At 38.2% G+C, this 124,771-nt stretch overlaps 22 protein-coding genes across 24 annotated transcripts; 14 read left to right on the plus strand and 8 right to left on the minus strand.

Moving 5' to 3' along the window:
- The first annotated feature begins 2,354 nt into the window (after positions 1-2,354).
- LOC126797358 ((R,S)-reticuline 7-O-methyltransferase-like) lies at positions 2,355-3,898 on the plus strand. The gene is made up of 2 exons (XM_050523999.1): positions 2,355-3,125; positions 3,599-3,898. The coding sequence occupies exons 1-2, from the start codon at positions 2,355-2,357 to the stop codon at positions 3,896-3,898; spliced, it is 1,071 nt and encodes a 356-aa protein (XP_050379956.1).
- Positions 3,899-11,998: 8,100 nt separating this feature from the next.
- Positions 11,999-12,475, minus strand: LOC126797359 (stress-induced protein KIN2-like). Its single transcript, XM_050524000.1, has 3 exons — positions 12,419-12,475; positions 12,250-12,318; positions 11,999-12,076 (listed from the first exon to the last, which is right to left on the minus strand). Exons 1-3 carry the CDS (start codon positions 12,473-12,475, stop codon positions 11,999-12,001), a joined length of 204 nt encoding a protein of 67 aa, XP_050379957.1.
- A 2,618-nt stretch (positions 12,476-15,093) lies between these two features.
- LOC126798165 (proline dehydrogenase 2, mitochondrial) lies at positions 15,094-17,977 on the plus strand. Its single transcript, XM_050525027.1, has 4 exons — positions 15,094-15,763; positions 16,607-17,252; positions 17,349-17,589; positions 17,683-17,977. Exons 1-4 carry the CDS (start codon positions 15,200-15,202, stop codon positions 17,720-17,722), a joined length of 1,491 nt encoding a protein of 496 aa, XP_050380984.1. The 5' UTR covers positions 15,094-15,199; the 3' UTR covers positions 17,723-17,977.
- LOC126798163 (probable inactive ATP-dependent zinc metalloprotease FTSHI 3, chloroplastic) lies at positions 17,974-23,516 on the minus strand. Of its 2 annotated transcripts, XM_050525026.1 has the most exons (5): positions 22,153-23,516; positions 20,759-21,082; positions 20,007-20,307; positions 19,515-19,714; positions 17,974-18,114 (listed from the first exon to the last, which is right to left on the minus strand). In XM_050525026.1, exons 1-4 carry the CDS (start codon positions 23,260-23,262, stop codon positions 19,515-19,517), a joined length of 1,935 nt encoding a protein of 644 aa, XP_050380983.1. In that variant the 5' UTR covers positions 23,263-23,516; the 3' UTR covers positions 17,974-18,114. The 2 variants fall into 2 exon arrangements, with proteins under 2 accessions (XP_050380983.1, XP_050380982.1); XM_050525025.1 differs by lacking the exon at positions 17,974-18,114 and having other exon boundaries at positions 19,419-19,714.
- Positions 23,517-24,495: 979 nt separating this feature from the next.
- On the plus strand, positions 24,496-28,740 carry LOC126798409 (uncharacterized). Its single transcript, XM_050525367.1, has 9 exons — positions 24,496-24,806; positions 25,399-25,628; positions 25,758-25,953; positions 26,693-26,863; positions 26,943-27,059; positions 27,432-27,629; positions 27,721-27,780; positions 27,875-27,973; positions 28,196-28,740. Exons 2-9 carry the CDS (start codon positions 25,495-25,497, stop codon positions 28,286-28,288), a joined length of 1,068 nt encoding a protein of 355 aa, XP_050381324.1. The 5' UTR covers positions 24,496-24,806; positions 25,399-25,494; the 3' UTR covers positions 28,289-28,740.
- A 2,762-nt stretch (positions 28,741-31,502) lies between these two features.
- LOC126798606 (S-adenosylmethionine decarboxylase proenzyme) lies at positions 31,503-32,991 on the plus strand. The gene has a single exon (XM_050525616.1). The coding sequence runs from the start codon at positions 31,648-31,650 to the stop codon at positions 32,764-32,766; it is 1,119 nt and encodes a 372-aa protein (XP_050381573.1). The 5' UTR covers positions 31,503-31,647; the 3' UTR covers positions 32,767-32,991.
- A 3,139-nt stretch (positions 32,992-36,130) lies between these two features.
- On the minus strand, positions 36,131-39,501 carry LOC126799637 (uncharacterized). The gene is made up of 9 exons (XM_050526875.1): positions 39,212-39,501; positions 38,801-38,893; positions 38,559-38,696; positions 38,195-38,278; positions 37,916-38,053; positions 37,672-37,818; positions 37,416-37,513; positions 36,721-36,928; positions 36,131-36,423 (listed from the first exon to the last, which is right to left on the minus strand). Exons 1-9 carry the CDS (start codon positions 39,276-39,278, stop codon positions 36,338-36,340), a joined length of 1,059 nt encoding a protein of 352 aa, XP_050382832.1. The 5' UTR covers positions 39,279-39,501; the 3' UTR covers positions 36,131-36,337.
- A 1,603-nt stretch (positions 39,502-41,104) lies between these two features.
- On the plus strand, positions 41,105-41,665 carry LOC126797823 (late embryogenesis abundant protein 2-like). The gene is made up of 2 exons (XM_050524552.1): positions 41,105-41,249; positions 41,376-41,665. The coding sequence occupies exons 1-2, from the start codon at positions 41,193-41,195 to the stop codon at positions 41,517-41,519; spliced, it is 201 nt and encodes a 66-aa protein (XP_050380509.1). The 5' UTR covers positions 41,105-41,192; the 3' UTR covers positions 41,520-41,665.
- A 738-nt stretch (positions 41,666-42,403) lies between these two features.
- LOC126797824 (uncharacterized) lies at positions 42,404-43,167 on the plus strand. Its single transcript, XM_050524553.1, has 2 exons — positions 42,404-42,568; positions 42,695-43,167. Exons 1-2 carry the CDS (start codon positions 42,512-42,514, stop codon positions 42,836-42,838), a joined length of 201 nt encoding a protein of 66 aa, XP_050380510.1. The 5' UTR covers positions 42,404-42,511; the 3' UTR covers positions 42,839-43,167.
- Positions 43,168-44,490: 1,323 nt separating this feature from the next.
- LOC126797360 (putative F-box protein At1g19160) lies at positions 44,491-45,138 on the plus strand. The gene has a single exon (XM_050524001.1). The coding sequence runs from the start codon at positions 44,491-44,493 to the stop codon at positions 45,136-45,138; it is 648 nt and encodes a 215-aa protein (XP_050379958.1).
- A 1,552-nt stretch (positions 45,139-46,690) lies between these two features.
- On the plus strand, positions 46,691-47,016 carry LOC126799866 (stress-induced protein KIN2-like). Its single transcript, XM_050527129.1, has 2 exons — positions 46,691-46,750; positions 46,873-47,016. Exons 1-2 carry the CDS (start codon positions 46,691-46,693, stop codon positions 47,014-47,016), a joined length of 204 nt encoding a protein of 67 aa, XP_050383086.1.
- A 2,434-nt stretch (positions 47,017-49,450) lies between these two features.
- LOC126798800 (pentatricopeptide repeat-containing protein At5g15980, mitochondrial-like) lies at positions 49,451-51,632 on the plus strand. Its single transcript, XM_050525859.1, has one exon. It carries the CDS (start codon positions 49,470-49,472, stop codon positions 51,426-51,428), a length of 1,959 nt encoding a protein of 652 aa, XP_050381816.1. The 5' UTR covers positions 49,451-49,469; the 3' UTR covers positions 51,429-51,632.
- Positions 51,633-57,541: 5,909 nt separating this feature from the next.
- Positions 57,542-59,125, plus strand: LOC126800952 (uncharacterized). Its single transcript, XM_050528384.1, has 4 exons — positions 57,542-57,603; positions 57,745-57,877; positions 57,962-58,034; positions 58,779-59,125. Exons 1-4 carry the CDS (start codon positions 57,567-57,569, stop codon positions 59,025-59,027), a joined length of 492 nt encoding a protein of 163 aa, XP_050384341.1. The 5' UTR covers positions 57,542-57,566; the 3' UTR covers positions 59,028-59,125.
- A 1,326-nt stretch (positions 59,126-60,451) lies between these two features.
- On the plus strand, positions 60,452-63,786 carry LOC126800951 (protein NSP-INTERACTING KINASE 1-like). The gene is made up of 11 exons (XM_050528383.1): positions 60,452-60,787; positions 60,911-61,043; positions 61,157-61,228; positions 61,332-61,475; positions 61,566-61,637; positions 61,738-61,797; positions 61,883-61,980; positions 62,107-62,253; positions 62,370-62,711; positions 62,800-63,179; positions 63,283-63,786. Exons 1-11 carry the CDS (start codon positions 60,688-60,690, stop codon positions 63,598-63,600), a joined length of 1,866 nt encoding a protein of 621 aa, XP_050384340.1. The 5' UTR covers positions 60,452-60,687; the 3' UTR covers positions 63,601-63,786.
- Positions 63,787-66,523: 2,737 nt separating this feature from the next.
- On the plus strand, positions 66,524-68,651 carry LOC126798905 (zinc finger protein CONSTANS-LIKE 2). 2 transcript variants are annotated; one of them, XM_050525989.1, is made up of 3 exons: positions 66,524-67,046; positions 67,077-67,370; positions 68,051-68,651. In XM_050525989.1, exons 1-3 carry the CDS (start codon positions 66,531-66,533, stop codon positions 68,408-68,410), a joined length of 1,170 nt encoding a protein of 389 aa, XP_050381946.1. In that variant the 5' UTR covers positions 66,524-66,530; the 3' UTR covers positions 68,411-68,651. The 2 variants fall into 2 exon arrangements, with proteins under 2 accessions (XP_050381946.1, XP_050381945.1); XM_050525988.1 differs by having other exon boundaries at positions 66,524-67,370.
- Positions 68,652-84,432: 15,781 nt separating this feature from the next.
- LOC126800111 (protein SOB FIVE-LIKE 4) lies at positions 84,433-85,101 on the plus strand. Its single transcript, XM_050527402.1, has one exon. The coding sequence runs from the start codon at positions 84,484-84,486 to the stop codon at positions 84,859-84,861; it is 378 nt and encodes a 125-aa protein (XP_050383359.1). The 5' UTR covers positions 84,433-84,483; the 3' UTR covers positions 84,862-85,101.
- A 934-nt stretch (positions 85,102-86,035) lies between these two features.
- Positions 86,036-88,802, minus strand: LOC126799127 (6-phosphogluconate dehydrogenase, decarboxylating 2). Its single transcript, XM_050526251.1, has 2 exons — positions 88,637-88,802; positions 86,036-87,802 (listed from the first exon to the last, which is right to left on the minus strand). The coding sequence occupies exon 2, from the start codon at positions 87,792-87,794 to the stop codon at positions 86,328-86,330; it is 1,467 nt and encodes a 488-aa protein (XP_050382208.1). The 5' UTR covers positions 87,795-87,802; positions 88,637-88,802; the 3' UTR covers positions 86,036-86,327.
- A 680-nt stretch (positions 88,803-89,482) lies between these two features.
- On the minus strand, positions 89,483-92,300 carry LOC126798202 (probable galacturonosyltransferase 9). Its single transcript, XM_050525089.1, has 3 exons — positions 91,924-92,300; positions 90,239-91,423; positions 89,483-90,099 (listed from the first exon to the last, which is right to left on the minus strand). Exons 1-3 carry the CDS (start codon positions 92,089-92,091, stop codon positions 89,824-89,826), a joined length of 1,629 nt encoding a protein of 542 aa, XP_050381046.1. The 5' UTR covers positions 92,092-92,300; the 3' UTR covers positions 89,483-89,823.
- Positions 92,301-93,228: 928 nt separating this feature from the next.
- Positions 93,229-96,121, plus strand: LOC126797361 (pentatricopeptide repeat-containing protein At3g49170, chloroplastic-like). The gene is given in 9 exon segments (XM_050524002.1): positions 93,229-93,379; positions 93,382-93,974; positions 93,976-94,058; positions 94,060-94,226; positions 94,229-95,008; positions 95,011-95,057; positions 95,059-95,370; positions 95,373-95,732; positions 96,104-96,121. Coding segments are annotated over 8 exon segments (2,481 nt in total). The 3' UTR covers positions 95,721-95,732; positions 96,104-96,121.
- Positions 96,122-97,173: 1,052 nt separating this feature from the next.
- Positions 97,174-98,911, minus strand: LOC126799114 (basic leucine zipper 43-like). The gene has a single exon (XM_050526237.1). The coding sequence runs from the start codon at positions 98,031-98,033 to the stop codon at positions 97,374-97,376; it is 660 nt and encodes a 219-aa protein (XP_050382194.1). The 5' UTR covers positions 98,034-98,911; the 3' UTR covers positions 97,174-97,373.
- A 7,840-nt stretch (positions 98,912-106,751) lies between these two features.
- On the minus strand, positions 106,752-108,151 carry LOC126799250 (uncharacterized). Its single transcript, XM_050526414.1, has one exon. The coding sequence runs from the start codon at positions 108,144-108,146 to the stop codon at positions 107,016-107,018; it is 1,131 nt and encodes a 376-aa protein (XP_050382371.1). The 5' UTR covers positions 108,147-108,151; the 3' UTR covers positions 106,752-107,015.
- Positions 108,152-108,819: 668 nt separating this feature from the next.
- Positions 108,820-109,848, minus strand: LOC126797362 (uncharacterized). Its single transcript, XM_050524003.1, has one exon. It carries the CDS (start codon positions 109,846-109,848, stop codon positions 108,820-108,822), a length of 1,029 nt encoding a protein of 342 aa, XP_050379960.1.
- Positions 109,849-124,771: the final 14,923 nt, after the last annotated feature.

Below are 124,771 nucleotides of genomic sequence, written 5' to 3' on the forward strand. Positions count from 1 at the left end.
TTAGAATTTTTATAGTTTTAAATAATGATTTCTAATTTTATGATTGATATATAAATAAGAATTGTTGGGGAAATTGAACCTTTTTTCTTCAAAATATACAAGTTACTACAATTACATATGATTTTGTTTTAAAGAAAAATGAGATCACAATCACTAATTATATAGTAATTAAGCTGCTTAAATGTAAAGAATTTTTTTAATTTCCCACCACATGATCTCAACATGCATATAATTTAGGCTCTTAAATCTTCTTTTGAAAGGAGCCTCACTTGATAAACTCCTTCAATTGGAGGTGAATTGTGGTAGTTGGTTATGGGTCCCGTCAAGGCTAAAGAGCTATTATCCGGGCCAAATATAACCCTCTCTACCCCTTGGGCCCTATTACACTATGACCCATATGCTATTAGAGCTCATTTAGAGCTAGATAGCACACTCGAACTCCCTTATTGGAGATGACCTAATAAGCATAAGCATGACAATGAATGAATCTAATTTATAAAATTCCTAAAAAAAGAAAAAAAAGTCTTCCGCATTTTTAATTAGAGAAAGATAGCAAGGTAGATATATACGTCACGGTGTCGTGTATCAACCAAATACGGTAAGGTTGATCAAGCCCAACTATTCAGATCCAGTCAAATCACAATAGAAATAGCCTCACCGGCAGCGGGCATCGATCACCTCTCGCGCCTTATGTCTCTACCACAAATATGTCTTCCAAACAACCACTAATACAAACCCAACTAAGTGTCTTCTCTGGCTCTCCGCAGTGAGGACCAAAGTCACCAAACCCTAGTCCCACTAGTGCTAACGATCGCTTGGGCACTTGGCCTAGATCAGGGCAATACCTAAGCAAAGGCATTTACAAATGGGGAATATGGCTTCGAAAATGCACAAAGGTTTAGCTGATTATATGATAGAAGATCTGATCATCTGAGAAAGTGGCTTCATAATAGTGATCAGAGCAGTGACATGTACATCTAGGAGACTAGGGCCCAATTTGGCATAGCTTCATGACCTGTTTTTGGAGGTGCTTCTGCTTTTCGGTCTAAAATATGGTGTTACCAAACACTTTCTAAAGTAGCTTTTGGTCCAAATCGATTCTCCTCAAAGCTGTTTTTGAGAAGCTACTCAACCCATGCTTTTGGAGCTACTTCTGCAAACACGGAGTGAATAGTACCTCATTTAAATGAATTACAATACACTACCTAATTTATCCTCATACTTTTTCACAAATTCCCCTTTCTCTTTATCTTCATCGATAGAGTCCTCCATTTCACTGTGCTCCAAATTTGAACACCATGATTCTTTCACATATCTCAGCGTCAGCAACAACCAAACGTACTGATGAGAAGGAAACTAACGACGAAATTCTCCATGAATGACAAAGATGGGAGCTTCAGTCGAAATCAAAGGAAGAATGAAAAGATTGAGAAGATTTGGGTTTGACAATTTACTTTGAGAGGAGCTTCATCTCCTGCCCTTTTAGTCTGTGTTTCATTGTCAATTTCTTTTCATTTGTATTTTGATTTGGGATATATATTTGTTTTCATTTGTATTTGAGGGCTGAAATACAGTCAGCCACTCGAGCTCGATTGATTGCCGAAAGTATGCTTGCAACTGTGGGTAATTGGGTGAAGAGAAGTAAAATTAACTCATCTAAATAATGGGTAATTGGGCGAAGAGAGTTCCTCGTGGTGAGGCAAATTCATTATAAATTGGCCTAGGTTGTTGGGTAAATGGATATAATGGTACCCTTATCAGATTGAAAGTAGTAGTAAATTAGTAATAATTCCCAGAGAACTCCCAATGATTTAAAAATTAATTATGATTTTAAAAATAGTTTATCAAACGACCGTTCGATGCTTTCTCTCAGAACAAATTCAAAAATCACAATAATACCAAACTAAGCCTAATTGTCAATAATGCTTTCATAGAGAGGTTTCGTTTGGTATGGCTCACGTCGCTGAAAGTTAGTTTGAATGATTAATTTGGAAAAATCGAAGATCACATCCAAGTGATCCAACCGCGCCGTCCTTCATCAAGACAGAATGTCAATAAATGCTTTCATAGAGAGGTTTCGTTAGGTATGGTTCATGTGGCTGAAAGTTGAATGATTAATTTGGAAGATCAAAGATCACATCCAAGTGATCCAACCGCGCTGTCCTTCATCAAGACATCGTGAATAAAACCGCCTGACTGAGACAGCGAAATGCACCAAACTTAATAAACACCATGACAAACGTTTTTGGTTTTCAGGTTCTTCGTCTATCTAACTGTATATAAACAAAGAAGGCCAGGGCTTGGAGAGTATGCATGCATGTGCTGACAGAGATTAGAGAAGAAAAAAGAAATATATGGCGACAAAGCCAAAACTGAAAGAACAGGAAGAAGAAGCCATGCTGCTGCAAGGCCAAGCTGATATTTTGCACTACACGTACAACTTTGTCGAAAGCATGGCCTTGAAATGCGCTGTGGAGCTTGGCATTGCAGACATCATAAACTCGCAAGGCCAACCCCTAACTGTGCATCAAATTACAGAGAAAATTGCCTCGCCGGCCGCAGACATTGATAACCTCTCGCGCCTGATGAGGTTTCTCGTCCAGAAAAATCTCTTCGAGGCAACCACTGATACCAAAAGTGGAGACCTTCTCTACGGCCTAACGTATTCATCCAAGTGGCTTCTCCGCAGTGAGGAACAAACGCTAGCCCCACTAGTGCGTCTGGCCACTCTTCCTAGTCACGTGGCCTCATGGCTATGCCTCAGCCAATGCATAAAAGACGGTGGATCTGGCTTTGAGAAGGCAAATGGGTTTAGCCTCTATGATGAGAGATCTGGTAACCAACGAAGTTGCTTCGATGAGGCTATGGCATGTATATCTAGGATTGTCATGAAAGCAATCTTGTCAAATTATAGAGATGTGTTTGATGGAGTGGGTTCGATTGTTGATGTTGGAGGGGGTATAGGCATCTCTGTGGCTGAGATTGTTAAGTCACATCCTCATATACGAGGTATCAACTTTGATCTACCGGACGTGGTGGCTACTGCACCAACTTACCCTGGGGTGACACATTTGGGTGGTGACATGTTTAATGTGATTCCGAATGGTGATGTCATTTTCATGAAGGTACTGATTTACATACTCTAATAAGCTTTTTATTGTATTTTTAGATTAGTTAAAATATCTATTTTTCAATATATATATATATATATATATATCCATTTCAGGTGTAGATGTCTGCATGGTGCATATTTGGCGATTCCGGCGACCGGTGACGCACAACGAAAGTGCGGATGGTGCCAGCCGTACTCCCCCCTCCCGGCACTCTTGTTCGTGCTGGAACTGAAGCTCCGGCCGGTACAGACAAGAGCACCGGGAAATGGGAGCACAGCCGTTGCACGGCGCGGTCACCGGAACAAACAAATCTGCACCATGTGGACGTCCGCACCTGATATCTATCTAAGTGTGTCTCTTAATATTTGTCACGTCAATTGCGTTTGATTTTACTCTTAAACTTATTTTTGATAAATCATAAAAAAAATTGTTCATACTAAAAGATTTTACACAAATTGCAAATATTCTGTTATGTTTATTTTTAGGCCATTCTGCACAATTGGAGTGATGAGAAATGTGTTACCATCCTGAAGAATTGTCGGAGAGCTATACATGAGAGAAAGGGAAAGATCATCATAGTTGATGGGGTTCTACAACCAGATGGTGACAGAAAGATGGACACTGTTGTGCAAAGGTACGATCTAACGATGATGGCACAAACTCCAAGTGGGAAGGAAAGGACTGAAGCTGAATGGAAGAAATTGCTGAGTGAAGGAGGCTTTGGTCGCCATGAGATCATCAAAATCCCAAGCTTCCTAGCGCTCATAGAAGCTTACCCAGAATGAATTACAGAATTACATCGATGGTTTATATATAAATCTGGCATGCTATATCTATGCATGTAGAGTGATCGTATATCCATAAGAAAACAAACATGCTTAGCATGGAATAAAATTAGCACATTGTGAGTGTTTCACTGTTTCTTACCAAATCTGGAATTTATTAGCGTGAGTGACGGAGTAAATCACGGGTGTGATTTACTCCGTGAATCACTTGATTCGTGCTTAATTGAACTCTTGATTATATATAGGACATTTTGTGTATAGATATTAATTCAATACAAACACTAAGTCTTTTTCACTTGGTATCAGTAGCCTGGATTTTCCTCCTCTGTTTTTCTGGGTTTTTTTTTTGTTTTTGTAACCTGCAGCAGGAAGCCATCCAACTCTTTTCTCATATACCACACGATTGTTGTATTTCTTGTCTTCGTGGAAGCCATACCCATGTCTTACCATTCCCATTAGTCTCTGTTGCCATTTTCAAAGTTTTCTTCACATTAGGATCGATGTCAGCCACTGTGATCACCACACTCGGGTTGTGAATTTTTATCAATCCCTTCATGCTAGCATAGACCTTGTAGCACTACCACCTCCGAGTTTGATATCCCTGATAGAGCCCCCACTGCCAAATCGAAGATTTTAAACCTCCTCTCGTTGCATACCACCTTAGGCCACTTTAGTGCAGAAGCTGAACATTCTCAGATATTGATAGTCAAGTTCTTTGATTGAAGCTCTTATATTAACTTTAGAGATCCTTGTAGCTTTCACAAGCTTGTATACGCCTTCTCCCACCTCATCATTTTACAGGAGGCTGAAGTGAAGCCATTCTCTCCACTCAGGAACGCCCTCGGCACAACCGGCTCGGCATTGTAGTTCTCACGGCCGAGTTCCCCTCCGGAGCCGAGACAGCTTCTCCTTCTCCAGTCCGCCGTCGTCTGACTCCATAACGATTCGGCGTCCTTCTTCAACCGGTCACGTCGTCGTCCTCCCCCCTTCGCGGCGTCCTTCGACCGGTCGCGTCTCTCTCCGGCGATTCCTCGCCCGACTTGGTTCGTCAGTACACGTCCACCGCCAGTGCAAGTGCACCTGTATTAGTGCACGTTCACCGACAGTGTAAGTGCACCAGCAGAAATGTACATTCACCGACAAGTGCACCTGCGGCAAGTTCTTTTCAGTTTTTTGTTTCCGCTGCATAACTACTGATTTGTTGATTGTTTTACAATAGGTTCTGGAAAAGAAGAAAGTTTTCAGGTGCCTAATATTCAGAAGCTTGAAGTATCTGTCAAGAGTTCTGAAAATAGTTCATTCGGGGGAGTCAAACTCAATGGGACCACTTTCCGTAAATGGAAAAGAATTATGGCAGCTTATCTTCGAGGAATGCACAAGATAGGACATGTCACCGGAGTAACTAAGGCTCCTAGTGCAGATGATATTATTGTCTACACTAAGTGGGACGACGATGATGGTCTTATAATGTCAGTCTTGTGGAAAGCTATGAATGAAGAGATAGTTGATCTGGTGGAAGCATGTGACACTACACATGCAATATGGAAGACACTGGAAGGCTTATATACTAATGACTCTGATTTCATACAGGTTCATGAGTTAATGTGCACAGCTTTGGCGATGCAACAAGATGGGCAACCAGTGGCGCAATATTTCACCAAACTGAAAAATATTTGGGCTGAGATTGATGTGAAACGTCCTTGCATGATAAAAATCAAGAAGATATTGTTTGGTACCAACAAGAGAATGAGCTTGAGCGAGTTCACCATTTCCTGAAATGTCTTGATGCAAAGTATAATAGTGCGAAATGAGAATTGCTCAGAAAAACCGAACCTCCTAGCCTAATCACAGCTTTCATATATATCTGTAAGGATGAGTCTCAGCAGGAGAGTCTTCATCAAGCACAAGTTGAAGTTTCCAGCCTTATTGTTTATCTTGAGATGGAAGCAGATCTTCGTCACTTGTGGTACCACCCCTCGGCCAGTCAACTTCAGCTCCACTTCATCAGCAAGGACCACCGCCAGGCTTCGGGAATCAGCCCCGCCCTCCTTGCTCTTATTGTCATGATACTAACCATGCTCGTGCGACCTGTTAGAAGTTGTATCCACACCTTAGGCCTAACAGGCCTAATTATCGTCCCAAGGCGAAAGCAACTCTTAAATTATTCCAGGAACCAGATATCTATGGTGTGGTTGGACACGATCATCATACAACAGGAGGAGCAACACTTACCTCATCCATAGCTGGTCGTGGTAAAAATGGTATGACTTTAAATATTTCTAACTTTGTTAGTTTTGATACATGGATTATTGATTCTAGTGCGTCTGATCATATGACTTATGACAAATCTTATTTTACCGTATTGTCTCATCCACCAGTACTCTATGTTACTAATGTTAATGGTGAGGTCTTTCCCGTGTTAGGAAAAGGGTCAGTTCGTATTACTCCCACAATAGAGCTTCACAATGTGCTATATGTACTTGTTTTATCTCATCATTTGATATATGTCCCACAATTGAACACTGACGCTAAGTGTTCAATGACATTTTTTCCTATATATGTGATATTTCAGGATCTTCTCACTGGGGAGTTCATTGGTCGGGAGTATCTGAGGGGCATGTTATTTCATCTGGATCAGACATATGCGGGTGAGAAACCCGGGGCACAGTCTCGGACCGCTTTAATCTCCACTTCTGACAAGCTAAGTGAAGTTTGGTTATGACATCATCGCTTAAGACATCCATCTTTTAGTGTTATGAAAAAATCCATGCCTACTTTGTTTATTAGTGTGGATGAGTCTTTTTTACATTGTGAGACATGTGTTTTGGGCAAGAGTCATCGATCTACTTTTTCCCCTAGTACTTCTAATAAAAGTACTATACCTTTTTAATTAATTCATTATGATGTTTTGGGACCCTCCAAAGAGTCTATTGTGTCAGGAATGCGGTATTATGTGTCATTTATTGATGATTGCACACGTCTTTCATGGATTATTCTCCTTAAAACGAAAGATGAGGTTTTTTCGGCTTTTCAAGCCTTCTATATCACTATCCAAACACAATATAATGTCACAATTAGAGTTCTTCGTTCTGATAATGGGGGGAATATGTGAATCGTGTCTTTTACGAGTTCTTTAACGCCCACAAATTGTTCATTAAACAACGTGTCCTTACACACCTGCGCAAAATGGCGTTTATGAAAGGAAAAATCGTCATTTACTTGATATGACTCGGTGTATTCTTTTTAGTGCCCATATGCCTAAATATTCTTGGGGAGATGCTGTCATAACTTCCGCCCACCTCATTAATCGTCTTTCATCTCGTATCCTTCATGGAAAAGTTCCATATGAGGTGCTTACATCTCATGTCTCATTACCCTCTTTTCATAATCTTCATGCCCGTGTTTTCGGTTGTGTTACTTTTGTCCATCTTCCAAAACATCAGAGGTCTAAGTTGGATGCCCGGGCAGTTAAACGTGTGTTTGTTGGGTATGACGGATATCAAAAAGGGTATCGGTGCTATCATCCAACTACCAAGCAGTATTATGTCACTATTGATGTTACTTTCTTTGAGGACATGAGTTATTTTACCTCTTCTAATACTGCTCTTCAGGGGGAGAATTCATATTTTGAAGAGTTGTATCATGGCGAGGGGAGACAAGTAAGCCAGTAGATATGGTGACAAGTTCAGTTGAGATTACCAATGTGTCAGCTACACATGCACCACCGGATGATTCCGGTGTAGTCACTCTAGAGATTCAGGTACTAGCAAATGACAATATAACTGCCCCTCATGTCTCCCGTACTATTGACCAATGCTCTTCTAGTACAGAAGATCACTCATCTGAGGTTAGTCATTATATTAGGGCTAATACTAGTGAGGCTAATAATAGACAATATGTCTTGTCAAATAGGTCTACTCGAGGTCAGCTAACAAAGAAATATGAACCTACCCTTCACGTTAAAGCAAAGTATCATGTGGCAAATTTTATGTCTACCAAAAGATTGTCTAAGCCATATGAATCATTTGTGAATCAAATATCTACTGTATCAGTACCTAACAAAGTGCATGATGCATTGAGAGATCCAAAATGGAAGAAAGCAATGGAGGAGGAGATGGAAGCATTACAAAAGAACAATACTTGAGAACTTGTATCTCCACCACATGGCAAGAAGACTGTGGGATGTCGTTAGGTGTTTACAGTGAAGCATAATCTAGATGGGTCAGTGAGCCGGTATAAAGCATGCCTAGTAGCAAAGGGGTTCACCCAGACATATGACATAGACTATGATGAGACATTTGCACCTGTTGCAAAGATAAACATTATTCGAGTATTGCTCTCTTTTGCTGCTAGCTTAAACTGGCCACTTAGACAGTTTGATGTTAAGAACGCATTTCTTCATAGAGAACTCACAGAGGAAGTATACATGGATCAACAGAGTAATTCAGACCACACATTATTTCTCAAACATCAACAAGGGAAGATAACATCCCTAATTATATATGTTGATAATATGGTAGTTACTGGAAATGATATTGTTGAGGTAGATAGACTACAGAAACAACTAGCCACAGAGTTTGAGATGAAGGACCTAGGTACACTCAAGTACTTCTTGGGCATTGAGGTAGCCCGGGAAAGTGATGGTATCTATCTGTGTCAGAGGAAGTACATCTTTGATCTACTGACAGAGACAGTTATGTTGGATTGCACTCCCATTGATACTCCTATTGAGCAGAACCATCGGTTAGCAGAATATCCAAATCAAGTGCCTACTGAAAAAACTCATTATCAAAGTCTAGTTGGACGCCTAATCTATTTATCACATACCAGACCAGATGTTGCGTATGCAGTAAGTGTAGTGAGTCAGTTCATGCATAATCCCAGTGTGGACCACATGGATGTTATTGTAAGGATTTTGAGGTACTTGAAGTCAACTCCAGGGGAGATAAGTAATATTTTATAATCACAATAGTATCCTTGAAGTTTGTGGCTTCACAGATGCAGACTGGGCTGGAAATATTACAGATCGGAGATCCACATCAGGGTACTTTACATTGGTTGGAGTAATCTTGTTACGTGGAAGAGTAAGAAACAAAAAGTGGTAGCTCGATCTAGTGCTGAAACATAGTATAAAGGTATAGCTCAGGGAGTGTGTGAATTGTTATGGCTTAGAAATTTGCTACAAGATTTGTGTATTAAGCTTAAGTGTGTTATGCAGCTGTATTGTGACAATAAGACAGCTATTGATATTTCACAGAATCTTGTACAACATGATCGTACAAAACATGTGGAGGTTGATCGTCACTTTATAAAGGAGAAGCTAGACGCTAACATCATTAGTTTTCCTTTGTTCGTACAGAAGAACAACTTGCCGATATGCTCACAAAATGAGTGTCTAAAAAGGCATTTTATGACTCATTTAGTAAGTTGGGCATAGTTGATGCGGAGTAAATCACAGGCGTGATTTACTCCGTGAATTAAGAAGTGATTCGTGCTTAATTGAACTCTTAATTATATATAGGACATTATGTGTATAGATATTAATTCAATACAAACACTAAGTCTTTTTCACTGAATTCTCCAATTGATTGCCGCTGGAAGTTGACATCAGTTTAATGGGAAGTTGACTTCCTGACCGTGGTCTCTCTTGATTTGCCGTCTTCTTCTTGGTTGCCAGGAGATTGATGGCTAATTGGAGGCAGTTGCCATTTTCTGATTGGGTTTTCTGCTCAATCATGGATCTCTATGGCTATAGCTTCAGTTTCTTGGTTTTATTCGCTTGGTTCCGGCGATCGTCTCGAGAGTTTGTCTCAGCTTATTTTGTTCTTCCATGTGCCTTCTTTGAATGAGCTAGTTCTAGAGTTGAATTGTCAGAGGTTCTGTGCTCGGATTCATATTGCAGTTAGTTTTAGTTGTGTTCTTTTTTATAGCTTTCTTGTTTTCTTGTATGATATGTTCTCTTATTTGTCTCATCTTTTATTGTGTTCGTCTCAAGTTTGAGTCGAATTGGATTTTCGTTGTTAAGTCTTATATGATAGTTTGTTCTTTCTATTTGTATTCTCTGTATCTTAGAGAAGGTTATGTCTTCTGTCCTATACACTTTTATACCGTTCGTCTTTCAATGAACATCATTTGATAAAAGAAAAAAAAGTAATCACATGTGGATCGACGTAGCAACGTGTATGTAGTCACGGTGAGCAGCTAGCTCCATAAATTGAAATACATGCAGAAATAAAATACAAGCATGTACTTCACGGAACTATCACCTTGAGGTCAATTGGTCAAATAATATATATATATTGGTCATTACATTTCGTATATATATGACATTATAAAATTGAATTTAAACCATGATTTATACCAATTATATCTAGAGTACAGCTTGATGAACAGATACTTGGTTTGAATTGTATTGTATGTTTTCAAATAAGGTTAAGAAAATCACATTTATCGATTTTAGGTTGACAGAAAGTTTTTCATGTACCAAAGTTCCAACATGCAAATACAACTTTACAAGTCTATGCACGGCCGGCGCAACCAAGCAAATAGGAGGACTTTCAAAGTCAGAAGTTTAAACATTATTATCTTCCTGCATGCCCTAGCTAGCTCACTTAAACGTTCATGTTTCTGCCAGCAGCACGGGTACTGTACGTTAATACAGTACGTACCTAGCTGCTCTTACCCTACAGCAAGTGCTCGTACCTAGTCTATGTTCCTCTAAAACAAATCGTATCCTCATTTTTATGTTTACTACTAGCTAGTACTTAGGGCTAAAATTTAAGCCGATGTTCTGTACGTAGCTTTCATCGATTACCTATAGGGTGTGTGATGACAATGTGGCATGCGCCATAATCTTGCAATTGCAAGCTAAATTGGGGTTGGATCTGATTCGATTAAATACCTTAATTAATGTGTATAAACAATACATGCGTGCATCAGATATTTCGAAATGACAAGTTTGTACGTACTGTAATATTATTAATTTGTTGCATGCAATTAAGAGAATTTCATTCTAACAAGCTTTCTCATAATCCCGTATATCGCCACAATTAAGTCCAAACAATATCTATCTATGTGTGTTTGTAGAACAATAATCTGAAAACAAACAAGAATGCAGACACGTGTACAAATAAAGTGTGATTTGTTGAATATCAAGCGCGGGGTTACAATCTTTGTGAACTCCTCTTATTCTATCTCTGTATATGACTTGGCTCAAGGGTGACGTGCACTTGATCTTGAGAATTTAAGTTTGATTTGGATTTGGATTTGATGAAGAACGAGCGATTTGGCCGCTTGATGATTTTTCGTGGACTTGAGTTTGAATTTGATGAAGAACGAGCGATTTGGTAGCTTGATGATTCTTCGTGGACTTGGGAGACTTCGGAATTTCTCGAAAGTGATATTGCTCTCTTCTTCTCCAATGTCAAAAATCCCCCCTCTCTTTATGTTGAAATGGGTATTTATAATGTCAAGAATATTCTATTTTATAGAATATTTTAATGACACTAAAATAATAATATTTTTTTAGTTATATAATTAAATCAATATATATTTTCTGATTAATTTAAAATTAGTTATGAGAATAAATAAATTAAACAGATTTAAATAATTGATTTAATTATAATCGTAAGGAACTTTATTAATTTAATCAAATGTCCGATTACCATTTCGATCGTCAATGACATTCAATTTCTAATTAAAGTTGGAATCACGTAGCTTCGATTACGATCATCCGTTTATGTGCTGACGCAAATTTTATTCGGATTCGTACTGACTTTGTTGACTTTTGAGCCGCGTGTGCAATTTTGTCGGGTTCTTAGTCGATTTAATCATTTAATAAAAATGATTTATTTTTTTAAATTTCTTGTGTCTACAATGTTTTGCCAGATTATTCGGCAATCTAGCTACCACATCTTTAGCCAGAACGTACAATAAAAAATTATCATTTTCAAATCCTTTGATTTATTGAATAGCAAGTGATAACATTGTGGAATTTTCTTCTTGCAAGATCAGAAGAAAGTTACAACTTTAAAAGCAAACATGTGAGATCAAAAGAAAACAAAATGACTAATGATGATTGAGATTCTTCATCGATCAACTTCAGTTGTTGTTGCCTCCCATTGCATTCCTGACTGAATCAGCAGCTCCCTGGGCCTTTTGCTGCATTTGCTGACCAGCCTGGAATACAATCAAGCAGTTAATTAGCAAGATGTCAAGTTATATAGGCCAAAAGCTATTTCGAGATCGTGATCGTAGCAGCAAAATGTTACAATTGCAGACAGAGAAACTAAAAGTGATCGAAGATGTACAACTCGATCTGCATATATAAATGATGAAATGTTTCACCATACGTGTTGGGCGGTTTCCTTGGCAGATTGGGCAGCATTGCTGGCGGAGTCCATCAAGTTGCTAGCCTTTTCCTGCATCAGGTGATCGAAGAAATGATGAAATTAACAACATTTGGTTATCACCCCACCAATGTGACCATGAAATCAACTTTAAACATGACTACATTCTCACCTGAGCCTGGCCCTTGGCCTGGCCAGCTTGGTGAGCAGCTCTTTGGGAGTTGTCCATTATGATTAGTAAATCTCTGTCAAATACACAAGATCAGAATTGAATAGAGATGTTTACAAACTCCAAATGCTTGATGAATTGTTGCTACAAGTGAGGGGTATAAATATATAGCTTCTTGAATCCAATTCATTGCTTAACAGTTAACAAGTGTCGAGCTATGCATACGATTGATGCATAAGTTTCAGGCTGAAGACTAGGGTTGCTTTTCACCGAGTTTAGGTGATTCATTCATGATTTTATTTGGTAATTCTAAACTAAGTAGTTTCGAATTTAGAGGGTTATTTTCCACTTGAATGTGCTGCATGCCTGCATGTTGGGACTTGGACAGCTTAACGAGAGTTAAGGTCAGTCATCATAGTGCAAAATGCAAACTGCCAAGTGTAAATCTGAAATTCTCAAAATTTATGTACGTAATCCTTGGGACTGTTTATAGTCATATGTATATATATGGTTCTTGGGTATGAAGTGTCTCAATCAAGTTCTTATTACTCTCTCGATCTTTCTACACTTTCCTTGGTTGTTCCCCACCCCCCCCCCCCCCCTCCCTTTTTTTTTTTTAATTTGGGGCTTTGCTAGTGTACGACTGTAAACGTCACATGACTGGCAGTCACTGGCGGACCCAGAGAGGGCGAGTGAGTGATTGAATGAGCCCCACTGATTTTTGTAATATAGTAAAAGATTTAGTATTATTTTAACAAAATACCAAAAATGAGCTTAGATATTAACATATATATTCTTATATAAATTTAAAATATATACTACATGTGAATATATCACTACGTAAATAATTTTTTGGTTCCGACATTACTGACAGTATTGTACGTAGGAATTTCAACTTGGTCACGGCACTGTAACAAAATAAAATCTCATATTGCAGAATCATCTTTTCAAGTGCATTTTCAAAAACACCGCCAGATCTAGCAACAATACATCTAGCTAGGCACCTTATGCACTTGCGTGCCTGCACTAGAGTGTTTATAGCTCCGTGTCTTCTTCTCAATCTCTTGTAAATGTAGAAATGTTTGTTTATGAATCACAAGAAGGAAAATATCAACAGACAACAGGCATGCATGAAACAGCCGAGTCATCGAATCAATAAAAACATGGTCGATCCATAAAATTAACAACCTAGCTAGTTTCGAACATCAAACCATTCAAAACCAAATCATCAGAGTCACTACTCCCGCTAGGATTCTAGGATAATAACCACAAATTAAAACCGGCCAGCTATGCTGGAAAGATTACTACATCAATAGATCAGTCGGAATATTAAATCGGAGAAAAAAAAAGTATAATAAGATGACCCTAAATAGGTCGATGGTGAAGCTCGTAGAGCTGGAGGAGGTCGTACTTGGATTACTTCATCCGATCCGATTGATCTCCAGTGACGCTTCTAATGTTGTTTTATTTGATGTTCACATGTTGTAATTAGTTTTAGTTGTATGATATATAGAATCGAACGTTAACTTCATGGAAGCTATCCATTTGGGATTTGGAAATATATATAATCAGCGCGGTACAGCTGCAACTCGATCTTCATGGAAGTACATGCAACTCCAACTCAGTATCAACTTGATCCTAAAGCTGGTCGGCCAACCTTGGTCTGCAACCAGCCCTAGTTAGCTGTACAGTACGCACTACTTCACCTTCATACTGTAAAATTGCCTACACGCACCAACTTGCAAATAAAATTAGAATTCATGTGAATATATTATATTCTTTGACAGTACTTTATGGATAATATTTATGGAAAATTATTGATCATCCCCGACTCCAGCTAGCTTGAAATTCCAGTCCCATTTATTAACATTAACTCATCAAAGCCAATACCAAGGCTGAACAACAGGTGGAGATCCTAATCTGAGCAGTCGTAAATAGTCATCACTCGACTTCAATTTCCTAAGCTAGAGAACAAGAAACTACTTAAATTTGATAGCGGCAATAGTTTACAGGTCATATATGCCTGTGATATTCATTTCTTAAATATATCTCACTTACAAACCAAAATTCTCTACACTTTTGTTCCTGTTAGGGCGATAGATCGAAAATCGATACAAATATTAGGTCAGATCATGAGCGATGAGTCGGATATCATCATATCGGAATACTATTATACTCAACCAGCATCAAGGATGCAACTGGTTCTCTGAACCAAAACAGATAAGTACTTAACCGACCGGCATCATCAACATTGATTATAAATCCAGCAGGTTTAGCTTCACTGACCAGCTAACCATGCAGCCTGAAATCAAGTTGCTTGATCGTGCTCCAGAATTGATGCATCAACATATATGCGTGACTTCAAGCTTAATCAAACAAAAATTCTTTTGCATTGTAGTTTTTTGTTAATGAATAGCGCGTTTACACAGTTTGGGTATCTAGTCCATCTCAGTAATTATCCAGTGCATCCCTGATTACTGTCAGTAAAGTAAATCACCAACCAACGGCGATCGCAGAAATCCTTGTCATAAGTCAATATCGATCTTACGTGGCTCCAGCACACGATTTTTGTTTTTGTTTTTACCAAATTACTGTGCGGTTACTAAATTCTAAAACTGACTATATAGAAGGGTGAAGGGGCCTCACTCTTCCCTCACAACTAGCAAAAGCAAAAACAGAGAGTTGCAGAGAACAGAAAAACTACCCAAAGATTTTCATAGAGAAAGAAAAAAAAAAACTAGGATAGCCAGAGCCATCTCTAACAAGAAAGCTCGAAACCCTTGAATGGCCAAGCGTGTAATCCCAACAGCGCAGAGAATCCTGAAGACGCTCCGCCCTCTCAACTCGGCTTCCTCCACCACCATCTCCGGCGTTTCGCCGATCACCTTCCCTGGAAAGCCTGAAGCGGATGAGCTGCTGCAGCCGACGAGTTTAAGCCAGCGGGGTAAGGATAATATTGATGTCTTGTTTGACCTTGAAGACGTGAACAACAGGCTGTTTGAGACGGTTCCGACGGTGAAGCTGCTCCGTGCGGCGGCGAATCTTCACATGGTGGCGATGGAGCCGATGGTGGATTTGGGAATGTGGATGATGAGGTCGAGGCTAATGGCGACGCCAGTGGTTAAAGACGTTATTTTGGGGTTCATTAGGTCTACGTTTTATGAACACTTTTGCGCCGGCGAGGACGCTATCGCCACCGGTAAGTCGGTGTGCGCGCTGAACGAGGCGGGGCTCCGAGGCATGCTGGTCTACGCTTTGGAGTACGCCAGCGACAACGAGTCGTGTGATCGGAACTTGCAGGGGTTCTTGGACACCGTTGAATCCACCAAGTCGCTTCCTCGTTCTTCCGTAAGTAAAACTCTAAATCTCCCAAGTTCCCCCTTTCCTTTTTTCTATTTTGTTCCAGGCTTTGGTTGGTTCTAGGTTAAGGTTGTGTTGATACAACGTAGTGCCAAATCGGTTTCTGTGGGTCCTACTATCTCTACTCCTGCCACGTGGAGTCGGCACGTAGGTAACCCTAAGCTCAAACACGGATTTCCGGTCAATTTTTCTTTACCATCTCGGAGTTAAAAGACTCGATTAAAGTTCGGAGCTTAGTGTAGTTGTCATGTGCTTGGTGCTAGTCTTTGCATAGTGGTGTTTAGTCCAAAATAGGGGAGAAAATTGTAAGTAGTTGAATGGAAATAGGTTTGAAGTTGTGCCTATAGTGTAAAAGTTGGTTCCCGATAAATGCTCTTAACCCTGAAGCTAAAGATCTGCAGAGTAAAATTCGGATCTTGTTAATGATGATTTCTTATAGTGATACTATGTTTAGTTTAAAACTTGTTTTTGAGACTTCTATTTTTATTAGAAATTTAGCGGTCGTGGTTTAGTGTTGCAGATAGACTCGTTAGTTGCCTTGGTCTCAAAGTTACTAAGATTCCGGGATTTTTACTGTCGTAGAATCAGAGATTGGTACAAGACGGTAATACTTTTCAGCTACTTGGAAAAGTACTTGGGAGATAATTTGTGGTTTGTGAAAGCTGTATATAGTATATACCAGCTGAATCTTAGCTAGCAAATAGATCATTGATTCCACTTGGATACATATGCCGATCTTGACCGTGACTAGTCATAAAAGCACTTCTGCATAATGACATTTTTTGTCGTGATTGATAGTAACCGAAAATGATGTTTTTCAACTTGTTGCAGGTGAGCTTTATTATACTGAAGATTACTGCGATCTGCCCCATGAAGCTTCTCGAGCGGGTTAGTGACTTGCTCAGATGGCAACAGAAAGACCCTTCTCTCAATCTTCCATGGAAGCATGAGACTCTACCCATTTTCTCCGAATCCAGCCCCCTCTATCATACGAAGGAAAGACCGGAACCTCTAACTCCGGAAGAAGAGCGTGATCTCGAGTTAGTCCATCAGAGACTGCAAGGACTGTCCGAGAAGTGCTTGGAAGCCAATGTCCCCTTATCAGTCGATGCAGAGTACACATTGATTCAACCTTCCATTGATTACTTGACGTATGCTTCGGCAATCAAGCACAACAAAGATGACAACCCGATTGTTTACGGAACAATCCAAGCTTACTTGAAAGATGCAAAGGAAAGAATGTTGCTAGCATCAGAGGCTGCAGACAAGATGGGCATTCCGATGGGGTTCAAAGTGGTGAGGGGTGCCTATATGTCTAGTGAAAGTAAAAAAGCTTCTGCCTTAGGCTATCCCTCTCCCATTCACAACAGCATTGAGGAGACACACGCATGCTTCAACGAGTGTGCGTCTTACATGCTTGAGAAAATTGGCAATGGCTCTGGAGCTGTTGTTCTTGCAACCCATAATGTAGAATCAGGTAAAGAATTTGAAACAGAACTTCCACAACCAGTAGAAAATCCTCTGCCAGAGTTCTGAGCTAATATGCCTGCTGTAAATTTTTTAATCCATACAGGGAAACTGGCCGTCAAAAAAGCACATGAAATTGGCATCAGCAAGGTGCACCAGAAGCTCGAATTCGCTCAGCTGTATGGAATGGCAGAAGCACTTTCCTTTGGTCTGAAAAATGCAGGGTTTCAAGTCAGCAAGTATATGCCATTTGGACCTATAGAATTAGTGATGCCTTACCTTTTACGGAGGGCAGAAGAAAACCGAGGGCTTTTATTCGCCTCAACTCTTGACAGATACCTTACCAGGTAACAATTTATGTTCAAGCAAACGCATGAATCCATATTATAAAAGCTTGATGTGATTTTAATATATATACTTTGGTCTTTCTTTACATACAGGGAGGAGTTGAAAAGGAGACTCAAAACAGCAGTTTTCTAAGGCAAAACCTAAAAGGCTTCTGTATAAAAGTTAACAAGCTTGGCGCTTCACCGCCAACATTGTAAATAATTAGTAATTGTGGCGCAGTTACTGGAATGAATAATGAAGATGGGTTTGTAAGAATTGTAAGAAAGTTGTGCTCTGTAATTCCCTATCAGATTAGGGGCATGAGGCTGTAATCTCGGGCTGCAACAAGTCCCTACTCATACTTCCATGCTGAAAATGAATAAAGGTCCACATTTATGTTTCTTGTAAGTTGTAAATCACAAATCCTAAACCAGTACTAGAATGGTGTAAAAAATGTGATGTGCTCTATCTTCGAACGGAAGATAATGTCCTCCTTATCCAGATAGGAACAGCTGATGTGTGATTGACTAAGAATCTATCATGACCTGAATATTAAAACACATCCACAAGAATAGAAGCAAAGAGACATTAGGAGCTGCTTGTGCATGTCAACATCATATCACATGTAATGTGAGGGCGGTAGCTCCTATTACCCGTACCATGTTCGTTTTCCTTAATTTCCATAACATATAAGATAACTTAAAAAAATTCATACCCAAATCAAATGATAAATTACATCCCTCATGCTTGTACATATATATCTTAATAATTTAGCAGATATCATAGTTTAACCTATGTAAAAGAAATACTGAACACATGCAGCAGTGTGCCTTTGAAACCCCTAATGCAGCAGCCTGTCAAAATATTCATTTTGTATCTAAAAGCATGCTTTCCCATTCAGCTAACATGTATAATTTATTTTGTGGATGTCAAAATCACACATAAATCAGAGTATTCCAACAAAGTAGGAGATTAATTTCTCTCAAAGCCATTATGCCTACTGACAAGATTAGATACAGTAAAACCTCTATAAATGAATAATGTTGGAACTAGAAGAAATTATTACTTTAACGGAATTATTAAATTTATTCATTTATCGATAAATTAATAAATTATTATTTTATACAAAGTATTGTTATTATTCTTGCTGAATTGATGATAATTGTTTAGTTTGACTACTATGTCTACATTTAGCTAGGATTCTATATTTATTCACTTCCAAAATTGGTATAATTTCATGCCTAAAAGTAACTTTAAAATGGTAAGTTTAAATAATTACTTTTATTAATTTGTATTATGAAATTTATTCACTATTTTTTTTAAATATTTGAACAATTATTAATTATTTTAACTAATTTTTTAAATTTTATTAAAATAATTATTACTTTATATATTCGATGAGACCCAAGAGATTTCAAAAAAATTATTATCTTATGTATTTAACAAGGTTCCTAATAATATACATTGGTCCCGAGTCGGAGTCGGGACCGGAGAAAATTAGTACTTAAGCAAGGTTATTCATTTATGAAGGTTATTCATTTATGAAGGTTAGTCTGCAAGTATAATCCCCTTGGATAATGACTTTCAACCAAAGGAAACAGAGCATTTTCTATATAATAATTAGAGTTATGATTGCCCAAGCAAACATGAATAGGAGAAGTCTCCCACTTGGAAAATGACCCTTTTTTCTGAAAGATGGAAAATCAAGCATTATTATTAGATGTTTGGTACTTAAGCCACTTTTGTAAGACTATGCAAATCCAGCTAAATGCCTACCGCAGCATTCACAGGTATACAGGAGTTAACGATTTTGCAATCATATCACTAGTTATATTTCTTCCCCATATGATGACAAGTATAAATCGAAATTTCTATCATCAAATATTGAATAATCAGTTATATTGTAATATGTGTGTAACTAGAACTAAAGCTGTAGGGTACATACTCAGCTCAGAGTTTGGTATCCTAGTGGCCCTTGTGTTCCGTCTTGTCTTGTACTATTCTTTCCTGTCAGAGAAGGCATCCATGGGAAGAGTTTCCCGAGCTCGTTGCTAATTGTTGAGGGTCTAATTCGCTTATCATTGATTCCAAACTTTGCTCTTTCAATTGCTTCCATTACATCTTCTCTAGTAACGTTCTCACCACCTGTGGAAGCAATAGATTGACATTTTTAAGACACCGAAATTTCTTTTCTAAAGAAAGCACTAGCATAAACAATGCATTAATCAGTAAAGCACAAATAAACAATTAGGCAAGAACAGGGAACAGATGAGGCCGTTTTAGCTCTGAAAGAGTAGGAGTGAATAGCAGATAAATGAATCTAATTCAAGAAGAGAAAAACTTAGAATGATGATCATACTTTTATAGTGACGAGGCCTGTGCCATTTCAGATAGAAAAAATAGTGATAACATGAACGTACAATATACTTCAACCTACCTCTACGAGCAGCAAGTAAAGCAGCTTCATTGACAATGTTTGCAAGATCGGCCCCCACAAAACCTGGGGTCAGAGAAGCGACGAGATCACTGATAAGATTAGCATTTTCTTCCAAGGGAACTCCTCTCAAATGTACAGCCAGGATTTTCCTCCTTCCATCTTCATCTGGTTCTCCTACAACTACTTTTCTTGAGAAGCGGCCTGGCCTACACAGGGCTGGATCCAATACTTCAGGCCGATTAGTTGCTGCAACAACAATCACTTTCGAATCTGACTCAAATCCATCCATTTCTGTCAGCAACTAGAAGAAGAGACACAGTTTAGCCAAATCCGAGTGTCAAATTACTATTCTATGAATTATCTTGAAAATAGAATACAAAAACCAAATTTATTAAACAAAAAGAGAAACTTTCCAATATCAAATGGGAGAGTATATGAAAGATGTCAGATACATAACAAAAAAAAAAAGCAGTCAAAAATAAATAAATAAATTGGAATGTGTTTTAGTGGGGAGTGATATCTCAAACTAAAATAGAAAATAGAAAAATTAAGGGTATTGAACAAAAGGATTTTATTCAAGTACCTTTGTGAGTTTTTCAGCATGTAATGCAGTTTTTTAATAAATCTATGTCAATCAATTTGAGTACTCATTAAGAAGACAACAACAAATAGAGAAGTTGATATCAATAAGTGAGAATGATGCACGGTAGGATACTTTTCTATAAGGTGGAAATAACTGAATCTTAGATTACCTGATTGAGCGTTTGGTCACGCTCATCATTGAAACTTCTGCCACGCTTTGTTCCAACTGCATCAATCTCATCAATGAATATGATTGAGGGTGAATTTTTTCTTGCCATATTAAATAGGTCTCTAATGCGAGCTGCCCCTCTTCCAACAAACATCTCAACAAATTCACTGGCAGAAACAGTGAAAAATGGTACACCTGCTTCTCCAGCCACTGCACGAGCAAGTAGTGTTTTCCCTGTTCCTGGAGGACCCACCAGCAATACACCTCTCGGTAACTTTGCTCCTAGTTTGTTGTAGTTGATGACTCCTTGCAAGCATAAAACTATCTACAAAATAGAAAATATATCAACAAATAAAAATGAAATAAACAGAGTAAGATGTCTGTGTGTGTGTGCGGGTGTATGCACAAGAGATACTCAGTGACCTTTATTTGTACATACAACCTAAACAGATCCCCATGTCTGACAGATGTGTTTTACTTGTTTGTCTGTTTTATATAATACCACTAAGCTGCCAGAAGGAGCACCATGCTTAGGTTTGTTACAAAGCCTAAGGAAATCTTCCAGCACCTGATCAAGATAAAACATTCTGACTGACGGTCTGCACCAACCTTTTTCTTTTTTAAAGAACCCCAAGTTTCAATTGATGTATACTTTCGATATAAAGAAGGTGCAGCATGTGTAATGAATACTCCTTACATTAAAGAACCCAGTTTTACACTGCATCAACAATTTACCTAGCAACCTTATCTTTGTTCATTCACATCAACAGCAGGCATATGTAGAAGCTAGATTACACATCTTTGGAAACTCCTTATGCAGACCGAGATGTCCTTATACATGTATGGAAATTCATGAAAACATGAACCTTAGGGGGGAGGTGTGGGGTTGCAGAGTCAATTATTTCTTTCCTGTCTCACTTTCGTTAACAAATGAAAGATTTTTGTGCTCCTTTTATGCAACAGACGTAGCACCCAATTCGGAGTTTCTGAAATGCCATAAATTGTAAACTATTGCTTAAAGTAGCACAAAACTAGCTCTATTAATAATCATCATATCCATGAATTCTTTTCCATTTTATATTTTGTTGCCTCTAACATCAGAAAACTCCAACACCAAACAAAAGGTGCAATTTTTTGGTTTTTGATTCAAGTTCTGCCTCTGTGCCTAGGGATGTTATATTGTCCCAGTCTCCCAGAATATGTAGTTCTTGGAATTGGTGGTGACATACGCTTTCTATCATTTATGGGGTGTGTAACTAAAGCTAAGGAAATTAAATATATCCATAGTTCCAAACAAAGAGTAAGTAGTGGTATTATCAACTATGTAAGCATCCATGATATGCCAAAAGTACTACCAAAGATTACCACGGTGAAAATAAGAGATTAAATGGTTACCTCCATAAGCTCTAATTTGGCAGCATCAACTCCCTCAACATCATCAAACCCAACCAACTGTTTATCAGGTCGCCTCTTTTTAGCTGGGCTACTAGCAGCAGAAAGTTGACGATAAAGGAGCCACATCAATGGCATCAAAGGTATCCACAGAGATAGTATAGTTATCAAAGTAGTCCTCATTGACGACAACACTGATTGAGGAGCTGAGCCATATGTAATCCCTTTTTCTCTCATCAATTTAAGAAGAAATTTCTCATCATGATCTACTTTTCTGGTGGAAAACTGCCATTCCGGAGCTGAAGATCGAGTCACTGATAATTTCTTCAATACATTCCGGTTCAATGCTTGACCTGATTGTTGACCGTCATCACTTGCAACCTCATCAGTCACATTTTCACTCTGATCACTCGAAAGTTCTTCATTAGACGACTGACTATTCCCAACAATGGGAGAGTGTGTATTATAATATATCCTACGAGATCCCTCCTCGAATAAAACTTTCGAGACAGACTCATTCCGTATACTTGTAACCAGTTCTGAATAAGGAACCATTTTCGGTGACGGCACTGCAGTGAACCTTAGAAACAGATAGCACATTCCCAATGCCACCGTAATCGAAGTAAAAAGAGTCACTTTTCTTCTATTATTTCTCAAGAAGATCCCAACATCAATCAATATTGAGCGGATTGAAACTCTCCTCAATCTTAAAGCTAATAACCGTACCCTGGGACGCAATCTTAAAGAAAACCTCTTCCTCATATTACTGCCACCCTTTTTCCCCAAATTGATCTGCTTATTTGCACTGTTCTCATTTGTCAGTGGCCCTATTTTGCTGTAACAACGCATCCCATGCTTTGATTTATTGCCATAATTATCATATCTCTGTAAATGAGCTCCACTTTTCCCATCACTCAGTGACCAAAAGTCACTGTTCCAGACCAACCCATGTTGAAAGTTACAACCTTTATCAAATCTCAAAGAACTAAAAGCAAATGAATCACAACAAAAGCCTCTGAATCTTCCTAAAGACTTGGGCTTTCGAGCTTGAACTCCCAAACCATTATGGCCAGGGTGAAACCCAGTGTTGCAAACAACAGAAAAGCAGGCCATGTTTGTACCTCTATGACAATACCAATCTATCTACTCAGATATAATACCACACCAACTGTATGAGCACCATTGCCACAATACTAGTACATCAATGACATAAAGATGTGAAATTTGAATAGATAGAACCCAGAATGAGGAAATGAAACCTGGAAGTGGTGTTTCACCATTGAAACCTGGAAGAGCTTGCAGGAGGAGAAAGAATGGTGCTGGTTGAGTCCATGAAAACAAAGGGAAGGAAGAAAGAAAGACTGTTAGAAACTTGGAATGGAATGGAATGAGAAATTATCTCCAAAGCCTCTTTTTTTCATATTTATTTTTTGGTCGAGTATTTCTCAGTCTTTCACTTATGAGATAACACGTGTTATGCTGTGGATGGGTCACTGTTCTTGGCTTTGGTTGTGACCGCAGAAGAGTTTTATCTCAAGTTGTCAACTCTACATTTCTTGGATACATTTCCAAGCTTGAGACTTAAAATGGAAACCTCTTGGGACTAGTTCTCTTAAATTAGCATTTTAATTTTATGATTTGATGATTTTAATACATATGCATAGCATAATGATTCATGGATATGATGATTTCACCACACATCTTAGCTACATATCTTAAAAATACGTGTTAGCTTACTTGGTAATACAAATTAATTTTCACGCTTTTATACATGGAGAAGAATGATCTGTGTGTTTAAATTGTATGTATGGGGTTAGATTCCTTAGTAATATTTTTATGCTGGTGGGCTATAAAACTATATGAGTACTGAGTAGGAAGAGATCATTAGTTAAAGTACAATATGCTCATTTTGTATGGAGAATATGAACTAAGATATTAGAGAAAAATTAAGATATAATCACAAGTGGATGAAATTAGTGAATGGTATGATTTTGGTTGTGTCTAGGATTGATAAACTTCATGATTAAAGATCATTATATAATGATCGATCCCATTAATCTTAAATTTCAGTATTAATCGTAGAATCATGCGTCAACATATTTTTAATAATCGTTATTGATCGTGAAAATTTAACGTGATAACATATTTGATATGCAAAATAAATCTATTTGGTGAAAAAAAAATAAGATAGAGAAATTGAATTTATTTTTTTCACTTTTGAGTTGATCTTGTAAATCAACAACAATAAAATTTTGTAAAAAAACACGCTACTATTGCACAATATATCATTTTCGTATTCTTAACCATCAAACAAACCTAGTTAAACCTCCGACGCGTGTTCTGTTTTCTCACTCGGCTGCACCTTTCAGGCCGAAGCTACTCCGTGCGCGGTTTCGTGAATTCGTTCCGATATTTCAGCTAAACGACGTCGTTATCCCGGTCCTCTGTTTTGTTCGTTATCTCAGTGAGGATGAATCAGTTAACCTTTTACCGCGCGTAAAACCTCCATTTGGTTTTCCCAACTACCATTCTTAGGCCCTCCTCTGTCTCAATCTTATTTGCATAATTCGCAGAGCAATCAATCTCACATTATCCAATCCCAGTTCCAAATCGGAGAACCACCTATCATTCATCCATTCCTATTCTTTGAAACCCAGGTTGGTTTTCTCTTTTCTCATCTGGGTTTTGATTTTTAGTTTCGAAAGCTTGAGTTTTTGAGATTCATGGGGGTCATATTAATGCTAAAGATTGTTTTTTTTAATTGTGTTGATTACTATGATTGTGATTGTTTGTGTATAGAGAGATTGGTTGTGTTGGATTTTATGCCAAATGGGTGTTTGTGTGATTCTTTAAAGGGTGATATTCCTTCTTGTAATCTTGTTTTGTTCTTATTGTGGTATGATCGCTTGAGCATTTTCTTATGTGTGTTTTTTTTTTTGGAATACTAGATGGATATTACTCCTGCTTAATAGCTATGACCTTGTCTGATATCATATTCATTGACTTGTAGAAGTTGCCCAGTATATGCTTCAAAAGACTTTGCCTGCATTCATTATTTCATAATGTTTGTAATGCCGTTTCAACAGCGATTGTTTGATATTGTGGTTGATTGAATGGCTGGTACAAATGGTTTTTAATTGGATGAATTATATTGTGTTTTGGGAAGTAGAATTTGGTTGATTACTTGATATTGTGGTTAATTTGTGAAGGGAAACAGCATCATATTTTATTTGCTTTCATCTGTTTCAGATTTTTCTTTGTTAAATGATTAACGAGATTGGTGAAGGTAGAAACAGTTAGTTCATTTGACAATGTCCCTTGTAAGAGTTTATATGTGATCATCAAATGGAAAAGAAACGAACAGATGACAGTGAGCCGGGTCCAGTTCCTCCACTGAGATTGGATAGATTTGGGTTTTTGAAGCAGGAACCATCTCCTGATGGCTTACCCAAGGGCAGATCAGCCTTTGAATGTGAGAGGTACGCCGTTCCTTTCCTTTTCTCATTGGCACGGTGTAATGCTTGGATTAAATAACCTGAGCAATAATTCGTCACTTGCTTTTTACAATTTTGTTACGATTATTAACTGCAACTATTTAATTTTTTCAGGGAGGAAAGGAGGGTTAGGAAATGGAGGAAGATGATTGGAGTTGGAGGCAGTGATTGGAAATATTATCTTAGGAGAAAACCTCATGTTGTTAAAAGAAGAATAAGAAAAGGAATTCCTGATTGTTTAAGAGGTTTGGTGTGGCAGTTGATATCTGGAAGTCGGGATCTTTTGTTGATGAACCCTGGTGTTTATGAGGTACACTTTATTCTTGGTTTCTTATAAGTGAGTGTTGTGCCTTTTATGTTAAAGCCCAAGTAAACAGCAATTGGATCATCACATTTACTTTCAGAACTGAAGATAAAATATTAAACTGCTGCTGCCCAGGTGCATGCCTGATGCTGATTCTGTCAAGCACATATATAATCTAATCAAACTGGTGTTGTGAAAATTGCAATCAAGTGACCATTAGCCTGTACTTCTACTTTTGCGAGCTTAGATGTGTCAGTAATTGCATGTTTTGTGTTGACCAGGGCTGAAAAGTAAGTCCAAATTCAATGTCCGAGCATTAGGGTTATGTCAAAGGCTCTCATGGTTGAATTATAAACATTAGGCTTATTACAACAACTCTTACCCTTTGTCACTAACTAGACAAACCTCCAATTTCAAAAAGAAAGAACATGGAAAGAAAGAATGCAAATTGTAACATTCAATGAAATTAAATTGATGATTTCAGTTAATTTAAATTGAGTACTATTTACCTGATCTAGGTTGACCGTTCTAGTTGCTGAATTTGAAAATATCACTTTTTAATCTTTGGTTTGTGAAGGATGATTAGGTCCTAGGTTGGTTGGGTTGGTGGCTGGACCCTCAAACTATTGTTTCTTATGTGTTATTATTCTTTTCACATACTGAGTTGATATTACATCTGAACACTTTTTCCTTGTGTACATCTGCATCTTCAGTATTAATCCAAAATGCTGTTTTGTTGTTGCAGCAATTAGTAATATATGAAACATCAGCTTCAGAGCTGGATATAATTCGAGATATATCCCGCACCTTCCCTTCACATGTTTTCTTCCAGCAAAGACATGGTCCTGGTCAAAGGTCTCTCTACAATGTTTTGAAGGCATACTCTGTCTTTGACAGAGATGTCGGATATGTTCAGGTTTGACAATTTGTCTGCTCACTCTAATGCATAGTTTATGTTGCACTCCGGATAATTTTAAATAGTTTAAAGAATGCAGGGAATGGGGTTTCTGGCTGGTCTATTGCTTCTTTATATGAGTGAGGAAGATGCATTTTGGTTACTGGTCGCATTACTCAAAGGAGCGGTCCATGCACCAATGGAAGGATTATATCAGGTGGCCTGTCTGCTATGAGTTAATCTTGACCTTAGCTTTTGGTTTGTTGGACTATTAGGACTCTAGGTGCAAGCACTTGAGACCAACTTTAACAGAATGAAGAATGTTTTTCCCACTTTAGTCAGTCCATCCTAAGTGAGGATACACTTGATCAAATAACCTTACCACACTCTGCATTTTTATTTGTAATTGTATTGTGATGTTTTTGGTTTCGTCTTTAACATTCTATTTGGAATTTGATTAGTTGTTCATATTGATCATTATCTAGGTTTTTCAGTTATAAAGTAAAATCATGGTTTGTTTTACTTAGCTGGAAAACTGGGGAAATGGCTCCACTGCACTGAAAATTGATAGTTTATTCTTGTCATGTAGGTAGGTCTACCACTGGTACAACAATACCTTTTCCAGTTTGATCAGTTGGTAAGGGACCAGCTGCCAAAGTTGGGAGAGCATTTTACCGAAGAAATGATAAATCCTAGCATGTATGCAAGCCAGTGGTTCATTACAGTCTTTTCATATTCTTTTCCTTTCCATTTGGCTCTTCGAATTTGGGATGTCTTTCTCCATGAGGTTAGTTCCTTTTGTGTTTTGTCCCTCTTAGGAAGTATTATATCTCTTTGGAGCCTATAATGAATCTATTTGTATGATTTTATTTTTGCAGGGTGTTAAAATTGTTTTTAAAGTTGGTTTGGCCCTATTGAAATATTGCCACGATGATTTGGTGAGTGTATACAGTTCCTTCTGCTCCGTGTTGGTGCAACTAAGTAAAATAATCGCCTCAATGATGTTTTTATTTTATTTTCTTATTTGGATAGGTGAAATTACCCTTTGAGAAACTTATACAAGCTTTGCGTAACTTCCCTGAGGATGCAATGGACCCCGACACTTTACTTCCAATGGCTTACTCTATCAAGGTTTTTCTTTCTGCATTTTTTTCATACATTTGGTGAAATATGTTGCTGTGATACCTCATAAAGTTGAGGACACTTCTTGAAGATACTGTGCTGTAGTTTTGATTACTTTGATTTGTTTTGCAATGCATGCTTTCCTTTGTATCTTTGTGTTGATTCTGACTTTGTTTTATAGTATGGTAAAGTTACTTTATCCTCATATTTGTATGGTTTGATGACCATTAGGTATCCAGGTGCTTGGAAGATTTGAAACATCAGTATGATAAGAAAAATGGGAAGAACCTTAAGCCTTCAAAAGATGAGAAACCGGCTGGATGAAGACTGTTCTTATCCCATGGGAGTTAGTGCAGCTCATCATTCTTCATTCTTCTGTAGGAACTAGAGAGTCCGATTTATATAGGGCAGCTATTGTATAAAGATGTATTGACCATTGACAGTGCCATAATTATTGTCGGATAGTTTCTTTCAAATCCAAGGTCATGAACTGCTGCCCTATTCTTTTAGAAATATATTCTGTAAGGTGCTATAGTTCTCATTGTGGAGCTAAGGATTCCTTTATCCCCATACTGGTGGTTGCTTGTGGCGATGGATGTCCGAGCTAGGGTCCGGCTAGTTTTAGTGGAAGAAGAAAGGAGTTGCCGTAGTTGATAGCTTTGATGTAAATGAGGCCTCAAGTACTACTCACATCTTAAACTGTGAGTTTATGTGTGCTTTCCTTGGAATATAGTTGATGAATATCAAATATAGCTTTGAATTTCATTCGGAACACACTTCTGTTTGATACATATTCATGTGTTATATCCAGCACACTGAAAAGACCTGCAAGTCGATTCGCTAGTATGGAATAATCAAGCAAAGACAATATGGAAATCTCACTGAAATTGAAGGATCTATATGCAACTTGATTCTCTAATATGGAATCAAGCTAAGACAAGATGAAAATCTCACTCAAACTGAAGTATCTATATACAACTTGATATATTTTCTGGTCCCCAACAATCACAACTCTCCCCTCAATTCCCAAATTGCTCGTACTTATCTTATGTTTTCTTGACACAAAAAAAAATATGTTTTGTTCAAACTATAGTACACATACACGACATATAGTTGTATATAACCAAACAATTTCCATATTTCTTCGTAGACATATCAAACCTTTGTTTACTTGACCCAAATGATCATCCAAGTTAACATGCCTTATGTATGTTTATATGCCCGAAACCTTTTCTGACTATCCTTCTAAGTTCTAAGTCATGAGCAACACACCGCTGCTGAGGTTACTTGACCCAAGAGATCACGCAAATAGACATTGATGCATTTTGAGCTTTGGCCTTGAAGAGGTTGGGGAGGTTTTTAGAGGTTGTCTTTGTGCCAATTGTGCGTTGTCAATGGCTTCAGTTATGTGTCTTCAAACCCCCAAATACAACTGGCTCTCTTCCAAGAGCCACACAAATGTCTCACATGCAATGCGAGGCACCTAAATAAAGGCCTCTAAACCTGCTCATACGTTTTCTTTGTTGGTATATCTTTGGCTGTATTCTTTCTTAACTGGAAATAGATTTTACAATTAAGCTTAGTCCTTAACCAAAACTCTAAAACAGGACCATAATTGGCTACTATCTATCACCTCAAAAATGTTAGTCTGATGAAAACAGTATATTGACTTCGATTAATAATTTGTTGCAAAATATGTTAGCGTTAATATCAATTAATTATGAATATCTAACTCTGCGACCCAGTCTTGCGTTGTTATCTATGCGGATATATTGTGATAATTTTCATTTCAAAACCAAATTTGAATTTCTTGAAATTAATATGATATTTGGTCATTCAAAATAAAAATGACAGTGGAATCAACATGAGGGCATGCCATACTGATTGTAGTACAAATCCGATGTACTGATGAAGTCTTAAAAATGTACATTCTCCAAAATACAGGCTCTCAGTATAAATACCCCGTATTCTACCTCCAATTTGCAAATAATGACAAGAGCGAATATAGGGACGTGGGCCCCGTTCCATGCAAGACAAGCGTGGAATGGATCGAGAACAAGGCAAAATGACAAAAAAGGACAGCTCAGAGCATCAGAAATCCGGTCCCTCTATCCCTAATTGATTCCACACTCAAAAACAAAACCACATCATCTTCCTTATCGTACTGCCACGTGTTCGACCTAGTCTCTCCCCCTCCGCACCCGATAATACCCCTCCCCACTCCCCACGGCGTCGTTTCGCCGCGGCCCCCCCTGACTCGATGCCGTGTAGTACTCTGCCACCTGAAAAAACGCGGAAGGGTAGAATCGTCAAAGAGGTGAAATCACAGTTGTTAGGCGAATACAGAATGGCACTTACCGCAAATAAAGCCAAGTTTAGTGGCAAACACGCTTTGGTTTGGCTATATAAACTCTGCTCACAAGTCTCCCCGGGCTTCACGAAAAACAAAGAAACGAATTGTCTAATTTCTCTCTCATAATTATTTTCGTGAGCCTCTCAGAGATTTTCCAGTTAGGGTTTTCGTTTATCTTCATCGCCGTCCCTATTTTTGCAATCTTTAGGTTTGTTTTCGCACCTCGGTTTTGAATTTCGTTGTTTCGATTTTGAATTGTTCTCTCATTATAATGAATTGGATTTGAATTTTGCAGGTTTTGATTTCGAGGTTATAAAAAAGAGGGGGTCTTCGGAGGGGTTGTGGATTTGGTTAAATATAATTCGAAATTTGTAAGTTCGTGTTCTTGAGATTATTGTTCTGTGAGATTTAATTTAATCTGTGTGATATTTGAGAAATAATAATTTTTGTTTTATATTTGTTTAGGGATTTGTTATGGTGTGGATTTATGAATGTGTCTGAATTGTGTGTGGGAATAGCGTTATAGCCGTAGCTGTAATCTTTATTCTATCTCAAGATATCATTTAGGTTTTTTGTTTTGTATAAAATGTTAAAGGAAACCTTTATCTTTTGAGCAATTTGTATGGTTTGATTGTAAGATGCCATTTGGACCCTTATAGAGGGTTTCAGATTTGTTTCTATTGTGCAATTTATAGGTTATATTTTGGCCGTTATTCTTGTGGTTATGTTTATGCGGCGCCACCTGAGTTGTATCAATTCGGTATAGATGTATGTTATGATTGTTATCACTCTAGATTCTGAATATCTGATGCTATGGCTTCTTGGTTATGTACAATTGATGTTAACATTTTTTTGGGTCTCCTGTTAGTCCCGGGCATGCGGTGCTGACTCTTGGGTTGATTTGTTTACAGATATAACTGAATGAGCTAATGGAGTCTAAGGGTGGGAAAAAGAAGTCTAGCAGTAGTAAATCCTCATTATTCTACGAAGCTCCCCTCGGATACAGCATTGAAGACGTCAGGCCTCACGGTGGAATCAAGAAGTTCAGATCAGCTGCTTACTCTAACGTAAGTTTTGGTTGTGCTTTCTTGATGTATGCATTTCTTGGTTTGTCTTGTATATATGGAGTTTAATTTTTTCTTGTTGTGGTTCTGTGCAGTGCGTGCGAAAGCCATCCTGAGTTCTGCTAAGAGTTCACATAGCCCCTTAAGATCGTTAATACTGCATTCTATATTTAGTATAGTTCTATTACTTCTCTCAGTCTTCTCTCGTTCTCCTCTTGTTCTCCTTTCATCTGCTGTTGCATCGTCGTGAAGTTTAATAATTCGAGATGGCTGTACCGGTTTCTGCAATTGGATTTGAAGGATATGAAAAGAGGCTCGAGGTCTGTTTCTTCGAGCCAGGGCTGTTTGCTGACCCTAGAGGCATGGGTCTCCGCTTATTGTCAAAAGATCAAATTGATGAGATTCTGAAACCAGCTGAATGCACCATTGTTTCATCCCTGTCGAATGATGATCTGGACTCGTATGTCCTTTCAGAATCTAGCCTATTTGTGTATCCGTACAAAGTTATCATCAAAACTTGCGGGACAACGAAACTGCTTTGCTCAATTCCTGCCATTCTTAAGTTGGCAGAGACTCTCTCACTCGCCGTGAGATCCGTGAGGTACTCTCGTGGGAGCTTCATATTTCCTGGTGCTCAGCCTTCCCCACACCGGAGCTTTTCAGAGGAAGTAGCTGTCCTTGATGGGCATTTCGGAAAGCTTGGGTTGGCAAGCAGAGCCTACGTTATGGGTAGCCCTGGCAAATCTCAGAAATGGCATGTTTACTCTGCCTCAGCTGAATTGGCAAGTTTATTCTGGGGAACACGCCCCTCAGGCCCTACCTACACTCTCGAGATGTGCATGACTGGCTTGGACAGGAAGAAGGCCTCTGTGTTTTACAAGACAAATGCAAGTTCAGCTGCTATTGTGACTGAGGATTCTGGCATCAGGAAGATTCTCCCAAAATCTGAAATATGTGATTTTGAGTTTGATCCTTGCGGGTACTCTATGAACTCCATTGAAGGGGATGCAGTTTCTACCATTCATGTGACACCTGAGGACGGTTTCAGCTATGCTAGCTTTGAAACTGTGGGCTACAACTTTAAGGATGTGAACTTGACCCATCTGATCGAGAGGGTTTTGGATTGTTTCAAACCAGCTGAGTTCTCTGTTTCTCTGCATTCCACAATTGCTGCAAGTGAAGAACTCCAGTTTCCTCTGGAATTGAGTGGGTACTGTTGCGGATCTACAAACTACGAAGGGCTGGGTCTAGGAGGTGCAGTCATCTACCACAGCTTTGTCAAAGACGATACTTCTCAATCTCCAAGGTCTATTCTGAAATGCTGCTGGAGCGAGGACGAGAAGGACGAGGAAGTTGAAGAGAAAGTTCTGAGCATGAAGAACTAGTGTGTTTTTCTTTTTATGGTAATGAATAAATTAATTGTCATGGGGGCATATGATAATGTAGTAAGGTATTAGTATTTTCCATTGTGAATAAAAATGGATCTCTAATGATCCATTGTCCTCTCCTCCTCGATTCAGGAGTCTAGGGCCAGTTTTAAGATAATTTTTACATGAAACAGTTTCTCGTGTTAATGATATTGTGATGTATGAGATATATGCAATTTTGCAGAGTTCTTGTAACCTAATTACGCTCATACAGGTCATCTGAGATGTTATTGCCAGCGAATGTTTTTTCACTTTGTTAGAAGTTGTTGGGCTCTATGCAAGTATCTTTGAGGAGTATAGATTTGAACTAGAGAAAGCAACCACCATATTTGACTAAAATGTGGAAGAAACCAAACATGCACATATCATGGAAGAGATCAACTGGTACGATGCATTGCATTGATTCGAAATAGTGGAGAAGCTGTCCTGGGCAATTCTCTTCGACGAAAGGTAAACAAGCCATCCAGACGTGACCAAATTATGATTCCTCAATTTTTCGAAGTGGGGTATTAATCAAAAAAAAAAAAAAAAAGCTTTCTGATACATACTGAAGCAATATGAGCGTTCTATTAAATTACTGGACTTTGTGGGTTACCAAGGATGCCAATTACACTGCTGAGAACAAGTCTAATGGCTTAGCATTCGGGAAAAAACGATTCGTTTTCGGCTCATAGGAGGAGTATGGTCTTATAGTAAGGTTTGAGTTTGCTTGCGGCTCTTTATCGTATACCCTTTTTTATCCTGCTCAAATTTGTTCTAAAAATCTGAAGCATCACACTTTCTGCAAGGACAGACATATTAGAATACTTTCTTTACTTGAACCATTTCACCAACAAGAACGAATATATTCCCTCACCAACGTCACTAAAATTTCTTAAGAGTATAAGAGAAGTGCACTACAAGCACATGTAATAAGCCGGTACGGTGCATACTCATAATTGGAGTTTTTTTTTCTTTTCTTTTTTATCAAATGATGATTTTCTTACAATACCAAGACAATGTAAACTTTGCAATCTGGTTGGCTTTCCATTTATATATGTAGCATTCCTAGCATCTATATTGTTATTTTGGAGTCCAATAAATGATGCATACATAGTGAAAAACAACATTGGACATGGGCGATGCAAATTAATTTTTTGCCTAGTTCGTTCATGCAAGAGATCGAGTTTCACTTATATTGATATATAAATTAGCGGCAAAATATATAGCATTAATTTAATGACAAGTCATAAATAGTTATAATCTAGAGTCCAAAAAATGATGCATACAAAGAGTGAAGAAAAAAAAAACATTAGACATGGATGATGCAAATTAGTTTTTTGCCTAGCTCGTTCATGCAAAGAGATCAAGTTCCACATATTGATATATAGATTTGGTGCAATATATATCATTAATTTGATGACGAGTCATGAAGAGTTATATTCTGGAGTGATAAATGACACGTACAGAGAATGAAATAAAACATCGATCAATTAAATCAATCACACCATCAATCACGACATCAGTCGATATTCTGATTATTGTTTATATTCAACCATACCCTGAAATTTAGAATTTTATAATTTCTTCTTCAGATTTAATCATGACCATCAGATAAGATATAATCGCTCAAGTCAGATCCGATCTTAAACTCCCAATTCTTTTTATTTAGCTTTTCTCCTTCTTCTCTTGCCTCTCAACATAGGTCGTATACGTCACCAGAAATTGTAGTTTGATCCTAACTTTCAATGACTTCCTTCCAGTTTTTTTTTGGGTAACGGTGAAAGAAGTAGCACATCACTCTTCACCGAAGTTTTATGAACAAAAAAAAATACAAAACAAGGGGGACTTAATTAAGCCAAAACCTTGCAAGAAAGAAAGAACGAACTAGGCAAAAAAAAAATCACTTGTCCCTTTAAACTAAGCAAAACACCCACTAGAAAACAAAGCTGACATAAAGGAAACAAACTCAGGAGCAAGCTAACCCCCATGAAAGAAAACTCTAGAGGAAGCATCTAAGCCAAAGGGCCAACGTATGAAGTTAGGCAAAGTATCTCACAACAAATCACAGTTGGACGCACCATAATTAGCAAGAACATCAGCTACTGCATTTCCTTCGCGGAAAGTATGACACTCTCTATCGCATTTGATCAGTAAGAAACATAGTATTTCTCCACAGAGTACGAAGACACCAAGGAACCATGGATGGAATGGAAAAGTAAAGCACAACCAACAAATAATCAGTTGGATTGCCAATCTTTATTCTAAGCAATACTAGGCCGACCCACCCAATCCCTTCTAGCTATTTCAATGATATACAATATAATACAGTATTGATCAATTATCTTTGTTTTTGTGTTGCTCGACATCTTATCTTGCTCTACATATACATGATGTATACAAGAGCAGTTCCACCAATGGGGTAAAAACATGGTTTGGAGTAGTTTTTGGACAAAAAAAAAGATCCACTGTGTTAAAATTAATTGGGGTAATTAGTAGTTCCAGATGACCGGGTTAAGAGCTGGGGCAATTCTTAATTAACCCATGTCTTGGTCTGGACCAATTGTGATGCAGGCCCCTCAATTTGGATGAACAGTGTATTTAATCTGGGTTGAAAATTATTTAATCCACTCAAAATGAGTGCATTTGCTCTGATCAATACTAGGCCGACCCACCCAATTCTACGACATGCATACTTCCTTCGGCTGGAAGCTAATTTGATTCCATTACGATCATCATTTGCCTCTTGGTTTCTCATTTTCTTATTTCGTTTTACAAGGGTGTGATATCAAGCAAACCAAAGATGTTTTGACGTTAAGAATCAAATTTATCGCTCATGCCCACCAGCTAATAAGATGTCACATGTCACTTTCTTTTTTATAATCTAACAAAAGTTAGCTATTTTATGTTTTACGTTTGTAATTTTTATTTCATCTAATTCTGATTAAACAACTAATTTTATTATTCTAATTAATATGACAATAACTATTCAGTCTTTTTTTTTTTTAAGATTGTGTTTTGTTCATTTTTTCTTTTTTGAAAGTGAGTTAACCCAACCCAAGCTCATTTCCCTTGCATATATGTGTGTCATGCATTATATTATGAACTCTTATATTATTGAACTAGATAAAAAAAAACCAAAAGTTTATTGGGGATATGTAATGCGAGGAGTCTTATAGCTTGAGCGATCAATTTGAATACTATCTATTTAGATTGAGTTAATTAGACTTAGAGGAAATAATAAATTATAAAAGTAAAACAAAAAAAAGCTTTGTTAGATTATAGGAAAAAAAGAGACATGACTTCTTGTTAGAAGGCGGGCATGGGGCGGACATACCAGAAGTGGGCGACAAATTTGCTTCATTGACTGTATATAAGTTCGTGACATTAACAGTTAATAAACTACCAAGGATTTCAATTACACTGCTGAAAACAAGTTGAGGAAACAATATCAGAGGTCAAGAATTGTCATCGAGTATGCCTCTACGATTATTGCTCAACAATATTCAGGAGAAAAACAATTTATTCTCGGCTGGTATTAATCAGGCATTCAGTATGGCTTGAATTTCCTTGCTGCTCTTATCTGCTGTATCCGCTTTTTATCCTGCTCAAATTTGCTCTGAAGCATCATAATTTCTGCAAGGACAAACAAATTATTAGTGCTTTCTTGAAGTATTTAGACCATTCTAGCAACAGTGACATAAATATACTCCCTTCCCAACATCAAAATCTTCTGTTTGGTGCGCTAGAAGCACATGGAATGAGCCAGAGCATACACTCATAATGGGTGCATTTTTGGGTTATCAGGTGTTTATTTTTCCTAACAAGATGTAATATTCTATACTCTTGGCCAGCTTTCAATTTGAAAATGCAGGTGGTTTTCAGGTCAACATAAACACATAGTACAAAGTTCTTGATATAAGTTCAACATACCATTCCTCTGAGCTTCTTTCCTCTGGAACCGGTAAAAATCTAGCCCAACATCTGTATTCTTCTTCTTGGCCCTCTTACTCTCTATGACAGCCTGAGCAACAGAGCCAACAGTAATTCCATCAGCATCCTTGGTCTTCTTTCTTCCTTTGTGATGTTGTACAAGTTGCCATCCCTCTTCAGCAGAAAGGGCTTCTCTTTCTTTTCTTTCCTGTACATTCGACAACAAAACGGATGAGAACTAAATGAGTCACTACAAGACACAGGAACAGAAAATGAACAGCTTGATAAAGAATCTGTAAGGATAGACTTCATTACCAATACAAGAGATGTAGGTGAATTCATATTCATTGGAAACAGATAACAGGTTCAAATATCGGAAATATACAATAGGCACATACAGTAACACATCATAGACCAACCAAATACAATAAACCTATATGAGAGAGAGAGGCTGTACTTCTCATGAGGAACATTACGTATTATGACGACCCACATTAAAAAGAAGTACAGACGACAGCAAGACACCTATTCCATTATTATGATCAAATGGAACAGTATAACCCAGCACGGTGATATTTACATGCACATATGTGTATATAGTTGCTCACATAGTTGCTAGAGGTCAAAGTTCAGAGCGAGCTTCACATCACAATAATCCATCGGCATGGCAGTTATAACATGGAAAAGGTAATTACCTGTTCCAATTTTGCCTCATGTGCTATAATGAACTCATCAATTCTTTGCTGCAGCACCTTCAACCCAGGTCTATTTTGCTGGTATTCCATAATCCATTCTGTGGATTACGAAATTAAGTAAACAACTATAAGTAAGACATTGTTGTTGCATAAAGTTTAACAATGCAGATGGAAAATTAATATCAAACATTTAATATTAGTAAAGGTACTAATATATGAACAGACCAACAAATATATTGGAATCACTATTTCATACTTTTCATTCCTTTCGGGCTGCCCTCATCCTCAGAGGAGATGAGGTAAACATCCTCCTGATTAGCTTGTTCTTTCTTTTCCAATGATTTCATAGAATTTGATGAATGCATATCCCTCCTTTTCTTTTTCCGAGATTTCTTGGATATGCCTACATCAACAGTTTTTATTATAGCAATGATAAAAAGCACTGGTTGCCTCCAAATTGTGCACTCTAGAGACAGAATGTTTCAATTTAAGAATTATACTTGTATTTTCCCTTAAGCAGCTCTCATCCATTGGAAAGAGATGGCAAGGCTCAACTTGAACAGCTTCTACTCTCTTTTCCAAGTCATCCAAGAAATTCTGATCCTTCTTTTTCTTTTTCCGAGCATTCTTTGACTTACCTACAGAAATAAAAAAAAACATCAAGGAATACTCAGTTATGTACAACTGCTTCTAACATTCCAATTCCATGACACATTGACACTTGCTGATTTGTAGTGATAAGCGACACTCTTTTCCAAATTTGAGTTCAGTATTCTTACAATCATCTTCATTGGGCACCATTTCAGCACTTCCAGACTCTCCCTTGATTTTGAATTGGCTTTGATCATCCATTGCTTCATTGTCTAATGAAAAGAACTATGTTTCAATTGAGTAAAAGGATTTTCTTGTTGGCATAATGCCAGATTTTTTTTTACTTGAGACAAGAAAAAAGTAACATATATCAATTTGCATAAAAAGTAAAGTATAGCATAGACCCGTAGTGTCATAGGCAATTTGAAACTGTTCAATATTCACTGCCAAATTTTTTTCACCAGGGGATATCATGAACAAACTGCACAATAACTGAGGTTCATATGCAAGCAGTAACTAGTATAATGCTACAGAACAACTAAAGAAGCTTACCACTTAATTCCTTAAAACCATCAGTATTAGAGGGATCATGTTGTCCATCCAAACCCTGATAGTTCTTCACCTTCTTTACTTTTCCTTTCCTCACTTTCTTTGTCCTTTGCTTGTCATTGGCCGCCTTATGAGAGTTATCTAGTGAAATGACAAGAGCAGACCCCAGAAGTTCATTTCGCACGCAAAATTTTGACCATTTATCAAACATGTTAACATTTAACAAAGCTAGAATTTCAATTTACCTTCAATAGAGATGTGAACAACTTTTCTCGAATCACCATTGTTTTCCTTCTCTCTTTTTCTCTTTCTCATCTCTGAAGGTCCCGATTTTATATCTGATAAATTCAGCACAACTTGTTTACACTCATGTCAACATAAAACTATAGAGAACAGGTTAATGTGTTCTTCATCTACACAGTGAACATCAATTGCACACATTCATCCATTGTTTTTCTCTTGCTCTTTCTAAATTGAAAACCTTTCCTTTACCATCTTCATAGTAATCATTGAAGTATATCACACAGCATTCACATATTGGTTATTGTTCTAATATCATAAGCCCTTCCCAGAATCTTGTACCAGTTAATCCACACAGCAAAGCGAATCGAAATCCAAACTTAAAATCAAAATGCAAAAGAATAAAAGCGACGAACCCTTTTCAACAGGCTCCAAGTCTCTCTGGGCAAGCTTCCTGATCTTCTTCTTGTCCTTAACTCCCATCTTCTCTATATGCAAATAGCTCAACTACAGCACTGAGACTACCTAATCTTCCAATCCCAAACTTTACTTGAAACCAACGCAAAGCAAGCAAGAAGAAGAAGATGAGTATCTATATACGAGACCAAGTTCGGAACTTGACTGAACCCGGAAGCCAAAATCGAGAGAGGGAGGCTATGGAGAAAGAGGGGTTTTGGTTCTATTCTGCAGGGCTCAACTTTCTTGATCGGGGCAAATTTGTAATTCGATGTGTTTGTAGATTATACTTTTGGAGATTGCAGGTAATGTCCTGGATAGTTTTTGTTTTTGCATTATCTTACCCTCAGTTTTATACTATTTATACTCTTAGCAATTGGCCACAAAGACAACAAAAGTATCTAGCACTTGACGATTTGGATTGAACTTCAAATGGTGGCCAAATGAGGGAGTTTTGTGGTTGCCTTTACTTGCTCGGACATATTAGAGATTTTCCAACTACGGTCATCTTGTTTAGGGTTTTTTAATTAATTTTTATTAGACCTATTTTTCTATCACATTTTTTTATCTAAACCGTTTACATATCAGGTATGTATGAGTAGATTGGATATACACATTTTCAGCTAATTTAGTGATCGTTAAACTATCAAAATATGTTAAAGTAATAAACGAATCAAAACTGTCAAACACGAACTGTTCAAGTTCATAATGAGTAAATCACATATATAAATGTCTTAACGATTGTCAATTTTAATTAAATTTTTCATGAATGATCTACTCATATATATCTACAAACTAAACGGTAGAGATTTAAGTATGAGATCGAAAAATTGGTAAATCAAAGTGATCCTCAATTAGTCTTTAACAAGATGGTCCTTATTGGAAAGAGCCCTTGTGTAATCTATCAAAATGACTAGGATCTTATTGAAATCATGACATGTTTTCAACTTGTTCAAATTTGAGTTGATAACAAATTTTAGGCTGGGCAATAATAGATTCCATGGATGAATAACTGGGATGTTAGAGGCAGCGAAATAGTTTTAATTTTCGAGGGTCAATAACGAGTGCAATTGATCGAATATCTTCTAGAGCAAAGTTTGAAGTCTTTAAAGAAGAATCAATAATTTTGTGCACGTGATAATATTTTTTTAAGAGATTGTAAAAGGCCATTATATATCGATTTTGTGATGATGAACTGATCCTACTGAGAAGTGTAAATTAATGTTCCTCAATGGAAATGATCGATTTTGTTGTCTTATGTAAATCATACTAGCTAGTGAGACCTATTTCAGTAGTTTTGAACGACAAAACAATTCTATCAACACATAATTCAAGTATGTTATTAGGTTTATGGACTAAAAGTTATTCCACTTCTCCATATATGCTAAGCGCTTGTAGCCCCAAAAATTGTATCCAAATTTGTAATTGGGATTGTTTCATTCCATTAACAATTAATACTACATAACACAGGCAGGGACTTCTTTTTTTCTAATACAGTAGTGCTGTATATTTCTGTCGATCATCAACATAACTAATTTCTCGAAATTGCATGTGGGATATGGTTTACAGAGAGAGCCTTCAAGATAATAATCTATTTATGTATAGGTAATTTTCTTTTACCAGAATCCGTCCCCTTGAAAACAGGAACTTACAAGCCAAACCCTAAATCGAGCAGTGTGGATCGATGGTCGACAAATAATCCACCAGCAAATTATCGAACAACACCTGTTCCGTTCAAAGAAAGCACTATGCAACGTACACCTGCCTTTTGCATCCACCTAGCACCATACGTGTCGAGCCTTCAGCTGGTTCCGACCATTATATAAGCCCTAACCTTGTAGAAATGCATCCATCAAAATCAGTCCGAATTCCAGATCTAAGAATATACGGTTAGCTAGTTCAAGGGTTCTACATTTCAATTGCAAGAAAAGTGACAAGATAATGGACAACTCACAGAAGGCAAGCTACCAGGCTGGTGAGACCAAGGGCCAAACTCAGGTATATATATATATATATACTTTCAGACTCTCAGTTTGAGCTAGCTAGCTGCATGTCTTCACCTATTCAATTTGCAGCCTGTTTCTGTTTCGAAAGTAATCTTATTGTTTTTTTGGTCATTAACAGGAGAAGGCAAACACTATGAAGGACAAAGCAGGAAATGTTGCACAGTCGACCAAGGAAACGGTGCAGCGTGCTGGCCAACCGATTCAGCAGAAGGCTGCGGGAGCTACCGGTGCCGTCAAGAATGCTACTGGCATGAACAAATGATTGAGGCTTAGCTGACATGATAGCCTCAATGGATATTTTTAAGTTTTTGTACTCTTTAATTTCTATAAAAAAAAGAGAAGCTCTAGTCCTGTCAGATCGAGCTCTAGAGTTCTCTATCTCTTTTTCTATATAATATATTTCACGTACACCTGAACTTTCATTAATTTAGCTAATGTTCGATGATCAATTCTTAATTTGGTAATGTTGCATGCATGTATTATTATTTTTCTTTAATTTCCCCATTCTGGATATGGGGTATAATGAACTCATTATTCACGCTTTAAAGTTCCAACAGTGGCATATATATGGATCACATGAACATATCAACATCTATAGCCATGGTCTCTCTCGGTGTGTTGTGGCAGTGCGGTATATATAAGATGGATCCGGATGGAATTACTTCCGGGTATAACTAAAATCGATCTGAAAATCGTAGAATTGCGACATCGAAGCGTCATGTATAATTTTGATATATATTCTTGTACCATGCCGATTTTGATATATGTTCTTTTGCCATGCCTATGTTCTTTCGAATACAGTGGACCTATATGATGCAGAGCTAGGGAGAACTGTTGATAAGTTGAGATGCCCCAGTTGATTTTTTTTTCACCCATCTTAACCCGCATTTCTGCTATCGATCGGTAAATCTTTACAGAATTACTTTCTTCTTAGGTCGGACGCCAAAACAAAAAAAAGTTATTGCATTTGGTGGCATACTCGACGATATTAATCGACCTTCACTGTCAAATTGGTCCCCCACCAAATAATCAAGCAACACGTGTCCCGTCCAAAAGAGAGCAGAGGCAGCACCTACCGTCTGCCTCCACGTAGCAATACACGTGTCGAGCATTCAGCTGGATCCGAGCAGTATATAAACCCTAACCCTGTAGATATGAATTCATCAAAAGCAATTCGAAATCCAGATCTTAACAAATACAGTAAATATCTCGAGAGTACTTTACACATTTACAAGGAAGTTAAGCTAGAAGAAAATGGACAGCAAACAGAAGATGAGCTACGACGCTGGTGTGGCCAAGGGCCAAACTCAGGTATATATACTATATCTAAGCCCTATGCTCCTAATTAATTAGCTTATTTCACTTATCTAATCTGTAGTTCTATAATATTTCTGTTTCTAACTTGTACGTACGTGTTTGGATTTTGATTGTTAACAGGAGAAGGCCAGCACCATGATGGACAAGGCAGGAGGCGCTGCACAGGCCGCCATGGGAACGATGCAGAGTGCTGGCCAAACGGTTCAAAAAAGTGCTGCAGGAGCTGTTGAGACCGTCAAGAAAGCTACAGGCATCACCAAGTGATTTGAGGCTTATCTGATATGATAGCCTAGCTAGCTCTATGGATAACTTTAAGCTTTCTTTGTCTTTCTGTATAAAAAAGAGAAGCTCGATCTAGTCCTCTTACATCGAGCTCTCCATTATCGATCCTCATTTGATACGTGAGTGTGTTGTTTAATTAACACACCCACTTTCATTTGGCTATTAATTGTTCAGTTCTTTCTTAATGTTGTCCTGCGCGCTGTTCTCATCTTTCCCCATTTTGGATAATAAGAAGAGAGCGCGTGTACGTTGTCTGTTGTAATTTTTATCAAATGTAATGATTTATAAAGCAATAAACGAAAAACTTTGTTCCTAAACTTCGAAACAGTTACTTCTGCATAGAAAAGTAGTGTTTGAGATTCGTCGGGCTTGAGGGCTTCATTAACAAAATTGATGATGACAGAATCATATCATATGCATATTGTTCCCGTATCTATAGCTACCTCCACTTCACCACGGTCAAAGATCCTCTCAAATTAACCACTAAGCATAAGTATTGTCACTGTAACATGCAGGGTGACGGGGAAGAGGATACATGCACACCTGAAACCCTCCTCTAAATCGAAAGAGATGACACCCCTTCCTTCCTAGCTAGCCACTTAAACAATTAATAAGGCGCGATCCTTGTGCAGAAATGCCTTCACTGATCAAATTCATGGGTAACCATGGCCATAAGATAATTTCAGCACGACAGTACTCTTTATGTAGCTGGCTAGATATGGCATTGAATCCCATATATACCACAGAACTTATTGTGAACTATCACTTACATATATATACTATCACTTATTGTACTTCTAATTTAATTTGTTCACTTATCTGATTTCAAACAAACCGTATCAAGATCGAGGTAGAGCCGTAGAGATTATTCCTCGATCATCAACCACAGAACATCAACCAAATTATATAGTGTACGTACTACGTACGTAGTTGCTCTAGCTATGTACACGTATTATATAAATATCCCATAAAATCCGCCCGTTCTACGACACCTAATATATATTGTTAGGAAGATTATATCTAGGGAATTAAGGAAATCATCTGATATCATATAATTGATATGAATATTACGCGCAAGCCTAATAAGAGATCGAGCTAGTGCTAGCCTAATGACAAATCTCAAATCAGGTTTATTGGGCCATGCATAAAATGTTATAGAGAGATCGGTCTAGCTAGGGATTTTAATTAATTAGGGTCAACGTTTAAACGATCGATCACGAGAAAGGATCGTCATCAACATATAGATAAAGCGCCGGCCGACTCTCCAACCTTAAGAAAACAGATCGAACTATTGGCCGTGTCTCTTCCAACCCCAAGTAGCCCTTGAATCTGCGGGTATGGAACATAAACCGTCTAATATTAAAGTTGAGGCTTCACAAGATGCGAGTGTTTGTGTAGGTAGGTTGATAATTTTTTTTTAAAGAGCTAGGTCTTGTTGTTTATGGGATGACCTTCAATTCGGATTCTCCTTCTACTTCTTGCGTTTAATAGTTGATGATTTGTTGTTTTATTCCTGTTTTGTACTTGAAGAACATTATCTCTGTCAAAACATGTATAGCTATGGAGATTGCGTATAATATTCTTTAATTCTATATTGAAGCCAAAGAAATTAAAAATCTTGACCAGGTATAGCTATGGAGATTGCAAGGACTAAGGAAGTGTCGAGCGACAGTCAGAGCTCAAAGCAACTCCCTACTGGAATCCTCTTCAACATCCTTTCTCGACTGCCATCAAAATCTCTTTTTCGTTTTCGATGTGTCTCTAAGAGTTTCTGTAAGCTAGTCAACGATATGATTGAGGAGCCGCCTCTAGTTATGGTTCATTCTCCTTCTGCGTCGAAGTACTCCAGATTAATGATGTTTAGAGGTTGGAAATACAATGGCCATAGTTGGACAGCAACCAATTCAGACGTACTGCCCTATTATGCAGGCTATAGTTTCCCTCCAGGCCTTTTGTCTATTGAATCCAAATATGAGCTTGAGTTTGCTGCCGGTGGCTTGCTTTGCTTTAAGGACTTATCTAGAGGTCCTGCCCTATTATGCAATCCAATTAGGGGAGAAGCTATACAACTTCCAGATTGTAATGCCAAAAATGTACTGTCCCGCTTGGATGAGTGGTACGGTTTAGGAGTGGATGCCACTACCAGCACCTACCAGATTGTTCATATTTCTACCAATTCCCGTCCATATTTGGCTCAACTTCATGTACTTGGAACAAAATCCTGGCGGCGAATATCTGCAGTTCCTCCTTGTGGTTTAAGTAAGCAGAATGCTTTTGCATAAGGGAATACATATTGGTTGATTGGACAACTTATACTATCTTTCGACTTCAAGGAGGAAAATTTCATATGGATTCCTCGTCCCAACTTATCATTCGATAGGCTTGTTCACTTGTTTAATTTAAGAGGAGCTCTAGCCATTGTTGATGCTACTTCAGTATTCGTTAACGACATTGAGGTATGGGTATTGAAAAGTTATGAAAAGAAAGATTGGGTGAAGGATTACAACATAAAACTCGATGTTGGTCCTTGTCATGATACTTATAGATGGAGGCCTCTCAATTATTTATTTCTCGTTGATGACTCGAGTAGCAGAGAAGGCATCGTAGATGTTCTCTGTTACAATGTAAGTTGGGGTTCTAGGAAACGCTTGCGTTGTGGAAATGGAAGAGTAGACGTGAATTTCGTCCCCAAGATCTTCAGTTATACCGGAAGCCTGGTTTCTCTAGATAAATATGGTAATTTGTTGGTAGAAGGGTCAGAGGCAGATCAGCAAAAACCTGAGAAAGGCACTTTGTTAACCTAAATCGAATTTGTCTTTTATTTTTCATGACATCTTTAATTTGTACGTGTTATTTGTTTTGTTTAAAGGATTGAACTTCTGTTTGCATAGATATTCTTCTATATTTTTTTCATGACATTTGGTTTCAGTTGGTTACTTCAAACTTTGGCCTTTTTGTGATTTTCAGAACTTGTATGTAGCTGTTTCCCAGAGAATCTCTAGAGACCATTGTGCCCCATATAACATCTATGTAAAATTTCACGGCCACAAGTTTACAAAATGGAGTGCTCTCAACTCTCAAGTCTTGATAAACACATGCATACACATGAAGCAAATGCATTTTGATATATGCTCTGACTGATCAAATCGAGACGGTTCGCTCTCCTCCCCAATATATATGAACCTCAAGTCGTCCCCCTACTACGAAAATGTGATCAGAATCCAAACAGGCCGAGTTTTAGGGAATGCCCTTGTCCCTCTATGTCAGTAGCAAGGACCAACCAAAACTGATACTAATTGTATTTTTGTTTCACACAAAGTGGTTAATAATGCATGAGAGCCTATGTAATTGCTTCAGATCATAGTTCCTTGTATATGCTACCTAAATTTGAGACCACCGATCTTTGGAGGTATTACGTACGGTTAACCAAACAAGAGATGTCTGATGGTTTTGCCTTGCTTGAATTGGTAATAAGGATCCTTCTAGAACAACTAATCAAGTATATATAACTGTAAAACAATAGTTTACTTGTGACATTAGCAAATTGGATTTGGAATTCCTCCGATCCACGAGGTAGTCAAACTTATAGAATAGTGATGCTATATGTATTCCGTGTCGAGCTCCAGCATTTGCAATTTCTTCCTTTGAACACAGCTTAGCCGTAGGAAGAGCACAAGTACCTGAAAATAGACATCCACATGTCCAGCACCCGTTTGACTGTGAATACTATATAAAGCATTCTCAATTGGTGACATATCCATCCCCACGGAATTAAACCTAGCTGCAGTTTGATCATCTCCAAGTGTTCAAAAATTTCAGGAGAAGCAAGAAAAAATGGCTGACAACTCACAGAAGATGAGCTACCACGCTGGCGAGGCCAAGGGCCAAGCTCAGGTATGTACTCTACTAGTTGCCACTAGTCAGCACCTGTATATTTGTTCGAAATTGTTCTTGGTATAGTCTGAACTTCTGATTGTGTTGGAAACTGATGATGGATCAATGAATGTAAACACCAGGAGAAGGCCAACACAATGATGGACAAGGCCGGAAATGCGGCACAGTCCGCCAAAGAATCGATGCAGAATGCGGGAGGACAGATGCGGGCAAAAGCAGAGGGAGCTGCCGAAGCTGTCAAGGATGCCACTGGCATGAACAAATGATCGGTCCGAGTTAAAATAACTTGCCTATGTTTTTAGGCCAATTTCTTCTTTAGGAATATGTCTTCTCTTTGTTGGTTACGTTTTTATTTTGTTTTCGTTTATAAAGAGAGAGCGCGCGCTCTACTCTAAACTTAATACATGTTTTCTTCCCCTCTTCTATATTCTTCTCCGTGTTGTGTTTGGATTTTGGAGGCAGATAAAACATGTGCCTTGGATCATGAAAAAAAATATCTTCTTCATGAATGCCGACAAGTCTTAAAAGTCTTCCCACAAATGATGTAAGGCTTAAATAATGAAATTCATCTGCGTATGCATGTATTTATAGTACACAGCTAAGAAGTCACATATGAAATCCTCCTTTCCCATACTGTCAAATTCGAATCAAATGACACTGATGATGATCACAGAACTGCTATTCTTGTTGTTCATGAAGGGTCCAACTCAACGAGATTACTATCATGAGCATCCAATATATCATTCCATTGGTAGCAAAGCTATTCCTTAGATTAAAAAAAAACTATATGAGGAATCATCTCATGGAGATGATACATCTGACTCTCTCCATTCATTGATCTCAGAAGAGAAGACTTGATTGGTAATGTCTGAACAAATTAATTTTGAAGGAAGCACAACCTTGCACACAACTTCCTCTTCATTATTATAGTACGGTTCGCATATGAATCCCACAGGCACAAACTTGTTGCATTCAGGGATTGGAGGAAGAGTAACCACATGCATGATGGATGGATTGCAAATGTACTAGTCATGTTGATCATTCTTACTAGCACGGTACAAATGTACAACACTAAGTCAATAGGAATTTATAGACGAATAATCGCTAGTACAAATGGATCATCTTTCAGACGAAAGAAACTACGTACTGAATCTTTGGAACACATCTTAGTAGGGAATTCCTCTGCATTCGGGTTTATCAAAGTACGAACTATGTTTGCTTATCCTTTTAGGCCAGGTCACAACCACTGAATCTGTAGAGATCGAGTTTGACAGTTCGCGGTACATGTCACACTGTACATGTAATAAGATGGAAGAAACATCTGAACAAAAGTTGCAAGTGCACTTAGTCTGCTGATAATAATGAGTCATGGGGGATTGAAGAGTCAAAACTCAAAACCAAAAATATCTTTCAGCAGACAAATGCATCAAAAGTCCATATCCTTTAGTGTCATACCAGCAAATGATGATGAACATGTTAAACAGCGACAAATGTGGCTCATGGACCAACTGTACCGATATTGTCCCAACTTAACCACCTCACAGGTGTTGGGTTTTAATCACAAAAGGCATCGGTACAATTGGTTATTATCCACCCACTTATAAGCTTGATTTTCTTTGTCACTTCTTAGATGTGGGATCTCTCCTCTCCAACACGCCCCCTCACGTGCAACCTAATTTTTAGGTCTGCACGTGACAGATTAACATCCCACATACTGGGATGAAAGAAACTAAGGTCCAGTAACCAACGACACTTAGTGGCCATCCAATCGGAAATCCTCCGATGGCATGACAAAGTGGCACCCAACTCGGGCCCACGAAAGATTGGAGGCGCGACTGGAGAGGGACCCGCTCTGATACCATGTTAAACAGCGACAAGTGTGGCTCATGGACCAACTGTACCGATATTGTCCCAACTTAGCCACCTCACAGGTGTTGGGTTTTAATCACAAAAGGCCTCGGTACAATTGGTTATTATCCACCCACTTATAAGCTTGATTATCTTTGTCACTTCTTAGATGTGGGATCTCTCCTCTCCAACAGAACATGATTTCTCTTCTTCTGTTGCTAAATAAACATTGCTCCAGCAAAGCATACGACCATTTGCTCAAGTATATATTGTTTACAAATATAATTTCACTGAACTTTCCCACACTTGAGAGCGAGACACTGATCAGACCAAGCTATTCAAAGTGTGTGTGTGTGTGTCTGGGGATTCCAGAAGCATAATAAAGTCATGCATTTTAGAGAACTAAATTGTCCAAATAGCCATACAACAGGTATCATAAGAAGAATTTACTCTTTCCAAAATCCAGGATATGTTGTGTGTGCGATATCTATGAGCACCAATTGCAAGGCTTCGCAAACTGATCTTAGCTTTGTGTTCTGGACATGAATGATCTATCAGAGACTAATTAATACATAGCTCCAGTTCATCTCATTCTGATGTATGTAACGGAAAGAAGTGAGAACAATTACCATGTTAAATTCCTGCAATAGAGAGTCGCTTATAACCTGCCTAAACGTACAAATTATCTCCGCCTAGAGCCTGCCTAGCCCACTCTATCAAAACTTGTGTTACACTTGGTCAAATTACACAGTTACACTCAGGTGTAAAAACAAATTACTCTTTACCATTTCAACTTTACTAAAACCCTGACCTCCATCCCACCCTCCCAATTAACTCCCTCCGCCCCCAAAACCCTAAATCTCAGAGCCCGATGAGACACCCATGGCAGCGTCTGCTTCTTCTCCGATCTCACCTCCGTTCTTCGCCTCACGTCCTCTCCCACTCTCAGGTAATCTCCCAATCCAATCTCCATTCATTTTCACACTTCCACACTCACACTCTCCACCCAAAGCTTCCAACTTTGCCCCCCACTTTCGATTTCTCACCAAACCCTAGACTACCCATTTCGCGAAGCCTCTCGTCCGAACCAGAAGTCGAATCTAAAGACCCAGATCACAGTGTTGTTGCTGAGATTTTCTCTAGGCCTAGGGATGAAGCTGATGTTAGGAAAGACTTGGAATTGAACAGTGTGGAGTTTGGCCATGATTATGTTTTGAGTGTATTGAAGAGTGTAGAATCGAGCCCTGATGTTGCGAGGAGGTTTTTCGATTGGGTTTTGTTGTATGAAGGGAAGGGATTGAGCTCGAAGTCGTATAATCAGATGCTGTGTGTTTTGGGTGTTAACGGGAATGTGGAGGAGTTCTGGGAGATGGTTGATGTTATGAAGAAGAAGAAAGGGTACGGCGTGTCGAGATGGGTTTACAATAGGGTTTTAGAGAAGTTTGAGAAGGATGGGTTGGGGAGTGATGCTGAGAAATTGAGAGGGATATTTGCATTGGGGTCTGTTGGTGGTTCGGCGAGGAGGGTGTCTAAGATTGTTAGGAATGAGGTGTGGAGTGATGATACTGAGAAGCAATTACAGGGTTCGGGTGTTGCATTTTGTGCTGATCTGGTTAAAATGGTGATAGAGGAACTTAGAGCTGAGCCGACAAAGGCACTGATCTTTTTCCGGTGGGTGGAGGAGGCTGGGTTGTTTAAGCATGATCAAGAGACCTATAATGCCGTGGCTAGGGTATTGGCGAGGAAAGAGTGTCAGGATAGGTTTTGGAAAGTAGTTGATGACATGAGGAGCAATGGGTATGAACTGGAGTCGGAGACATATGATAAGGGTTTCACGGGGTTTTTGAAGAAACGACCGCTGATTGAGGATGCTGTGGGCCTATATGAGATTGCAATGGCTGGTACAAGCAAGCCTTCTAGTGAACTTTGTACGTACCTGTTGAAGAAGATAGTAGTTGGGAAGGAGCTGGACATGGGTCTATTTTCTAGGGTTGTGAGAATCTATACAGAGAGTGGGAATGCATTGACGAATTCAATGCTCGATGCAGTCCACAAGTCTTTGATAAGTGTTGATAGATCTGGAGTGTGCAATAAGGTTATCAAAGTGATGGTGGAAGGTGGGCTTGTGGTTAGTGGTAGTTTACTGAGTAAGATTGCATTCAAGCTTGGTACTGCTGGTAAAGAGGATGAGGCAAATGACTTCATTAATATTGTGCTAGAGGTTGGCACTGATCCCAGTTACAAGGCATGGTCTTCCTTGATTGAGGGATGTTGCCTAGGAGGTCATCTTGAGAAGGCCTCAGATTGTTTCCAAAAGATGCTTCAAAGGGAGGGGGTTGCCTCTGTGGCTTCCGGTTGTTTTGAATTTGTAGTCGACACATATTGCAAAAAGGGCAAGGCAACGGATGCATGCAAGTTTCTTTCTGATTGGGTCAGTAAAAGGCAGCTGAAGCCATGGCAGACTACATACAAACTATTAATCAGCAAATTATTATCTCAGGGTGAATTTAGAGATGCTCTGCATATTTTGGGTCTGATGAAAAATGATGGATATCCTCCTTTTATTGATCCATTTATCAAGCATGTATCAAAGTATGGAACTGGTGATGATGCTATAGCTTTTTTGAAGACAATGGCTTCAAAGGAATTTCCATCTACCATTGTGTTTCTCCGGGTATTTGAAGCCTATTTTAAGGCTGGAAGGCGTAGCGAAGCACAAGATTTCCTTTCAACGTGCCCAGGCTATATCCGTAATCATGCTGATGTATTGAATCTATTCTGTCCTGATAAATCTGGAGAAGGTGCTGCTCCCAATGTTGTTGCTGCTTAGGCTTTGTAAGATTGATTTTGTAATGTTTTGCACAAGCTTGATGCACCATATTTTCACATGTTCTAAAGTTCGATTTGAGTACCACCTTTGCTGTTTGAATGTTACTAATGATTATGGAGTCCAATCAAGCTTGATTTTGTAATGTATTGAATCTATTCTGTCCTGATAAATCTGGAGAAGGTGCTGCTCCCAATGTTGTTGCTGCTTAGGCTTTGTAAGATTGATTTTGTAATGTTTTGCACAAGCTTGATGCACCATATTTTCACATGTTCTAAAGTTCGATTTGAGTACTACCTTTGCTGCTTGAATGTTACTAATGATTATGGAGTCCAATCAACTCTGGTTTGGATATTGTCCTTGCCATCCACTCCTTTAGCGATTGAATAAAGGTTCAAAGTTTTTAAAGGCTCTACCTTACGCCTTGGTGTTTCATTTCCTTATTGAGTGAAATCCCAAGTATGATGGACAACAAGATTGCTGATGGAATGATACAGGTATGATGGGCCGCAGTGGTCTAGGATAAGATCCCCTTTGGTCTTTCTATGTTGAATGTTTGCGGCAGTTTGCCTCTAATGAGAGCCTATACTTCCAGAATTGCTTTCTAGAAAAGATGGGAGATATTAAAAACACATTGCGAAGCTTTTAGTTCTCTCTAAATAAGTGGTTGCAGGAGAAAGGCTCATTACTGTGACAAATTTTTAAACAGGTTCGGGAGTAAGATCGCTAGTTTGTCTAAGTTATCTAGTATTCAACCTGGTGTTGGACAACAATATTTGAATCAGGTCTAGTTCATTGTGCTGCAGTTTGCGACAATGATATTTCTTAGACTATTGTTTTGTGACATATACCTACTTGTTATGCAATTTGAACATGGTATCCATACTTGATTAGCCTTTCGCTTTTTAGTATATTTTTAACTATAAGATTTGGTAGCTGTCACCAAGTCACGGACAGAATTACACACTTCTTTCCTAACTTTTGTTATAAGTACTTATGTTACCTACTGTTTGTACTGGACTATTGTTAACCCCTTAGTGCTAGAACCCTGTGACAACTATCCTCTAATTCACTTAACATGTCTTCTGTTCTTCATCTTCTTGTTTAGTTCACCATGTTCAAAAATTTCACTTTCCCACTTTTCGTTTTTGATCGTTATGTGACATCATGCATCTGCTGCTTCTTCTTTTGTTTCTTTTCGAGTGCAGATTTCTCCATTATGTCATTTTTTTTTGTAGTTCCCATTGCTGAGTTGGTTAAGTTTGGCAAAAGAGGTTTTCTCATTTGAGGACAGGCATGCCAATCTGTGGCCATACTGTTAGAATAAGACTTTTCAATGAGCAAACGTGATGAGAGTGACAAAACATATGTTTCAGTTATCGCCATGTGTAGGTAGTGCATTTTCAATTTATCTTCAAGAAAATCTGTAAGTTATGTTGTTGGGGCTTTCTCTTGATCTTTGAAACCTTCAACCTCTGGTCCGGTCTGAAATGCAGGAAAGAACCAAGACAAGTGATATTCCTACAGACAATGTGACAAAATGCCATCATGTCTATATGATTAGTAGCTATTCCTTCCCCACATTCACATCTGTGTTTTATATCAAGTTGTATGGAGTAGGGGACCAAAATGATAAACATCTTCGTCTTCAATCTGCAGAATGGAAGCCAAGACTCCGGTAAAACAGGAGGGTGGTGAGGGGGGAAGAACTGGAGCCATTTCCTCGTCTTTTTAACTGTTTCTGGTGCCATTGTTCACCAATCTAATTTTTCAAGGTATTACCTCAAATGCATTGATCAACATGCAAGACCATGAGTGTAAAGGGTTGTATGATGATCTCTTATTCATTTTTCTGCGATGTTTGGAGCCTGCAGAATGCTGAATCTGATATACTAATGATCCAAAGTTTAAACCTTCAACCTCTCATTACAAAGTTTCAAGAAGTCAGCAATGGCAAGTGGTTAGAACAAAGTGAACAGTAGTAACTCATTTGGGGGGCAAATTTTCAACCCAAAAAAGAGAAAGAAGGCAGGGTGGGGTTAAAGTGTTTAACCATGATTGATTATCAGTTTACACGGTTCTAAAGTGTAACAAAGGAAAGCATGGGCTAATAGACAGAATAATTTTTGTGAAAAAAAGGAAAACAAAGAAAACTGGGTGATCGCTGATGAATGTGTTAAGATGATGTTAAAGCATCATCTGTATCTCTATCAAGAACAAGTGGAGAGGATGGGACATGGTTGTTCCCTCAAATCCAAGCTTCCTCTAATCTATTTGATACCGTGATTGTCTTTCATCTGTGAACATGTTAATCACTTTGGATTTCTTGTGAATGATTTGTCCCCACTGTCATATTATCTTGAAGAAATGACCTGCCAGAGCCTAGAGTTAGAGAAGCACTTCTGTCCAGGAAGGGTGACATAACTTAGACGCATTATTTGGTACCAGAATTGTCTTCATTTCATATAAGCAACCTAGACGACACTGCAAAAATTGTAGTGGGTAAGCAGAAATGCAGAACGTATACACGGCTAGGACGACTCAGTGCAAAAATTGTAGTGGGTAAGCAGAAATGCAGAACGTATACTATCACGGCTAGGACGACTCAGGGGTGTCCAATTTCATTTGCTCCCTTAGCTTTCATCTCTCTAGTGTTGGTGTTGGTGTTAACTTAGTAGAATACTATCCCCGGGATTAATTTCTTTTCAAGTTCAATCTATGTTGAAAGAATAAATTTTGTACACGATCAAGTACTCTTGAGATTGAACTGGCCTAAACTTACGCCTAGCCATAATCAGCTATCCTAGCGTGGATTATCACTCAGCAAATCCACAACGTCGATCTTAATATTTTATAGTTACAAACTTGCCATTACAACATTGATGCATGCAAAAGATAAAAATTTGAACAATTGAAATGAGAACATTGCTATCATTACAAACTTTCATAATCCAATTACGGTTCGCATAATCCATAAATTTAACATATATGATTCAATGGTCACCTGGTTCGTCAAGTGAATCAAAGGAGTGAACTAGAATACTTTGAATATTCGATAAATTTGCACTAGCAATTCAAAAGTTGTAATTTGTAAATGAGATGTAGAACAAAGATCACTCATTATAAGTACAAACATTGCATGGCTCTTCTTAATGAGAATTCGTGTTGTGGTAAGAGGGCCCTAAGCTCCCTACCTGACTTGTGGACACACAAAAGATGCCCACTTTCCCTAAAGAACATAATTACCTTCGAATCGATCATGGATTCTCCATAATATACCACCTTATTAAGATGTTTATAACACACATGATATGATCCACACCATCAAGTCTACCATTTCGCTAGGGCTCAAATATTCGAGTGTGAAAGAACACTGTCATCATTTAGCTTACCATTGGATTCTAGAGCTTGGAATTGAAAATATGAATCTATAAAGTGAGAGAGAAAACAATGATACTAACCAAGGCAAAGAGTAGTGGGTATCAGATTTTACTGTCAAAAGTACAAGGTTTTGTGATTGATGGATATAATGCAGACAAGATGGGGTCTAAAACTTGTGATCTTAGCTTGTTTTGCTCTGTAATGTCATACACTCAATGGCATAGACTATAGCCAAAGCTTGACAGCATGTGTGTCTGTACTTGGTTTGTTCAACAAAGGGGTAGAAGAAGGGGATTGAATCTGTTCAAACCCCATCACTAAGTGGTGGAGGAGCACTTATATACTACTCATTTTGGCTACTGTCCTATTACTCTAAATTTAGTTAAAAAGAAAAAAGAAAAGCATATCATAAAAAATAAGATCTTGATCAGTTTCACTACTCTCATATAATTTCTTTGATATAATTCTGACAGTATTGGCGATTGAAACGTACGCTCTTAGCATATAACGCAGTAGAAGTATGTCGGGTTTACCAGCAATAAACCCGAAATGGAACAAAGAGATCTGAAGTGAAGAACTTTAAATATAGTATCTAGATTACACTAGAAAATAAGAAAAAATTATTGTTTGATTGAATAATAATAAGATAGGTCGTCTACACTCATTTGAAAATACTTAAATATTAATAAAACAAACCCTAGGACAAATAACAACCGAGCCTAAAAACCCAAGAAAAAAACAAAACAAATACATAACAAACTAGAAAACATAAATTCTAAAAATATATAAAACAGCTGTTTTGAGGCCCTAAACGAACTCGGAAGCCCGAAAAATCTCATACATTGTGGCAATGCACAAGTTTGACTCCTGCCGTCGTTCCTTTCTTGAAAAAGTATCATAATCGTCAATCGGACTCTAAATGCCAAATTTGCAACTCACCAAACTGCAATTTTATTTATAGTTATGTCATTGATCGCCATATTTGTAACAAACTAGATTTTGCCTTGTTGTGATCAATTAGCCCCTCAATCTCTTCTGACATACGCTCTATATTAGTATAACTTTCCTACTTAATGAATTTGCGAAATTATGTTTACTAGTTCTATCTAGTTTGATTTTTTTAGGAACATAGTGTCAAATATAATAGATGAAAATATAAGATTGCATCATGCCCCGCGACTCATTAGGATACCATGGCTAGGACGGTTCGATTTAGTTTAACATCCCTACTTTTATACATCTGATCTATATATTCTTTCCAATGAATATCTACATTTGACGCAATTAGAGACATAGTAATGTGAAACGATTTCAAATCAAAATATCGCAAAATACAAAAAAAGTGACTTGATTGTGACTCAATGGAATCACCAACATGAAAATCTACGGCTGTTTTCTTTATCATGCATCTATATTAATGGAACACATCTTCTTCAATCAGCATCACAACCTAAATTGTTCATTGGATGCCCAAATATATAATTTCAGTACGTCCTTTGATCTTCGCTCGAATCCCTTTCTCTAAGTAAATGAAATTAGGTATGTTTTTGCTTGCTAAGATCACTGGGTGGGTGATGTTACAACACGTGAAAGTTTCATATAATCCCATCAAATGATGCCAACTCTAAAGAGCAACAGCCAAATCACACGTTCTGGTGCACTTGTCTTGTTTCCTTAGGCTATTCTTGCATCGGTCACTATGATGCTCCACAGATAATAAGGATTGTACGATTTGTTTCACATTTTATCGATCATCATCGATTTCCTTCTAAGAAAAAGGAGAACGAGGCATGGTCTTGAGTAAATAAGAATCTACTTATTAGTGAATACAAACCCTTTTTGGGTATTGACGTTGATGGGAAGAAAGAAACGCTAAACTTTAGCTGCCCCTAAATCTATACCTACTAAATTCTTTTTCTCGAACTGTTAGGTAAATTTCCATTGTTGGTTTGGTGAGTTCTAGAATATGGTTGGTTATTTGATCTCATCCTGATGTACTAATTTATACTGTTAATAACTTAAATAGGTTTGTCAACCAAAATATTTATGAAATTACATAAAAATCCTTCCACCATATGTTATTTTAAAATAACATTATATAATTTAGAGACAAGAAAGTAAAAATTAAAATCAGAATAGAAATATAAAAAAATTATCTACATATAACTTCCCTTATAACATTCACATACACGTTGTGGGTGATAGTTGCTAATATGAGAATACTAAAAGACATACCCAAACCTCAAGCAAAAGTCTACCCAACAGAGTTGAGCTAATCTCAAAAATCGTAGCTAGTTATTTGATTTGGTTGTCTATTTCAAAACCGGCTGGGCGATGACTACTAAGCACTAAAGAAATGAACTGAAAAAATGGCACATTTCGTACACACTTTCCTGTGTTGTCAACTTGTAACATCTTACGACCCCGAGTTAAAAGAGACTTGATAATTGACGACGCGAGTAAGCGATTCTAATATCTCCGAGCCAAGTTTCGGTTTAATTGGTTGGTGATCATGAGAGCAAATGAAGTCTTGGAATGCAAGATTGATGGGATTATGCGTTGCTTAACAACGATGCATGCAAATATATTCCATGCATATTAATGTATTGCATCGATCCAAGCTTTCGCTCCTTGGATTTGAAAGATGCTTTCAACTCGATCCACAAGTCAAGTTAGATGCTCAATTTAAATGGATGCTGCATATTATAACACACAGAGGCCTCCATCTTTTGCCATCGATATCATTACAGACAATAATCGATGGGCAATACCCTGAAGAAAATTACTCCTGGTGGAGGTCTCTCTCTCTCTCTCTCTCTCTCTCTCTCTCTCTCTCTCTCTCTCTCTAAATTCATTGCATAGTTCTCTCTCTCTCTCTCTCTAAATTCATTGCATAGTTCGCAGACATTACATAATGTTATTTGATCGTTTAATGCAGGAACTGATGAGAAGAAAACTAACGATCTTAATAGCATAATAAACGAATCATACGAGAAGCATTTCGGAGCTCCAGACAGTCCAAAGTCAGTTAATGAAGCTGATTTCTACAGAGCTGTATGTGAAATCGTCGAGTACGTACATCATCTATATCTTACTTATTAATTACCTCCTTAATGTCTATGTATGTTTAATCTTATTTTCATTCATTTTGGTAGAGAAATGAACAAGCGGCGTAACAACACACAATTTTGCGTACCAAGTGAGGAGATACTCAGCAAGGCATTCAATGTACGTAAGAATTTTATCTACGTGAAATAATAAATTTAGAACGATTAAGGTCTAATTTTGATCGAGGCTTCAATCCAATGAGACATTTCATATTTTGTAATTTGACTTACTGTTTAAAATGTCATGTTATTATTCACATGGCTGCATATAGAATAAAACCCTTTTACATATGTTACCATTTGATTTTGGGCAAGTTTGATACTCTAAACAGGAATTATATCCAAGTGTCGATCCACCGACACGTGTAGGATTTTACTTTCGTATGGGCGATCAACAATTGGTAAGGATTGAAAAAAGTTAAATGCAACACAAACGTAGCTATAAATTGAAAAAAAAAAAATCAAAGTTCAAACATACAAGTATTATTGCACGATTAGCTCAAAACGAAAGACGAGTTCATTAATTCATGCACACATATATTGCACTTTGAATACAAAAGAACACTGATTTTCACCAATTAGGTAGATCATGTACAAGTTAGTTTACATGCATGCACGTACATGCATCGTGTAATAATACTTGTTGAATGCATGCATGGTTTTACGAACTATGTACACCGGCAGGCCACCTTCATACTCCAACGTAGAAGTTTAGGCAATAATTAAATTACTAGCTCTTCTTACGCATTGATCGAGTTTACAGTACAAGGGAAGATCATAAACTAGATATTAAACTTAACATCATTTCGATCTGTTAATCTGTTATAATATTTTCTTTGCTCGATCATGGAATATTTGAATGCAGGAAAACCACATAAAGAAAGATAGAAAATTGACGCAGGAAGAGTTCGGAAAAATTCTGCAACAAGTGATAAAGGAAACCGGGTTTAGTGGTGTTGGAGCCAAGGACACACTGATTTACATCTTCGGGGTTCCCTTAACTGCACTCTTTATCAAGCAAGCAGTAATGCCTCATGCAATTAAGAATGACTACTTCATTCCGGGAATCACTTCCGCAACTGTCTTTGTGCTTGCCAAACTTAACAAGATTTGATTACAGATTTGCGATGAATATATGTACCGTAAATGATCAACTTACTACTAATTAATTGTTGGATGAAGTCGTATCAATAAATATTATACATGATTTACAGAAAAGAAAATCGTAAGGGATTTTAATTCATGTCTCTATTACGCGCGAGCAATTGTTTTTACTTTCTCATTTGTAAAAAAAATGCGAAGAATACCTTTGCGCTTGTATCCGTTGTACATCATTTGTTTGAGGGCATAGTAATGCTGTCTTAGCAGGACTAATCAATGTATCAAGAGAAATAATTAAGGCCAGTTATTTTGCAAGAGGTTATGGTCTAAAGGAAGTTTCCTTGGTTAATAATCTAGCGAGTTGTGTAGCTAGAAATATAAAAATGGCATTACTATTTTTGTGCTCATAATGTAGAGGGAGGAGAAATGTCCTGGAGGAAAGCATTGAGATGTCAGCTTTTGCCTTGCAAGGCTTTCTCTTTTTGAACAAGCTTGGAGAATGGCTGTCTGCTGAAGCTATAGAATGACCAAGCAGCATGTGTGATTGTTAGCTCATAGTGGATTGTGGAATCTATAAAGTAGCTTCCAACATTTCCAGCACAAAAGAAACCGATTCTGATTAAACAATGGACATCTTATTATACCAGTATGCTGCTGTGCATAAACAAACCCATAATAGAACAAAAATTCTAACAGAGACCCTCACGGCATCATAGGTCATTGTGGTGGGTGACCAAATCCACCTTCAGTCTCATTGTCTCAAGCCACAAGTCCTCCTCGAGATTCTCACATTCTCAATTTCTTGAAAAAAGAAGAACATGTTTTTGTAACTTTACTGAATGGCCAAGCTCAGGGAATGTTGGATTCCTCTGTTAGCGTAGTCTCTCAAGCAAGGGATTCATAAGTTCCACACCGCACTGACCATTTTGTGCCAAAGATGTTACCAAAATCCAATGAAACAACACACAATCCCAGGTTAACGATGTATACGAATAAAAATTTACACGGAAAATAATTTGGTATCATGATTTCACCTATAAACTCTGGAAGATTGTTTTCCTTTTTAATTAACGGAAAATGCAACCAGAAGACGCATTACATCATATCATGAGTTTCACGAGACATTATTTTGGCAACTTATTTGCATGAATTGTGCTTATTAAATCTTAATCTATTAGAGAAGGTAGATATATATCATCTTGATTATGAGAGTCTCACAGGTGAAAACCAGTCACAATCTTAAATCTCATTATTAAGTCGTAATCAGCACTAATTTTCTTATTTGGGGTCTTTGAGTGTAATAGCAGCAATGGAATTTTTGAGAGCGACCTTTCTATGCTAAATGCATTATTAACTTTCTGTCTTGAACTTCCTATTCTCTCCCCACTTCTTTTGAATTCTTGTGTGCTCCACTGCTCCTAATGACTCAATGACAGGCATGCTTAGTTCTTTTTATACCACGAAAAGAACTGGATTCTTTTCTTGTGTCTGACAAAGATTTCGGTGAATGGGTTTCACGCATGGAAAGCAAAAGGGTTTGGAGTTTTGAACATTCAACTTAAAGAAAACTAAAGCCAGTTAGTTATTGTGGGTTTTAGTAGAGCACTGTCAGTCTCAACTCTCAACAAGCAAAGCTTCAACATCTCTGGGTTTATCTTGTTGTGTTTGAGAGAATGAGAATGCAAGGAGCAAAAGCTGTTCTATGTCTGGCATTCGTATGTTGTTGGATTTGTGGGAATGGATTGCTTTCACCTAAAGGTGTAAACTTTGAAGGTAAAGTTTGGAACTTCGAAATTTCTTCATTCATTTCATCATGTATTGGAACAAAGTGCATTCTTTTTCTATCTTAATGGGGTGGAGTGTGCGGAATCCTTATCTGGGTTATCTTCATCTCAGTTCAAGCTTTGATGGGTATAAAGGAAGCTCTGGAGGATCCTCATGGTGTTCTAAGCAATTGGGATTATGATGCTGTTGATCCATGTAGCTGGACTATGGTCACTTGTTCTTCTGAAAACCTGGTTGTTGGCCTGTAAGTCTTACTTCAATTTCCTTTTGGAAGTATAAAATTTATGTTAGAGATGAAATGGTAGATAATCATAAGTGTGATTAACTTAATTTGAAGTTTAAATGGTCCTTTTGTAGAGGAGTTCCTAGCCAGAATTTATCAGGCACTCTTTCTCCAAGCATAGGCAACTTAACAAATCTTCAGATTGTGTAAGTATTTTTCCACAACTGGAAATTTTAGTCTTTTTCATGAGTGCAATGGTTCTGTTTTGAGGGAGTTTAATAAGGTGTGGTGGACTGGTGGTGTGTACAGGCTCTTACAGAACAACAACATAACAGGACCAATCCCTCAGGAAATTGGGAAGCTCTCAAAGCTCAAGACTCTTGATGTTTCCAGCAACTTTTTGATTGGGGGAATTCCCTCCTCTCTGGGTCACCTAAAGAGCCTCCAGTATTTGTAAGCATTTTGAGGGCATTTAACATGAAGTAAAGCATTTTTTCTTTTTGTTTCGAAATTTAATGTACAGATTGTTTCAACTGGGTTTAGGAGGCTCAACAATAACAGTCTCACCGGAGCATTTCCGATGTCGTTGGCTAACATGACCAACCTTGCCTTTCTGTAAATCTCTAAACCATTCTTATGTGTTATTGTTTGTATATTATGTCATTGAACTGTGATTCTGAAGTAGCTTTTGTGATTCTGTGGTTTTGTGCAATAGGGATCTGTCATACAATAATCTGAGTGGTCCTGTGCCTAGATTTGCTGCTAAAACATTCAAGTAATCACTCCTTCCTTCTCTCTATATTTCAGCAGAATGCTGTTACTTTCCTAATATATTTTCATTCCTTTGTTTATTGTATCAGCATAGTGGGAAACCCCCTAATTTGTGCAACAAGGTCTGAAGCAGACTGCAATGGGATGGAACTGATGCCAATGTCCATGAACTTGAATAATACACAGGGTATAAAATTTACATTGTTTTACTGTACTGAGAGTTCTTGCATAGCAACTTCCATCTTTCACAGCACTGATTTCAGTTCAGGATGATAGTATTTTGACTGACTTCACTTTAACTTTTCTTCTCTAGCGGCTCTTCCTAACAGACCTAAAAACCGTAAAATGGCTCTTGCTTTTGGTTTGAGTCTTGGATGCCTCTGCCTGATTGTTCTTGGATTTGGACTATTTATATGGTGGAGGCAAAGGCACAATAAACAGGCATTCTTTGATGTTACAGGTACTTTGTTGCTAGATGACAGCACATCAATAGCAAAAGATAAAATGTGAACAACATTTTTTGTTGACTGGAAACTAATTGGAGTAATGACTCTTCTTATTGTGGTGACATTTCAGAAAAGCATCATGAAGAAATTTCACTTGGGAACTTGAAGAGATTTCATTTTAGAGAACTTCAGATAGCAACAAATAACTTCAGCAGCAAGTTCCTAATAGGAAAGGGAGGCTTTGGACATGTTTACAAAGGAACTCTCTGCGATGGCACTGTTGTAGCGGTGAAGAGACTTAAAGATGGCAGTGCTCTAGGTGGAGAGATTCAGTTTCAAACTGAAGTTGAAATGATCAGCCTAGCAGTTCATCGCAACCTTCTTCGGCTTTATGGGTTTTGCATCACACCAAAAGAAAGGCTTCTAGTTTACCCATACATGTCCAATGGTAGTGTGGCTTCTCGTCTCAAAGGTAGATCAAAGGATAGACCAATTCAATAAGTCATTTAGAATGTCTGATATGATTGGCTAACTTTGAATCATATCAATGCTTTTGACAGGGAAACCAGTGTTGGATTGGGGAACTAGGAAACGGATTGCCTTAGGAGCTGCAAGAGGATTGTTATATCTTCATGAGCAGTGTGACCCAAAAATTATCCACCGGGATGTGAAGGCAGCAAATGTACTTCTTGATGACTACTGTGAAGCTGTGGTCGGAGATTTTGATCTGGCAAAGCTTTTGGATCACCAAGACTCGCATGTCACCACCGCAGTGAGGGGTACCATAGGGCACATAGCCCCAGAGTATCTTTCCACAGGCCAGTCCTCTGATAAAACAGATGTGTTTGGATTTGGTATTCTTCTACTTGAACTAATTACAGGCCAGACAGCTCTAGAATTTGCCAAGTCAACTCACCAAAAGGGAGCTATACTTGATTGGGTGAGCGAACACAAACCCTGTATAGTCTTGTGAAAGTAGTCCTAAATTGTAACTGATTGGTCCAAGCTTATAAGATTTATATCCGAGATTTATTTGATCACAGGTTAAGAAGCTTCATCACGAAAAGAAGCTTGAAATGCTGGTGGACAAGGATCTGAGTACCAACTATGATCGCATGGAGCTTGAAGAAATGATCCAAGTTGCACTCTTGTGTACTCAGTACCTTCCTGGTCTTAGACCCAAAATGTCTGAAGTGGTCAGAATGCTTGAAGGTGACGGACTTGTAGAAAGATGGGAAGCATCTCAAAGAGCAGAATCAACAAAGTCGAAAGCTTACTTTTCATCATCTGATCGATATTCAGATCTTACCGACGACTCTTCATTATTAGTACAAGCAATGGAACTCTCAGGTCCGAGGTGAAAATTCACCCGCTTTAAAAGAAATCATGTTATAGCTAGAAATATAGTTGAAGCTACTAGCATGGATATTAAGAGTTTATGCTGTATATTGGTAGTGCATCCCAGGCCCGAAAATTTTGATATTTTCTTCCAGTTCCAATTGTACAGATTCTTCTTCAATGAAATGACATTCTTAGATTCAGAATGACTTGCTGTTAACCTTTCACTCTCTTTGATCAGACAAATTTTCTGCCTCTTTTTCTGCACTTTGACTCCACCAAAGACAAACTCCAGGCAGTAGACACCAATTAATTCATAAACAGCGTTCTACTAAATCTCATTAAGATGAATTTGTCCTAGGATTACAATGAATCCGATCAACAAGTGTAACATTAAGGCCCTGTTCGGTTCATTATCCAGCTTAAACAACCTGAGCTAAATTCAAAATTGATTGACTGTGTGCAAAGAAAACATGGAAGCATCTGAGGCTTATATGAGCCATCAAATAATGTAGAACACCCGTACCATTTGTTCTAGATTGAGGGATTGATCCTTCATAAAATTGGTACGAATGGATAAAGTTTCAAAACCAATAGTAGCTGTTATCTTCATTAATTGTTTTCAAGGTTCAAAACCATCAGTCCATCAGTAGCTGTAATACTTTCAAGAAGCCAAGGCTTGGCTTCGTGAAACAAACAAGAGAAAATTAGAGTTAAATGGTCAGAAGATAATACATACCTGATGTAGAAAATTATAGTTAAACTTCAGTAAGAATCTAGTTGAGCTGCATAATCTGCATTGGCAACAACGGACCGGTACTAAAGAAAAATATAAAAGAGTAACTTGTTACTTGATCGTAAAGAAATTGTAGCAGTCCAACCCTCTCTGTTGACACCCTCACGGCTTTCCACTACCAAGTCCATTTTTACACAACTCATGTTCAATCGAACTGTGGAATCAAACCAGTAAAAAGATATGAACTCACTCCTGTACTAATTTGATTAAAGCACCAAGCCTTTAGGATGAGTTCCAAATTTTGCTAGGTTACAAGCAATACGGGCCTCATGCCCCACAGTTACACCATGCAGTGGGGCACATGAAAAAGATAAAACCCCAATGAAAGCATGAATATATAGTCCAATTAGATTACTTGTGTTTTTGTATTTCTCTCTCTCTTTGCTTCATCGTCTGTACGAGATTAAACGTGGATTATAATGATCATTGATAGTTCGATATTTCATGTTTCCCTCTTTCTTTAAAGTTGTCACAAATAAGCTTTCATGGTGTAAATTGTGACAATATGATATATAATAATTGGGGTAAACATTCTCTTAACAAACGCATTTATGTTGCCATCGTATGGAAATGATTTATATCATGTAGAACAAATTGAATAAGAATTAATACGTAAGATCACAGTTAGGTTTAGAAGGATTTTACTATCAGTATCTAGTTGAGTAAACTTTAGCAGAGTCGATTAGTAAGACAAAAAAGACAAACAAAAAGGTGCAGGTTTCAAATTGGATTGAAAGACTCATGGTTAGGGAAAACAGACGGAGTCAATACATATAATGACATCAAAATATATTATACTTTCATGTCAATCTTCTTGGCTCCAGAAGCTATACGTAAATGATAACTAGTGGTGGGAAGGCCTCCTAATCCAAGTCTATGCTAAGTGGCAGTCTCCTATTGGCTGCAGGAATTTCCTTTATGTATAGAAAACTTATCGAAAATGAAATGTTGCTTACAAAACCATTTTAGAGTTTCCGAAAATAATTAAACCCGTATATATCATTACATGTGGATGTGGTAGGGAATTTCCAATGAAAAATCTATTTAGTTGACAAATGACAATATATAATTTTGGCTGCTCTGGTAGCTTTCATGGGGATTCATCTCTACCCTGTGATTGAGGATAGCTAGGTGCCTAGGTAATGTATGATGGCAACGGTTAGTTGTTTACACTGTAAGCAAACTGGCATTGTAATTAGTAGTAGTAGAGACGTGTCTATATCTATGATTTATGAGCAGATAATTAAGTTTGATGTATTCATAATAGCACATATCTTTTACTTCTAATTTTTGCCATCGACATAACAGATAGCTGATGATTATTAGTTCAGTATATATACATTGTTTCGAGCTAATATTATTGTCCAGGAGGTGGGATTCTATATACATTTCTTCTGTCACGCTAAGAAATATCAGTGTATATGTATAATCCGGTGAAAACCCTTTGTCAAGATAGTGCGATAGAGCTAGCCATTGCTAAATCCTTTGTCAAGACAAATGCGCTGACAGAGATATGAGCACCTCGATATATAGTTTCTAATGAACAATATAATTCACTGAAACTCTTGAAATAAATCTAAGCGCCGATAAATTTAAATATTCAAAAGAGTAAGAAGACATACATCCGTCGTATAAATAATGAAAAAATAGTTATAGAATCGACCATGAATTTGTTCATTGCTCTCGACGGATTAAGAAAAAACCTAGGAATTAAGTAGAGAACTGCAAGCAGCCGAGCAGGTTACTATAGCTCCAAGATGGAAGTTCTACTTTCCCATCATCCAAGCAGGCAAAACAACACCCTACACAGTTGATCGTTACCATCCCCATTATTCTCATCCACATTGATCCAGCTGTGTAGGAAAAAACCCAGAAAGCATCTCCACCACGTCTTCTGAAATGCCACGTGTCCTACCCCGAATCTTAGCAGCTCAGACTCATGGACCCCCCGTTTTAGGTCCAAAAGCTCAGCCACAACTTTTCCCACCCACTAAACCACCTCCACGTGTCGCCCTCTGGATTCCCTCCCACTTTGCCGCTCTGCCTACAGTTAGACCCCCCTCGACCCCTTCTTCCCTCCACTCTCCATAACTCCATCATTTCCCCTCGAACTTTGAAAACCCTCTCTCAGAGTTTGAGTGAGGAAAAAATAAGAGCATGTTGAAGGAAGAGAGCAATGGCGCCGCGGCCGCGAACAGCCGGGCACGTGTTTGCGACACGTGCCGCTCCGCAGCCTGCACGGTCTACTGCCGTGCAGACTCTGCGTTCTTGTGTTCGAGCTGCGACGCCACGATCCACGCCGCCAACCGCGTGGCTTCCCGCCACGAGCGTGTGTGGGTCTGCGAGGCGTGCGAGCGTGCGCCGGCTGCTTTTCTCTGCAAGGCAGACGCGGCCTCGCTCTGCACGTCTTGCGACGCGGAAATCCACTCTGCTAATCCTTTGGCCCGTCGCCACCAGCGCGTCCCCATCCTTCCCATCTCCGGCTGCCTACACGGACCTCCGTCCACTGACCCCGGCGGTCAGATGATGGTGGCGGCTGCCCCGGCGGATACCACAGAGGACGGTTTCCTGAGCCAGGAAGGAGATGAGGCATTGGACGAAGAAGATGAAGATGAGGCTGCCTCCTGGCTGCTGCTGAATCCGGTGAAGAACAGCAACGGTAATCATAACAGTAACAACAATCCAAACAATAACAACAACAACAACAACAACGGATTCTTCTTCGGAGTGGAGGTTGATGAGTACTTGGACCTTGTGGAGTACAACTCATCTGATCAGAACCAGTTCAGTACTACTACCACTGTTACTGACCAGCATAACCAGTATGGTATGCCGCACAAGTTCAATTATGGAGGTGATAGTGTTGTGCCAGTTCAGTATGGAGAAGGTAAAGTAAACCAGATGCAGATGCAGCAGAAGCATAACTTTCATCAGTTGGGGATGGAATATGAGTCCTCAAAAGCTGCTTATGGTTACGATGGTTCAATATCTCACACTGTAAGCTTCTAATTTCTACTCCATAATGCTTCTATAATTACTTGTTTATTGCTAGTTTTTTGTTGATTAGCTATTACTATTGTGGTTCAAAGTGAACAATGCTTGATTTGGGATGATGATCAGCTCAATCTATCTTAATTACTAGGATAAAAAGATAAGCTCTCTTTTAATTGGCCAAGCTAATAAGAGAAAGCCTATTACTATTATCTGCACTTTCTAGCTAAGCTCCATTGTCTCCCATATCTCTGCTTTTCTTCTTTAGAGTGGCAAATAATATGAATGTTTCTATTTTTCTTTCCCCTTTTGATCCAAGTTAGAAAATGATGTCAATTCAGGTCATGTTCTGAGAGGGTTACTTTTTTCTGTTTAGACGGTTCAATAAGTCAGAGAATGTTCAAGGAACATTGTAAAAGGGAATGAGTTTTAGCACTTCAATTCATTTCCATTTAATGGGGCATCTTCTTGAAACCTAAAGGCCGGGAAGAGGACTTATGCTCATTTAGCTAGGGTTTTGAGCTACCGAGTTAGCTTGTTGTACATGATGGAAGAATGCATGAAAAGTATATAGAACCCTTAAATATAGTGAACATCCACATCTGTGAAATTCATAAGTATCGTTTCAAAATGATGAAATGTTGTAGCAATTTTTCTAATGGTGTTTTTCTTTGATCATTTGATAGGTTTCTGTTTCATCCATGGATGTTGGTGTTGTACCAGACTCAACAATGAGCGATATGTCAGTCTCTCACCCAAGAACACCAAAAGGAACAATAGACCTTTTCAATGGACCTACAATTCAGATGCCAACCCAACTAAGTCCAATGGACAGGGAGGCCAGGGTCCTCAGATACAGAGAAAAAAAGAAGATGAGGAAGTTTGAGAAAACAATCCGTTATGCCTCAAGGAAGGCCTATGCAGAGACAAGACCTCGGATCAAGGGCCGGTTTGCAAAGCGAACAGACATTGAAGTTGAAGTGGATCAGATGTTCTCCACATCACTCATGGGAGAAACTGGATACGGTATTGTCCCTTCGTACTGAAATCGTGTGACAATTCAAGCAGCAGAAGGAGATCTCCTTCAGATAACTAAGATTGCACTGGTTTTTAGATATTATTAAAGACCTGCTAGACTGCTACGTACTGATAATCACTGGTATCTTTTCCAATTTGAATGAGATGTATGGATGGTAATCTTGTATGTTGTGGCATCTTCATGCCATTGCTATGATGCAAATGTAAATTTTTATTAGTTGGAAGTTCAATCTTTTGCAGCATTATCACTACTTTGCTTGTTAGATCGATCTGTGTTTTCTGCAAGACCCCAATGTTGGCTATAGTGAATTTTCTTCGCTCAAAAATCGAGTAACTTTTAAGAATGAAGGATTCACTATTCAGTACTATACCATGTACCTTTCAGGACTACAATCAGGAACAAGATTCTAGCACATTGCGGGGATAATAGAGAAAATGGAACCGACAGAATACTCATAAGGATTCTGGAGACGAGCTAGCTTCATATTTTCTAAAAGGCAGATGAATATTTCTGCTTTTGTTTGATCCTTGATACTTCTTGCTCATCTTATAAAGACAGGGGAACTTTCTCTTACAAATTTTAGTAGTCACTATTTCATTTCCCATATACACCTCAGTGATGGTATCATCATCTCTTAATAAGATCTCTCCTATAATGAAAACATGGTATCCCGAAAATACTTATATGTTTCCAACCACGACCAATTTGCAGTTAACTAAACTTCTCAACTGCATGGAAAAAGGGAATAAATGTCATTGCACATACATTAGTTACAGACCAAACTAAGAACTTCAACTGTAGCTGTATCAATCGATATAGCATATCCGGAGCACATACTTGGTTCGAAAAATGAAACTACAATGGTCTACAATATTTCATGCTAGTTGCATAGGAGATATTGCATGTACAAATCATACAGGTACTTTAGAGTTTAGATGCAGTTCACTGTATATGGAGATTACTAAAGCTTTTGAGATCTCTGATCAACAAAGACATTCTATCTGCACTTTTGCAGTTTCTATCATCTTTACAAGAAAGCAGTGCACATGGGATCCGGAGAACAAAGTTGAGGCAATACTGTAGTCATTACACTCTCAAGTAGGCCATTTCTTAGGGCATCTAATGCTGTAACATCTCCATGATGAGCTTTGCGTGCATTACAATTGGCATAGTCATAACACTCTTGAAATATCTGGTATCATGATACTGATTTCCGTTGTGGAAATTGGTGTATCGCATAGAAGAAAATGTAAGAATCAGTCAATCCAAAGTGTTAAACCGGTTAGTAATTGATGCTGGTTATTACATTAGATGGTCTATGCAGGCTAAAGTGCTTTAAACTGGTTCATTTCCTCAAGATGTTACTGAAATTCTTAAGATATATATGAGATGAACTTAATGTACTATACTAAGCATATGAAGTATCCATTTTAAGTTACGGATTCTTGATTTGAGGTGGATACTTGAAAGGGAAGGTAAGGTCCCAAAAGTGAAAAAGAGCAGGCCAAAGTGCACCTCCACATATCCAACTGTAATCTAGTGAGAAAAAGTTGCTGCACGTTTACACTTTGCAGTGCAAAAAGAAAGCATAAAGGGAAAAAGGGAAGATTGGATATGCATATATGGCAGCATATATCTCAAGTGTCAAACCCTTTTGCCTAAAGGTATTGTTAAATTTGGATATCCCAGAAGTTCATATCCTTGTGTTTTTGGTGACTCTTCGATGGTAGCTAGTCATGGCCTCATGGGTCTTGAACATTGAGAGCAGTTCAAGCATAGCCATACAAATGTGTCTCCTTTCATCCTTACCCTTTTCCTTTTGTTGACAAGGAAAACCACAACTAGTTGGTATTTTTTGGGGCAATAACTACTTGGCCTTGTATCAGCCAGATAGCTGGTTGAAATTCTTGACTTTTCCATCTTCATCAGCATATGCATCTTGAACCACATAACCCTTCTTATCAGAATTGGATATGATCTTAGTCAATAAATCAATTAATGACCCAAAAACTTTATAGCCCATCTCAAAGATGGACCTGGGCTTTCCTGGGCAGTCACAACTTCAATTGCGTCTGATGTTAATCATGTTATGAACTCGGATCTCTCAATTCAAATTTGCTGCTTACTGAGGCAAGATTCACTCTTTCAATGATTCATCCGGGAAGTAATGTAAATTAAGAAAGCGAGAGGCCGATACGGAGCTTCTGATCTGTGACAATGTTACTGTGCTTTTGGTATGCATGGTTTAGTTAATTGCATAGTTAATTGTATTCATAGATAACTATGTATTTATTTCGTACGTTTTCAAGTAGTATATATCCACCACAATTTCTAAGTTTAATGGAGATCTTTGCACCATCAGTACAGTAAATCGGCGGAGAATCTGTTTGAGAAATTTTAGCCTCTAAGCTAGGAATGAGGACTTGGAAAAACTACGTACATACGTATATGTACATCAGTATAGGTCCTTTATTTTTTTGAGAATGACGTATATGTACATTTCAAACAACAACTTGTTCATACCATATTGTTGTATAACAGCAGAACTGTAGACTGAAAAACAAAACTGACAATCGGATACACCATTAGATATGGTCAAATTTAAGGATGTTAAGCTCCAGTGCTAGCATATTAGAATTTGACCACACCATTAAGTGAAACTAATGCAACGTATGCGACTATTTGAAGAGTTAGTTGAGCGGTCAGACTATTTTGAAATATCACGAATACCCTGTGCAGCCCCATGAATACCAAGAAACTTTCATAACAGTCGATCACCGAATGAACAAGTAAAGTAGAAGAAATAATTGCACATGATAATCATCACTTGAGGCCATATATGTAACTTCATCAACCACAATTCACAATTTTCTTGTTCTGATCCTCAAATTCACTGTGCAGACGGAATTATATAAACCTAAGCATATGAATGATTAAATGCATACTCCCTTCAGAGCATTCGGCAGCATCAGCTAGGTAGCTATACGAACACTACTACAGTGATTTTAGCAATGAAGTCTTTGATGGCAAACTCCACGAGCTCGACTGGTTCTTCCGGTGTCGGTGCTGGTGAAACTATTTTCAGCAACTGGAGATCTCCGCTACCATACATCTTCAGCGGCCTAGCACTCATGCTGGGACTCGTCGCAGTTGCATTGCTAATTCTGGCTTGTTCTTATCGTAAAACCTTGTCGTCCAACTCCGCAAGTTCGGGTGGTGAAGATGCAAAACCAACGTCACGGGAAATGGATGACTTAGAGGCTGCAGAGTCGGAGCCCAAGATTCTCGTGATAATGGCCGGAGAGAAAACACCGACATACTTGGCAAACCCCATTTCTTCCTCTACTAGTTGATCAAAGTCTCTGAACTCATCATCCTTTTGCTTCAGACCTTCAGTTCTGGTAGTATAGCTAGTTATTTCGATCTCGGCCTTTAGATATCTAAATTTTGGGTACTTATAATTCTTTTTCATCATCGACAATATGTAATTAGATTAAGAGAGAGCGAACATCTTCGAAATCTATTGTTCTATCTTGTGTTGCAGTATATGTGAATCTAAATTTTAACACATTTATTCCATCTATCTAATTAGCTTTTTCAAGAACCCTACAAGCTTCTATTCCATCGAACGCTAGTATTGGGATTACTTGTGTGAGTTGTGTCCTCTCCGATCCATCTCTTGTTTCCTTTTTTTTTTTTGCTGGTTTTGGTTGGATATCATGATGATGCGGTAGGCTTAAAGCCAAGCAAACTCTTGTGGGCATAGTCTGATTTGGGAAGTGTAGAACGATAATCTTAAAACAAACGAGAGTGCAGACACATGTACAAATAATAATGTGATTTATTTATAATCAAGCGCGGGGTTACAATCTTTGTGAACTCCTCTAATACTATCTCCGTATATGACTTGGCTCAAGGGTGACGTGTACTTGATCTTGAAAATTTGAGTTTGATTTGGATTTGGATTTGATGAAGAACGAACGATTTGGCAGCTTGATGATTCTTCGTGGGCTTGAGTTTGGATTTGATGAAGAACGATATATTTGGTAGCTTGACGATTGTTCGTGGACTTGCGTTTGGATTTCGATTTGATGAAGAACAATGGATTTGACAGCTTGATGATTCTTCGTGGGCTTGAGTTTGGATTTGATGAAGAACGATTGATTTTAACAGCTTGATGATTCTTCGTGGGCTTGAGTTTGGATTTGATGAAGAACGATCGACTTGACATCTTGATGATTCTTCGTGGGCTTGAGTTTGGATTTGATGAAGAACAATTGATTTGGTAGCTTGACGATTCTTTGTGGACTTGCGTTTGGATTTAGATTTGATGAAGAACGATGGATTTGACAGCTTGATGATTCTTCGTGGGTTTGAGTTTGGATTTGATGAAGAACGATCGACTTGACAGCTTGATAATTTTTCGTGGACTTGAGTTTGGATTGATGAAGAACGATCGACTTGACAGGTTGATGATTCTTCGTGGACTTGGGAGACTTTGGGATTTCTCAAGAGTGACCTTGCTTAAGTGATTTTCTCTCTTCTTCTCAAGTCCCCTTTCTTCATGTTGAATGTGGTATTTATAGTGTCAAGATTTCTATATTGTAGAATATTTTAATGACACTCAAAATAATAAATTTCTTTAATTGTATAATTAAATCAATATGTATTTTCTGATTAATTTAAAATTAGTTATTCTCATAACTAAATTAAACAGAAAATAATTGATTTAATTATAACCGTCAAGAAAGTTATTAATTTAATCAAATGTCCGATTACCATTTCGAATTGTCAATGACATTCCATTTTCCGATTTACGTCGGAATCACGTAGCTTCAATTACGATCATCCGTTTATGTGCTGACATGAGTTTTATTCGAATCAGCACCAATTTTATTGACTTTTTGGTCACGTGTGCAATTTTGGCGGGTTTTTGGTCGATTTAATCATTTAATAAAGATGATTTATTTCATTAAATTTTATGTGTCTACATGAAGCAACTTAAAATAGCTAGGTTTACCATCCTCGCTCATTGCTGAAGTAATTGAATTTTTGGTCACCCAGAGAGCCGGAGAGGTTTGAAGATAATTTCATCAAAGAGGTATAGTACATATTTGTAAACAGAATTTTGTCATCAAATAATCAGAGGAGTAATATTGCTTCTTTTAGTTCTATATCATGACAAATTAATCACTAGAATTATATCTCCAATAATTCAGATTTAATACTATAAGCTTTTCACCAAATCAGCCATTTGCGCCACCGACTCCACTACCGCGTACACTTAAGGGATAAATATAAAGACTAATTGGGGAAGAAGTAAATATAATTTGAAAAGAAGCTGACTTATTTAGAAGTTGGAAGCTGCAGTCTGTAAGAGTCTTCTACAAGTCCTAGTAATAAATACCTACTGCAGTCTTTCAATACATTATTTTATCACTTTATTAAGCCAACTAAGTTTGACATTAGCGATTAATCTTAATTAAATTACTAAACAATATTAGTAAAATTCCAAAAAGTTGCTAACAGAGAGAAGTGGCTTCTCGGAAATGTATTAGCACGTCAAGTACTAAAATCTACTGGGGTCCTAGTGGGAGGGTGATCACATAGATTTGAAATGAAAGGCGATCTTATTATGACTTGTACAGTTATACCGTCTTCTGTGTACGTCCACATTTTCCCTGACATTTCTCATGGAAATTGATGTTTGATAAACATATATTTATTTAATTTGTTTCTGGTCGATCGATGGAGTTTTCTGTCTTGATAATGAGACAAAGCACTGCAAAATTTATATACGTATGTACATATTAATAGTGTGGTTTAATGTTTTCATAATATGCAAGATATATACATGAGAGTTTACAGCATCTTGCGTTGTACGTAGGGTCTTCTTTTTGTGGACAACTATGTGGCTTGTAATACTTGTATTTGATTATGCTAAAAAATCGCTTGAAGAAATACACAGATGAAGATTGAAGAGTAAAAGGTGACATATGTAATGTAATTAGACTGGAAGATGGCATAGGTACATAGTGATCGAATTCGGAAGGCGCGGGATTCTGACACCCATTGAAATAATAATTGTTTGTTAATTAATAGTGAATATGCTTCACTTCTCTGAAGAAGTAGCAGATAACTAAAGAGCAGCTTTAGCCAACTAATGATGGAAATAAGTTCGGCGGAAATCGCAGAATAAATGGTGCTAATTGGATTAAGTAAAGTTAAAGAGAGAAGTGGCGTCTCGGAGATGTATTTTATATATTTTCGTACTGTTGGTAATGGAAGACCTAGAATTTCAGATACATGCAGCACACAATATGTGGTACATTGTAATTAACTAGTTAAAGGCACTTTAGGTTAAGTTTCATAATTAGATATGGCAAATTAGTCTAAAGGGACGTGCCATTCCACATCATCGGTCTTATGTAGTGGGAAACAAGGGAGATGTCAAGTGTGTAAATGCCTATCTCCACTAGGGTTTCCAACTCTGCTATTGTTTCTCATTTTAGTTTTGTTTCTCATGGTGACGCCACTTCCTTTGGTTAGAAGCAATAAACTTAGAACTTGGCCCCATTGGTTCAATTCACTTTCTTTAAGATAAGTATTTCCTTGGAAATTAGCTACATAAACCAGCTTAATACTATATATATACTTGTTTAGGCTGCATGCAAGAAGCCATTATATGCCTAAATGACTGTGAATCCATCGTGATCAAGATATATTGATTCCCCAAAAGAAATATATCGCTACATATATATGCATATAATATGAGCGAACTTTTATTTGCTGAATAGGAATATATGTAGTTACCGATAGTTCATCGTTCATAATCATATGATCATTACGTAATTGTCAGATGCATCGATCATTTTCTGCTTGTAAATAGTATATATGAACGATGTTCGTGGCAGATAGACTCGATAGCAGCGGTTAGCTTGAAGACGCAAGCAGGTTGACAACTTTCTACGGATTGGAGCATTGACAAGATAGACTTCTCGATCAGATATAAATCTGTCTTTCCTTGACAATTTCAACACCGCAAGTCCACAACAATGAGTTGTAAAATGATTCAGCAGCAGACTACAAAAACAATATATTATAGTATATGGACATATATGCGAGGATTTGAAGACGCAAGGTTTGCAATAATATTAATACAATACACGTGAATCATATCATTCATATGAATGTTGAACATGTCGGCATGAAACTTGAAACAAAACATATATAGATTGATTAGATTTTGTCGTCACCAGCCATCCAGCCAGGGCCCAGTGCGCTTCTGAAGTTGAGAAGATCAGCGACTCGATCAAGTAGACAGTAGGTCAGTAGCAGCCAGTAGTGGAAGCAAAACTTGTTGGGAGGGTGAAAAGTTTTCAAAAATGATGGTACTAATTCGAAGACGGTAATCCAAAATGGAAGATGAGAATCCTCTCCATTTCAGCTTATTATTTAAATTGCGAAACATAAAAATTTTGAACTTGATTGCACACTATGAATGCTTCACGCTCAGACATTAAGGGAACGATGCATGTAACCATCCTGCTAACTAGCTAAGTTAATTATTAGCAAGAAAATGTATACGCATAACTTCTTGGTTGATATTTTATTATTGTATATAGAAGAATTAGAAGCCGGAACCTATTTGGTAAAAGTCTTACACATATCTATAATAAAACTTATATGTAGAAAGTGATATCTCGAAACGCAGTGCTCCATCAAAAGAACACTAGCTAGGACGAGGCAAATTTACATACAGAAAGCAGATGCATATATATAAAATCATGTTAATGGGCGAAGACATAATCTAACAGAATCTTGCGCTACATATAATTTGCAAACCCTTGAAAAAGAATGAATAACGCATTGCGTCAGAAGTGTCGGCCTGTATTAGAGGTAGACCCGGCCGACGTTTGGAAATGCTCAAAGGCAAATCCCATGATGTTGTGCAGGTGGTGGCATTAGTGTCGAAGTTGAGGGTCCAATTTTTCTTTTATTTTCTTGCTCGCCTGCTCGGTTCTCCACTAGCCATTGTTTTATGCAACTGTAGATAATTTCTTTTGGGAGTTTCTCGAAAAAGGATGACTAGCTCCATAATAACATGATATTTGGCTAGTGAATTTTGATGTAAAGATTGCAAATCGAAGTGATTGATGAGTCATATATATATGTCACGGCACTCGGCCAAATCTCTGTGTCTATGGCTGATAGCTCGTTGTGACCCGGCCAATATCTCAATTTGAAGTAAATATTGAAAATTAACCCATTTTCTTCTGATTGTTGACTTATTTTCTAGTATGATTGTGGCAGAGTATGATTTACGTAGTCCTCTAACTTAGATAATGTGTGCCATATGAAATGGTGAAACTGTTCTTTTTCAAATGATTGATGAGGCTGAACGAAAAAAAGAGAGAAGAAAATAGCAAAACATATAATCGATTGAGCATATTCCCTGGTCATCAGGAAATTATGGTTTAGCATAAACCGGTCATAAATCAATCGAGTACCTGAGAACTTAAGGTACGGTCCTAAAAAAATTAAGGTCCTTGAGAAGCTTTGCACCTTTGCTTGTTTCTGAGTTCTTCTTTGAAATGTTTATCAATATCAATATTTTCTTTAAAACAGTATATATACTGGCAGCAAACCCAACATTACAAAAGCCACATTCTTCATCATTAACTTGAAGAATTAGCACTAATCCTAGTTGCGCATCTAGAGAAAGCAGAAAGAAGAAGGAAGAAAAGAATTCTAAACCCTAAAGGGCTAAAGGGCATTACCGCCATTTTCAAACAACCCTACTAAAGGCCAAGACCACTATAAATTGCTGAACCAGCAGAACCACCAACCTCATTTCTTTGCAACAATCACCCACAAAATCCCATTACGTACAACAGAACAGAGAAAATGAGGCCTGCAAGTACAAGCAGTACTACATCCTCAACATCCAGATCAGTACTACTACATCCATGGAAGACTCCAGTTCCTTACCTCTTTGGTGGCTTAGCTTTCATGTTACTGCTCATTTTTGTTGCACTGATCGTTCTTCTATGGTCATACCGCAGCTCGCGCTCCACCAACTCATCAAGTGAAGATGATCACGAAGAGAAGCAAACAAAAACGATGAACAATACAGTGTTTGATGCTGATCAGCCAAAGATTATAGTCATAATAAACGCCGGAGAAGACAAGCCCACTCACTTAGCTACACCAGTCGTCGCTTCCACTTGCTCTTGCTCCTGCTCTTCTGATCAAGTCTAATAGCTAGGAATCTTGCTTATCTGAGAAGTTCAAAATTTTGCTCTTGTTATTGTAACTTTGCGGTAGTATATTGAAGGCCCGAAACATGTATGCAAAGTTGAGTAAATGAAATAGTAGAGGGCAAGTTGAAATTCCCTGGAAGAATCGATTCAAACAACAAGAAACAAAGTATTAGCTGTATGCAGTATAGTCACACCCAATGGTGTTCTTGTTGATGATTTCTATACATGCGGCGGCTTGGAGATGCGCGCAAACGTACAGACTAAACTAGGATAATGATGATGTTATAACTGTTTGGCTTTGACGGAAGGGTTATTGACCAGGGAACATCCTTGAGGCTTTTTTTTTTGTGTGTATATTCTAAAAAGCATATATATTCGCGATCAAATATCAATTCAGTGTGGTGATTTAGTTTAATCAAATTGTTTTCAAACAAATGTATTAATTTTAATTGAGTAGTTGTAAAATGATTGTATAGTATATGAGAAATTTGTATATGTCCCCGTATCATAGACAACACTTTTATTTTCATAAATTGATATAAGTTTAGGACTCAAAGATAACGAATGAAATTTGCATACCTTTAATTTCTCCAATGCATACAATCAACATACGCTTGAGAATACATATGGTTATGCCCTTATATGTGATATTAGTCTATCTATTTCTATGATTCGATCTGAATTTCTATGGATGTGAAACAATAGCATATGATTTGCACTCAACTGGTAGAAAGTAATGGTTGTTATTAACTAATGTCTCCATCCGAGTGATGTAAAACAATATCTAAGTAACACCCCCAATTCAGATCATCATGAGAAGACTGATATTATTAACTAAACATTTGATCTACTCTAACGTCTCCATTATCAGTAGGATCGATCTGCAGGCCAGTTTTACGAGCATTTGTTAAGCATACTTTGGCAGTTGACATTCCATCAATCCATTTACGTATATGTGCCTCGTACCTTTGTGCACCAGATCGATCGATCGATCATTGTGAATATACGTAAAGATTAAAAGATCGTTTTTCTTCTTCAGCTTGTTGATGAGTGGAATGGAAAGTAAAAAAGGCAGCTTCAATATGCTTCAAGCATATGCTTTCGTCTCTCGGAATCAAACTAGCTAATAGGCATCATAAAACCAATTGCTTATAGTTCTCTATTGAAGCGATTACTCAATTCAAAAGTATCTCAAAAGAACACACAAAAGTTCATGATCGATCATGCATTTCCATCAATAGCTTGCAGCCCAATCACCGATTCACTTTTGAGTTTTGGCATCTGATCTAGAAAGAAAAGCAATAATCATCCTCTTCAAACCATTTTTCGACTATGGCATTTGACAACTCTACCATCTTACCAAAGGTCATCAATTGAAAATATAAATTACTAGTAGTGGAAAGACGTCATAAGCGCGACATCTTAGAAATGTAGATAACCTAACTAATTGGCGATATCATCAATTATCTAATTTAATGGACATGCTTTAATTACGTTCTTCATTTAGCGAACACAAAAGGCTTGATAAACATTGCAATATATAAAGCATGTCCAATTAAATGAAATTTTTATAAAAAGATCTATAACAATTGTCATCTCCATTGCATGCATGTGAAGGATCATTGTAATTAAATTCATTATGGCATTAGTTAAGCTTGTAGGATCATTGAAGTAACATCACAGTTATTTCTTACGTATTTAGAAAAGTTCTCTCTGTTATGCAGCAAGTTTGTATAATACTGTACATGTGAATGATATGAATCGGGTGAACAATATTTATCAACTAGATCAACTCCGACCATTTAAAAAGTTGTAATTTGTTGGAAATGAATTAAGGTGTTTCTCACTTCAACATACATTAATTGTATGTGTAGAAATATCGATCGGAGTATTGGATATGGATGTTTCACACTAAAGACATAAGGGAGGACGTTAAGCATCTTGCTATCCAGCTGCAAGGGGATAAGGATGTGAGTTGTATTCATAGAAACTAAGTGGATTTCTAATTTCATTCTCTAGCTAGCTTGCATGTTGTGTTCATATATTGTGGCTTGAAACTAGTATGTAGAGCTTCGTTCATATTAGCTGGTTCAAGAGAATGGTTTTCCTCCAGATATATATACCAAATCTGAAATCTCAACAACCTGATTGAAGAGTGTTTTACGTTTTTTTTGTGTGTGTTTTTTATGTTAACTACTAGGTTGTTGCACTTTCTTTTTATTTTATATTTGGTACGAAACAAGCTTGTTGTGTTGTGATGAGATAATTATAAGTCTAAAATTTTCCAGAACATGAATTATCATTTTCCCATATTTATGTAATTTTGTTCAGTGTTTTACGTGCGAGGGTGTACGTGATAGACGAGTTAAACTATTAAATTTGGAATTTTAGTATCTTCATTCTTCAATTCCATTATTCTAAATTATTGTTATTCTGTTATATGATGTAGGAATTAGCACACACAAACCATATATTGATATATATATATATATATATATATATATATATATATATATCCAATATATGACTCAGTTTCTTCCAATTGTTCACAAACGTACTTTTCTAATACTGGATAAGTTTTCTGAGGATCTTGAAGTGACCCAAAAGTGCATTATGTTTCTCAGAGACATCCATCAGTTTCTATGTGCTGGGTTGAAAATGACGCAAAAAATCAACCCCTCCCCCCCCCCCCCCCCCCCAAATAAACAAGTGCCAGGTATATGACACACGGAGATTAATTTCTTCTTTCAAATGGTTGATAAGGCAGAAAAAAGAAGAAGAAGAAGAAAGAAACAGGAAAAAGTTAGGCAGCAAAACATGTAATATATATCCAGCGTATGTCTTTTTCTTTCTCCAGGAACTGTTTGCCATAAACCATTAGCACCCCTAGTGTTGCATTCAGTAGCTCGACTCCTAAAAACCATGGCATGGGTAAATCCAGGCACTTTCTCTATTACCCTTTTCTTTTTCCCCCTTAATAGAGAGATTTAAATTTCCATCAATAGGTCTGACTGTTTGAGAAAGCAGAAGTAGGGCATTCTAGTCATTTGAATAAAACCAACCTCATTGCTCTGCATTACCCACCTAGCTAGCTAAAAGCCTCAAACGCATTACAGAGAAAATGAGGTCAACAACAACAAGCGGCAGTGCCAGATTTGTCCATCCATGGAAATCTCCATTACCTTACCTCTTTGGCAGCTTACTGAGCTTAGCCGTAATACTGGTACTCATTTTTGTTGCACTAATTGTCCTCTCGTGCTCGTACCGCAAGCGCTCTTTCGGATCATCAACTGATCAAGATGCAGAGAAACAGAAAAAGACCAACATGAACAGCGCAGTGTGTGAAGATCATGAGCCTAAGATCGTTGTCATCATAATGGCCGGAGAAGACCAGCCCACGCACTTGGCTACGCCGGCCACCTCTGTCTGCTCTTGCTCTTGTGAGAAAGTCTGAGTTTTGCCCATAATTGTTAGATAGTAATTAGTAGCTATAGACCTATAGTCACTAATTAGAGAGGTACTTATGCCCTCCTTAATTGATTGGTCTTCCTTTCAATCTTCTTTTCCAATTAATCATCTTTTTTGTTTGTTCAAATTTTGCATTAACAGCGGGAATATTTATATGATTATATCGAGCTAGAAGTGAATTTAGCTGAATTACCATCAGCAATTTAGTAGTTTGGCCTCTATAACTCTATTTAACCCTTTTTCTTCTTGAACGTACCATCAACTTAATTGCATAATCTATAATTTTACTTGCAAAACAAAAGAGAAAGGACTAAAATATTATAGCAATCTAGCTAATTGATATGGTCTGTCATGAATCTATAGGCAATTACCATGCCAGTACTGCAAGGCACTTTTGATTTAATCTCGCCAATAGTAGTTTCCTCACTTTCCTGTCGCTGTTATTTTTATTTTATATTTGAATATTTTCTAAAATTGTAATAGTGGCCGGAAAAATGCGGCGCTTAGGAACTGCAAACAGCATAAATGAACAGAATAGTTGGAGGGCTTTACAAAAAGGCTGTGTTATATACACAAGTTGTATTGTTGTAATGGAGGACACTTGTGAGGCTTGTTTCTCAAAACACTTGTGGAAAGTTCTCCATCATCATAAGCATATATTCTGGTGACGGTTTTCATAATTTCCTACTCAAAATATATACTCGATCAGAAGTCAGAAGTGTCCAATTCGCCTGACAAGGATAATCTTAAGTCTTAACTTGCATTGGGGGTCTTATATATTATTTCCATGACGGTATTGATATGACTATATATGCCCCTAGTACGTACATATTCGAATTTTTTGTAAAACCATTATTATTACAATTTATTGATTACAAGAATTGCTTTAGAGATACTCACTGGTTTCGCATGAAATGTTTAAACTAACATACATGACACTAGCTCATTTATATGTGCCAATCCAATAGTTGAAGTATTGAACGTATTAGCTAGTATTTATGTAAAACAAGTATGATAAGATACTAGACGTAATTAAACGTACAATTGAAACACATAAAGTGAAACTTAATTTCAATAAATCGATAGTTTCACTTTATGTAAAATTAGGTAACATCAACACATAAAAAAGATTTTCACAAGAATTTTAATAGAATATGAATACGGGCTAGACAAACTTCTTTATATATATATATACTTGTGAGGTAAATCTAACGTTCTCATGTTGAATTTAGATAAACTAATTGCTAGCACATAAATAAAGTGCATGAATAGCCTTTTTTGGTGGTTTTGGGAAGCATGAACAGTATTATCCATTGATCAAAGGTGGACTATCATTATATTGCGGGGTCTCAAAGCAATAAGGGGTGATGTTTACTGATTGATCAGAAAATGAGATCTTGAATGAAACTGTAGATCAGGTTGGTTGCCGGTCTAAGTCATATCACTAATGCTATTAATCTATATGGGGCATGTGAGTTTTACTTTACAAAAAGTTGCTGTTTTCAACTTAATTAGCCTCCTGTATCTAAACATTCACTGGCCAAACGAAAACAGGTCGTTGCCAAAAAAAAAAAAAATTCGAAAACAGGTCGACTTTTTGTTGCTGGTACTTTATAGTTTATACATTTATGCAGAATTCATATATATAGTAGTGGAAAGATGCGGAAGCTTGGAAACGCATAGTGGCTGGTTGTAATGAGAGACATATGTGAGGCTTAACTTCAAGCACTACTCTATACAAAGTTATCCATCATCATCATCATCATATATATATGGATATTCTGAAGTTTAAAGGATATTCGAATACCAGATATATAAGAAAAAGCCTCGATCAGTTTAAGAAACACTGTGGCAAGGACCACCCTTGAGTCATATCGATCATTCTTAGTTGCAACGATCACCTTCCAATTATATCTTTAACTATGCCATCTGCACATAATTGAATATAATGGCTGTTGCGTCGGTCACATTCACCAGTTTCGCACATCCAACTTCACATCAGACACAATGGAAATGAAGGAGACACCATTGCTTTTGTTATAATTTCGATCTCAGCTGGTTTATAAAAGAGAAGGTAGATCACCAGTCAACAGTGGCCTATTAGCTCAGCTGGTTAGAGCGTCGTGCTAATAACGCGAACGTCGCAGGTCGGCCAAAGTTATTATTATTATTATTTTTTTTGTAATTTGATCATCGACACCGCCAACAACGATCACCACCACAATCACACGATCATCACCGCCGCAGCCACAACAATAACCACCACATTAACAACAAAAGCATCAATCAAAAGAGTCGACGACTGTCTATATGTGCGAGAGGCCGGAATTCATCACGTCATTGGAGAGAGTTTGTTGTAGACCTCCCGAAAGACTTGTTCTTGAAGCCTAGCTTACATAAAAATATCACCCCTTGAAGCTATGTTGGTTAAGCCATGGGCGTCTTGTTGAATGGGGTCCCTTCATCATGATCAACAACAAGAATAACAACAACCTTCACTTTCGTGTTTCGCGGAACACTTGCGCGTTAATCACTGCCCGGAAAAAAGTTGATACTCGATCACTGAGATGATGATGGCTTTTGACTCAGGTGATGATAATAACGTTTATCCATCAATTCATACAAGATGAAATCTTTTGTTGCCAACACTCTTCAAAGAATGGTCAGAGCTCCCCGGCAGTTGCAGTAATGCGGTACAAATACGTTCCCGGGAGTGGCTTACACTGGCTGCTAGACTGCCAAAGCAATCCAGTGGCCACCGACACCGCCGCACGTAGATGATGACATGGAGGACTGAGAGGAGGAACTAGGTAGCAAATGTGAGTTATCAAAAAGTTGATAGCTGATTGTACGCATATTCTTAGGGTCTAGTTTGTGCTGGCATGTAGTCTATAGACAAGGCAGAATTTACGTAGATACGATCAAAGGCTTATGCAAGGCTATTTCATATTCAAAAGTAAGCAAAGAGAGAGCGAGAGGTGTTTTACATTCATCTCTGTATTCTGCACCAGAAGCCGGATTTTCATTCAAGATACAATGACAAAGTAAATGGAAGAATAATTTTCCTCACGAACAATTGGACCGACCCACATTTTTATAATTTGCCTCCCTAAATGGAAGCTTCGTACCCTTCTACACGAGATTTTGAGTCCTCAAAAATCTACCTTTCCATCAGTAATACATATTAAAATCATAGACAATTGTCTCGTACTAGTTTAATCATAGTATTAATAGTCATAGCGGCACATAGGGGGTATACAGTTCATTCTAGCATTCATAGGCTGGTCTTTATTCTCTCTCTCTCTCTCTCTCTCTCTCTCTTCTTTTCTCTCTGTCTATCTCTGTAGAAATGGAGTCCTGTAAACACTTGTTGAGCACAGAAGGATGCAGCAGCAGTGAATCAGGGTGGACTACATATATTGCCTCTCCCATGAAAGAAGATGAACCTCAATGCAGTTATGATGATGTCGAATACAACTATAACAGCATTACAAGTCGCACAAGCATTCAAGAGATTGACAAAGAAGACAACGGCAGTGATGATTCGATGGCTTCAGATGCTTCTTCTGGTCCATGCCACCATGAGCACCACCTTGTCTTGCCTTCTCGCAGTAAAGAAAGTAATCCTGGTAGTGCTCGTTACAAGCGTGATATCAAGCAGTCGAGGAACAAGAACACAAGCAAACAGGAGAAGAAAAGGGGTGAAAAGAGTACTAAACGGAAGTGAGAAGTCGATGGAGGCTCAGGAGAAGAAGGCACAGATACTAGTCCTGCTCATAGAAAAGTCTGCAAATTATAGTTGTTTATTAAGACTATAAGCTTGCAAATGAGAAGATGTATATTCATTCTTTGTATTCAGTAACAGAAGCATATATACTCTTTTTCATTTCAGAAAATTATTGATCATTCATGCCACTAAACTGTTTTACAAGGAAACCAGTAAATGACCAACCAGTCTCATTTTCCCAGCACAATTAGCTTGAATTTCTTGCATCTTCTCAAGTTCTCAACACTAATTCATGATGTCCATAACTATTTGTGTCCCTTCATTTCTTGTGTCTTGGAAAGAATCAAGTGCATGTTTGCTGGAAAGATCAGAAAGCGCACATGTAGAGACTAATAATTCACCAGAGATAACTTGCCAATTATGATGCATATGTGATATGAGTATGGCATAAGGTGTATGAATCAACAGGGTGTACATTGTGCTGGAAAGAAGAAAGATCAACCTAGCAAGACAAAAGCCAACTTAGAAAGACAAATGCCAACCACAGAGAGTACTACCCCAGATGTGCAAGCACAACAGCAAAGCAAATGTCAAGTATGGGCTGTACTTCAATTTCATAGAATATTTTAGCTTCAATGAAAACAGAATCTGCCGATATTTAACAAAATCTGTCTGCAGTTAGAATCAGTGAGAAGAATGTTGGCTTTACTTGGGAAGTAAACTAAAATGACCTGATTACAAAGTCTCTTTAATTTGGTCAATGACCAAATGATAGGTAACCAACTCCACAAGTATGGTGAAATTCTTATCTGCATAAGTATGCCTTATCAGCAGTGGTTAGGATAAGGACTATTATTTCACTCACCAACAATCTATTTAATTAGATTATTTGGCAAAACATGGAGAGCTACAAGTTTTGACAGGTAGATTTTAGGTTAAGAGTCAACCTAATTGGGTTTCTCAACCCTATTAGGCACAGCTGTGGTGCCATACCTGATTTTGGTTCATTTATAGAGAATTTTGCACATGGCAGTCACATTCTTGAAACATGTTGACACTCTAAAGCAATATATGAGGAATATTTAGCAACAAGAAGCCAAGAAGGTAGATGCAAGACAAAGACGCGTAAAAATGCGAAGAAAAATCCATGAGGACAAAATAAAATTGCAGAAACTGAGAAGCAAATGTGAAACTTTCTCTGTTGATTTTCATGTTCAAATAATGCATTTTACAGTACTACCACCAGTCACCCACATCGGATAGAATACATTTTTCAACATTCGTGCCAAAGCAGAAGCATATCAAAACAAATCTACGCACACAACTAAAACATAAAGCAAATTGATAAATAACTTAATTGGGATAAATTTTCACCAAAAAGAGTTGATCAGCATGAAATCCTCAGCAGAAGTTATTAGGGATGAAGGTGAGTTCTGCTAAAGTTGAATGAGACGGGAAACATGGACTTAAATCTTGGACTGCTTAGCAATCTTGAACCATTCAGTGTGGAAAGCACCTTCGACATCAGTTCTTTCATACGTGTGAGCACCAAAGTAGTCTCTTTGAGCTTGGACCAAGTTTGCTGGCAGTCTTGCCCTTCTGTAGGTGTCAAAATAAGCAAGACTAGCTGACATACCTGGGGTACTAATACCTGAGTTGATAGCAAGGCATACCACCCTTCGCCACGCAGACTGTCGCTCAATGATCTCCTTTGAAAATTCAGGGTCTACAAGAAGGTTTGCGAGATCACAGTTCCTATCGTAAGCCTGCTTAATTCTGTCCAAGAACACAGCACGAATAATGCAACCTCCCTTCCAAATCCTAGCCAATTCACCCAACTTCAGGTCCCATCCCTGCTCAATACTCTTTGCACGGATCAGATTCATGCCCTGTGCATAACTGCATATCTTGGATGCATAGAGGGCTTGCCTCACATCATCGACCAACTTTGCCTTATCCACCTCTTGGTCCGTCAAGATATCACTAAAGCCACCTGCTTTAAACACTTTAGCAGCCTCAACCCTTTCATCTTTTAACCCACTGAGGAACCTAGCATCTAAAGAAGATTCAATTGTGGGAGCGGCAATAGATAGTTCAGCAGCTTGCTGTACGGTCCATTTACCAGTACCCTTCATGCCAGTCTTGTCCAAAACCTTGTCAACCAAATATCCATCTCCCTTGTCGTCCTTGATTCCAAAAATATCAGCAGTGATTTCAATCAAGAAGCTCAGCAGCTCTCCCTTGTTCCATTCTGAGAAAACGTTTTGTAGTTCCTCATTTGACAACTTCCCAACAGATTTAAGAACATCATAAGCCTCTGCTATCAGCTGCATGTCACCATATTCTATACCATTATGAATCATCTTTACGAAGTTACCAGACCCACCTTTGCCAATGTATGTTACACATGGTCCACTGTCTGGAACTTGGGCAGACACCTTAAGAAGGATGTCTTCAATGTACTTATAGGCCTCAAAGGATCCTCCAGGCATCATAGAGGGTCCATATCGGGCCCCCTCTTCACCACCTGAAACTCCCATTCCAAGGTAAAGAAGACCCAATTCAGCCATGGCTTTCTCCCTCCTCTCAGTGTTTTCATACCACTCATTACCACCATCAATAATGCAGTCACCCTTCTCCAGGTAGACAGAGAGAGTCTTTATGGTCTGATCAACAGGTGCTCCAGCCTTGACAAGCATGATTACCACCCGAGGTTTTTGGATTGACTTGACAAAAGACTCGGGATCATGGAAGCCGTAAAGGGGAAGGTTTCCTTCCTTTTTAGCCCGCTCGACAGTCTCATCAACTTTGGAGGTAGTTCTATTGTACACAGAAATGGGGAAGCCTTTCTCGGCAATGTTGAGGGCCAAATTTTGACCCATGACAGCCAAACCGGCAAGACCAATTCTTGTAGGGTTTGGTGGTGCGGCCATCTTTTACACTGTTAAACATAGGACTTGTTAGTCAGAGTTTGAGATCGGGATTGACAATGACAAATTACTAAAGTAGAATTCTTGGTTAAAAACAACAACAAAATAGCAGGCATTGTTTTATGAAATAGCAGGATTACAGAGGGAACCAATACAAATACGCAGAATCTCATTCTGAATCATATTGAATAGCTTTTTGTACTTGGTTGGTAGCTTTTACAATTGTATTGAAAACCGTAAAGGATGTACTCGTTCAGTACATGATCCCTAGATTGATCTATAATAAATTTTCTTTCTTTTAAAATAAAAAATAAAAATCCCAGAACCAAAACATGAAAGCCTTTCACTTTCAATCCTATGGCTACAATCTAGTCAACAAACATGAAACCGGAGTCACTCATACCCTGAAAATAGTAAACTAGACCAGATCAAACAACAGACTCACTAACTCCCTAATCATTTCTAACAGGATTCAATCGACTGAAGTTTTTATGTGAACAAGCAACAACCATCAAAATCTCATAACCTTCAAACTCATCACTGATAATTTCTAATAAGATTCTATCAATTGAGTGAATGAACTAAAAAGCATGATCTAACCAATCTGATAAATCCAAAAAAAACAAAGATCATAAGAAACCATACACAGATATTCAATGAACACATAATGGAGCAAACATAGATAACCAAATTCAAATAATGCAAAACCAGCAAACATAATCACTCTGCTAATAAAAAAAGTTGAAAAAGCTACAATCTTTAACCGAAGTGAACAACCAAGTGAAGTAGATAACAGAAACAAAAGACAATTGTGATCGAAACCCAGAAAGTGGAAGAATCCAAACCTTGGAAATAGAACAACACCCAGAGAAAGCAAAGATCTGGGTTTGGCGGAAGACAATGATTATGGAGTGTGAGAACTGAGAAGCAAGATTGAAAATGTTCACCCTTTTTAAACGGAAGCGAGAATTATAAGTGGAGTCAAAATTGGCCACTGCTTTTGGTAGGTGAGGTGGACAAGCCGTCGTTGAAGATGTGTTAGGTGGATGGTGAAAATATTACTTTACCGTAATGTTGACTACTTGTGAAGTTGTGATCCAGTTTTTTACTTGCAGACATTTTTTTTTTACCATCTGGAGCTTCAATATGCCATTACCTCACCTCAAACATACCTCATTTCATTGCAATTTATGTGTCTCAACATCGATTTGATTTCTAGAAAAATGGACCGAAGCGACTTGACTTGATTGATCCATTTGAGTCGGAACCTCTCACTCACGAATAAAAGACAACACGGAAACAAATGGCCGTATGTAACTATTTATCTCGTGGTGACTTTTAGGGACAAATCACAAAAAGTACGATAATTCTACTCTAGCCAGCCAAAAAAAAAGCCGGCCATATTGTACCATTCACCTAGCAGTCCTATTAGATCACATGTTGTGCTAAGTGGAACCATATCAATGAAATAATATCTAGCATAACACGTGATATATTTTATATATTATGGTGCGCAAATATTGGAATTTTATATGTTGTTCTCTAGGTAATGCATGCATTTGGCCTGTGAAATATGGAGTATATGCACTGTCAACATGATGTCATGAAAGTGTAAGCATAATAAGCCAATTAGGTAATGTATAAATAAGAGAGACCAAGTTGCATAATAGGTTGCTTGAATGGAAAGAAAATGAAACTAGATGGAGAGCAGAACCATCCTCTAGCCTGAATCTATCTGTAAATCACATATACAGCAAAGAATCATTGCTAAGTGTACATTCCCAATATCACTCTGTTCTTACAACTCATGACTGACATTAATAACACATACAACATTAAAGAGATGCCATGAGATGGCCTTGTCCAGAACAAGAAACACATCATTTCACCGAGCTTTGCTCTGAGGGTGGCAGCAACTACTGAGGGATTTCAAAACTTGTGTCTAGATAAGTAAAGAGAGGTTGACGATATATAGCTAGCTGCGGCTCGCTTATGGTCGAGGTGAAGCAGTAAAGTTTATGGTTATATCAGTCTATAAGCCAAAATTGCACATCTGAACAAATTCCATACCATTGTCCATATATTTAGTCCAGAGATTCTTGTACTGGTTCATGGCAATGTCCAGCCAAGGTTTCATATGTCCATTGTAATGAATGACTGCTGCATTGTTAATCTCATCCATGCTGATACTGGGGTTGTACCCCAGCCCGAGCACGTGCCAAGATTTGTCCAGGGACTTTGTTGTCGTGTAGAAGGTAATCAGCCCTGCTGCAGTAGTCCCTGACTTGTACAGAGTCTGGTTCTCATTCTGCATAAACAGGAAGAAGAAAATGAATACTCATTCATATATCCACAGTAATATAACCACTCAACCACATTGTTCACCTAATGGTGCCATTTATCCACAAGTGAAAATCATACATTGTTTAGGGTAATTGTACACTTACCAAGTTCTGCCAGCTATGGTACTGCTCTGTGCAACCTTCTTGCCTCCAAGCATCAAGATCAAATATGTTCATTCCATATGCCCAAGCACAAGACCTGGGATTGTACCTCTCTCTAATTAGTGGGTGTGAAAAGTTCAAGTACTGAGCATATCGACGGAAGGACCCAAAGCAGGTCTCAACTGCTCCATTTACCTTCCCATCCAAATCAATATTCCATAATCCTGTCAAGTCTTTTTGAACCACGACATCATCATCCAATAAGAGAATCTTGTTTAGTTTTGGATACATTTCGGGCATATAAAACCGAAGCTCATGCAATAGTGATGAGTACGGGTTCCTATTCCTTTTAGATGTCTCCATGGTACCAAGCCCCTGCAAACTTGGCACATATGAGGAATTTAAGAAAGTAAAATCTTCTATCACCTTCACCTCCACATAAGCACCCCGTTCCACTGGCCTCATCTTAAACCAAACCTTCATTGGCGCAAGATTCATTCTATCTGTAACAACATGGAATACATGTTTCCACGGTTCAACTGCATTACTCACCACAGATCGGATCACAACGGAAACAGCAATTACGTTATCCGAAAAAATTGCATAATGGTACAAAGTTGGGTCCTCAAACTCAGGGCTTGATTCTTCCTCCTTGTACTTCTCTGGATGTGAAATTCTCTCTTCAACCAGCCTCATGGCCAGACAATGCAAACTTTTGGGAATTGACCTTGCCGCAATTGTGCTCGCAAATGCCCCGTTCTTCTTTGCCTTTATAAGCAACTCATTAACAGCAAAAATTGTATCTTTCAGCTTCTGAATCTTGAGCTGATTATCATAATTCTCCTTTGACTCAGTGATCATTAACCGGGCAGTTTTAACCTTATCCTTCACCTCCTTTTCGAACTGCCTCAAAACATCCTCATCTACTGGACCATCTGATTCAAACAAACTAGTCCGGTAACTAGGTTTCATTTGAAGATCAGAGAAACCAAACGCCAAATCATCAAACATTCTCATTTGCCTAGATATCTCAAGCTTAAGCTTCCTGGCATAAGCTGCGTAAGCATTGACAAGAGTGACATGATCATTTGCTTGCTTGTATATCAAATCTAATCTGGTTTTCAGCGGGTCAGAATTTAAAGCTAGAAACGATCTACGCATGTACGTGTTTCCAGTAGTTGGAAGTGCCTGCATCACAAAACAAGAACAAAAATTCATAACTCAAACTCCATCTAATTACAAAAATTTGGCCTCTGGGTTTTGCATATATCTATGAATTAGTTAAATTGTGAAAAGTAGAAAGTTGGCTGTGTTTAAATGCAATGACTTGAAAGTGCCTGCAGTATCCATCAAAGAGCGTAAATTCCTAACTAAATCTCTACCTAAATGCAATAACTGGCATGTGGGTTTTACATTTCAAGATTTGGGTTTCACTTAAAATCTGAGATGTGAGTTCACATGTGAAAACAGAATTTGCAATTGCCCACTTTATATACAAAGACCAAAACTTTATGACCAAACTCAATCTCACTGTAAAAATAAACATTCCCAAGACTTAGGTAGTGCTTAAATCATACATTTGAGTACAAATGGAACATGGGTTGTGCTCAAGTTTCAAACTTTCAATCCGGGTCTGTAGATCAATCACAAAAACAATTGAAAAACAAAACAAGGATTAGAGTACTTACAGAGTCGTGGTGAGGAGTAGAGGGGTTTGTAGTGAGGAGAACAGAGAGAGTAGCAATGAAGAGAAGAGAAAACATAGCCGATACAAAGATCCGATACGAGAAGAAGCTCCGGAGGCTGAAGCCGCCGAAGCCGGATCCCGCTCTGCTTCCGCGCACGGCCACCGCCATTGGAGCAGAGAACGAAGCACGACGTTTTTTCAGAGGTTGGGGGGGTCAGATCGGGAAAGCTGTTAATGCGGGAGTGATATTATAGTTTGGTTTTCAACTCTGTTTCAAGGAAGGAAGAGGATGGAGTAGTGAGATGAGCTAAATTGGCAGTGTGTGAATGTCTGAGGGAGGAGAGAGATCTCGGCACATGCGAGCGTGGAAGAGATCAAAGTGGGAGAAAGAGATCTGTGCAATGCGTGTCGGTGTTAATTGTGGGGAATTAATTATGTGATAATGTGGGTTGGAGTGTGACTGTGAGGTATTGGAACTTGGATGGGAAATGGCCAAATGGGGATCGGGGACCATCGACATGGCCTATATGATGAACCAGGTTTGGTTAGCAGGTGTGTGTTTTTCCTAGGGTTCTTGTAGGTGGGCTTCGTGGTCGATGGTGTTGTTAGGTAATCATTCACAAGTGAAAGTTTGAGTGCCATGAAAGTTGTATGCACTAATAAAAATTAAGGTGAAATGCACTCCTTCACTTCTTTCCCAAAACACATTTATGGATAAATTGTTTAATAAGCATTTAGAGGAATTGTAATGAAAACGGCTTTTCGAGCCTTATTACTAATATGAGCTGGCAATGCCTAATTCTAATATCGGTTATTCATATTTTTCTTCTTTTAACAAGAATTAAAATAGGTTAACAATTTTTTTGGATTCATATGATGTTACAAGAGTTAATACGGTACAATTCACGCTATGTATGAAACTAAACTTTATGCTACATCAGCTGTCACATGAAGTGAAATACATATATTTTATTCGATTTTTTTTTCAAAACAAAAAATAAAAGATTTCAAATGTGTTTATATTTGAGTAGAACATGTAGAATAAACTTTGCTCACAAGTACGAAGTACATCATAGGAGACATATTCGTGCATGTGAGTAACCAAGATTGCCAAAAGTTATTGCAAGAGCCAAACACTGCCCACGAATTAAGCATCATATTTGAGGTTATATATTCTGGGTCAATAACCCATGACTTTCCATTCCCACAACAAAAAAAGAAAAAATTATTTTATTTTTATGTTGAAAAATAAAGATATTTATATATAATGAAAAATGGGAGAGAGTAGCCGTTGGAGATAACAGAAATGGTGGTGATGATTCCAAGCCTCTCGCTTCCCGCTCCCGCCAAACTCCCTCCCCCTCCTCCTCCCCACCAAGACCCTAACTTCAACTCCCTCCACCGCCGTCTGATCACCCAAATCAACTCCAAAGCAATCTCCACCCTCGATCTCATCTCCCGCCACCACAACTCCCACCCCTCAAATCCTGCCTCCGCTCCCGCAACTTCCACCTCGCCAAGCTCTTCCACGCCCGCCTCTCCCGCTCCAACCTCCCTTCCGACTCTCTCATCCTCAACTCCCTCATCTCCGTCTACTCCAAATCTAACGACCCCCGCACCGCCCGGTCCATCTTCAACTCCATGGCCGAAGAGAATCGCAACCTAGTCTCCTGGACCTCCATGGTCTCCTGCTTCGCCAACAACGACATGCCGTTTGAATCACTCCAGACTTTTGTTGACCTCGAACGCAATTTCCGCCCGAACCAGTTCTGTTTCGCGTCGGTGATCCGGGCGTGTTCCGATCCCGATCGTTTAAAGACCGGGAAGGCGGTGTTCGGGTCGGTTATTAAGACCGGGTATCTGGACTCCGATGTTTGCGTCGGGTCGGCTTTGATTGATATGTTTGCCAAGGGGAGTGGGGACTTGGGGGATGCGTACAAGGTGTTTGTGGAAATGCCCGACAGGGATGCGGTGACGTGGAGCTTGATGATCACGCGGTTTGCGCAGATGGGTGATCCTAGGAAGGGGGTGGAGATGTTGTCGGATGGGGTAAATGCCGGACCAGTTCACTGTTAGTGGCGTTGTGTCAGCTTGTACTAGGTTTGGGGGACTGGCATTGGGGCGGGAGGTGCATTCGGGCTGTGCGGTCGCGGCTGGTGTTGGATCATTGCGTTGGGTGTTGTTTGGTGGATATGTATGCCAAGTGTGGGTCGATGAGTGATTCGAGGACGGTGTTTGATCGGATGGGGGGGGGGCATAGTGTTATGTCGTGGACTGCTGTTATTAATGGATATGTGCAGAGTGGAGGGGGGATGAGGAAGCTGTCAGGCTGTTTGTTGAAATGATGTCCGGTGGTCATGTTTTGCCGAATCATGTTACGTTTGCTAGTATTCTGAAGGCGTGTGCAAACCTTTCTGATCCGCGTAGGGGAGGTCAAGTTCACTCCCTTGCAGTGAAACTTGGCCTTGCATCGGTTAATTGTGTGGGGAATTCACTTATTAGCATGTATGCAAGGTCTGGCCAGGTGGAAGATGCGCCGAAAGCTTTTGATGTTTTGTATGAGAAGAATTTGATATCTTATAATACAATTGTTGATGCATATGCCAAGCGTTTAGACACTGAAGAAGCCTTTGGACTTCTTCATGAAGTCGAGAATACAGGACTCGGGGCTAGTGCTTTCACAGTTGCTAGTCTCTTGAGTGAAGCTGCCAGCCTTTGTGCAGTTGATAAGGGTGAGCAAATACATTCCCGTATTATAAAATCAGGATTTGAGTCAAACCAAAGCATTTGCAATGCCTTGGTTTCTATGTATTCCAGATGTGGAAACATAGACGCTGCTTTTCAAGTGTTTAGTGAGATGGAGGATTGGAATGTCATATCATGGACATCAATGATCACAGGTTTTGCAAAACATGGTCATGCAGTTAGAGCTGTGCGGCTGTTTAACCAAATTCTTGAAGCTGGGTTAAAACCGAATGAGATCACATATATTGCTGTCTTATCAGCATGTAGCCATGCTGGTTTGATTTCTGAGGGGTGGAAACACTTCAAGGAAATGCACCAACAACATGGTATCATCCCAAGAATGGACACTACGCATGTATGGTTGATTTATTGGGCCGCTCAGGATCCCTTTGTAGAAGCCATTGAATTTATTAATTCAATGCCTTTTGAAGCTGATGCACTAATATGGCGAACATTTCTTGGAGCATGCCGAGTGCATGGTGACGTTGAGCTTGGGAAACATGCAGCACAGATGATTTTGAAGCTGAACCCACTTGATTCAGCAGCATATTGCTTACTTTCAAATTTGTATGCTTCCACAGGTCAGTGGGGAGAAGTAGCAAATATAAGAAAACATATGAAAGAGAAAACTTTGATCAAAGAAGCAGGTTCTAGCTGGATAGAGGTGAAAAACATGATGCACAAGTTCCATGCCGGAGATACTTTGCACACCCAAAAGCACAGGAGATTTATGATGAACTGGAAAAATTGGGTTCAAAAATAAAGAAATTGGATTATGTCCCCGATACAGATTTTGTACTTCATGAGGTAGAGGAGGAGCAAAAGGAATATTATTTGTTTCAGCACAGTGAGAAATTAGCAGTGACATTTGGTCTTATAAGCACATCTAAATCGAAACCCATAAAAATATTCAAGAATCTCCGTGTTTGTGGAGATTGTCACACTGCAATTAAGTATATTTCACAAGCCACGGGAAGAGAAATAGTTGTAAGAGATTCAAATCGGTTTCATCAGTTCAAGGATGGGTCATGTTCTTGCAATGACTACTGGTGATGGCGTTTAGAGGTGGATTCTTGATTCAGTTTTTGCAATTTTCAGGTCCTGCTGCTTCCAATTGTAGAGTCGTATACTGTACAGTTAATATATGCAGCTTTCTTGTAGAACCCGTGATGCATATATACTTGAATATTCGGTCATGATTCATCTGCATAACATTGTGCAGTTGTGCTCTATATATCACCTCATACTTGTAGACAGCTATTTAATCAACAATGTACGTGTCTTTTTTTTTAATTTCTATATTAGCTAGGATAGACTATGATGAATGGCAATAGATAGGACCAAATGCTTAAATCAACAAACTAAAAAAGGATGCAATATGATGAATTGATGCAGCTCTGTCAGACTGTAACACCTCCAACCATGTTCATCTGCAGGTGTGTGTTCGCTACTGATGCTGCATACTGGTGGATAACTCAAGTTGAGAGAAACTTAATTATGCAAGTAACCACTCAACTTTGAATCTTTTCTACCGGAAATTTGTTAACTATGCACCTATGCAGTGTTTGCATTATAGGGTTCTCAAATTTAATATATCGTTGCATGTCATGCTGATTATAATAAGATCCATCTGATGTATAATTTATTAAGCTTACAGAACTTATGAACCTTGACTTACAAAATTGAAAGAACCGTCTTGAAACCAAGTAAATCTTGTTAGGATGCATCTGATGAGGTCTTGCTGGAATAACCTGGCTGAGTTGAAGTCAGCTTCAATTGTCTCGGGATTCTGAATCAGAATCTAAATGTCTATAAACCCCATATATGTCAAACATAAGTTTTTTTTCTTATCAAACCAAGTAAGAGGGTTTGGATACGGAACTAATAATAATTACTGGAGATGTTCAGATAAAATATTAAGGCTCTTACGTAATTACGTTTGATGATCTTCCTGGGCATGCCTTGTAGGAAACAGAGTGATGCAGTATCTGAGCAGTAGCAAATACACGAGCAAGTTAGAAAAGTAAAATAAACTAAACCTTGTCATATTAATTCAGGCCAAACTACCTAAAAGCTATAAATAGTTCTTGGATTGATATGTTAGTGGACAGCTTTTTCAAATGTTTTTCTAATTATAGTAATTTTAATATGGCGAACCCAACACCCAATTTCACCACCTTCATTTCTGTGTCATGTCCAACTCTTTCCCACCTATTGCCACTCATTGCTCCACCCATTGCAGTATTGTCACTCATTCCTCTGTCTTCCTTTTTTTTCTAGTACACCTGATATAATTGCTACTTTCTATTATGTGCAGTAATCTTATTTTCCTCAAACATGTCTATCATGCTTGCTGGATTTTTCTCTTAATACTGTTCCGGTAGTCCCATACTTAGTTTTGATTATTTTCATCTGAATCTATGGAAGATCTCTTAGATATTTTTTCAGTACCTCTCTTTGAAGGATGTAAAAATATAGAATTTTTTATACTATACATATATACATGATAATCTAACGAAGAGATTGCCATTTTTATTGAGAAAGGATTCAATGAGAATCCTCAAAACATGTTATTGCCAATTTTCTAAATGGATCTCATAGAAGGCTAATTCACTTCTACACAAACAGAAGCGAATCACCATAAATGGAAAATGGGAAAATGATAAAAATTCTCTCTCCTCCATTGGTTGATCGATCTTCATCATTTTAGCCTAACAAATCCATTGAACTTGTTGTGATGGGCTGGTTTGAAGACTCTGCTCTCAGATAAGCTGTGTTGCAGGGAACATCGACCTCTAGCTGGTCTCTTAAGGATGGATGATAGTTAGAATTAGGACTATGCAGCTGCAGGTCACTCAGCATTTGATGGAGTTCAGAAGTCTCCTCTTTGAGCTGAGCATTCTCTTGCAAAACTCTGTCATGGGACTCTGACACATGATTCAACTTATCCACAAGTTTGTGATTCTCATTTCTGAGCCAAACCACCTGTGACCAGAGCTCATCCAGGTGCTTCTGCTTACGCATACGTGATCTGCGTGCAGATTCTCTGTTGGATATCATTCGTCTCTGTTTCCTCTCGTTGATGAGGCTTAATTGCTGCTCATCAGCTTCGTCAGAGGTTGAGTTACTGCTGAAGGAACATGGTTGCTGGGGATTGTTGTTGTTACTAACTTCTTGAGGAACTAAGTGGGAAGGGAATTGGTAATTATTGTATAATGGAGCTGCGGAAAATCGGTTGAACCAAAAAGCACTGGCTGGGTTGTTTGGAGTAGTAGTACTCGTCATGCTAAAATGAGGTGGGTAGGGAGATGATAATGAACCAGAAGGAACTAGGTAATGGAGCCCTGTAGCCTCAGTTGGCTGCATGGCTGGCTTCTTAAATCTTTTAGTGGAAGAAGAACTGAATTAAAGGTCAGGTGCTGATGAGATTTTAGGTGTAGTACATAATCTGTTGGTTTAATTTAGAAGGGGGAGTGAGGCTCTTGGAGAGGAGGTCTTTTATAGGACGAAAAGTGTGACAAAGTGCCCTAAGCTCCATTTGATTGGAAAGTCATGCACATCATGCCTCTATCATGCAACATCACATTCATATATGATGTCATGAATGAATGTGTATGCAAGAGCTAGGTTCTCTGATGTGTTCATTCATACTTTACTGACTGCTACTACTATGCATGATGATGCTTGTATATGCATGCAACATGGGAAAATAACAGTGTATGGATAATTGTTTCCCAGATCAAATCTCTGCTTACATCACACACAGAGATGGAGAATTCAGCTTATGGGGAGTACAATTATTTTAAGGGGGGGAATGTTTAAGCAAAATAATGCAGTGCAGAGAAAATGGGTACAAGAAGTCAATCTTAAATTTGGTGTGCCGTAGTCAAGTCTATGAGGATTGATGCTTGTTATCCAATAAGGCACTGTGACATAAGGAATGGAAAGGATTTAACAGGCTTAGAAAGAGAAGCCTTTTTATACGTAAAAGGGCTATAATAGAGTTGATGACTCATTAAACACTTGAACCCTTCAAAATATTAGTTGATCAATAGTTTACTACATACTATTTACTTTGATTGGTAGCAAGCCTGCCATCTGCGGTAGTTTTAGGCACTAATCATCTTCTCTTTCATGGTGGAGATACCTTCAGAAGTAGTTATCAGAGAATGTCTCAAAAATTCTAGTGTAGCTAGTTTAATAATAAGAGATTGCATCACTTTGGTTTTCTTCTTATAGAAGTAAGTGTTTGTTTTGGAAATTTCCTAGTCTTCTCTTACTCACATGTGGATGTTGGCTTAGCTTTTAACTGGAGAGTTTGGCAGGTAATAGTCACCACTACAGTGCCTGTTTCGAAGATGACTCGAAACTTCTAGTCAACGTTTATAGTGTTTATGTAATAATGCAATTCACTACTTTCCTTTACTTGGAGTGAAAATGTTTTACAGGGCAAAAATATAAAGGCTGAGGTTAGAATGCAGATTGACGTTTGAAAGTGGGAATGGACAAGGAATTTCTTGTCCTCTTCTCTGATAAAGCTGTGCTACAAAGGTGTAAGCATATATTCTTCAAGTGCAAACTGAGATTCAATTATTATCAATCTGCATTATTTATATTTGAACAATCAATCTGCATTATTAAAATCAAATGATCTGTTTGGTGTTTATAATATTTTCCATGAAGAGGATTAGCTTTTGTCCTAACCATTTAATTAGCAGATGTTACTTAGTGGAAAGATTTTGTTGTGGTGGGAAATGGATATAATGTATTGATTGTTATGGATGTACTTTGAAATGCAGTGTTCCACTAACCAAAAAGCCTTTAATGGGCAGAAACAAAATCTTACTGATGAGCCGTATTTCCAAACGCTGATGGAGTTGTGTGGCCCGATACAAGCCAAGAGCATGGAAGGAGTAATAGTCTCTCATCGGAAAAGTGACAAAACAATCTACGCGTACGTGATCGAGTGGTTTACTGTTAATGAATCTGGTGTTAATCACCGTACAGTTGGTAATGGTGGAGGCATTATCAGTGCTTCAAACTAATAGTGGCTTCGCATTCTTCCGGTTTTGCGCAACAGATGCCCTCTTCTCTATCTCTCCCGGCCTACAGCTGAGGGTTGGGTCTAAAGTTGAGTGGATTGAATGGTCAACAAGGTCATCAGACAGGTTTAGACCCTTCAATCTTTTCTTGTCTTGTGATTGTTCTTCCCCCTCTGCTCCATTCTTTTTCTTTCAGGATGTGGAGTATAAAGGTGTATGATGGGTAGTTGGAAACCCAGATCAGTATGTCGTTTACTCCAAATTGTACTTGTAGAGTACATTGTATAGACTATAGAGAAACTGCGCATTTGATTGGTTAATGTTGCCTCATTTCAGCAGCCTAAACGTGATATTCAACACTTGACACTTGATTTAGACTGCTTGAATAAATTTCTAATTTTTTTTAAGAGTTGCTTATCATTTTTCCCTTGTTTTAATTAGGGTTAGTAATTTGATCAATTTCACATATCATAGAGGGTTTTTTTTCTTCTTCTATTTTTTGGATAATACCTATCATAGAGGTTTTTTTTTTTTTAATAATACCTATCATAGAGGTTAGTACTTGAGTAACTTGACTCTTCGGATGCCTTCATGTTTTCTAGAATCATATTTGTCTCGTTTTTTTTTCATGATTTTTTTATACTACTGTAGTTTTTTTTTTCATGATGCTATGCACGTGTTACTACGAATTTTGTTGTTGATCTTGCTGTAAAATCACTAAAATGAAAAGACTTTCTCCTCTTATTAGAGCACGTTCATTTGATTTGAGCCATACCTCTATGATTGCTTTCAGCTCTGTTACCTCTATAAATTGATAACATCTTGCTCTACATGCATATCTATCAGTCTCGCCAATTTTGGTAGTGAATGGACGAGGAATGAGCTTAATTTCTTCTTTACCTATAAGCAGACTAGGCAGCGTAAACAACTATAAATCAGGTGACCAAACTACCAGGCCTAAAGAAACTTTCCACCTCAAGTTTTATTCTTTGAACGACACTTTTTCTTCTCCTCAAAACCAAACGCAAACGCAAATGAAAACGATCATGATCACAACTCTTTCTTCCCCTCACTCAACTTACATATCTTATCTCCGTCTTCAAAGATCATTCACCATTAAACTTTGCTTCCCCATCACTATAAGACAATATCACAAGGGCAATTCGGAAAATCTATCGTCCCGACGAGGGACATTTGCCCTACGATGACGGCCTACGGTTGTGCACGGAGGGGTACCTGATTTAACTGCCTGCCCTTTTCTTTTTAGACCCTGAAAAGAAAAGGGACGATTCTCCAAGAACATAATTTGAAAAATGAAACTAAGAAATAATTCACATTTCAAGAACAATTATACAATTGAAAGAGCATGATCAAGAAAGATAAAAGCAGAGAGAGCAGATGAGAAGAACGCAAGCGCATGATAGATGTCACCCGTGGGACCTTGCTAACAAGCGCGCGTGGATCGTGAGTGCACCACCACATATCCCAGCAGCCAATTGCTGTGCCTGTCAACTCAAACCAAAAGCTAGCTAGGGTTTGCTTTCGTTCTTTTCTCTTTCTCCTCTCTCTAAATCTGTGATCGATTTGCTTTGATGTCTACAACAACAGTACTCTGATCTAGCACTCTCTTTGTGTCTAGGAGACTATATATGGTGGCTTTTTTCGGGATCTCCCTCCAATCAAGGGAGGCTTACAAGTTTTTGGGTGATTCTCCTTTGATACCTCTACCTCTTCGTGTACCCCACTAAGGCAACCTCCTATTACTGCTATTTTTGTTTTGGTTCAAATGGTGCTGCACTGACTAGCTAGCTAGCTAGCTAGGGTTACGCAAGAAGCATGGAGGCTTCGTCGACCATGCCAATCTATATATGTGCTTATGGATTTCCTAGTTTTCATAACCCTTCTGAGTCTAAATATTTTTTTTCATCCAAAAATTGTTTGATATCGAGAAGTATTACTGTATTTAGAATCTTTCCACCGTCGAACGTAATACACAAGACTAATGGTGAATATATTGGCAAGTGCTGTTATACCTTAGAAGCTAGGACTAGTCGTCTAATCTCTTTCTATTAATTAGAGCACATCGATCTCTCACTGTGCAAATTTGAATTACGAAGACTTTATCTCAAATCTGATGGGATATGTCCTTGACTAAGTACATAAGGAAATTAGGATCCCATGAAAGGAAAATGTGGATTTGCCCCAAAATATTGTGCCATCACTCCGAGAGATTTGGCGATTTGGACTTCAAGATAAAGCTACGGTCTAGAAGAACATATATATCCAGTAGGATATGATTTACTCTAAGGTATGACAATGGGAATTGACGACATAATACAGAACACAGTAACACACCATACATAATTTAGTAAGAGTATAAAATTTTCGCCAATGAAATTATGAAGCGAACGAACGCGTGAGAAAACATGAGAAGACAAATTTCTGATTCCAACAGCATGTCAGCATGAATATTCTGTACCTCCTCTCCCAGAAGCAAACCCTACCGGTTTTTTTCCCAGCGATCGAGGTCATGAGAGATTGGACGATTGATTATTATACAGGATAAAATCCATCATCAGCTTACTAAATTACCCCAGTTATTACTAATCTCTTTCTTTTCTGTCCACTTTTACTTGAGCAATATGATACTCGATCCCCTTCTCAGACTAATTAGTCCATGAAACAATCTTATTCTAGTGCTTTAACAAGATTTTCCACCTTGAGTTCAATCACTTCAATGTATGTTTGCATTTACTTAATTCTGGGTGGTGCATTCTTGAGTAAGACTGACTCACACTTAACAGCTACATGTGCTTACGTACTTACAATAGTTAGGGTTTAGGGCTATATATTTTAACCGAACTGACGTCGTTTTTGCGATGATTTTTAAATTTGGGTGCTTACCTCCCCATCATCAAAATTGTTGTTATTATTCATTTTCTCCTGCTACTTGTGGTGGTTTATTTGTAAAGCCCGATCATCTTAGATTATCGAAAGCATTGCTTTAACCTTTTTCATGTCTGTGGTTATTCTAATGGATATTTGCGTGGCTAATTGGTGCTTAAACATTACGTTTTTGGCAAACCTAAGAACATCTCCCACCATAAGGCAAAATTGGTAAGGTATAAGTTATTCTAACTGATTTGGATGGTGAAAATGTATTGGAAATGAGCTAGCTATACAGGTTAATTATTGAAGACTTGAAGTAAACAAAACGTACAGTTTGCTGGAGTACATAAAGACGGTAAAGTTAACTGGGAATTTTAGAAATTAATTAAAGAGTTGGCTCCTGATCGACTTTGGTGATGCTTTGTCCTAATAGCTATAGCTAGGGTTTGCTTTCAATCCTACAAGATTTTCAATATCTCAATCTTTTCTCTATCCCCTTTTGTTCTTCTCAATCATAATGTGTAAATAAATAGCTGCAGTGATAGAAAGAGTAGAAGTAATAAAGCCTCAATGCCTCATGATCTCAAGTCACCGCTTTGATATTAGGTTGAGTAGTCTTGATCATCCATCTTCACGCAGTTGGTTAATTCATATATATAGTTTTAGTCTAACAACATAGTACGTAAACATTCGTGTATATAATATACGATAGCATGTCAAATTGTCAATATGTCATATTCTTTAAAAAAGAAGAAGAAATGAAAGTGGGCATGATGCTTATGCACTCATGCAGTTGATTGCAGTATACTTATATGATCGATTAGATAATATATAGTACATTTGGTTACCACTCAATTTGATAAGACTTTATCATTAGGAATCCGAGGACCGTATACTGATTAATCTCTTTCTCAGTACGTACGTATATATGGTACTTACAATTGCATGGTTAATTTCTCCCAAGTGTTTCAGCGGGGATGCAATCTGGTGAAGCTAGCTAACAGTGTCAACTTTAGCTAGCTATAGTTGATAAGGCGCGCAATATATATATTGTGAGAAGTATGCACCCTTTGCATAGACATTCTACTATTACAGCTTGTTGCTCGTGTTTTTCTTATGTGATGCTGCTTTCTCTAATTGTCTATGATCACCTGACTGTTCTTATTCCTTTATCTCAGAACATTATGTTACTAAATCATCCATTGGTTCTTGACCAAAACTTCTCATCAGGTTAGAACGTAATCTTTTTAGGAAAACAAAATGATGGGGATATCTAGCAGAAAAGAGAGGAGGGAATTTTTATGATAGCAGTCATAGTACTCATCCAAAAAAGCCAAAACTGCTTGCATAGGGCTGCAAATTTCATGATTAACAATCGGATTGTGTACTTTGTGGTGTATGGTCCTTTCCTACGGATAATCGAATAATCGATTTATCATGTGATATATATATATATATATATATATACGCATTGGGGAGGATCCAATTGGTCCGTGTAGCCGGTGTAGGCAATCTTCGCCTACTCTTATATGTGTATCCGTGAAAAATATTGTGAACTTATAGATCCGGCTAGGATGATCAGAAATAATGGCAACAGAAACTGACGAAGAAGATAAAGCAGAACTGAAACATTGCTCACTATGAAACATGTACATGTATATATCTCTTATATATATAGAACATCATTTTCAACGCCAAAATGATTTCAGTAATAATTCCAAGTCCCCACTCCTAGAAAAATATCGTCTAATGAATCAAATGAGGGTCTTTAATTTATCGACTCTTACGAACCTAAAGCCACTCCCAAATTAAATAAGTTTTCAGACGGATTACTAATTATAGTGCACCGTGTCTCTCTCTCTGGACACTATCAGAGCCATAAGGTTTTTCCTCCATTTACTGAAAATGACTGATTAACTTGTTTGCTTTGCTGTTTCTCTTTTTGCTATGTGTTTTGATAGTGATGCAATCCCAATTTCATGGTCTCAAACTTCAAACAGAGTAACTCAATCAATTACTATTTAGTCTATAGAAGTATGTACGGAGAGATCTTGATCATGAAGGTGAATCGATATCATAGAAATGTTACTCAAGTTCACCAAGCATCTGTAGCTGATCGATAGGAATCCTAAACTAACAACAGTATTATCCTAACTTCTAAGAATCACTGTGAAACTGCAGTTCTTACCAAAATGAAGTACGTCCAACTTTAGTTCACACACAAAAGAAAAAAGAATAAAGGAAAAAAAAGAAATTTCTACAACTAGTGTCTAGTGATTGCACCAGTCATTCACAGTGACTCAAGGAGGGAACACTGGCTTTTGTTTTTTCGGCTTTAGCGGGCACTTAAACTCGTAAACATGACAATTCAGAAAATCATAAGGCCTTGACTCATTTTCACCGGCCATAGCTTCCTTTTTCTCTTCGTTGCATCATCTCATCACATCATGGGGTAGCCTAAGTGATAGAATTTTCTGAAGTTGTATGACGTCTGATGGTTGAGGAATCCGGACTAAGGTCGGCAATGGCCGGGCTTTGATGATTTTTTTTTAAAATTTTAGGATCGGGACACAATGTTTTAAAATAATAATTTAATAATTTAAATAAATATATAAAATAAATAAATACATATAAAATAATTAATTTTAAAAATAAATGGGTTTTGAACAAGTTTTTTAAGGCCGGGTTAAGATTTGGCCTTATGGGCTCCAACAGACCAGGTCTTGGGCCAGGCCGAGGTTTTAAACCCTCGGTCTCTACCAACTTTATACCCATAAAGCTAGGCTTTGACCGGTCATGCCCGGGCTACCCAAGGACCGCCCACATGCTTTTAGGCTTGTGGGCCAAATGATGACTCTTACCGGACTTTCATTATTCAATTATTTCGTTTTAACCTTATCTAAATCTGATTTCAAGATGCTACATTCTGCCTATTAAGATAAAGATTAGCAGTTTGTAGATCTAGTCGTCGAGAGCATCGACCCGACTCCAAGGTTCCTAGTTATCATGAGCAGTATGTTTGGTTATGACTTATGACACCCCAAACCATGCATGAGAACAACAGATTTGTACCCGAAATATATTCCACAGTTGTATCTTGTTAAACCATTTCTATTGTCAGATCCTGTTGGGCTTTTCCGGATTAACCTTTGTTTGGGTTCCAGAAACAAACCCCTTCCTGCTTAGTTTCTGCCCTGCACCTATTTGTTCCCATCACCAAATTCCAGTTTCAACATAACAGATTCCTTTGTTATTTCAACTGGTGTATACTAAAGGATTTGTTGGAAGAGAGTTTATATCCGCTGCAGGGTACATGTATCGAGTTATTTATTCAACTGACAATTCAGTTGAATAAATAAGGCTTTGCCTGATAGTGAATCTACAGCCCCCAAGGCCAACACAGATGAGAAATGAGCGAAGGTGCACTTGCTGGTATGGGATGGAAGAATGTTACACCTACTGTAAACCACAAATACAAGATTGTCCCTATTGTTCAAAAGACAACATTGTACCATGACAATTGCGATCAAGTTATTTCCAACACAAGCGGAAGTGAATGAAGAGTTTCTTCAGACTCTTTTCACCAGAGTTATAACATACACGTCAAGAATTAGCAAAATATATGAGCATTATAAATACTGGACTTAAAGATTGTAAGATCAACATCTATTTGGGCAACAGATATTTTGTCTGATCCATTAGATAATTTGTGCTTTAAGATGAGTACTGGTAGGTTTTTAACTATTAATAAACCAATGCAAATTTAATAGTCACTGCTCGCCATAATGAAAAAATGCAGGAAGAAAGGCTCCGCAAAAGTGCATTGACAGCAGACCTCTAAAACAAGCATTGGGTACAAAGCTAATTTAGGACAGAGATCTAAACATATTATCAGCATAAAACATAAATCTCAATACAAAAGGTCATAAGCATCACTAATAGTCTAATACCCCTGAAGTAACATCAAAGCAATTTATCAAAATTACAAGTCCAACAAATTAATCCGGCGCACATCATTTGATTTTTTTTTCTTTACCTTAATGCGACATCATTGGGACAGGGGGGGGGGGGGGGTGTTCATAAATTCTTATGCAACTTCATTTGAGAAAAATTGAAAATGCAGCTTGCATTCATTCATCTAGCATCGTCATGATTCTTTAACCATATCAAATAACACCGAAATATGGAGTATCATACATTTAGTTCAGAGAGATTGGATAGCAACTGTACACCTTCCCTAGTTTGATGGCCACTATCCCTTCTAGAGTAACATATCCAGAACAATTTTATTACAACCATAACTCAAGGCTATGCAACAAACTTGAATATCAGTTATATCACTCTGATATAACACTGTACGAAGAAAACACTATGTACAATTTTTACATGGAACAAAGCAATTCTAGACACATATAACTTAAACAAAACGTTCAAAGTCGAGCCTAACCTGTGATTCCCACGACAAGCCACGAGCAGCCCTCTCGCACTTGCTCCTCTCGTAATCAGGATCGTCCGTGGGCAGCTCATACCGACACACAGGGCACGTATTCCTTATGCTCAACCACGGCACAATGCAGTCCTGATGGTAATAATGACAACACGGCAAACTCCTCACCTTATCCTCCAACACAATATCGTCCTTACAAACAGCGCAAACCACCTCCTCCTTGCTCAGCTCCTCGGCCGTAAACTCCACAAAGGGAAGATCCTCCACGACACACAATGCCGCGGGAGGACAGCCTCTGCAGCCACTGGCAGCATTCTCCACAAACTGGCCGAAAATCGCCTCAATGTACTCGGCGGTCTCGATATCAAGCTCCACACCATCCGCATTCCTCCTGAAATTGTTCACTGTCAGCAGTATCTCCCACTCGATGCTTCGCACCGCTCCCTCGGGGACCTCATCTTCTTCTTCACTAGAGAAACCTGAGGCTACTGAAAGCTCCTCCACTCCTCCTCCGCCGTCAGCTGGCCTCTGCGGCAGCTCAGTCACCTCTTCCCACTCAGGATTCCCATACGCATTTCTCTGCTCCTCCATGAAAATACTGTCCCAAATCAACTGGATACCTTGACTGACCCGATTGCTCTCGAATTCATCGTTCTCCGAATCCGAATCCGACTCCAATCCGGCAACCCGAAGCCCTTGCGGGGCTAAAAAGTCACCGAATTCAGAGCCGGAGCCCTGAGAGTTTGACTCGACCCCAAACCCTAGCCCCAAATTGGAGTTTGACCTTAGGTCATCGCCATCGCCGACGTCAACTCCGGTCTCTGATTCTGTCGCGACTGGATTGGGACCGGAGACGAGGACGCAGTCGGCGCCGGTGGGAAGATTGGAGGCGCGACGGCCGAAGAGATCGGTGACGAAGCAGCTGACATCACGGTCGGAATCCTCGGCGGCGTCGGAGAACCAGTCGCCGTCGGAGCTGCGGGAGTCGATGGGATCGGCGAAGGGGTTGAAGTTGTTACGGGTGCACCAGCGGGCGAGTTGGGTCGGGTCGGGTTCGTTTGGCGGTTCTGGTTCGCAAGGGAGGTGAGGAGTCCCGGACATTTTTTTTTTTTTTGGTTTTGAAAATATTGAAAAGGTTTTAGGGGCGCCCTCGGTATATATAGTTTTTTTTTTCTTTTGGGGGCGAAACTAGAGTATGAAACTTTCAAAATTTTGGTGAGGATTTTTTTCTACGTATCATTATCTTCAAATGTTTTCGATATGACGTGTGTATATAATAAGGTTCAGATGTGAGAAAACTTATGATAAGGCGAGATGGTCTACTTCTATTTTGTGTTAGAATTTGCTTCGATGATACAACGGTTGGAAAATTATTCAATCGGTACCTAGGTATGAAATGAACTCCGATAGAGCATTGTCTATGAATATCATTATATCGATGCTATCATAAATTAACTACATTTTAAGGTGTAAAAAACGTGAAGGAAAGATACATAGTAGTCCTTAATTTGAAGATGATTTATACTAGTATTCAAGTCCTTAGTTTGTTGTGGACAACATACAAGCAAATAGCAATCAAAGATTCAGGTTTGGACAGAAAAAACCAAGAACAAAAAACAATCCCACAATAAAGAGAAATACATGCAATAGGCACCTTCTAAATAAGCGTGTCCTAAGCTAGCTATCTTAAGTATCCAGCATCAAAATAAGATCCAGAATACAGAATCTGGCTCAGTGAGCAAACAATTAGATCCCCATATTACATGCAGGTGAATCAATCACTATGTATATAGGGGTTAAACCACGCAGTACTTCCAAAGAAGAGTTCGGCAGGATATTGATCCTCTGGAAAAGTCAGAGGCATAACCTTCTTGTTTGTCAAAGAAAATTCTCCAAAATCTCCCCCAGGTAATTTGACACCAGGCCAATTGAAAGCAAAATAGATGCAATTTCTTTTGAGGCTCGTCTCATCATCGGAACCACTAACGCCATTGCAGGAAGAGATCATCAGTTGGTTGCTGAATTTGCTTAGGAACATTATCCTGTCACCAAGGTCAGAAACCTCTACCAACCTAGAACTATTACCATCACAATTCTCCTGCAGCTTCAGAACCCGAAATCCTTCAGTACAGTACGTAATGGGCAACGATCTCAACAAGCTAACGTCTCGAAAGATCACAAACAACTCTTTTGATGTAGCATCTTTTACAAGGTAAGGGCCAGCTTCAAAGATCTCCATGTATCTCTCTTTATCTAGTCCCCAATACTCGTATACCCAATTAACTGGCCTTTTATCGTTATGAAGCGTAACCTTCTCTACAAGCTTATAGCAAAGGTAATGACCATCACCATCCTCGAAATCCATCTCTATGATGTGAAACACCATAAGCAAGTTCTTCGTTGTGGCATATAATTTCCGATCAATAATTTCTATGTCGCAGAAAAAGAACTTGTGATTTTTCTCTGCAAATCTAATCTTGGTCCATGATTTATGATAAGGAGTGCAAATAACCAATTCGCGACGTACCTCAACAAGTTCGGAATTTTTGGGTCCGGGCGCAATGGCGGCCACAAGGCAGCGCCGCTGCTGCTGCTCCGTTGGGGCTGAAGAGGCTACTACTTTGTAGAAGAAGTCGTGTCTGTCGTTTCCAGGAGACGCAACTGATAATTGTGATGGGAGAGTGACTCGGGAATCAGAAACAGGATTTATGAAGTAGACAATGGGATCCTTCAAGTAGCCGATGGGAAGATCAGGACCCATGATTTTGACAGCGGGATGCATTGTGATAAGACTCTGCGCCATGATCAACCACCCCTCTACCGACCCAACGCAGCTCCGGTCATAGTTTACGTTTGATACTATTGAAGCATGGTGATAAATATGGTACTAAATCTATTGAGGTGATTTGGTGACAATGAGATTGTGTGTAATCTTCTATTGCTAGATTTATGGATCTGTGATTAGGTTGCTTGCAGCATTTCATGCTGCAGCATGGCTTCATTTTTATCCACCGTGTTATACCAGTTTCATATATATTCCCATACTTGTAAGTTCAAATATACAATCAATACAACCAAGAGAGAAAATCGCTCCATCTGTGCTATGTTTTTCTACATGGTATCAGAGCAGGAACTTTAGTGTCCTGCTTCTGCTTATCTTTCCTCCGATCTTGCCCTCTTGTGTGATTGTTCATTTTCTTTCTCCCAGTTTTTAAAATGTCTGGAAGTAGTTCTTTTGTTGATGAGAATCCTTTTTCATCCTCTGGAAACACTAACTCCAATATTGTTAGTGTTTCAGATGCAGATTCAAATCACAACCTTAGGTTATGCTCAACTCTTCTTTCTGAGCATAACTATCTTAATTGGTCTAGGGCTGTTACTTTAGCTATTGGTGGCAGATCTAGGCTTGGCTTTGTTAATGGTAATATACCAATGCCAGAAGTTGGTACAAATGGTTATGATGCATGGGTGAGCAAGGACCAACAGGTGCAGTCATGGTTGCTGAACTCTATGGAGCCAAGGCTGGCTCAGATTTTCAATTATTCTGGATCGGCCAAGGATATCTGGGATAATGTCAAGGAGTTGTATGGTCATCAAAACAATTCAGTGAGAGTTTTTCAACTCAAGAAGGACATTTCCAACTTGCAGCAAGAAGATGTTCTTTTTGTGCAGTACCTTGGCAGCCTCACTGCTATGTGGAATGAACTGGAACTATATCGTCCACATACCACCGATTTTGTCACTTTGGCTAAAAGGGCTGAAGAGGACAAAAATTTTCAACTCTTGACCAATCTCAGTTCAGACTTTGAAGATCTGAGAAGTCACATTCTCATGAATGCTGACTTACCTTCATTCAAAAATGTGTGTGCTACTGTGCAAAGAGAAGAGCTTCGAAAGAAGGTGATGAGTTCAGATGTCTACTCTAATACTGCACACTCGAGAGCTTATGCAGCTATTCATGAAGCTTCTGAGATGAGATCTTACAAGGGTAAGCGTGGAAATTTAAAATGCACACACTGTAATGCCACTAATCATGTTAGAGACACTTGCTGGATCTTGCATCCAGAACTAAAGGTCAAGTTCATAAAGGAAAGAGAAAGCAAGAAAAATCAGAAAGGGTGGAATAGTCCTCAGAAAGCAAATCTTGCTATTACTGAAATTTCATCTCCTCCATCTGACTGCCCATTTGACTTCACCACCAATCCTACAACCCTGATAAATGAGTTTGCTAGTTACTTTCAACAAAAGCAGTCTGCTACAGCTTCAACTTCTGGAAATGGATCTCACACAGCTCTCATTGGAAAATTTGCTGGTTTTTTGGCTGAATCTAATCATATGAAGGAGTGTGATATCTCAGGTATTCTGAAAGCTTTTCAAACTGCACTTAATGTGAGTAATGAGCATGATTATTGGGTAATAGATTCTGGAGCCACAGATCACATGACAAATAATTATCAAAATTTACATGATTTTGAGAAACTGTCTTCTCATGTGTCTGTAGTTAATGGTAAAGGTGCAGCAGTTTTGGGGAAGGGTAAAATTCATTTTTTCTCTAACCATATCAGTTCAGATGCCCTATATGTTCCATCCTTTCCATTTAAATTGATGTCTGTGGGAAAAATCATAAGAACCCTGCACTGCTTAGTCACCTTTTCACCCTACAATGTTGTCTTTCAGGATATCATCACCAAGAAGAAGATTGGTGAAGGGTTTTATCTAAATGAGCTGTACTATGTGTCAAAGAAGTTTTTTGCCTTTCAAGCTAGTTCATGCAGTGCTGCAGACCACCTCCTTTGGCATCAACGTCTAGCCCATCATTCTGAAAAAGTGTTGTCTATTTTGTTTCCCAACTCCAATCAAGAAATCAAGTATTGTGAAGTCTGTCATCTGTCTAAGTTTTCTAGATTACCTTTTAATTCGTCTGTTTCCAGGGCTTGTAATCCGTTTGAAATCATCCACTCTGATATTTGGGGACCTATCTTAGCCTCATTTGATGGATTTAAGTATTTTGTAATCTTTGTTGATGATTTTACAAGGATTACATGGGTTTATCTTTTGAAACACAAGAGTGAAGTTTTTAATGTTTTTAAGAATTTCAATGAGTTTGTTCACACTCAATTCTCATCAAAAATTAAAATCCTCAGATCTGATAATGGCTCAGAATACATGTCCAATAAAATGTCTCATTTTCTGAACTTAAATGGTATAGTTCATCAGACAAGTTGTGTCGGTACACCTCAGCAAAATGGAATTGCTGAGAGAAAGAATAGAGATCTGCTAGAAAAAACCAGAGCCTTAATGTTTCATGCCAATGTTCCAAAAAAATATTGGTCCCAAGCTGTTCTAACAGCTGCATATCTCATAAATCGACTTTCAAGTAGAGTTTTGAATTCTAAATCACCCTTGGAAGTTCTGAAAGGCAGAAAAATTGATCTGTCACATTTGAAAATTTTTGGCTGTGTGTGTTATGTCCACATTCAGTCCAACCAGAGAGACAAGCTTGATCCTAGAGCTGTTAAATGTTTATTTCTAGGATATTCTAGCACTCAAAAAGGGTATTGCTGCTACAACCCTACTTCCAAGAAAATGATTGTTTCCAGAGATGTTAAGTTTGATGAGTTGTCAAATTATTTCTGTGAAAAGCTTAGTGCTAATGGACAGGGAGAGTTTTATAATGATCTATTTCCTCAGCCATCTATAAGCACTGAAAATGTGGATTATGCAGAACCTGCATCAAGAGGCACATATTCCAGTGATCATGAAATTGTTGAAACTATTTCTAATACTGCTAATCCTATACATGCTGAACCAGAAGTGCAAGTGAGTCAAGAAGTAATTATTAGTCATGATGAACCTGCTCAGCCTACACATCCAGTTCAACCAAGAAGGAATCCTGCTCGAGTTAGGCATCCTCCTGTAAGACACAAAGACTATGTTGCTTACACGTCCAGGTATCCAATTCAAGATTTTATAAGCTATGAAAGTTGTCTTCGGGTTATAAAACATATCTTAGCACTATTGATAGTCTGCATGAGCCTTAGACCTTTGAAGATGCAAATCTGTATGAAAATTGGAGGCAAGCCATGGAAGCTGAGCTGTGTGCTCTCGAGGATAACAAAACTTGGAGCATTGTCAAGTTACCTAAAGGAAAAAAGGTTGTTGGAAGTCGATGGATATTCAAAAACAAGCTTCATGCTGATGGTACTCTTGAGAGACACAAGGCTAGACTTGTAGTCAGAGGTTTCACACAGACTTATGGAGTTGATTACAAAGAAACTTTTGCTCCAGTGGCAAAGATGAACACTGTAAGGGTGTTGCTTTCTGTTGCAGTGAATCAAAATTGGTCTTTACATCAGATGGATGTAAAGAATGCCTTCTTGCATGGTGATTTACAGGAAGAAGTGTATATGAAACTTCCACCAGGTCATCCTCAAGCTGCAGGTAGTGACCTTGTTTGTAGACTGCACAAGGCCATTTATGGCCTAAAACAATCTCCTAGAGCCTGGTATGCCAAGCTAAGCTCAGTTATTGAAGAAGTTGGTTTTTGCAGGAGCAATGTTGATTCATCGCTATTTGTGAGAAATGGTGATCCTGGAAAACTTGCAGTTTTAATCTATGTGGATGATCTGATTATTACTGGTGATCATGCTGATGAGATTATGGCACTCAAAAAATCTCTTCAGGCTAGATTTGCAATGAAGGATCTCGGACAACTAAAATATTTCCTTGGGATTGAAATTGCTGCTTCACACAATGGTTTGTTTCTCAGTCAAAGAAAATACATCTTAGATCTTCTTGCAGAGACTAGAGTTCTTAATTGCAAGCCTGCACGCACTCCACTTGGCAGCAAATTTCATATTGATACTGGTGGTGAACTTCTCTCAAATCCAACTTCTTATCAAAGGCTGGTAGGTAAACTGATTTATCTAACAATTACTAGACCTGACATATCATATGTAGTCAGTATTGTTAGCCAGTTTATGCATGCGCCTACCTCATTCCATTTGAGTGTTGTCAAACGAATTTTGAGGTACTTAAAGGGTTCAATTGGTAGAGGTCTTGTTTTTCGCAGCAATGGTCACACTGATATTGTTGGATTTACTGATGCGGATTGGGCAGGGAACTCTCTTGATCGAAAAAGTATGACTGGTTTCTGTACTTTGGTTGGTGGAAATTTGGTGACATGGAAAAGCAAGAAGCAGAATGTTGTGGCAAGATCCAGTGCAGAGGCCGAGTACAAGGCTATGGCATCTGCAGCCTGCGAATTAATTTGGCTCAAAAGTCTCCTAGCTGACCTAGGATTTCATAGTCAGGTACCTATTTCTCTACACTGTGACAATCAAGCTGCTATGCATATTGCCTCTAATCCTGTGTTTCATGAGCGTACTAAAAACATTGAGGTCGATTGCCATTATGTGAGAAACCAAGTGCAAGCTCAAATCATTGTAACCAAGTATACTCGCAGTGCAGACCAGCTTGCTGATATTTTCACCAAATCTCTTCCTTCTGCTCAGTTTCAACTGATTCTTGGCAAGCTTGGATCTCTTAATCTCCTAGATCCAGCTTGAGGGGGAGTATTGAAGCATGGTGATAAGTATGGTACTAAATCTATTGAGGTGATTTGGTGACAATGAGATTGTGTGTAATCTTCTATTGCTAGATTTATGGATCTGTGATTAGGTTGCTTGCAGCATTTCATGCTGCAGCATGGCTTCATTTTTATCCACTGTGTTATACCAGTTTCATATATATTCCCATACTTGTAAGTTCAAATATACAATCAATACAACCAAGAGAGAAAATCGCTCCATCTGTGCTATGTTTTTCTACAGATACGAAAGTTCTGGGAACAGATCGACCGCTGAGAAAGGATTTGTTTTGGATGTAGTAGGGATGACAAGAATCGAGGATAAGCCATGGAAGGTGATGAGGAGGAGAAGGAACCGGTGTCGACTCCATGGTTTCATGACTGGGGGCTTCCTTCTGGTCCAAGCTAGTGTCCGAGATAGTGTTATCATCTTCTAGTTTCAACATAGTTCTTGAACACCTGAACGTTTAGGTGGTCTTATACAGTTGATATACGAGGTTATATAGGCTCGATTGGTATTAATTATACATTTAGATCTAAATGCATAATGAAAGGATTAAGATCACAATCCTTATCCAAAGACAATCCGGTATGTATAAACTTGCTCTCGTTTTTTTGTTGTTGGAGAAAGTGCTCTTGTTTTTCGTAAGAATTGCTCGCCCTCACAAAAGAAACAACCTCGTTTGTTTTTATGGTGTTACAACGAATTGGTGCAGTTGCTTACCGTCTTGATGATTTTTCTTCTATCTTCTTCGAAGCTGCATCCAGTGTTCCATGTTTCTTTGTTGAAGAAACGTGTATGTGATTCAGTTCCGACTTCGATGTATCTTCCACACTATGATGACAATGGGGCGGTTATTTGGCAACCTGATCGCACCTTGGATATGAAAGTGGGGATCGAAGTTTCATAATGTCACTAAATGGTTGCTATTGTGGAAGGGATTTCAACCGAGGATGCTTCTTGGGAGGTTGTATCTTAGTACCCAGATTTCGGTGACCGTGGGCGGTCTGGTTCTCGATGGTACAGAACTTTATATGCTACGTACTGTTCACCTCACTTCTGATCTACTAGCTTCATATCCATGTGATGACGTATCGATCTTGACATGGTGAACGTAACGTACAGTAAAATAATCTCAACATAAGTAATACTATTGCAAAGACAAAATGGGAAGAAAATGCAATTCTGGTTTTCGTTGAGTGAACTATATATTGTTGTCCGGTTGTCCCTTCCTCTGTGGAACAAGGAACGATTGTATTAATATAACTGCAGAATGGAAGACAACTGTATGTCTATAATTGAAGAAAGGAATCACTAGCTGGTAGAAAATTTATAGATAGGTATCAAGGGTTAAGCTGTAGGTATCGAAGGTTCAATTGATAGGGACCAATTGATAGTGAAATTAATAGATATGGTAATTCATGCACATGCAACAAGACACACGACATTGGCCAGTAGAGAGACCACCGATTAGTTAATTCAGCTAATTTACACATGCAGATCAATCTATATATTATCTTTAGGTATAATTACGTGAAAATTTAGATAAAGACGAGCGAGTTCACCGACGTACATAGACTTTACATTTCGCATCTAGCAAATTAATTAAGTAGAATGAACGCATAAGTTCAGTAAAATGAATGGTACAAGGTCGAAATGTTATTCAATACATAGTATTTAACCTCGTATATATTCAATCAAAAATTTGAAAAAAAAAACCTAGGATTGTTGTCGTTTACAATTGCAGACATGGATTGCCGTGAATCATGTCCATCACATTCGCGTGGTCGATCATATTCTTAGTTATCTTAATCAAGGAACAAAATCTCCCCGATATTTCCGATATATCCTCAAATATCTCTCTTTAAAAAAAAACGATATAACTTAGGGATAAATATCTTATTTTTTTCCGTATCTGTGATATTTATCCGATAACATAAAATATCTCTGATATTTTTTCGATATTTACAATATATCTGATATATCTTTGATATTTTAGAGAAATATTTGAAAATTTTCACTTAAAAAAATTCAACTCAATTTGAGGATGTCTCGGATTCTCCTTCACCTGGAGTTTTTGATTAGTTAATCACCTCGAGCCTCGAGGGATATAAAAAATAAGACTAGAAGAGTAGTCATTCAATCAGCTAATTTTTATTTTTTCGTAAAAGATATCGAGATGAGTAGTGAAAATTCAAGTCTTAACTCTTAAAAATCAAGCCATATAAGTTACTAGTGCTCTCCTTATCCTTGAGAGAATCCAAAATAAAGGGTCACAACGTAGTCTCACACTCTCATGACGATCATAAGAGAATATCCAGAATTTTAGTAACAAGTGTTCTCCTTGAAGAATATAGAAAGAGTAGTAATCTTTATCTCCTTGACGTCCTCTCAAAGAATATTTAGATAAGGAGTGTTCTCCTTGAGCACTATTGGGGAAAGTAAGAAACATGAGTCACATTGTAGTCACTGTCTCCTAGAAGTTCCCTCATACCTTCATAGATTGCTAGCAACCTGTGAACCCATCATGGAAGGATGATAATACTTAATTTTGACATGCGTATTTTAGCACAAACAGCTTCTTCTTCTGCTTGTGAAAGAAAGTAGAGTACGTTTGCTCTTATTCATACAAAACAAAGGAACCGTCTTGCATATCAGAAGTTGGAAAAACTTGTATACTACTACTATAACATGAAGTTACGACTACGTGATAAACGAGCAAAGGATAATGTGATCAATGAAAACAACTATATCGATCTACTTCATGTTGTTAGTGAACCACTTCAGAATGACATTAATCCTCTTCATGATTGGATTATGCATGCACACCTCGATGATGAAAATGGCAACCCTCCTCCACATATCGTAGAAAATGCAACTGATTTTAGAATTGATGTAAAAACAAGGTATTATCTGATGAAGTTGGAGACCCGAGAGACGATTCTAATATTGCTAGTATGTGGGGCGGTATAGCAACTCCAGATAGTTCAGATAGTGATGATGATGATGGTGGTGGTGGTGATGGTGGTAATGGTGATGGTAGTGGTGGAAGTCGACAAAGTGGTGGTGGAGATATAAGGTTTGAATACGGACAATTTTATGTAGGTGGAGAATTTGAGTAGTTTACTTGTGAAAGTAATTTTGATCATGCTACCCAAGATGAGAATCTTGGATCTAGAGCAGGCGGCCATGGTGCGCAACGGCAAAATAGGTGCAGGAGGAGGACAAGAGGAGTCATTGATGATCAAAATATTTCATCTGATGTTAGTTCAGTTGCCTTAAATTTTGATTCTATCAATTTAGGCACATCACACAGTGCAATGTCAAACGAATCACATGAAGTCAACTATCAATCTGGTCATCATATTTACAATTATGGTCAGTTTGGAGACGTTTATGATCAATTATCAAGTTGAGTTCATCCTTACTATTTCCTTCTCGGAGAAACTATTAGTAGTTCAAAAGTGATATATGACCTAGGTTGCACGGACACGCCATTATAATGGCGTATCGCGTGTCCGACACGGACACGCACACGGACACGCCGGACACAGCCCAATACGCGCCGGACACGCGTGTCCAATTTGGACACGGCCCGGACACGCGAGTGTCCAAATCAGACACGCACCAACTCATAATAAAAGTGAAAGTGCTTATGGTGAGAATCGAACTTTGGTCATCCAAGGCACTCAACAACTCCTCAACTATTCCAACAGATTCAGTTTTTGTTATATTTATGCACACTTTAATATATATATAAGGAGAGAAACTCGTGATAAAAATAAGAATGCTTGTGGTGAGATTCGAACCTTGGTTATCCAAGGTACTTATCAAGTCCTTAGCCATTCTAACAAGTTATGTTTTCATCATTTTAATGCACACTTTGACATATATATACATATAAAATTCTAAATACTTTCAAATTTATAAAATATTTTTTAATAAATATATATATATATATATATATTAAAAATAATATTTAATTAACGTGTCCGTGTCCAAAAAAATTTCTATATGCCGTGTCTACGTATCGAATCGTGTCCAATACGGACACTCGTGTCCGTGTCCGTGCTACTTAGTATATGACTCTCATGTTAACCATTACAATTCGTACTATCTGGCTCATATGTCTTGAGCAAAGTATTGTAGTTTTGTTGACCAACGTGCATCTTTTACTAGATAAAATTAATAATTATATTTATTTGTATATAATTTAATAATAAATAAATAAATAATATCCATATTCGATCACCACGTCAACCTTAATATATTTAGCGCACTCATAGTCATAGTTTATTAAAATTAATACGTTGGCTAGGGCGAGCGGCCTTGCTTTCTTCAATGTTGCTTATACATTAATAGCAATATGAGCAGCAAGATGTCCATTAATGTTATTAGTAGTGATAGTTATACTAGCGAGCTCTTTCATCTCATTCAGAAAATGGCGTACTACCCATTACCACCTGCTATTGTTATGAGAACTTGGTGTTTCAAGAAATACTTGAACTACAGCGATGATTCTGATTCCTCGACGTATGGCTATCTCAAAGCCAACAGAGAGAATGTCTTCAGCCCGTTAGCAAAGTTCGAGTGTTGACGGCTAATAATGGGACGCAACGAGTTCATATCAGATGCCGGAAGAACCGATCGAAAGTATCTGCGAAGGAGAAGTGCATCAGATTTTTACAAATCTCCAGATGCTGTTGAGCTAGAGGAGGACCCATCCAAATGGTCATGTACAATGTTTGAGTTTTAGGCATGGATCACCAATGTACTGATATTGTCTCAATTTAACCACATTTAAGGTGTTGAGTTTTAATCTCAAAATATCTCAGTACAATTGAATATTATTCATCTACTTATAAGTTGCATATTATTTATCATATTTTAAATGTAGAATCTCTCATCTTCAACATTATTTCTCACATGTAACCTAATTTAGGTCTGCACGTAATTACACAGTCCAATTTCCACATCGAAAATTGATATATGTGATTTAGTGGTTTGCTCCAATTCCCATTTCAAAAATTGGCACTACAGTCCAAGGTCCATTGCAGACACTTTATATGGAATTCGATGAACCTAAATTTGGGCTCAGTATGCTTGTGGAATCCCCATACAATTAGGAAAAGTAATTGAATAAAGACCCGCTCTGATATCATGTTGCACATGGACAAGCGTGGCCCATAGATCACCAATATACTGATATTGTCTCAACTTAACCAACTTTAAGGTGTTAGGTTCTAATCTAAAAAATCCTCGGTACAGTTGGATATTATTCATCTACTTATAAATAGTATATTTGTCACATTTTAGATGTTAGATCTCCCTGCTTCGTACAAGCCTATTTGCTACATGTCCAATCACAACAATATGTAAATGCAGGCCAAAGATTCAAAGAAGTGAAGGTTTGATCTGTCAATTGATTTTTGGTTATAGTGATCAAGCTGTCTTTGATGTCATTGATCAGGACTCACTGGTAAGATTTCCAAAGTATGTAGCTTTCAAAGGCAGCAACGGCCGATACCTTCGGACAAGCGGTGAGTGGCCAGAACATGCCATTTTGGACTGACGACATAGGGATTGCTAAGACGCGGTACGAGACCAGCTCAGATGACCGATGGAAATGTGCACCTTAAGTCGATCGACCGCAACGCGTACATGAGGCCGCACCCTGACGCCTCGATCAACCACTGGGTTTCATTTGACTCACCGGAACCCACTGACGCCATTAAGCTATGGCCGACCAAGCTCAACCCTAATATCTCTCTCATATGCTTGTTCAACAACAAATTTCTTCAACTATACAATGGCTCTGACCTATCAAACTGTCTGAGGGCACACAGTACCAGCCTGACAGCCGAAGCACACTTGACTATAAAAGAGAGAATCTACAACACAGTTTTTGTCCTAGCGAATGCCGAATAAATGATGAAGTTCCGATGTTCATAGGCACCGTGTCACGGGCCGACTTTTGTAAAGCACAAAGTGAGTTGTGCGGAACTTGCTGATCGATGAATGAGTAGCAAGTGAGCTAAGTGAGTACCTTACAAGGGACAATGGAAACCACACGATATTAGTAGTGTTAGCGACAAGTAAGAATATAATTTATATAGTTGTTAGATAATCTCATGAACAATTGAATATGCAACAAGAATAATCTCACGGAACACAAATAATTGAATAATTCCTCTCTTTATTGATGATGAGACATTAAGTGAGGCGACAGTACATGTGCCTACTTATACTAGTTTCGTAGGTCAACCATCGCCGCCTAGGAACTCCTCCCTATAATAATATATTTTACAAAACTAGACTTGATATAGGGAAACATGAAACATTACCACCATGAACTTAATAAATAAATAAATTACAGAAATTATAAATTACAATACTACCACTAGCATGCAAAAAACCAGCCATAGACATGACTCATAACCTTGGATAAAATTACTTGCGGTCTTACAAGTATTGCCCCTAACACACCGCAACCGTGAAGAACATCACGCCGATAGAACAAAACGGTGTTCGTTGATGGTACATTACATGGAAATAAGAGCACCACCTGGAAAACCAGCCATTCGTGGATGGTTGGCATCCGTGTCACCGCTAGCTTCAAAGTTCCATTCATCGGCGGTGCTGAAGTCACGGCCACGGCAGAGTATTCCGGATCGTACGAATGGGGAGAAACTATTACAACCAGCGGCGGATGCAAGGCAAGAGCTAGGGGGGCTCAAGCCCACCCCATAATTTTGGGAAAAAAAATTTAGGTATATATATATTTTTTGTTATTACACTAAATCCCTAATACTCTACTCTCTATATTCTTCCCGATATAATTCCTAAGTTCTCTCAGTCTCTCATTTTTTATCAACTGTTTGGTACTACACTAAATCACTAACACTCACTCTCTATATTCTTCCTGATATAATTCTAAGTTCTCTCAGTCACTCACTCTCTATCAACTGCTTGGTACTACACTAAATCACTAATACTCTCACTCCTCTTTATCCTTTCCGATATAACTCTCAATTTTCTCAGTCCACCACTCTCTATCAACTGTTCACTTCAGTGCATTCTCCAAATCTCTTTCATTACATCAAAGATTCAAAATCTCACCTCCCTCTTAGTCTCTCAATTACTACTGCGCATTCAATTCTACACCTCACTCTCTCATACTTCATCAACAATTTGTAAGCTTATATAAGATTATTTTCAATTGGGTTTTCTTATTTGACTTGATTATGTTTTAATTTGTTTCTAATCTTACTGGGTACTTTGGTTTTTACTTAGAGTCTCTGGAGGCTGGACAAAGTCAGGCATGGAGTGACAAATCAAACAATGGTGTATTGATTTCAAATACTAAATTGAGAATTTGATTATGCTTTTTTTTGTATGAACTCTAAGCTTTGTTAAATGATTATTGCTAAAATTTATACTTCTTATTAATTTACAATAATTTAATTTTAGTTTTAGGTTATATTACTTCTATTACAAATTCACAATTAAGATGGAGTTTTGTATTTGGCTTGCTACTGTGTTTGCCCTGCCGTTGTGTTTGCCTTGCTATTGTGTTTGCATGTTTGCTACATTTTGTCTAATATAAGCATTGTTTCTTAATCTGTAGGTAGTCTCTAATAAATTGTCTGATTCAATGTCGAAGTCAAAGCAATGTAAAAACCTTACTAGATGGTATCCAATAACTAATGTCTCATCTTCAAGTTCAAATCTAATTTCTACTCCTTCTGTAGCTTCTCCAAACTTTGATGATGCACCATTGCCTTTAGAGTCTCCAGTCAATTCAGTGGATGATTCTAAAAAATAGTATGTTGATTTTGTTGACAATGAGATGGTGATCTATGACTTTGAAAATTTATCGAACTTTAGGATTAGATTTACTTAGTTTATTCTTATATTGTATTAATGAGTAAGGATCCCTCAAAGTGCACTTTTTTCCCACTTAATATAAGTCTCTCACACCGCTGAGATTTTTCATATTTTTTTTTTCGTTTCATAAAAAACTCAAGCCCACCCGAAATCAAATTCCTGGATCCGCCACTGATTACAACTGAAACTGGGGCGGAGGCCGGCCAGCTACAAGACTACAGTGCCGCCATACTCTACTGTCACTGTGAAACTGATGGCAAACAAAGGAAAGTACGACGTCCGTAAGGTCCGTTACTCGTATTATCAGCGGGATGAGCTTTACGAATGCGGGTACGAAATCACCTAGAAAGATGATGGGGTGTGCGAAGGTGTTAACTCATTCAACTTCTACTTCGAGGTTGTAACTGCTTCGTCAAACCCATCACATCGAGCACTCCAGCACCGTACCGTAGAAAAGATACCTCTTGCTCGCTTGTCTGAACCAACCAAAGTGCATCACCCAGTGACCACGACTACCATCACAGAACAAGAAGAGGAGATTGTCCAATATGCAGCAGCTCTGCCATTGGAGACCAAAGGTGGAGAAACCGTAGCTTGATTCAACTGATCGAAGAGTCCAGGCTTATTGTTACATGCTCTTGATGCAATCGATCGAGTATCCTGGCATTGTAATTCCACTTTCTATTTTTTTCAAGTTTTCTTCTTTGGTTACTGCTTGCATTTGTAATAAATTCCTATAACCTATGTTATATATGCATATATAACATAGGACTGATAGGAGCCTATGTACTTATGCATGTATATATGCTAGTGTGTTTGTCTACGGAATAAAATTTTAATTTGGTTTATTGACTTTATTCTTACCCAGCTTCAAGAGGAGTAACGTTTTCGAATGCCTTGAATTAAACTTAACATTTCTTCATTTACCACGTACTAACTAACCGTCTAGCTATTTAAAAAATAGTTTGAAATTTAGCTAAATTTTTGCGAACTTTAATCTCTCACAGAATAGCTAAAAACTACTTAAATTTAGCTTTAGATAAAAGATATAGCTAAATTTAACTAGAGTTGAGAAAAACAATAATTTTTGACTAAATTTTCTAACGTTCAATTTATAACTCAATTTAAGTCTAAGTATTTGCTGAAACATTACTTATTAATAAACTAACTATAATTTATTTTTAGCCATATTTAACTACTATAATAACTCTCACGGTTGGAGATGCTCAATAAGCTAATTAGTAACCCAATAGCTTAGAAACACCGACCGTGAGGTGAATTTTCTTAATAAAGCAAAAAAAAAAGGTTTTCAAAAGGAGAAGTGCGTAAATAAACAATCCTTTCAAACTTGAACTTGAAACTCTGTAAGAATTTGAGTCCGTTAGTAATTAGGATTCCAAACGTCGGTGGGAATGGGTATCCGACTGCAATTTGGAAACCATCATATATTTATATCCACACCATTCCCGTAGCATTCATATCCAAAATATCAGTCTTTGTCTTTCTTGTCTAAACATTGTATCTTGATCAAACTAATCAAGTCCGAAGATGGCCATCGCTAGTGACTATTGGGAAGTGGTGGCCGATGCTCTCTGCGACGTGCGTGTCGACCAAAAAATTGTCGACATTGATGATGAACCAGAAAACGAGTTCCAGTGCAGCACCAAGTACTACATCGATTTCGAGGCCGTGATCAGACGCGTCACCTCATGCGATGCCGATCGTCTCTCAAACTTGGACGACGTCATCAGCCGCACCAGTGTGACTAAGGCCTCAATTCAACTTGAATCCTCTAAATCACACAAAGAAGCCGCCGTCGTCTCCGACGTGCTTCGAGAGTTGAAAGTACCTCTGAGTGAACGTGACCAGATGGTGCGGAGAATAATATGCAAAGCCGGCGATATAGAAAAGGAAAGGAGAAGGACTGTTCATATGTTGGTGGACATTGATCTAATTGTTGTTGATAATAGTGAAGACGATGAGGATGGTATTATAGTGTGTTGCGTTGAAGGATCACATCCTTATCCGGATCGTTCCATGATAGAGCAGCTGCAGAAAACTGGGGTTTGCCCTATGTGTGATGATGAACGGAAACTGTTCGTGGCAAAGATGGAGAACCAGGAGATCCCACCTGTAGGTTCCAAGTTCTGCAGGGATCCAAAAAAAACTGCAGAAAAAAAACTCTCATAAAGGACTGAACATGCTAACTTCGATGCATTTTGTACTTTGTAGTTTGTAGCGAACTAGTGA

The sequence above is a fragment of the Argentina anserina genome, chromosome 6 (assembly GCF_933775445.1).
Source record: "Argentina anserina chromosome 6, drPotAnse1.1, whole genome shotgun sequence".
Taxonomy (NCBI): Eukaryota; Viridiplantae; Streptophyta; class Magnoliopsida; order Rosales; family Rosaceae; genus Argentina; species Argentina anserina.

What these genes read in the sequence shown, in the direction of transcription:
- LOC126797360 (XM_050524001.1), top strand. Translation starts at nt 44,491, where the DNA reads ATGGAGATTGCAAGGACTAAGGAAGTGTCGAGCGACAGTCAGAGCTCA.
- LOC126798800 (XM_050525859.1), top strand. Translation starts at nt 49,470, where the DNA reads ATGAGACACCCATGGCAGCGTCTGCTTCTTCTCCGATCTCACCTCCGT.
- LOC126798606 (XM_050525616.1), top strand. Translation starts at nt 31,648, where the DNA reads ATGGCTGTACCGGTTTCTGCAATTGGATTTGAAGGATATGAAAAGAGG.
- LOC126799114 (XM_050526237.1), bottom strand. Translation starts at nt 98,033, where the DNA reads ATGCAGCCAACTGAGGCTACAGGGCTCCATTACCTAGTTCCTTCTGGT.
- LOC126798905 (XM_050525988.1), top strand. Translation starts at nt 66,531, where the DNA reads ATGTTGAAGGAAGAGAGCAATGGCGCCGCGGCCGCGAACAGCCGGGCA. An exon ending in ATGGTTCAATATCTCACACT is followed by an intron (nt 67,371 to 68,050) that starts GTAAGCTTCTAA and finishes ATCATTTGATAG; the next exon opens with GTTTCTGTTTCATCCATGGA.
- LOC126797823 (XM_050524552.1), top strand. Translation starts at nt 41,193, where the DNA reads ATGGACAACTCACAGAAGGCAAGCTACCAGGCTGGTGAGACCAAGGGC. An exon ending in AGACCAAGGGCCAAACTCAG is followed by an intron (nt 41,250 to 41,375) that starts GTATATATATAT and finishes GGTCATTAACAG; the next exon opens with GAGAAGGCAAACACTATGAA.
- LOC126800952 (XM_050528384.1), top strand. Translation starts at nt 57,567, where the DNA reads ATGGGCAATACCCTGAAGAAAATTACTCCTGGTGGAG. An exon ending in GAAAATTACTCCTGGTGGAG is followed by an intron (nt 57,604 to 57,744) that starts GTCTCTCTCTCT and finishes CGTTTAATGCAG; the next exon opens with GAACTGATGAGAAGAAAACT. An exon ending in TACTCAGCAAGGCATTCAAT is followed by an intron (nt 58,035 to 58,778) that starts GTACGTAAGAAT and finishes ATTTGAATGCAG; the next exon opens with GAAAACCACATAAAGAAAGA.
- LOC126800951 (XM_050528383.1), top strand. Translation starts at nt 60,688, where the DNA reads ATGAGAATGCAAGGAGCAAAAGCTGTTCTATGTCTGGCATTCGTATGT. An exon ending in TTAACAAATCTTCAGATTGT is followed by an intron (nt 61,229 to 61,331) that starts GTAAGTATTTTT and finishes TGGTGTGTACAG; the next exon opens with GCTCTTACAGAACAACAACA. An exon ending in AGGGAGCTATACTTGATTGG is followed by an intron (nt 63,180 to 63,282) that starts GTGAGCGAACAC and finishes ATTTGATCACAG; the next exon opens with GTTAAGAAGCTTCATCACGA.
- LOC126799127 (XM_050526251.1), bottom strand. Translation starts at nt 87,794, where the DNA reads ATGGCCGCACCACCAAACCCTACAAGAATTGGTCTTGCCGGTTTGGCT.
- LOC126800111 (XM_050527402.1), top strand. Translation starts at nt 84,484, where the DNA reads ATGGAGTCCTGTAAACACTTGTTGAGCACAGAAGGATGCAGCAGCAGT.
- LOC126798409 (XM_050525367.1), top strand. Translation starts at nt 25,495, where the DNA reads ATGGAAAAGAAACGAACAGATGACAGTGAGCCGGGTCCAGTTCCTCCA. An exon ending in TCAGCCTTTGAATGTGAGAG is followed by an intron (nt 25,629 to 25,757) that starts GTACGCCGTTCC and finishes TAATTTTTTCAG; the next exon opens with GGAGGAAAGGAGGGTTAGGA. An exon ending in CAATGGCTTACTCTATCAAG is followed by an intron (nt 27,974 to 28,195) that starts GTTTTTCTTTCT and finishes GATGACCATTAG; the next exon opens with GTATCCAGGTGCTTGGAAGA.
- LOC126798163 (XM_050525026.1), bottom strand. Translation starts at nt 23,262, where the DNA reads ATGGCCTGCTTTTCTGTTGTTTGCAACACTGGGTTTCACCCTGGCCAT. An exon ending in CCAAATTAGAGCTTATGGAG is followed by an intron (nt 21,083 to 22,152) that starts GTAACCATTTAA and finishes TCTATTTTGTAG; the next exon opens with ATAGTTTTATGCTTGCAAGG. An exon ending in GTGACCAAACGCTCAATCAG is followed by an intron (nt 20,308 to 20,758) that starts GTAATCTAAGAT and finishes CTCTTCTTCTAG; the next exon opens with TTGCTGACAGAAATGGATGG.
- LOC126799637 (XM_050526875.1), bottom strand. Translation starts at nt 39,278, where the DNA reads ATGGGAGTTAAGGACAAGAAGAAGATCAGGAAGCTTGCCCAGAGAGAC. An exon ending in GGTGCCCAATGAAGATGATT is followed by an intron (nt 38,054 to 38,194) that starts GTAAGAATACTG and finishes TTATTTCTGTAG; the next exon opens with GTAAGTCAAAGAATGCTCGG. An exon ending in CAGCCCGAAAGGAATGAAAA is followed by an intron (nt 37,514 to 37,671) that starts GTATGAAATAGT and finishes CGTAATCCACAG; the next exon opens with AATGGATTATGGAATACCAG.
- LOC126797359 (XM_050524000.1), bottom strand. Translation starts at nt 12,475, where the DNA reads ATGGACAACTCCCAAAGAGCTGCTCACCAAGCTGGCCAGGCCAAGGGC. An exon ending in AGGCCAAGGGCCAGGCTCAG is followed by an intron (nt 12,319 to 12,418) that starts GTGAGAATGTAG and finishes CACCTGATGCAG; the next exon opens with GAAAAGGCTAGCAACTTGAT. An exon ending in CCAAGGAAACCGCCCAACAC is followed by an intron (nt 12,077 to 12,249) that starts GTATGGTGAAAC and finishes ATTGTATTCCAG; the next exon opens with GCTGGTCAGCAAATGCAGCA.
- LOC126797362 (XM_050524003.1), bottom strand. Translation starts at nt 109,848, where the DNA reads ATGGCGCAGAGTCTTATCACAATGCATCCCGCTGTCAAAATCATGGGT.
- LOC126799866 (XM_050527129.1), top strand. Translation starts at nt 46,691, where the DNA reads ATGGCTGACAACTCACAGAAGATGAGCTACCACGCTGGCGAGGCCAAG. An exon ending in AGGCCAAGGGCCAAGCTCAG is followed by an intron (nt 46,751 to 46,872) that starts GTATGTACTCTA and finishes TGTAAACACCAG; the next exon opens with GAGAAGGCCAACACAATGAT.
- LOC126798202 (XM_050525089.1), bottom strand. Translation starts at nt 92,091, where the DNA reads ATGGCGGTGGCCGTGCGCGGAAGCAGAGCGGGATCCGGCTTCGGCGGC. An exon ending in CTACTCCTCACCACGACTCT is followed by an intron (nt 91,424 to 91,923) that starts GTAAGTACTCTA and finishes TTTGTGATGCAG; the next exon opens with GCACTTCCAACTACTGGAAA. An exon ending in ACCATAGCTGGCAGAACTTG is followed by an intron (nt 90,100 to 90,238) that starts GTAAGTGTACAA and finishes CTGTTTATGCAG; the next exon opens with AATGAGAACCAGACTCTGTA.
- LOC126797824 (XM_050524553.1), top strand. Translation starts at nt 42,512, where the DNA reads ATGGACAGCAAACAGAAGATGAGCTACGACGCTGGTGTGGCCAAGGGC. An exon ending in TGGCCAAGGGCCAAACTCAG is followed by an intron (nt 42,569 to 42,694) that starts GTATATATACTA and finishes GATTGTTAACAG; the next exon opens with GAGAAGGCCAGCACCATGAT.
- LOC126797358 (XM_050523999.1), top strand. Translation starts at nt 2,355, where the DNA reads ATGGCGACAAAGCCAAAACTGAAAGAACAGGAAGAAGAAGCCATGCTG. An exon ending in GTGATGTCATTTTCATGAAG is followed by an intron (nt 3,126 to 3,598) that starts GTACTGATTTAC and finishes GTTTATTTTTAG; the next exon opens with GCCATTCTGCACAATTGGAG.
- LOC126799250 (XM_050526414.1), bottom strand. Translation starts at nt 108,146, where the DNA reads ATGTCCGGGACTCCTCACCTCCCTTGCGAACCAGAACCGCCAAACGAA.
- LOC126798165 (XM_050525027.1), top strand. Translation starts at nt 15,200, where the DNA reads ATGGCCAAGCGTGTAATCCCAACAGCGCAGAGAATCCTGAAGACGCTC. An exon ending in AGTCGCTTCCTCGTTCTTCC is followed by an intron (nt 15,764 to 16,606) that starts GTAAGTAAAACT and finishes AACTTGTTGCAG; the next exon opens with GTGAGCTTTATTATACTGAA. An exon ending in CTTGACAGATACCTTACCAG is followed by an intron (nt 17,590 to 17,682) that starts GTAACAATTTAT and finishes CTTTACATACAG; the next exon opens with GGAGGAGTTGAAAAGGAGAC.